The sequence below is a fragment of the Anguilla anguilla genome, chromosome 1 (genome assembly GCF_013347855.1).
Source record: "Anguilla anguilla isolate fAngAng1 chromosome 1, fAngAng1.pri, whole genome shotgun sequence".
NCBI lineage: Eukaryota > Metazoa > Chordata > Actinopteri > Anguilliformes > Anguillidae > Anguilla > Anguilla anguilla.
The window spans coordinates 30472795-30583580 of NC_049201.1; the positions used below are offsets into that span (position 1 = coordinate 30472795).

General features: G+C 39.4%; 4 protein-coding genes and 1 pseudogene across 9 annotated transcripts; 3 read left to right on the forward strand and 2 right to left on the reverse strand.

Annotated features, from left to right (window-relative positions):
- The first annotated feature begins 612 nt into the window (after positions 1–612).
- Positions 613–8937, forward strand: ccr6b (chemokine (C-C motif) receptor 6b). 3 transcript variants are annotated; one of them, XM_035405782.1, is made up of 3 exons: positions 613–824; positions 6830–6890; positions 7383–8937. In XM_035405782.1, exon 3 carries the CDS (start codon positions 7395–7397, stop codon positions 8499–8501), a length of 1107 nt encoding a protein of 368 aa, XP_035261673.1. In that variant the 5' UTR covers positions 613–824; positions 6830–6890; positions 7383–7394; the 3' UTR covers positions 8502–8937. The 3 variants fall into 3 exon arrangements, with proteins under 3 accessions (XP_035261673.1, XP_035261681.1, XP_035261691.1); XM_035405790.1 differs by having other exon boundaries at positions 6830–6886; XM_035405800.1 differs by lacking the exon at positions 613–824 and having other exon boundaries at positions 6808–6890.
- Positions 8938–12811: 3874 nt separating this feature from the next.
- Positions 12812–28927, reverse strand: LOC118225736 (ras-related protein Rab-10-like). Its single transcript, XM_035414638.1, has 6 exons — positions 28208–28927; positions 23334–23394; positions 18373–18511; positions 15975–16064; positions 14809–14910; positions 12812–14184 (listed from the first exon to the last, which is right to left on the reverse strand). The coding sequence occupies exons 1-6, from the start codon at positions 28332–28334 to the stop codon at positions 14101–14103; spliced, it is 603 nt and encodes a 200-aa protein (XP_035270529.1). The 5' UTR covers positions 28335–28927; the 3' UTR covers positions 12812–14100.
- Positions 28928–35323: 6396 nt separating this feature from the next.
- LOC118225729 lies at positions 35324–36331 on the forward strand (annotated as a pseudogene).
- A 3442-nt stretch (positions 36332–39773) lies between these two features.
- LOC118225713 (microtubule-associated protein RP/EB family member 3-like) lies at positions 39774–67132 on the forward strand. Of its 4 annotated transcripts, XM_035414613.1 has the most exons (10): positions 39774–39894; positions 42540–42596; positions 53011–53087; positions 53826–53889; positions 56484–56611; positions 56891–57036; positions 58538–58694; positions 59214–59362; positions 61672–61824; positions 63569–67132. In XM_035414613.1, exons 5-10 carry the CDS (start codon positions 56491–56493, stop codon positions 63635–63637), a joined length of 795 nt encoding a protein of 264 aa, XP_035270504.1. In that variant the 5' UTR covers positions 39774–39894; positions 42540–42596; positions 53011–53087; positions 53826–53889; positions 56484–56490; the 3' UTR covers positions 63638–67132. The 4 variants fall into 4 exon arrangements, with proteins under 4 accessions (XP_035270504.1, XP_035270488.1, XP_035270495.1 ...); XM_035414597.1 differs by lacking the exon at positions 53011–53087; XM_035414587.1 differs by lacking the exons at positions 39774–39894; positions 42540–42596 and adding an exon at positions 47871–49030.
- Positions 67133–72705: 5573 nt separating this feature from the next.
- Positions 72706–110196, reverse strand: LOC118223114 (otoferlin-like). Its single transcript, XM_035409271.1, has 41 exons — positions 110124–110196; positions 109562–109688; positions 109015–109069; positions 107199–107330; positions 106907–106969; positions 106708–106792; positions 106112–106271; positions 104410–104596; positions 104121–104307; positions 103075–103298; positions 101553–101661; positions 101246–101429; positions 100648–100768; positions 100134–100234; positions 99499–99589; positions 98854–98970; positions 98455–98607; positions 97879–98068; positions 96703–96827; positions 95042–95176; positions 94334–94495; positions 94064–94183; positions 91057–91218; positions 90502–90664; positions 90133–90203; positions 89982–90011; positions 89399–89527; positions 88372–88447; positions 86921–87057; positions 86402–86539; positions 85964–86101; positions 84542–84669; positions 83960–84130; positions 82951–83111; positions 80571–80713; positions 79526–79614; positions 78878–78976; positions 77828–78069; positions 77143–77321; positions 73797–73897; positions 72706–73038 (listed from the first exon to the last, which is right to left on the reverse strand). The coding sequence occupies exons 1-41, from the start codon at positions 110170–110172 to the stop codon at positions 72858–72860; spliced, it is 5415 nt and encodes a 1804-aa protein (XP_035265162.1). The 5' UTR covers positions 110173–110196; the 3' UTR covers positions 72706–72857.
- Positions 110197–110786: the final 590 nt, after the last annotated feature.

Consider the following 110786-nt stretch of genomic DNA (forward strand, 5'->3'; position numbering starts at 1 on the left):
ATGAATCTTCCCAGGAGTGGCCGGCCTGCCAAAATATCTACTAGGGTACAGCAAGATCTCATCCCAGGAAGTCACAAAAGAACATCCATCCTCAGCTAAGATCAGTGTTCATGACTCCACAATAAGAAAGTAATTGTGCAAAAATAGGATTCATGGGAGAGCAGCAAGGTGTTCAGCAAGGTGTTAACCAAGAGAAGCATCAGTGCTCATCTCACATTTGCAAAAAAGCACCTAAATGATCCTCCAGCATTTTGGAATAATATTGTATGGACAGATGAACTTGAAGTAGAACATCTTGGATTATTATTGGTCCCATTATGTCTGGCGTATAAAGCAAGGACAGCATTTCACAGTTGCAACATCATACCAAAAGTCAAACATGGTGGTAGTGTAACTTGGTAATCTAATGCATATGGAAAGTAGACAAAAAATCAAAAAGATATGGAAAATGTGATCAGATAAACATGTGACAGCAGGAGTTGCACTGTACCGCAGAGAGAGAGAGAGAGGAGAGAGAGCGAGAGAGAGAGAGAGAGAGAGAGAGAGAGATAGAGAGAGAGAGAGAGAAAATAGAGCAGCCCTGAATGTCAAAGCTCAGTGTGCCTAGCTGTGTGCGTATCAGAAGACTGAGCAGACCACACCACACCTGCTCAGCGCTAAATAGAGCTGTTTTCACCATATAGCAAACCTCAGCATTTCCTGCTTATTAGGGCTCAGTGGGACTGTAAGAGCTTATGCTTGGAACTCTGGACCAAACATCTTTATTTACACTGTTGCTACCTGCCAAACTGCCTGTTCGGAAGACTGTTGTTACCTGACGACTTGTGAGTACAGGTGCTGATATCAAATGGCGTGTATATATTTACTTGAATTTAATGTCATTATCGCTGCCTTGTACTCTGTATGTTTTTTTGGACTGCTCCACAGATATTTTACCCATTCCAATGCATTTTCAACAACCCATGACATAATCCAAGTTTCAGCATCAAACTTTGCAGAAAACCTCTCCTTAAACTGATTGTTAGTCTCAACCTGTTCTCAGTCATTATCCTTGATTGACAATGTAATGATTAAATCAAAAGTACTCAATACCATCAGATACCGAGCCAGTTCTCAATTAGGCTATTAGGTGATTAATAAAATTATTTATATTTTCAAGGCAAAATAGTGCACATTTTAATCAACATAATTTTAAATTGTGGATGTATACTCTTCATTCTCTGCATTCTCACTCAGAGAATATTCATCTGCAATGCACAAATTTTGTCATTTAAATCTTGAAGAGCAGGTTTTGTCAGATGGCCTTTATTGCTGGTTGTCCTGAAATCTAGCTTGATAGTTGAGTCTTTTTCCTTAAGTGTACTTGGTATTTATGAATGATTTAATCTCCCTAGTATGATATGAAGAAAGAACATGTGTGATTTTTCAGATAGTTGACACACTTGTTTTATTTTTTATTTAACCTTTTTTTACCCAGGGTAGGTTCACTGAGCACGGATGCTCTTTTGCAGGAACACCCTGCTTCACACTTATACACATTCACACCTTAGATCTGCCCAGTACAACCACAAATCCTCTATTGTTGGCCACTGAGCAGCTCCACTGGAGGGAGAGAACATTTTTTAGCCAATTAAATCAGGGGATGATTAGGTGGCAAGTTTTTGCAAGAGCCAGATCTGGGATTTTAGCCAGGACTTTAACAGTTTCTCAATGAGGATGACTGAAAACAGGTTAAAATCGATAATCAGTTTAAGGGGAAGTTTGGATATTCAGCTCAGCTGACACGCAGGCATTCACACACACACAGATATATCCATCCATCCACTATCTATACCCATTTATCCTGGGCAGGGTCACGGGGAGTGCTGAAGCCTATCCCAGCATGCATTGGGCGAGACACAGATTTATATACTTTTTATATATACATTCTTTTCCAAAAATTCTATTGATTTTAAACAATCATTTCTAATTAAATTAGAGTAGTGTAGTGAGCCGCACAATATTATAATTAGAATTATTATTTGACATTGAAATTGTGTCAAAATTAAGTGATTTGCAAGCTGAGACAACAACCTAAAAAGGTTGTCTATTCATCTTGCACTTTCACCCAAAACCGAACATATATTAAACGATTGGAAAATGAGTCTTTTCAACATCTTTTTAAAGACAATTTGCTGAGTGGGAACAATGTGGTGGGCACCCAAAGGCTATCAGCTACAGTGAGAAACACAACTGTCCTCCAATATGCGCTAGTCAGCTGTAGTATGTGTGGTCTATAGTGTGGAAAATGATCACTGGCTGAGAGGGAAGTGCATCAAAGGACCTGCACTTCAGCTGCAGTGTGCCTTGCACAGCTGGTGGGGGGTCAGTGGTGAAGTGGGCACAACAAACAATTCCAAAATAAAAGTTTTTTATTGTGGTTGTTACCTACACAGTGTATGAACCAATGTCAGTCAATATCCAGGTCAGACTGCAGAGAGGAAGGATCAGATAGCCCTGACACAATATTGATAATATAAAGTAGCAAATATAAAGGAGCAAAAACCATTTATTGGTAAACCAGGTTTATTTAGAAACCTCTTTTTAAGAAAATTTATTTTATTTATTTATTTATTTTTTAAAGATCATGGAAACACTGTTTTGTAGGGCTGTGATAATCACCAGTGTTAACAAATGGTTAAATACTAGTACAAGTAAAGCACAAGTCTTTTAAGCATATTTAGTCAATAGAGTTATGGTTTTTGACACAGAAAGTTTATGCAATAATTTCTTCCTAATACTGCTGTCAAAACCCTGATCATAGACAACAGAAAGGTGGCTTCCTGCCATTGCCCTGGTGTGGTTATGTTGCATTCATTTTTTCCTTGCATCATCAGATCAAAGAAAACCACATAGAAAAGGCCCCTGCTTTGTTCCTGTGTTCTGTGTTGTCATTTGCAACTGCCTTTGAGATCCAAAACGTGAACCATATAAGATTACAATAATTAAACATTCCATGACAGAGATTCAGCAAACGTGTACCATGGAACAAAGAGCAGTTACTTTACTATGTAGGTCAGTGCAGTGAATGTCTTAGCATCATTTGGTCCATATCCATGCCATTTCATGTCATTATGTTCAGGTGTAGCTATGATTGGAGAGCGTGAATGAAATTTCCACATTAAAACAAAAGAAAAATCAAGATATTGTAACATATTAATTTAACAAATTTTAAATGAAGATGTACATTAGCTAAGTATAATTTTTGTTCAGAGAGAACAATGAAACTGTTGCTCATTACCAATTCAATTTATGATTTATGTACAGCTGTCATATGTTTGATTAAGTCATTAACATCATTCCTGTCATTAACAGGTAAAGTGTGTTTTCAAAACAAGGGCTGTAATCATGGGCTATAGTCACATTGTTTGATTGAGTATCACTGTCCAGTAACCATGTACTACAATTGAGATGAAACCAGGGAAGTCCTTTCAAAATTCTAAAATCACATTATTGTTCAAAGCTTGGAAGTCAGCCAAAGTATCTGAATGGCTGTTTTTGTGATTGTATACAACCGTATTAGAGAAGTGAAGACACAAACAGGAACAAAAAGCATTGCTCGTTGTAGTAAAACTATCCCTATCATGACCTGTTTATCAGTGTGTTGATTTATTCTTCCCTGCAGTAGGCTACTGTTGCCCTCAGTTGACGCATTTGAACGTGGCTGCAATTTTTCTCTGCAAAGGAGCATAGATCTGCTAAATTAAAGCATGTAATGTTTTTATTTTAATTTGCTTGTGTGGCCACCTTCACTCATTTGAACTTATGTCATCTACTATATGCATTTTTATTAGTTGTAATATAACTATCAGGCCTATTTGCTGTTGTTTCTGTTTAATCTGGGCACAGATGTGCAGCATACAAATGTGCAGTAAGATCTGCCTTGTGTTGTGGTGCAGAAGATGACCCGACACTCATGCCTTGTTTTAACACTGTTATTACTGAAAGATCCACTTAATTGACTTGTTGGAGAGCATGCTTCAAAATCTCAGATTCTTTGTTGAGTTAAGTGGCAAGCACAGCAGATGGCTGAGGCATAAAAACAGTCTCTCTCTGGGTAGCGTGCTCTCACCACTACTATATGTATGTGTATATCTACACTCCTGGGCAAAAGAGTGTAGATATAGAAGAACCCAAAATGTCAAAAAATTAAGCTTTAACTAGACTAGATTCAGCTATAAATTATGCTGATACAGTGTGGAACACATTTGTTGGCTAAATGCCTTTAAGTCATCAAGGGTCCAAGGTATCAAATGAGCCTCAAACCCCCGTGCTCCTACCAGATATGCAGTAGATACTACAAGCATTGTTCCTCCTGATTAACTTTCCTGTTGAACTTAATGGAATATTTTGAGTTCAATGGAATATACACAAACACAAACAACCTATAGATTAGTGGTAACCAACCCTGCTCCTGGAGATCTACTATCTGGTAGGTTTTCACTCCAACCCTCATTTGGCTCACTTGCTTCTACTAATTAGCTTTGTTAGGGTTGGAGTGAAAACCTACAGGGCAGTAGATCTCCAGGAACAGGGTTGGTTACCACTGCTATAGATGATGTCACCCTTTGCTTCATATATGCCGACGATCTCTGTCTCACTGCCCAAAGCGGTGACTTTTGAAGAAACACTTTATGAGGCCTTAGCGGGATTAACATCCTACTATGAAGAAATCACCTTCAATCAGATCCATCAAGTAAATGCATTTTACCTCAGAAATTGTGCAGCCAGATAAAAGTAACCTGGTATGGGACTGCATTGACTCAGTGTGAGCACCAAGTATATCGTGGCAGTTCTCTCAATCAATGACTAACCTTCGAGAGTCATATTGACCACATAAAATAACATCCTAAGCCAGGTCACCACCACAAGATGGGGTGCAAGCCCAAAGACGTTGCGTTCCAGCGCCATAGCATTATGGCATATTCCACCATCAAATATGCCTGTCCTGCATGGGAGAGATCTACGGATGCCAAGAAGATAGACTCCGCTTTGAATGCAATCTGTCAGCTTATCACAGGCTGCCTAAAACCAGCTAATTCTGAAAGCCTATTCATTTTGGCTGGAATTGCTCTATTGAACATACAAAGGATGGTAGCCAGCAATAAATAGCGACTTCGGCAAGTACCGGACGAGAGGTACCCTCTGCATAGTTACAGTACATACTGATGGCTTGCAAGCAGCCGTCTCAATTCTATAAGAGCTTCTGGAAGAGGATAACTTCCCTGGAAGCTACACTGAATACCCTCTGATGTATGCATGAGACACGATAACGCTCTAGCAAAATGAACTTTTTTGTAGGAGCAGCAGCAACAACTGATACTGGTTCGAATGTACAAGCGGAAGAAATGGTGTTACACACCTATTGCACCAATTGAAAATATTCAGAAAAGTAAACCTTTTAATACAATAAACAAACATGTTTCAAACATATAAGGGGTTATATGAGGATGAAAAGATCAGAGATGATCTGTATGTGAAGTGATCTGCACCACAAGGAAATGACTGATGTGGTTTGGGGGTGTTCTTCCTGCTTTTCAAGCTTCATCGTTGTGTAACCTGCATTTTGGAAAGTAAGGCAAGCCACAGACTGCTGTTCACAGGCCATCTTCATCACACAAATGGTTTCTGGTGCAAACAGCCAATTTAAATGGGGTGTTATGAAACTGGTTTCCCAGCAGCGGAGCAGTGTGAATGATGACTCACAGTTAAAGAGTGCCCCATGATGAGAGACAGCATTGGGCCCGGAGAGCTTAATTTAGCCACTGGGGTTGTTGCCTGGCAAGGTGATTACAGCTTTACTAAATAAATCACCAAGTTTCTTTTGTAAGGGCTCTGTTAATGGTAAAGTTGAATCATTACTGCACTGGGGATATTGGGAATTGACTGGTTGATCTAATACAGCAATTACTGGTAGATTTAGTGATTTTGAGGCCCATTTAAACATTTCTGGGCCACCACTGTCTTTATTAACTGTGATATAGAACGTGGTCAGCGTGTCACATTCTGGTTTTGTTGGTCTCAAAGGAGTATTTTAAGTATAAGTTTCAAACCACTTTATAACATATTACCAAATGCTTTGGCAATATGACTGCTGATGTTTAACCCCAGTGAAGAATGGAATTACATTCACCTGAGAGAGAGGAGAGGAAGAGATGGAGACGACGTGGTAGACAATTTTATTGTTACTGAGTTCATGAATTCAAGCCATTCAGTTATTTTAAAATTGAGGCAGTACAACAAGGACAATATGAGTCAAACTTTTCAAAAGAAAAAAATATTTATCTCAGTGCAGGTGATGACACCTTTATTAGCGCCTTTTGAATATTGACTCTTCGCCACAAGTAAACAGGCTTGCTCTACAACTTCAAGAGCTCATTTCTGTTTTCTCATACACATCTGCTTTGTCAGCTTACGTCTTTCATACACAGGAATCACCATAACTAGTAGTCAGCAGCAGAGAAGAAAGGGCTAAAATGTAAAGAAGCTACATATATTTATTTATGCCCATTTAAATTAAGTAGAAGCCACAGCAGCAACACAAGCCACTGAATGAAGTGTAAGAATAACATTGGGTGAATTTTAAGAATTAAAGTAAGTATACATAAAGCAAAAATGAAAAAATACCAGTACAAACACAGTGACCAACAATTATCCTAAAGAGTGCTTGGGATAAATACACATTTTTTGCTGTGCAAATAGGAAGTGTTTAAATAAAGAGGTCAGATGCTCCTGAATTTAATTGTCATGTTTGTGTAGGTAACTGTGTGTGTACTTTCTTGTGTTTTAGTAAATCCAAAACTCTCTCAGTGTTCATCAAGGGACCACCAGACACCTGTAATCATCGGTAGGTAAGTTAAATCTACTAGACAGCATGCACACATGACACGTCTTAACCATGGATCAGATATACCACAATCAAGACTTGCATTGCCAACTTCTGTGGTCAGCAAAATTAGCTCATCATTCTAATTTGAATACTTGTATTTTAAATGTTGATGGAATCTAGGTTTCTGTGAGCCAACCTAATTAAGCCAAAAATGGTTTGAATCTTCAATGATGTTCTATCCAAATCTCAGTTTTTATGTGCTGTTCCTTTATTCAGAAATGGTGTTATCTAGGCAGCATGTTACAGTAATGACATTGTTTTTTTATGATTCATTATCACTATGGGTATTAAGTATGCCTTTACAATAATTTGTCTTAAAAATATATGAGCATATGAATGTGATAAGGGCCTGGGCATAATTTATATAATATTTAACAGAGTATGGACACGTGGTTAATTGAGCATCTTTAATTCCAAATAATTGTCTTAATAATTGCATTATTTTTTTTCACAGAACACTGGAAAAATGAATGGCAGTGACTACAACTTTGACTATTATGGCGACGGTGAGGAATCATATGACTACGATGACATGCCGTGTGATCTGAATGGCAACCATGAGACAGAACTGATGGTGCAGGCCTATGTGCATTCCATCATCTGCATCTTGGGCTTTCTGGGAAACATCCTGGTGATCATCACCTTCGCCTTCTACAAGAAAGCCAAGTCCATGACGGACGTGTACCTCCTGAACGTGGCTCTGGCTGACCTGCTGCTCGTCATGGCCCTCCCGCTCATAATATACAATGAGAGAAACAGCTGGAGCATGGGAGCCTGGGTATGCAAACTGCTGCGGGGCGTGTACAGCATAAACCTGTACAGCTGCATGCTCCTGCTGGCCTGCATCAGCAGCGACCGCTACATTGCCATCGTTCAGGCTAGGCGGTCCTTCAGGTTCCGCTCGCAGGCGCTGTTCTGCAGCCGTCTCATCAGCGCAGCCGTCTGGGTGCTGGCGGTCGCCCTCTCCGTCCCCACCTTCTTATACAACGACAGGTATGAGGCCTACAGCGGCAGGAGCGATGCGAATACGGCGGTGTGCTACTTTAGGTTCGACCAGAACGAGACCGCAAGGCTGGTGAAGGTGCTGGTGCCCAGCACGCAGGTGGCAGTGGGGTTCTTCCTCCCCCTGCTGGTCATGGTCCTCTGCTACTCCAGCATCGTCGCCACCCTGCTGCAGGCCCAGAACTTCCACAGGCACAAGGCTGTGCGCGTGGTCATCGCCGTGGTTGGGGTCTTCATCGTCTGCCATCTGCCGTACAACGTCACCCTCCTGTGTCGCACCGTGGCCCTCTTCAAGAAGAAGCGGTGCGGGATGGAGAAGGCCGCCGAGCTGGCGCTGAGGGTCACAGAGACCCTGGCGTACCTCCACTGCTGTCTCAACCCAGTGCTGTACGCCTTCATTGGGGTGAATTTCCGAAACCACTTCCGGAAGATTCTGGTAGATCTGTGGTGCCTGGGGAAGAAGTACATTTACGGCAGGCGGTCGTCATCAGTCACCTCAGAATTTTACATCTCGGCTCGAAAGTCCACTGATGGCTCCAACAATGAACACGGGTCCTCTTTCACTATATGAAGAAGTGCTATATTTTCACAATCTCTACAAACCCATTAGAATACTTCAGTGTTTCTTTAATTTGTTGGTACACATTACAATCTTGCCATTACAACTAGAAATAGTCAAGGAAAAAATAAGTGTAATGTGGCAGAGGTGGGGGCGGGTGGGGGATGACTTTCAAGTAGAGCCACCCATCGGATCACCTGTGCAGTCTGAATCAAATTCTTACAGTTCCAGTGCTGACAGTAGCTGGGAGTCACAAAAGGAGATGAATACTCACAACGCCACAGCGTCACCCAGGAAGGGTTGAGTTTAGTCAGCAGGGTTTCCGTTTCCTGGCTGCAACAGCTGCTACAGGTTTCAGAACATGCATAATTGTGTAAGGTCCTCCTGAACTGACTGAAGATGTTGTAGAAACGACCCATGTAAAGAAAATATACAAGATACACTGTACTAAAATTAAATAATTGATATGTGTATATATATATATATATATATAAATGCACACCAAATATATTATCAACTATGCTTTATAATACATTCAATATCCAGACATATCTAATGGAGACCAAAGCATCAAAGAAATGTTATTTTTCAATGTCATGAGTACATTTACCAATTCAAATGACAAAACTGTATATTTTTCATTAATAGTTCATTTAATAAATCAGTTATGTTATAACACTGGTGTGTGTAACTGAATCATGAAAATCAGTACAGCCCTCCCTTGTCACAGAAAAGACAAATCAAGAGTGTAAATATATTGGATCTCCATATATAGAATAATATGATATTGTTGACAAAGGGATGGTCTGACCGTTGTTAATGTGGGAATAGCCAGGAAATTCATAATTATGGGATCATTTGAAGACAATGCACATGTACACCAAGGAAAAATTACATACAAAAAGGTGAGGCTATTGCTAAGTTCAAACAATGCTGTAGGTAGGCATTGGTTGGTGTTTTATTTTATAAGCGCTATTCTTTGTGTGCTTCATTTTCCTTGCCTGAATGCCTTTTATACAAAATTAGTTTTGAAACGTCTTGTTTCAGTGAATGTACAATTGTGGTGAGTGTCGTTTTATACAATATTCTCCATTTGTTCAGGCATGTCCAAGACATATCATTGTATATAGATTGCATGTAAAACCAAAGGGAAATGACAGAATTTTTGTTGACAGAAATGTATAGCTGCACTTAATTTCATTCTCGACCTGTACAGATTAAAATATTATTCTTCATCTTCTCCTATGCAGCTTCAATTGTGCAGTACTTTAATTTAACTGAATTTAAATAGACAGTGGTTGAGGATTTCAACAAAGCAACGAAATGTATGAAAAAGGAAAATTATTTCCTTGGAAGAAATGTGTGAGGCCAATGAATATGATGGCGTACAAAGTAGGTCATCTTTACCATTACCATACATTTAAATTCTGCAGCTGCACCAATTTATAATAATTTAGGGCCATATTCATACCAACCCCTACTCTTCATTATTTAATTAGCCCATTTGCATGGGCTGATATTTAATGTGATTCATTTTAAAGCTAACAAATGACATCTGAAGACTTTTTGCCCCTATATAAAACATTTAACTTTGGTCTTATCTCCAAGTGAACCAGTAATGATTTATTTCCAAATTCAACTGCTAACTGAACTAGGGGTTAATTGTCTGACACGAATACCTGCATACACACAAACCCACCCCAGGATTATGGCACAATCATGCTTCAAGGATCAATGACCATTGCAGGTGCAGGGCCTCTGTTTTGGTCTAAGTGGCTCTCCATGAAGGCTGTGTAGTTGACTGCATACCACCTTTCCTTTGTGACCATGTTGTCTTTAGCAGAAGCAGCTCACATTAGAGAGCACAGACTCCAAAACAAATTCAAAGTCACATTTTTTTCACTCTCTGATGCACACTACACCTTGGAGCTCTGCTCTATTTTTATTACCATTAGATTTAAAACAGAACAATGCAGCTAGCCAGAGGAAGACGGAGGACATTCCAAAGGTTATATTTCTTGAAAGCAGAGACACCCTCCTCCCAGCAAACACAAAATGTCCTCACAATGTTACTTGAATGTTTTGTCAATGCTATAACATGGCAGCGACACTTTGAGAACATTTTGTGCCAGCTGGGCACCATGAGCAGATCAAAGTGTGAAAACGGAAAATTTCCAGCCAGGTGTGGACCTACCAGAGCGGTAATCGCTGGCCAAAATTGACCGAAATTCATTGGATCTGCTTGGCATAACAGAACTTTAAACTGCACCTGCCTTATATTGGGCAGGTAAGCCCAAGAGAAAGGCAGCGGTCACACAAAGGCTTAACAAAGGAACCTCAGCTAACCTACCTTCCCCAGCACAGTGGAGTGAAATGTATTATTTCATTGTCACCACAGTTGTAGCATTGAGGACGTTGTGAACATTTTCCATGCGCTAAGGGAACGATTACTCCTACAGGTGAGATCATGCTTTTCCTGTCACCTACATAAAGTTGAAGCCAGAGGTTGAATACTCCTAGGCTAAAGACATTCAAACTCAATTTTTCACAACTCCACACATTTCATGTTACCATACATTTCCTGTGTTAAGTAAATTAGGGTATCTACTTTATTTCTGTAAGAGGAACAGTAATTTCAAAATAACAGCTAAGAGAGATTTATGTCAGCTTTTATGTACTATATCAAAATCTGACCAGAGAACAATCATCCAAAAGGCTAGGTCTTCGTCCTGGTGATCACCTGCAAACTTCAGATGCTAGTGGTACATTCAGTTGTTTGGAAATTGCTCCTAAGGAGGAACCAAACTTGTGGAGGTCCACTATTCTTTTTTCGGAGGTCATGGCTGAGTTGCTTGGATTTTCCCATGGTATCAAGGGCAAAAAGGCAGTGGCTCTAAAGACAGGCCCTTAAATACAGCCGCGGATGCCAATTAACTCCTAATTATGACAACCGGCCAATCAGAAGCTTCTAAAAAGTCATTACATCAATTTCTAAAATCTTCCAGACTGTTTAAAAAGACAATCAACTTTGTGTATGTAAACATTTGACCCACTGGAATTCTGATATAGTGAATTAAAGCTGAAATAAATCTGTCTCTAATCGATTGTTTTAAAATTGCCTCTGATGTGAACAAAGTAGATGCCCTAACTGATTTGCCAAAAGAAATGTACGGTAACATGAAATGTGCGGAGTCTCGAAAAACAGAGTTTGAATATCTTTAGCTTAGGTGTATGTAAACTTTTGGCCTCAACTGTATGCTCCTAACTCAAACTAACTCAAACTACTCCATTAATTATCATAATGCCATTACATATTACAGCACTTCTGCAGCTGGCTCACATACTGATCGGACAGGAGGCAGTTCGCTACGAGATGTAACACTGGACTTCCCAGTAGCGGTGTCAGATTATACCATATGACAATGCGAATGGCCTTTCAGTAGAGGAAGAGTGCATTTCATTTATCACCAGCCCACTGAAGGCACAACATGGCCATGGTTCACTTTCAACGCATTTGGAAGCCGTTCAGATGCTTCTGTACAACGGAGTGAAAAGTCATTTTACAGCCTATTCCACCTCTCAATTATTTACATCTGCATATGCAAAATCAGTTCAATACTCAGTTCAAATCCAAGCCAAAAACACTGATATTTATATTATCAAAACTGTCAACTCATGTTATTTGCATTGTGTGCTAGAGAAATCCTAGCAAGGCACAATTTTACCAGTAGGTCTGCAGATGCTTGAACAGTAATCTCCTCACAACTGGCTGACAGTGGACAAGAAAAATAATATTTGGCTAGGATTTAATACATCAGCTGTAACACTGACACCATCTACTGGACACATTTGAAAATACAAACATTGAGGTTCCGTCTTTCCAGCCCCATCTCGAGAATGCGTGCCAGTCACAAAGAGTACATTATACATAGAGCAGTTCTCAACCGACCCAAACGCAACCCTAAACGGGCTGAACTTCTGCCATTTCAATGCAGTAGCCACAGCCCTACATGTGATCAGTTCCATTTCTGCCGTGAAACTGCATTTCCCAAGTAAAAACATACCCATCATCCACCATTCACCTTGGGAACGTGTAATGCAAGCGATGCTGTGAAGAATGAAAACTACTTCTGAAACAAGCCATCACATGTAATTACATTGGTACATTCACTAGGAGTGACCCCCTGAGTGGCTTGGTAAAATTGATCATGAGTGCATGCTGAGCCCTATATCTTAGACACAACACATCTGTTCATTTCGAATACTGGATAAATTTAAACTGAACACAAAAAGAAATGGATAAATAAAGGAGTAACACCACATATTAAACAAGCTTATTTTAATGGATCTGCAAATTGTTTGAATTTCCAAAGAGCTAGTTATCTATTCCCCCCCTTCCCAGTACTGTGCAAGTTTAGTGCCATTTCTTTTGAGGACCAACTTGGCAAAATTAAGTTTTCCAATCCAAAGAAATTAGCATGCAGGAAAATAACTAAAGGAAAAAAATACCCAGTAACTGTAAAATAAAACACAGTGAAAAAACATCCTCCTCTAATTTGAGAAATTAAAACTTTTCTGCCCAACCTTTTTAGATTATTCATACATTTTAAGTGTATAAGAACTTTATATTAATCTGTCAAGTTAATATCGGTCAATGCACCACACCTAAGAAAGGGGCCCCTAACTGTAGCTCTGGAGATGCACAGAGCGTGCTGGTTTTCACAGGTACTCAGAACGTAGCTGATAACTACAGTTGTTGTCATCTTTCCTGCTTTCGTAAGTCTCAACCATTGTTTGATTTTAAATGAAAAGACGCAGCCGACATAGCTTTCCAGTACCAGAGTTAAGGACCTCAGGCCTTAGTGGCACCCCTGTCCCTAAGTTATGTTCCTCTTAATCCACATAAGGCACAGGACAAATGTAATCCGACACTGAAAACTTAACACTAAACCTATACAACACTCATTTTGTAACGTTTGTATACAAACTGCAAATGACAAAGTAGTTGTACAGAACAGACATTCTACAACTGCACTATACAAAATCCTAAATTTGCATGATTTTATTCTTGCAATTATTTTTCCCACAATAGTACAAGTCTTGAGGTGTATCTGGGGTGAGTCCAGTAAGCGAAACACTGCTTAGAGGACTACAAAGGGGCTGACAGGTGCAGTCCAGGGCTTGCTGTAAAGCTGCCTGCAATGGACTACATCTCCCATGGGTGCAAAAAAACGGCAGCGATTTGGTCGCTGAACTCACCCTGGGCCCTTTTTTTTTTTTACTGAACAACTTTAACAAATTAAAACGGTGAAAAAGTGGTGGTCGGTTGAAACCCTGTGCTGTGAAAGTTCTGTTGTAAAATAAATGACAAAAAATATAACATGATTTCTTTATGCCTACAGGTATACACATATTTTGAAATAAAAAACCAAAAAAACGCATTGTCGTCTAGCGGATGCGAGTGGAAAAACAGAAGGGCGGTGGTTAGAGGACAGAGATGGCGCGTGAGGGATGAGGGAAAACAGATGACAAGGCTTACTCCCAAACTTGGATGGAAAAGAGAGGGAGGAGGAAAGGGGCGTGTAGAGAGGAGGAGTGGGGGATGAGTTGTTCAGCAACACTTGCTCTTCCACCCGGTGATGCCGCTCCCACTGCTGATATCTACATTTTCACTGTTGGGCTCTTTCACCGGCGACTGCCACAAAATCACAATGAGGAATAAAAGCATGAAAATATAAACACACACAATCCTTTTAAAAATTCTCATGACACATACGTCTATTTTTTAATCAACAGTAGACCCACCTCTTACTGGAAAACTTAAATAAATTAATGGAGGGCTATATTCAAGAAACTAAACTAAAAAAACTAAAAGCACAATGATGTAATGACACTTACTAGACGAACACTGCCAAACCTGTCCAAGGCCAAAGCTACTGCTCCCATTAACATATCTTACTAATTACCATCAAAATATTAATGAGAGCAAGTATGAGTCTGACAACTCCCTAAGGAGTTGCTGCACTTACGGAGACAACATAAAGACAAGGATGCATTAGATCTAGGGGCTGTTACTTTAATTTAATATTCTACTACAGACTATAGAATCTTAAGTAGAAAATAATTAAAGAAATTTGAAATATGTAGCTCGCATCCTCATTCTCATCACTTATACCACGTTTCTGAATACCTTCCTCAACGAGCCCCTCCGTTTCTACAAAAACTTGGCACGCACGGTTACCGTTGCCTACATCACTGACTGGTTAATCTCAGAGTGCCTGGAACAAAGGACATGCCCAATACCATTGTGAATGCTCACCTTTCTAAGTATGTCTTCTGCTAGCGTGAGGAAGGCCTTTTCGATGTTGATGTTCGCTTTCGCGCTCGTTTCAAAAAACCTGATGCCGTGTTCTTTTGCAATCTGGAAGAAATGAACGGACATTGGTAATGTTCTTCCAATCAACAGAAGCTGCTAACAGCAACAAGCTATGACTCCAGGAATGCTTTGGGGGAAATCTGGATCCCCTGACAAACGCTACTTTGCAGGTTTCTTTAATGACTGAGGTTTAGTGAAACTATGGGAAACTTTGATCGTAGTCTAGTTGCTGACCAGTATAATGTTAGCTTGCAACCAAGAACAACTGACCAGGATGTGGGAATTACTAGGAAGTGGCATTCTAAATACCCAAAAATTAACCAAAAGTACAAAAAAAGAATCTAAGCTCACATAGGCTACATAGCTCATTCTCAACATATGGCGACCCCCTGTGCATGCTGATTTTTGTTCCAAACGCAGTAGCAATCCCAAAATTTTGACAAGCTGTTAATCAGTCTTAATTGGGTGCTTTACATATTTAGAGTGAGTATTTGCCATCTTAAGTCACATCATGCAGGAGATAGCTATGCATGCCGTGAAGAATTAAAATGTTCACTTCCGGCTATATTCGCAAATAATTGCACAAAGAGGCAACAAAATTGTTTTAACAGATCAAATCAAAAGCTGAGGAGAATCAATTGGCTCCTAATTAGGTTGCTGAACACATGTATTTAAGTTCTTTAATAATCGTTTCCTTACACAAAATTATGCAGGTTTGGATCGTCACTTGTTCTTTGAATTCTAACATTACCTACCTATGTGTCCAGCCTACTGATTCATCTCAGTCCTAAATTTTATCATTTAAATAATTTGTTTTCAGTTTAGCCCAATAAGCACAATGCGAACATGGGACATTTATTCTACGTGGCATGAATAGCCGTTTATGACATGATGTGGATTAAGAGGGTAAATAATTCCTCTAAACAAGAAAAGCACCAAATTTAGAAAAATGAACAGCTTCTTTAAATTCTGGGATTGCAACAGTGGTTGGAAAAACACCAGGATACACAGGGGCTCTCCAGGACCGAGGTTGTGAACCACCGGCCTAGGACAACACAACCCATTGGGAAGGGGAAAAGTGCAGGGGAAATTGGACCAGACCACCTCACCTGTTCTCCCTTTGTCTTTGGTACGACCCGCTTGTCTTCGATGTCGCACTTGTTGCCTAGCAGCATTCTCTCCACGTCTTCGTTAGCATGCTAAAAGAGAAACGGTGCGTCAGGCCCAAGTTAAGCATGTGCATTGACCCACAAGTACTGAACAAAATACAAAAATAAATCAGAAAAGGAACACTGAACCATAGCTACGGGAATGTTTTTTGAATCCCATTCCCACCAGCATTCGCAACATTTCTGACCTTTCCCACATGCTCCCGCAGAGGTTCTGTTCCCGTGTCCACCCACTGTTATCTATAGACATTTTACCCAGTTCTCATCCCGCAAATAAATAAATAAATAAATAAATAAAAACATGAAAATAGAAATTAGAGAGGTGCATATTTAGAATTCTAAATATTTTTTTATGGTTTAACTAGAAATGTATGTATGCCTCCGCCAACCAAGGCAAGAACATGTTTTGTGAGGGCACAGTGACCTTGACCTTTGACCACCAAAATCTAATCAGTTCATCCTTGAGTTCAAGTGGACATTTCGGACAAATTTGAAAAAATTCCCTCAAGGTGTTCCAGAGATACACACGAGAGAATCACGAGAGAATGGGACGGACGTGAGGTCACAGTGACCTTGACCTTTGACCATCAAAATCTAATCAGTTCATCCTTGAGTTCAAGTGGACGTGTGTGCCAAATGTGAAGAAATTCCCTCAAGGCAAAAACTTGTTTTGTGAGGGCACAGTGACCTTGACCTTTGACCACCAAAATCTAATCAGTTCATCCTTGAGTTCAAGTGGACATTTGTGCCAAATTTGAAGAAATTACCTCAAGGCGTTCCTGAGATATCGTGTTTAAGAGAATCGGGATGGACGGACGGACAGCCCGAAAACATAATGCCTCCGGCCATGGCTGTGCCGTCGCGGAGGCATAAAAATGTGTATTTGAACTCCTATTGAAAGCATGACTTTCAGCATATTGATTTTTGTACAGGCGCTTTCACCAGAGCTCTCACTTGCAAATTACTGGAGAATGTCATGGTAAACTGAAACCTTAGTGCACAGAAAGATGACTAGCTAGTGACACTGTTGTAACAGTTGGTGTGTTGTTTTAGGATTCAATCACAAGGTAGGTATTTCAAACAAGCTCATTCTAAAACAAAAATGTGTAGAATTTGTTTGAGTGGATGCACCTGATAACAGAGAACCCGTGTTTGAAGCGCACATTTCACAGATGAATACTTCCAGAAGCTCATGCAGAAGGCGATATATTATGAATCTGGATGTCGTGCCGCCTACATATCCTGAGACCACAGCAGAAAGTAGGAGTTCATTTGCATATTCATAGATTCTGGCATTCCCAATGAAGGTAAAGGTGTAGAGATGCTAAGCCATTTTCAGTAGTTTATTGAACATTTCTGGTGGAAAAACCATATTAAACTAATCCGTATTCAACATAGAATATTCTTAAGGTTTTAAAATACATCCGGAGGGGTACTTTAACTTCAAGGCACAGCATCACATTTCTTACCCAAGGAGATTCATGTTGATTTGTCAGGCCTGTTGCCTGGATACAACAATGCCAGCAGTATTGGCTAGCTGTAAAAATAGCATTTGTGTTGGAAAGTACCATATAGTACTGAAATCTGGTACCGTTTCCCCAAACATTTTTTGATACTCGGTAGGATCGACATATTTCGGTCAGTGTCTGTTGCCACCGTTTTTTGATACCCAACCCCAATAGAAACCCTACAAAATTTGTAGGAGATCTGTATACCAGATAAGGTTTAATTTATCTGCTAAATTTCATAGTTTCATAGCCAAGAGAGCCAATGTAACATGACTAATTCACAGTTTATTTTATTTTACCAATATTTTCTACTAAACAGTAATGCCTAAGTGGTTTCAGTTCAGGTTCATCAAGCCAAATCCAGTAAAGAGCAAACAAGAACATATTCCCCTCTCTGAGAAAAATGTGAAGTCACTGCAGTCCAGCATTTAAGTCTGTGCAGACATCAGGCCAGAGAAGTCTGGGTTTACGCAGACACTGTGGGTCCCAACCGAACAGAGAAGGTTGCTGGCGCAGGAGGAGGAAGTCTCATGAACTAAAATCTCACCGTTCCCTGGTGAAGCTATGGCTAACTATGCTCACCTGCATGGCAGCCATCCACAGACAGTACTGGGATGGTCAGAATTTGATACCACACTATGGGACCCATCCACACACCAGAACACAGCCTTGACAGAATGAGCCGACAAGACTAATTTTTAAGCCTGCCGTGGACAGCCGGTTGGTTGTTACTGGGAATGCAAACCAACAGAGAAACATTCAAAACAAGAGGGACAAAAACAGAATGAGGAATAGTGCCTTCTTGGTGCAAGAGACCGTTCGGTGCTCACCTCATCTATGTTCCGCAGCCACTTGCTGATGTTCTCGAAGCTCTTTGCGTTTGTGATGTCGTACACCAGCATGATTCCCATGGCGCCTCTGTAGTAGGAGGTTGTGATGGTGTGAAACCGCTCTTGGCCTGCTGTGTCCCTGGGGAAAGAGTCATTCATTTATTTTACATTTATCCGCTGATAGAAAGCTATTTTCTCACTGGAGTCAAGGGAGTCAATTTTCCAGACCATCACTGTAAATAACAATATGTCCCTAATTGACCTGCCTGGTGAAATAAAGTTTAAATAAAAAACAAACAAAAGGGACCCTGAGAAGCTTTTAGACTGAAGTTGAAGAACAAAAACAAACCAAATTTCCTGTTATAGTGATTATAGTTAAGTTTTTCCACCAAAAAACTATAGATGTGTGTGTGTGTGTGCATATCCTGAAAACGCACGCATGCACGCACACTTTCACACACACACACATGCACACATACAGGGGCAAGACATGAGCAATGCTATTTAGTCCTTAATGCCTTCTAAAATAATGCAAATGTAAAGCAAAGACCACTATTACGTTAAAAGAAAACAGCTTGCCGATCTTCTTGACAGCCTGTTTATCAATATTTATCATTAAAATGGTGGATTAATAATTTTTTCCTGAAGAATCTGAAAATACAGACATTTCTGTCTGTACTCTTTGCTTACACATCCATTATCACTGATTAGTCCTAAAGTATATGGACATCAGCATATCCTGAATTGTACCATATACAAAGTTAACAGATTGTCGCTTTTGTGATTTGAAGTAGACCACAAAAGGCCTGTAAAACATTTAAGGTATTTTCATCACATTTCACTGCTGGGCTCTATGAACCAATCCCTAATTTTCCTAAACATGAGTCAGGAAATTAAATTTAAACCAAAATATTTATTCTGAAAAAAGAACTGAAGGTCTTCACGGGTCCACGCGGACCGGAAAACCCAAGACCCAAGACCTGAACGGGTTCGAATCCACAGCACTCCTCTCTCAGGTACGAGTCGGAACAAGTAATAGCCATGGGTCTTCAGCAACAGAAACGGACATTTGCCATTTACCATTAGACTTACCCCCTTACCCCTCATCTGTTTTTTTTTGGGCTTTTTCAGCTTTATTTGATAGAACAGTGTAGAGAGACAGGAAGAATTAGGGAGGAGAGAGAGGGAGAGACGTGCGACAAAGGTCGGTGGTCGGATTCGAACCGCTGACGTCGCGGCTCGCATTGAGCATGTGGATAGTGCTCCACGGGCCCCACCTCACCTGTTTTTATTAATATTTTGTTTTTAATTAATTGTTTGTATATTATAAATCTGAAAATCTTATAAAATTGAAAAAAAAAACATTTAAAACTGTCGTTCACATGTCTGTCGTTCTTGTGTCTTAGCAGAATTGAGCATAAATACGTGGGCAGTGCATCTGCCCAATGCTGTAATTAGAGTGCCACGTGCAATCCATCAGCCCAACGGTTCCAACGTCTTTTGTTCCACAGACATTTCCTTTTCTTTTGCGGTGGAGTCCATATTAACCCTCCTGTTCTGTTCACTATGTACACAAATATAGTAATGTTAGCTTCAATACACCTTGTACGCTCACTAGCGAACTTGCACTGATTAGCAATTAAGAACATGAAATTGCACACTAACTAGCCATTCTTCTAAAATGCTCCCATATTATTTTTTAAACTAGAAATATCGCCTCGTGGTTGTATGCCTCCGTCAACCAGTAGCCAGTGCTCTGTTTGACCGTTTGGATATAAAATGTCATCACTTCATCATTTTATCCTATTAGACATTTATGTGAAACTTTGTCATAATTAGCGTATTAATTCTTGAGTTATGGCCAAAAACGTGTTTTGGGAGGTCACAGACCTTTGACCACCAAAATAAAATTTGTTCATCCTTGAGTCCAAGTGGATGTGTGTGCCAAATGTGAAGAAATTCCCTCAAGGCAGAAACGTGTTTTGTATTCCCTCAAGGCAAAAACGTATTTTGTGAAGTCACAGTGACCTTGACCTTTGACCACCAAAATCTAATCAGTTCATCCTTGAGTCCAAGTGGACGTTCGTGCCAAATTTGAAGAAATTCCTTCAAGGCATTCCCGAGATACTGCATTTACGAGAATCGGGATGGACGGACAGACAGACCACCCGAAAACATAATGCCTCCGGCCACAGCTGTGCCGTCGCGGAGGCATAAAAATGGCAAAAAAAAGGGCATAGAACAGCTTAACTCGATAGACTTTATTAGTTTAACTTGTCCACGAGAGAACTCAAGATCCCAATGTTAAATAGCAGTTACAAGATAGCTGAAGCTTTAAGTTTTCCCAGCATACATGTGATAAAAGCATCAACTGTACACTGATGCTCTATTGCTGCTACAGGGCACTTAATCACCAGTGGTGGACAGTAACGAAGTACATGTACTTCATTACTGTACTTAAGTACCTTTTTCAAGTATCTGTACTTCACTCAAGTGTTCCCATTTTGGGAGACTTTTTACTTTCACTCCACTACATTTCAAACAAAATATCCTACTTTTTACTCCACTACTTTTGTGCAATATCTGTCTGTTACTCGTTACTTTGCTGTGGAGAAAATCTATTTATTTATTATTTATTATCCTTTATTTAACCAGAAAGGTCCCATTGAGATACAATATCTCTTCTGCCAGGGAGTCCTGGTCAAGATGGCAGCAATGGATTGTCTAAAAGATCCTATAGAATAATAATATGACATCACATTCATACTGATGCCTACCAATCAGGGCGCAGCTCGCGTTTCGATCAGCTCATGACACTTTGAACCAAAGACGTTTAGCTAGGCGGGAAGGCGAGTATAGACAGGCGATTTGGAACACAGAGAGACAGTTTAACAGTCCAAGTACATCTTAAAACAGTATATCGGCTCGGTCTATCAGCAAACATATGCCTCAGCCACACTCAGAATTTCTGAAGAATAATAGTATTTTCCAAGAAACAACTAAATTCATCGATAAAATTTCACCAGGTGCAGTGTCTTTTACCTACGAGTTGGGGTGATAAAGCGTTGCTTTCACTGCTACCACAGACTGAATTCGTAATGCAGCTATAATGAGACAAAACTTTAGAATACACTGGAATATAAAACGGTATTACAAAAGTAAAATTAGACATATTGTACGTCGTTAGAAAGCTTATTCTGTCACCTATTGGATCGATTAACTGTAGATCAAGCCAGATTGTACTACAAAGGATGACAACACCGAAAGCAACGTGTGGTGTTACAAGCCGTTTTCTGGAGTAAGACCGGACCAGAAGATTCTGCACGTGTGTTATTTACGGCATTGTTGCCCTTTTTAGTACAGTCTGGCTTTATTGAGAATTCATTTATTCAGTAGGCTATCTATAATAAGCTTTCTAACCATGTATAACATGTCTGATTTTGCTTTTGGAATAGCGTTTTATAGGTCAACCGAAAGTCCTCATCATCGCATTCACTCTGTGTTCAAAGACGCTGCACTTGACGAAACGTTGTCAATGATTTTTCGTAATTTCTTGGGAAATACTATTATTATTGAGGACTTCTGGGTATGCATAAGACATATGTTAGTTGATATACCTAGCTGACATCGTTTTCATTTGTAATTTTTCATTTGGAATAGCATTTTTATAGCATTCACTTCCGCATTAAGCTATGACCTGTTGCCTGTGCTATATCCTTTCTGGGGGCTAAGTCGCCAGGAAACCTCAATGTATTTTGATATTTGATAGTGAAATATTGGAATTGACGGTGCTAAAAAATAAAAATTTGTTCCATTTTTATTAAACTGTGAATTTGTATTTATACCATAGTTTTCACTCTTACATACAGTATGTTAGGAGGTAAACAATTTAGTTTGCCTACTGTATTTTAAAATTGTCATGTCAGCAACCCCTGACAAACATAACCATACTAAATAATACTACTTTTTACTTTTGACATTTAAGTATTTTTAAAAGCAGGTAGTTTTGTACTTTGACTCAAGTAGAAATTTAAATTGAAGACTTCTACTTTTAGTGAAGTAATATTTAGCAAGGGTATCTGTACTTTCACTCAAGTACAGGATTTGTGTACTTCGTCCACCACTGCTAATCATTCATCCAAAAGAAAAAAATTCTAAATCACACTATATTTGTGATTTTAGGGGTAGATCTGATCCAAAATGAGAACCGTGTGCTGGCATGTACACAATTAAGAAAGAAAAATATAAATCCCCAAAGTGGCCAAGACAAAACTCCCATGGAAAAATTCAGTGGAAAATTTCAAAGTTGACGGGAAATTCCACTGCCTTTGCAAAAATATTAATGGGTTATTTGTACTGCAAATATTAGCCTACTCTATTTATACGTTCAAAATAAGTGTTTGGTTGGAGAAACGCACCATAGTGGTGACCACTTATCAACTGCAGTAATCAGTACAGTAAAAAAAAACTAAAACACCAGATTGCACTTCTGTTATCTTTATTTACGACAGTAGCTACAACTATGGTTTAAGTGTTGAAGGGTGTTTAGCAAAGTATGCTAGATCACAATGATTTATGGTTAAACCTGAGGACTTATTCCATTTCAAAATGTGGAGAAGACCTTCCAAGTTTTCATTTTTAAACCAATCATCAAGTCTTCTCAATTTTCAATGTACAATCTTATTCGTTGGCCAGTCTCATCACAACCACCAACTTCCCTCTGGGAGAAGGCAGACAGACAAGCACTCTCCTTCGGGGTTTGTGTTGCCATCCACCACATGGTTTTACTCTGTAGTCTACCAGCTGAACAGCCATTGGCTGGAAGAGTAAATTTCATTGGCAGTAAACACAAAGACTGCAGGCATCTCCACAAGGAGGTTGCTGATACACAAAAAGATGAGAACCATCCTGCTGACTGTAAATTGTTTGTTTAATTCAACTTCAAAATGATGTTCACTCACCATATCTGCAGTTTAATCTTCTTTCCTTGTAATTCAACCGTTTTGATCTTGAAATCAATTCCTGAAAGAGAGAGAAAATTCTTACCTACTCACGCCTCAAACAAGCCATTAGGTGGGTGGGTCAATGCACTCTGTTAGGGTATAGGCTATAAGCTTTGGTTCATCATCTTCACCCTTTAGAACAGCAGCTTCTTTTCTCTCCTGATGAGAATTTGTACTGGTGTCTTCAAACCAACGTGCCCTTCACTTATAACAAATTATATTCAAGAAAAAGTCAATCCAGATTTCTCAAGGCAGGACTATAAAATCCAGATCACTTTTGTCCAGATTAATGAGATGGTTCACCATATCACAGTATAGCTCATACTGAAGGATTAAGGGGTCATTCTACAGGAATAGTGGTATTTGAAATTGCAATATGTCTTGAAATGCATTTCTTTTTTGCCACTCAAAACTTAGGGTACAATATTAACCTTGTGACTTAATGAATCCACACAAAGTATTTCAATATTTTTTACATTCACTCAAAGAATGCTTTGATCATCATTTTTGTCACTGGTGTTACATGCACCTTGTAACAACATAAGTTTTTCCAGAATTTTATTTCTCAGTTCAATCTGGCAAAAACAGTGTAGGTTAATGACAACGGAGTAGAATCCACTTAATTGCACCACGGATTATCACATAACTTGGGTATTTGCACAAAATTGCAAATCCCAAACCATTTCCTATTCAACTGCAGTTAAAAGAAATCGCATATTTGCATAAACCATTAACATATTTGGGATATTTTCATGGAATTATGTCCAGTTACCTCACACAATGACGTATACATGCACGTTAAAAGCCAGCAGATGACTCGTAAATAAAGCGACAATTGCCCCTTAAAGACACAAAACTGCCAAAATTTATGAAGGCAGGTGGTTTCTGTTCCAAATCACATCAATAGCGGACATCTGAGTGGCATGCGTAGTCGTCGGCACTCTTTGTCAACAGATTCTACTTAAGTTAATTTAGTGTGTCTAAGGTTGCACGTAAACTCATAAGCAGTCAAAACTTTAAAAACATAAAATGCAATATCATTCAAGACCAAACTATACCAATAAATGGGTGATTTTTTTTAAATTTTATTGCATAATTTATCCTATTGGCACTTGAAAAAATACTTAGGTGGCCCACCTAAGACATTCCAATGCAGGAAAAACCCAGCAGGCTCAAAACGTCATTCATTCAAAAACAAGACACAAAACAAACTGGCAAGACCCCAGTGTTGAGGTGGCACTTGTTAAGTGCACAGAAAATGCAACAGCAAGAAATGGCCCACTCAGCAGATGAGTACTTAAGGATAAAGCAGGACAGCCAGTGACTCGAGGCTTAAATGAAGAGAAACTGCAGAGGGATTGCTGGCAAATCACATAATGATGCAAGTGAAACGGTCTGTCTGTTTCAAAGTTCAGCTGGCAGGAGGAGCTGCATTTTGGTAACATATTCAAACTAAACAGCCAAAGTAACAGCATAACTTTCATTCTTACCCACTAAAGTTCAAGTAAGACGAGCTCATTATATGTTTCGGATGAGTGAACTGACCCACACCATGTGGCCAATATATTTAGCCACTGGATGCACCGAGTAAATAAAAAATGGCCTGGAATTTAATAATATTATCTTTACGCAAACATGCTTGTGTCACTTACATTTTTCGTTGAATTTACATGGCTTCACTCTCAGCTAACGTGGTCATTAAAAACCCTGGCGTAACTATGAACTCTACTCACTCCTTTCAAGCAGACATACTATCATAAGAGGCCTTTTTTCACCTCATGAGTATATCCAAATTGAGGATGATTTTGTCCCTGCATGATGCCAAGAAAATGGGTTCATGCTTATATAACATTGCTGGACAACTGTATTGCTTTACTATCTGGCTGCACCAATTCAATCTTGAAGTCCCCAGCTGGTACAGAATGCAGCTGCTACAGTACTTTTAAAAAAACTAAGAAATCTGAACCATCATTGATTGGTGTTAAATTTAAAATTGATGACAAGGTTCTTCTCTGAACTTGTGAGACGTTTAAATGAATGTCTTACATCCTTTATTCTGCATTCAACTACTCCATGCACTATTTGCAAGTTCCAAGAATAGCTAAATTTACACTAGGGGCAGAGTCTTCTCCTACAGAGCTCATGTTTTATGGAATAATTTCCCTTAAGTTTGAACTTCAAACACAGTTTGGATGTGCAGGCTCAGAACTCACCTTTTTAGTCAATCTTACAGTGAAAGATGTGCAGGGAAATGTGGATCAGGACCATAAAGGTCAGCTGAGCTGTACCTGTGGTGCTCCGGCCCTGTCACTGCATGCGAACACTTTTTTGGCTGGACCACAACAGCAAGGCAAGCCCTACAAACGCAAATGTCTATGACTGACTGAGTGACTGGGTGAGTGATGAAGTTACACCACTGGTCGGCCGAGTTATGAAGTCACACCACTGGCCGGCTGGTCCAGCCATATAGGCTACTAGGTTTTGACCTGGTCTTGTTTGGTTTGCTGTTATATTGTGTTGTTTCAGAGAGTCAGTTCAGTTCAGGATCACCCTCATGGCTGTGTACGCCCCTTTCTTCAAATCTCTACATGTGCAAAACATAAGATGGTAATTATCAGAGTCAAGACCAATCTCCATTTCTGCTCTCTTCCCTTGGGCTTCTGCCTACTTCCACCACACCGAGTTCACAGACCACTGACCCTCTGCTGGTTCAGGCCTATTCCATTACACAACCGTGCCTTGCTCTTCTGACCTGCATAGTAGCCTAATATACACCTCTTTGCTTGGGTTGTCTCTTACCAGATAGCTTAACACATTAGACTACAAACAGCACAAACATGTTATATGTTTGTTATATGTTCTGACAGATTTCCCATTAGCTTCCTGTTACCATTTAGCCAATTTTTAGTTTTTATTTTTTTATTTTTTATTTTTTATTTTTTTAATCGCATTTGCTGTTGTTTTGAGGTTCAAGCTGTCTCTCGGTTTTCCTATTTCTTGATATTCTGTAAAATATCTTAGTGAATGTGTCTCAGGAAAGAAAAAGCTTTAGAAGTTAAACTGAACTGTATCTAATTGTTCCATTCATTTTAACACACTCTGCTATAATATCCTTCTACTTTTAAGAATTAAAAATGTCCAGGACAGAAGATATTCTCAAAGTAGGCTACATGTTTTTTCCCCCAACAACTTTGACCAGGTGCCATGAAAATAGTGGCAAGGTAATAGTAACTTTAAGAGAGTTCCAGGGCATGGGTTCTGGGAATATTTAAAAACATCACAACTCTGGCGGTCAACACAACCAGCAAAATGACAAAGTTCATCAGTAAAACAGTCATCAGAATCAATTATGCCCCCAAAATTCTTTAGTGTGCCATGTTATGGCGTTTTTTTATTTGAACAGCAAATACCCTAGGATCCAGATCTTTTTTTTTTTTTTAAGGTAAAACTTTTCTCCCACCCTCACTCTGACAGCCTCACCGTTAGTGTCCTGTATGTAGACTGTAAATTTGCAGAGAGTGTACATGACCATAGGATTTCAGGAGTGGGGGGGAGAAAAGACTTAAACGGTCTACCAATTTAAAATTGTGACCAGGGAGCAAATAATCCCTGCCATAAATCCTTCCTTAAAGATTCCCCAGAACACTGATCCCCTAGAGACCAGACACCTTTGGAATGTAGCTAGCTCGTTCTTCCAGTGCCAGTGCGTTAAAGTGAGCATGGACGAAACTCCCATAAACAGTGACAAATCTAAATTACCACCAAATCCAGCTTCCTTTCCTTTGTGTTAACTGATGGACGACCACAAGCAAAACACAGCGTCATACGGAAACGTGTAAATGTATACCTATCTGATACAGTAACAAACTCAAATCATAGATCTGCATTCGGTATCCTTTTCACCCACTACCCTTATCTATTTTCTTGTTGCACATGTCGACATCACTTATGGAAACCCAACCATTTTCACTGGGGTGAGTAGCTACATTACTACCTACGGTGAAGTGTGGGTTAATTATATGTGGGTGTCGTGCAAGTGCTGTACTATTCTTAAATAACGTTAGTAGGCTATTCACCTTGGCGCGTACTGTCAGTTTTGTTCATTATTTAAGTTCACCAACCATTAAGTTAACTAATATGAAATAGCCCCCGTCGTTATTTTTAGTCAAAACTAGATGCACAGGCAGTAAATTTTGCTATGGAGATGAGAATTATCGTCTTTAAAAAATATGTGAATTTTGTGCGAGAAGTTTGGCAACAAAAATTTACGTGCAGCAACGCAAAACTAGACTGGTTACGAAATTCATCAGGACTCAGATTTGCCTCCAACCATTTGCTGTTAAAGAAGGCCCAACACCGCTAACGTTAGCTAACATTTACTAGCAACTTCGCAACACAATCAATTTTCTCAAAACATAACCCCAACACCCCAAGTTCCATGCTGTAAGTACTTTTGGAATGCAGAACTAACTTTACCTAGATTAGCTAGCTAGCTAACATTATTTTGTTTATCGCAACACGTCCTGTTTGGCTGGTCAAGAGTAAACTGACAAACAAAATGTTACATTGTGTGATTAGCTATACACATAGCTTGCTTGCTAACTTATAGATATGCTTTGTGACGAGAAAATGAAGTTAATCAGTACTAGCTAAATCCCTTGCGAAACGTAGCTAACGTTATCCCTCTGTGTAACAAGTTTTCTTGAGATTAGCAAGGGAACGAGATAAAAGACTCGCTAAATGCTAGATCAGCCATCAATTAAAAACACTATATCACGAGCAAAGCTAGTAGTAGCCAGGAGGCTAAAAACAAAACCACGAGAGCATCTTACCGATAGTGGAAATGAAGGTGGTATTAAACGCGTCGTCGGAGAAGCGAAACAGCACACAGGTCTTTCCCACACCCGAATCCCCGATCAGGAGCAGTTTGAACAACAGGTCGTAGGTCTTCTTCGCCATTTGGCATTTAACAAACTAAACGTTATGTAATTATTGCACCGAGGTCTGTCCAAACAATGGCTAATCGCCGAAAATACCAGATGATACCAATCGAACTATCCAGTAACGTAGCCAGACGGTGTAGCTGGCGCTAGTTTCTTTAAAACAGCTAGCTAATTTGACTATGTCTGCTAACTCTGTGAGGCAGAACGACCGGCTTAACAAAGTTTCTAGCGTTTCTCTTACTTACGTGCGCTAACTACTTAGCAAGCCAGCTCAAAATGTTGCTCATAAATTTATTTCCTACTCCTTTCTGCCAGACGGGACAAAATGGCTCCCAGTCTCAAGCCGGTACTCTCTGCAAACTAGCTAGCTAGCAAGCTGCTAGCTAGCCAATTGAAATGGTTAGCATCCCTCTTCACACCAAATACTTATGGAACTCGACTCGGAAAGGCACAAGTATTTTCAAAAGTTACAAGTTTGTTTATTTACCGACGTAACAACTACGCTTTCCCGTCAATTCTTATTAAAGGCTACTTGTCCACGATAGAGAAGGCCATTGACAACACCCTATTTCTGTGGCCCGCCTTGCCTCCGCCCCTCGCCTCTTCTCTTGGTTCTACATTGGCTAACCTGGATGCTTCTCGTCGAGCTTCATTGTGATTCGGGAGACGACAGTAACACCGGCAAAGGGGAGGTATATGGTCTACTGTCTCACACAGGCTGCATACGAGCTAAATAATCCTGAGTTGTTCATAGGAATCAGTGAAGAATAGGCGCTGCTGCAGACATATGCTGCTGGAACCCTATATCTGTTATTATTATTATTATTATTATTATTATTATTATTATTATTATTATTATTATTCTCTGCTCAGCAACCATACGTCCTAGACCAACCAAATTTGGTAGGTGGGTTCCTATGGCCCCCCACTACTCAGGCACTACAAATCAGCTATGTCGGCCTGGTGGTGGTGCTATAACAAAGGGTCATGCTTAAAAGGCCATAACTCCCACACCATAAGTCATCAACACTAATTTCATCGACTTATGCATCTGAATGTGCTCTACAACTTTGCTATTGGGACCATCTATGTCTGCCATATTGTTTGGCCCCCATTTTGACTTTTTAGTTGCGGCGCAGAAGCTTTCTCTGCTAAAAGTGTCTGAGGCTCAGCAGCCATAAGTCCTAGACCAACCAAATGTGGTAGGTTGGTTCCTATGGCCCCCCACTACTCAGGCACTACAAATCGCCTATGTTGGCCAGATGGTGGCGCTATAGCAAAAGGTCATGCTTGAAAGGCCATAACTCCTATGTCCGCCATATTGTTTGCCCGCCATTTTGACTTTTTTACTTGCGGCACGGAAGCGCTGCTGCTCTACATATGCGCAGGGCCATCTAAGTGTTACGACATGCCATCTTAAGTGTTACGACATAGTAAAGGCCTTTACGGCAAGCAGCTAGGAGACATCCATGGCGACGCAACTAAGTAATCCAACACTGTCGGGTCTAGTTTTTATCAGTGAGGGGAGGGTCGGAACTTTGAGTGGCATGTATCTTTCGTCATTCAGGTGAATGTACGGTGCTTTAACTATGTCAACAAAACACGCCCAAATTTTAGCCTCGGGGAACCAATGGAAGATAGTGCCAGAGTGCATGCTACTAAAAATTTGTTAGTAAATCTTTTTGAGAGGATGAATAATTACTTTTCTTTGGCATGGATCCATTTGAAGACAATATTGGGTGAATTTGTTTAGTCTTTGAATCCGTCATTATGCTGAGAAATAGCTAAACCATTTTTATTGATAGTATTTGAGTTTCTCTGCAAACGCACAAAAACACGCTGGTATAATAAAACAATGACGGTAAATATGTATACAGTATATAGTTCGCTTTGTTCCATTGCTACCATAATATAGCCTAACAAACTTTCTTGTGTTATAAGTTGTTATAAGCTGCAGTTTCTCTGCAGTTTCTCACTGCAATTACTAATATTGAAAATAAACAAAATTTATGCTGTAGTCTGCCAATGTCTAAATAAATAATATGATACTCTGCGTGCAGCACGCAGGTAGCAGGGATGGCGAGTTGATATTTTGTTTTTTGTTTCGTTTTTTCTCAATGTCGTATTTATTATTTGAAATATGTATTATTATTCTGTCTGTCTCTGAGGTGCTCTTAAATGTGCATTCTCTGCTAAGCTGAGCAATGGATTGGAACATGTGTCTGACGCCTTTTCTAGTTGCGGCGTGGAAGCACTGCAGCTCTACATACGCGCCGGGCCATCTAAGTATTACGACATGCCATCTAAGTATTACGACATAGTAAAGGCCTTTACGGCAAGCGGCTAGGAGACATCCATGGCGACGCAACTAAGTAATCCGACACCGTTGGGTCTAGTTTGAAAAACAGGTTTTTCTACAGGGCTTTTTCAATTTTGGCCCAATCAGCACCAAATCAGATACGGAGCCTCGGGGGAACAACCTACATAAGCGCAATATAAATGGGCCCAATCGGATAAACGGTATGGCTGCTTGGCCATAAGTCATCAATATTTTATACAATCATCATAATATTCAGTAGATATGTTGGGTGAAGGCATATGATCATGAGGACAAAACCATTCTAAAATCGCTGCACAGGGGGCGCAATAGTGCCAATGCTTGGATCCCTCCCAACACCGCTTGTGGCTTTAATCACATTTATGTCAGTAACAAAATCAGTATTTACAATCTGTGCCGTACCGATGCCTTCAGCAGAGTTCCAACTGACAGTTCAGTATGTATTTTGAGGAGTAGGTACCGGCACTTATTTTGATCCAGTTCAAACATTGGTTAACACTATGGTATTTTTGTAATATTTGAAGTGTTGCTACCTACCTTTTCGTTGTCTTTCGCTCGCTGAAAAAAAAGTTCCGCTTTGACCTTCACGCGCTGCAAGTCAGAAAGGAGTGAGAAAGGAGCAAGCATGGAGCGCTAGGCTCTTATTGAAAATAAATATGTGGACGCAGCAGTATGGTTTTGAAAGCGCATTTAGGCAGAAATATTTAGAAACTTTAACATTTTTAATTTCAGAATTTAATATATAGGCTATATATATATATATATATATATATATATATATATATATATAAAAATTTTTATTTTATTATAAAAAAATTTTTTTTAAATGTATGGTGTGGCGGCAAGGATTTTGCCGTGGCGTGGCGCCACGCCACGGCAAAACCTTACCAGCGGAAACGTTGCAGTTACTGTAATCATAGTCATAGAACTGAATCCCAAATTAATAGGGAAAAAACCAGTCAAATTATTGGGTTCCATCCATAGTACAGTTTTGAGATATCAGAGTGATCATTTTGAACACACCACAGAATTGTTTATATTACAGCTATGAATGTGTTAACATGTTGGGGGAAAAAAGCAAAAATGACATTAGGACCCAGGAAACTGAAATCTGTGAATTCTTTGCGGATGTCTTGTAATACTTTTTTGCATTCAGAAATGACCCCACAATATTTTAAATGATTCTTGTGGCCAGGCCAGCCCATAACAAATCCTGCCCAGGCACATATTCTCACTCCCTCTGTCTCTTCAGCATTCAGCACTCTCCTTCTCCCTGTCCTCTGATGCTAGGGTGACTCGGACATTTGAAAGGGTTATATCAATCAAGACAATTTCCCCTTTTTTGTTGTTTACATGTGAAGGAGTTCGCTGTCAGCATTATCAAGTTTACTACAGAATAATTATAGAAGGGGCTGGCGTCATTAAAGTGCTGAAGGCAGTGATCGGTATTTTGAGCCATGGCATGACACACACTAACTTTAGCTAGCTAGCGACTGCTAGCTGAGTAACTATGCCAAAAAATGTTATTTGCAGTATTTCCTCGTGGGTCTTTAGTTATATGACTTTATTCAATAAGTTTGAAAATTAGCAAGCTAACTAGTTAACTTAAAAATAAGAAGTTGTAACTAACAAACTGCACACTGTTATCAGGATGATACTCATTTGTTGCGCATCTTAAAGCGCAGCCATGTTCACCATCTATGTTTTTCCTCTCCTCTCAACTAAATGCTGTGATTGGTTGGAGTAATGTGGCCATTAAGGATATCTTAAAATCTGATTGGCTGGACTGTATGCAGTAAAAAAAAAATGTTATCTATTAAAGGCATACTATGCTGGATTATTTTAGCTGTGCTGTGGTCCTGTGGTTACAATCAAAGAAGTCTCCTCCTCTATTTTCAACCACGCCCACTCACCCCGAGTATTATAATGGGTAGGGATCCGATCTTGTAACCGAAAGGTCACAGGTTCGATTCCTGGGTTGGATACTGCTGTTGTACCTTGAGCAAGGTACTTCACCTGCGTTGCTTCAGTATATGTCCAGCTATATCAATGGATGCAATGTAAACGCTATGTAAGAACTGTGTAAATCGCTCTGAATAAAGGCATCTGCTAAATGCCTGCAATGTAATGAGTATCTGGCTTCGACCATCTAGCTACCTAATGTAGTTAGCTGGATAGCTAGAGGTAACATTACTTACAGGTCCAACAGAAAACAAGCTAACTCCACATCGTTTTCCACCCCCTTGGCACACTTTAGCTTACCGTTTCTCAACGGGGGCGTTCTGAGATTGCGAGGGGGCGCTGGAAGCATGATGGATGAGAGGGGGGCGTTGTGGCCATTACGGGGGGCGTTTGCCCAGTATTAATGTTCAAACACAGGGGCAAACTAACAGATAGCCTATAAGGTCCGAGAGAAAAAAAATCACAATGACCATAATTAAAAAATAGAATTCGGGCTTCATAGATGCCTGCGCTCCGCCCACAGTTTGTGGCTTCGCCGGTAAGAACACAGAGAGGATGTTACGCATACACAACATGGCTGAAAGTTCTGTGCAGGGTTGCCTGACTGCGTATTTACACCTAATGTAGGGGGATTTAAAAATCCATAGGGTATGGGAGTCAATTGGATATGGGGGATTTTGAGGAGTGTTTTAGGGGGAACAGATTCATGAGTCTGGCAACATTTCTAGCTAGTAACGTAGCTACAGATACATTTGATAGAAATATAACCTTACATAAAAGAAAAACTGCCTTGTAATGCTAACCATCTGTGGTTGGCTGAGCTGAACCCGCATTCAGAACTACTCAGCAACCGCTGCCTTCCAGTCGTCACTGAGGGAAGGAAAGTGTCTTGGTCGGATACAACCATGAACAGTAGTAGCAACCCTGTTAGCCAACTGCGAGTGTGGTGGCTAGCGGGATTAGCCTAGCTGGCTAGCTAGCTCACAGGCGATTTGTTCTTAGAGGTGTTCGTAACTAGCTAGTTAATGGTATCTTGTTACATACGGTAGGGCAGGCTAATGTCACAGGCCCTGGTTAAATTCAGCAGTCATTGTTTTCAAATATTTTCGCTGTCCTTGATTGATTTATTATTGCGAGTACCATTTCCTTGTGTGTTTATACTAGGCTACTTCTTTTTGTTTGACCTCGTCAACATAGCTACAGACTGACGTTGCATTGTCACAATTTAGCTTGTGTTTTTGCAACATTCTTTCATTCCCATTATTTTTGTCCGCTCAATCATTGTTGGCTTTGGTTCTTTATAAATATTTTTAAATAGCCTAATGCCAGTTCACTGTCATAAGACCCAAATAGTCCTTTCTCATCAGCTAGTAGCCGGCTAGCCGCCTTTCACTTGCATTCTTTCACCTACCATGTGGCTGAAACAAGCTAGCGTAAATGCGGGAATAGCTATGCAAAGACAGTACTATAGCTCTAGTCTGAATAACGAAAAAACACAATTTTGACTAAAGCACAATTGAGTTTATTTTGGAGTACACCACAATGTCAGAATTCGGATTTGTCTGTCACCATAGCCAGTACCGGTATGTAACTCAAAGCACACTGACAACTTCACAAACTGAAACTTTATTACCGTAGCTTTGTGGGCTAACATAATACATTAAATAAAGATTGTACTTGTCATCATTGTACAAAATGGCACAGAACAAGAAAAAATGCTGACAGTACTCTGTAGTTTACCTCAACTTCGGATTCATACTAGCTATCTCCTACCAACCCTCAACTTCCGATGTGTTTTGTGTGCGAACAAGTTTTCTCTAATGAGGCTATGAAACGTTATGCCTTAAGGAGCATTTTAGCAAAATTCACCCGGACAAAGCCGGTAAGGGGCGTCTGTATATCGAGGGCCTTAAGGAGAAACATGCTAAGCGTACCACGATCAGAAGTTTCTTTGCCAAAAAAGCTAGCCAGGATGAAAGCGGGCTTTTAGCATCTTACAACATTGCTCTGCTTATAGCTAAATGTGGATATCCATTCACTGTGGGGGAGAAACTGGTACTGCCTGCCATAAGAGAGGTTATGTCCACTGTCTTGGAGCGTGATCCCACGCAAATAATCAAGTCCATTCCGCTGAGCAACAATACTGAGACGAGGATTGATGAAATGGGCCAGGATACAGAGGAGCAGCTGTGCAGCATCCTGAGACAGAATCTGTTCTGCATACAGCTAGACGAGACCACAACCTCTGACAACAACGCATTGCTCATGGTTTACATCTGCTACGTAGCCTCCAGGGAAATAGCTGAGGAGTTCCTCTTACATTACATTACATTACAGGCATTTGGCAGACGCTCTTATCCAGAGCGACGTACAACAAAGTGTATAACCATAACCAGGAACAAGTATGACAAAACCCCTAGAGAGAAGTACCGGTCCAAGTACAGGGAACAACCGCATATTTCAACTTGGACCCTGAAGGTTAAACTGATTAACACTAACACAACGAGAACGGCAACAACGCAATCTATGGAAAAAATACAAGCAGTAGTTAAGACAGTTAATGCACCTAAGTCACCTATGAAACAGCTGCCTAGTTACAACCCTAAGCTTACAGTCATTTACAGGGGGGTAGGGAAGGATGGGGAGAGGTGCAGCCTGAAGAGGTGAGTCTTCAGTCGTTGTTTGAAATGGGTCAGTGTCTCAGCTGTTCTGACCTCCACAGGGAGGTCATTCCACCATCGTGGGGCCAGAACAGACAGGAGATGTGTTCTGGAAGTGCAGGTGCAAAGTATTTAGAGACGGACACAAAAGACCAGACGATCTTTGACACCTTAGATGCATATCTCAAGGAGAAGAACATCCCGATCACCAACATCCTTGCCTGCGCCACTGACGGTGCCCCAGCCATGGTTGGTCGGTACCATGGATTCACCACTTTGTTGAAGGAGAAGGTCCCGCACATCCTCATGGTGCACTGTGTGCTGCACCGACACAATCTGGTTGCGAAGCACATCAGTCCACCTCTCCACGATTCGCTGAGCGCTACAGTCAAGGTCATAAACAAAATTAAAGCCCATGCCCTGAGTGACAGACTGTTTAGGCAACTATGTTGCAAGAATGACAAAACTTTTGTGCGTCTGCTTCTCCACACCAAGGTCCGCTGGCTCTCAAAATGAAACTGCCTTGCGCGCTTTTGCGAGCTGTATGACTCTGTCGTGGAGTTCCTTGACAGAGTCGACCCCACAGCGAGCAAGTGAGGTCATACAAATGTGACATCCATTACTTGGCTGACATATTCGACAAATTGAATGAGGTGGCCCTCAAACTGTAAGGAAAGGCAGTCACCCTTGTCCACGCCAAGGCCGTCATCCACAGCTTCAACAACAAGCTGGAGCTGTATAGGCAGAACATCGGCAGGAAACAATTGGTGCATTCCCCTCAATTGACTAAGGTGAGATAATGAATAATTTTGTCAATTGACTGAAAAACCGTAATTAAAGCTTTCTGAGGTAGTCAATTGCCATCTCATAGCTACAGTCTAAGTAGGTCTAAAGAAAATGCATTTAAGAGAAAAATACATTTTAAATAATAACTATACTACTACTTATAATAACTATACTAATACTACTACTACTACTACTACTACTACTAATAATAATAATAATAATAATAATAATAATAATAAATCAATTCTGCAAATTTTGGTTGGTGAACTTATGTTAGGTGTCTGGGTGGCTGAACACTGCCTCTGATATACCAACCACCTGGTCAAAATGAAGGAGGAGATGGCGGCAAGATTTCGAGACCTCCAGGCCCTTGATGTTCCGGACTGGGTGACGCAGCCATTTGAAGTTGACGCTGTGGACTGTGACCCAGCTGTTCAAGAGCATATCTTCGACCTGCAGTGTGACGAGGAGGCTCAGGCTACCTTCCGCACCTCCGGCTGGGCCACCATGTGGACGGTGTATGCGCACCATTACCCCACTCTCTGGGAGAAAACCAGGCTGCTAGTTCTGGAGTTCCCAACATCATATCTCGTTGAGCAGGGGTTCAGCGAAGTGGTCTATATGCAGCCCAATTAACGCAGCCGTCTGAATTTGACCACCTCAGGCGCATTACAGCTGAAGCTCACCTCTCTCCAACCAGCGATGAAAAAACTGGCGCGGAACCACCAAGCACAGGGCTCACATTACGATTTTAGCCGTCCTATTACTGTTGCTCTTTCTGTTGTGAAACACGTTTGAACGTGTCCTTGTTTTTATAAGGCGCATTGCACGTGCTCACCTGCCCACCTTTCATTGGCTGATTTAGGTAATTAAAAAAATATTCAGTTACGTTTAAATTTTAAATTAATTAATAAATAAATAACGATACATTTTCTGGTTTTGTATTGTGTTCCTTTGTGATTAGCTTGTTAAGTTGCTCCCCCCATCCCTTGGCTGTTGAACATTCCTGTTTTTGCTGCGAATGTTGCGCACGCAACCTGCTTTGCATTTTATTGGCTGTTGTAGGCTAGGCTGTTCCTCTTTAACATTTAATTACATTTTGAACATTGAGCATTTACTGGACTTTGACTGGTCTGTTGCATTTTTCTGTGTCATTGTCTGTAGCGGTAGGCTAATTCATAGGCATATTAATGAGGATTTAATTGCTGGGCTATAGGCTGCCGCTATTGTGGCCAAAATATTTCTTTCCTGTACAATCGCCTAGGCTTGTTTGATCCATGAAAAACACAGCATATGCCCCAAAATAAAAAGAGCATGCCAAATTGTTACGAGATGTAGGCTACTGAGTTGAACAGAGGAACCAGGATAAACAAGGAAGAGTTATTTAATAAACTATAATAAAATAAGCACGATTACAACAAGTAACAAGAAGCACAAAAGAGCACAGCCAGCAAATGTAAGGCACTGAATACTAAAGATTAGACAAGACACATAACAAGGGTTATGACAAATAGCTAAAATGTAGTTCTCGTCTGCAAATTAAACAGCATAGGTAGGCTTGTTTGATTAAAAGAAAAAATAACATAATATCACGAACATCAACAAATAATAACCTACATTTTGGGCTGATAATTACATTTTTGTTGGGGGGGGGGTATGGGACTTGGCCATTCGATAGGGGGGCGTCTACAAAATGTTGAGAACCCCTGCTTTAGCTGATGCCTCTGAGGAAAAAGCAATTCCAAGGTTAAAACTCCTGTCATATTGTCTTTTTGCTTCGCTGTATCTGGGCTTCGCCTCTGCTATTGCAGCAGCTATATACTGTAGCTAGCTACAAACACTCCACTGAAATCTGATTCCAAACCACAGGCTCTGTTGCCACACCCACCCCTCTCCATACAGAAATGAGTGGTATGCTCTGAAACATCTCAAACACATTTTAGAACAACATATAAGCTAAAGTTGAACAAATTCAACAAAAGTGTGTGAAAACAGAGATTGTCAGTGCATTATAGCTATGCCTTATTTTATAGTATTTTCAAGGTAAAAAAAATTCTACATAGTATGCATTTAACCTCCTTGGAAAAACCTGTTTGTGGATCTATTTGCAAATTGTGCTGTGAGGATTGTCTCTAAACTCCACAGATAAATGCACGTGATTCCACATTCACCAGATGATGCATAAATGCACATCAAGTCATTTTCCGGGAGAGATTTGTTTGCGAGTGCAAAAACATATTTGTAAACCAGTTATTTTTTTTATTTGTGAACCAGTTACATTTCTTTACGAACCATCAGCAGCATTTATTTGTGAATCAGCTACATTAATTTTTGGATCAGTTGCATTTGTTTGTGAACCAATTACTTTATTTGTAAGTTATGAAAAATGTTTGTGAAGCTCATTTTATTTATTTATTTTTGAGGCAATAATTCCCTCATATTTGTGCAACAATGGTTTTCTCAAGTTCTTTGCACCAGGAATACCGTGTTCGCCTATTTTGCCGTTGTCTAAAGAGAACGGAGGCGTGGTGCAGTTGTAGGCTACGTATGTTGCTTCTGCACTTGCTTTTAGTCCGATGTGCAAAGAAACAACAACATTTTTAAAGTTTTTAGAAATCCGGCAAAATCAGCATTTATACTACTTGACATCCCAATCTATTAAAGCAATCGATTGGATACCTGGCTTATATCGTTGGGCAAAATGGACAATCATTTTCATAAAAAACCCATGAAATGCGCATGTGCATTGTGATACAGAACGCTGTAGCGTAGCAGCGGGGTTGCCAGAAGGAAGCTCTATTACGTCATTTTTGAAAGGGTTGCCAGAGACTTGAAAATTACATGGAATTGGAATGATTTCATGGGAATATACTTGCTACTTCAGAGATTCAAGTAAAAAGAAAGGTTTTTACCTGAAAACAAATAGGACTACATCTGCATTACAGACATCACTCTATACAAAAAAAAAAACGTTCAACTTTCTGGCACTGCTTTTAAACTACACCTGAAATAGACATCAATACTTGCACATAATGTGTGTCTTTGTTAAATTCAGATAACAATAAAACACGGTTTGATGGAATACTTTACCATTCTTTTTTTCTCTTCTTTTAAATGGTAAATTAAGTCATAATGATATCATGAAAAGTATATTGAAAAATAAATTTTCAGTACCTCTCAGATTTTCAGTGTCATGTGGCACAGATCCTAAAAGGAAACTGAGGAAACTGAAATTGGTTTAGTGATGATGGTTACAAAGATTCACCAATTTCAAGGGATACACACAATTACATGGAATTAATTTTATTCTCTCACCTCCAGCATGAATCCCATCCACCATTTTATGAACTTAAAATCACACTCCAGTCAGCGCATAACTTTGGCACCAGATAACTTCCCAGATGTACACCTGTCATTATGTCACTATCTTTCCACAGTCAGTGCTGAGAAAATGCAGGGGTGATGTTTCAAATACAGGCTACTAATTACTTCAAGTACTTAATTACAACTGGAACCAATGTGCCTACGTCAAACATGGCCTGCTACATTAATTTAGAATAATAAACCATAATTACTTTAGAATGATACAAAAACATTTAAGTAGGCCTATATCATATTATAATTTATTTAACACACGTGAGAAAATGCTTCAAGAGGATGATTCGACAATGATAAGTCAGTGCGTCGTAAATCTGGCAACCTTTCCGAGCTGCTTCCCAACCGCTACACAGCGCAAGAGCTAGCAACGGCAGCGGCGACTGTCAGGCTACGCATAAGGAATACTGCTATAACTGGCTAACAACAGTGGAAAGGGGGATCTCTGGAACGCAGTAAGTAATATAAATAAAGGGAAATGTCAAACGTGTCTCTTATAGCATCATCATGTCCAGTTGGTAAACGCCTCGGCTCGGCAATTACCGCCCAGAAATAGTTTAGTTGTATAAACTGAAAATATTTAGCTTGGGAAATATTCTCGGCGCAACACTGTCATCGTTGTATGATATTTCCAGCAAGGCCTGCAGAGGGGGTCGATACATAGGCGTCATTATAACGTTGCATTTTATGCGCAGGTGATTTTCCTTCCCACCCCTCGGCATATACAACGTGTTTTTAATGCATCTGCATGAGATAAAATCGTGTAAATAGTCTTCATTTTCCAGCCACATGCACATTTTAAAGTCAGCTGATGATTTGATTGTAGTACAGAGGCCTATTAGTCGACCAACATAGGGCTAGTAGGTTTATAGCCTGCATTGGAATAATATCATTATGAATCCCCAAACCCGCCGACCGCATGTCTGTCTGATTCGATCATTAATGACAGCATGCAATTTCAGATTAAGCAGTTGCTTCTCAACCATGTATTCAAAGTTAAAGCAATAGATTCAAAGTCTCATTCAGTGCAAAATTTCCAGATTTCCTTTCATAAAAGCTGCTGTAGTGTGATTGTCACAGGCGTAATTGTGTAAGTCATTTAGTCTTACTATTTGTAGCCTACGTATCGCAAATCAACGCATTAACATAAATTATTACGCGTACGATAATTTTTAAGTGTTCGTATGCGCATAATAAGCGCAGGGAGATGGAGCTACCTTGAAAAGACGAAAGAGTTTAGCACTGAAAGCAACAACGATTTTTGGCTTGTTGGCCAAAGTTGTGTGTGTGGTAAAATATAAAGCATTTATGACAAACATCCAACACATCACCGACCTGAATGACAAAGCACATTGCTGTTCGAACGATCCCGGGACCCCCCTCCGATGGAATTAAATGGCACTAGTTTCGCAGAAGCGTTAGTTGTGCGACTTTTGATAGCTAATTCATTGTATATTTACTCAAGCCTTTGGGATTAATATGGTTTACGACGAGTGTAGAAACAGGACAAAAGGGTTGATCATTCACGATGCTTTCAAATGGCGTACTTTATAGCTACTTTGGACTTATAAGTTACAGGTATAGGAATATGGTTTCCTGTAATGACGCAACATGTCAGCATATGATTTACCCCATTCCATAAGAAATGTATCACATAGGCCACCTTCTCATATACGGCGGTACCATATGCGGCTGGCGTAGTCAGTCTGCATCAGGGCCAGGGATACAGTTACACTTCCTATTTAAAAAATAAATATAAAAATACAACTATAAAATACTGCTGCTGCAATACAATGTTGGGAACTACATACATTAAACGTTCTTAGCAGTTCTGAGTTTTTATTTAAATCTGTATGTAGATGTGCCTGTGTGCGCGTATGCTTGTGGAGCTACTGTGTGTAAAGTCCGGCTTTCAAGATACATTAACCGAAAAGTAATCTATTGTAAAACAGATAATTGAAAGTGCATTTACATGTAGACAAATAGTCTGTACTGGGGTCGGTCGGCTCTTCCTTATCCTGTACAGCATTTTAAGTGTATTTACTACATAATATGTGTAGCAGAGCGACTTTCAGAAACCTGTTTGCTACATAGTGTACACATACAACCTATGAGCATATTTAAATTCTAGTCATTTACAACATGGGACAATAATATAGGCTATGTGGTTTCATGATTGTCAGCTATCTTGATTTCTCAGCTGGCTTGAAATATGTGTCTCCTGTCTTGCTGATATATTTGTAGGCCAGATTTATGTTTTTTATTTCATTTCTGTAAATTGGCTATATTTTTCGGTTTTTGAGATTTGATGTTTAGATTTTCATAAGTAATGTAGTGTATCCAAGATTAAAATGTGAAAATTGTGCATTTAATTAATTATATAATTTGATGGCTCCAGAAAACAGATTTTTTTAAATATAAACATAATAAAGACCTGCTGTTTATTCCCTTAGCACAGAGTGAAACATCAACCTTTTTTCCAAGCAAATAATGACTTGCAAACATATCTGCTCATCCTTTCATATCTAAGCAGGGAAATTAATAAGATTATCTCTTATTTTCATAAGGATCAGCTTTGTTAATTCTGTTGAGAAAAAGTACAGCTTTGGACTGTTTGTTAATAAACCAGCCTTGGCATAGCTACAAATCCAAGTAGTCCTTTAGTGATTGCATGGTTGAAAAATAATTGCTAAATAATTGATTGAAGATATAGTTGCATACTGTGTGCAAGTTTGGTTTTGATATCTTGTGGAAGTTATCTCTCATTTTCTCTGACATGTGTCTGATTTGCTCTTATCATTGGTTTACTATATTTCTCATTCTATCTCCCCAAACCTACCCTCTCGACCACTAAACGGGTTTTACCACAGTAAGCAAATACATGCCTGCCAGGCTTCCAGGGATATATACTGTAAGCAACTAATTGCCTGAGGTCATACAAAAACCTTCCTTTTTCAATTGTACCAAGTAAACAGATAAAGCTACTGTAGCAAGCCAGGAGTCAGCTGTTTTGAACCTGACCAGCTGTTAATGATTTTGCCAGTGTAATCTTTCAGTTGCATTCAGGGCAGAGTGTGTTGTTTTTCTCTTTGTGCACAAGGTGCAGTCTCGTCTGATTAGGCCAGGTAACCATGTGACGCATCGGAGCCAGTCAGAGGTGAGTGAGTCTTGCGGGCAAAGAGAAAAGCACCCAAAATGAAAACACAATTTAAAGGAATTTTAAATCAGTATAGAATCAGTAGAGCCCTTTTGTACAGTATGGCATACATCTGATGATACTTTTCAAACTCTTGGATGTTACTGTACAGGAGATTGCAAATGGCTTGACTTATAATTCACTTGAAATGTAATTTTTTTCTTCACAAATACAGTTTAGCATGTTCATTTCTCCTCACCACTGGATTTGCCAAATTGTGCTTGAATAAAAAAATTACATTTTTATTTGTGTCAATTGACAGATGTTGATTTGTCAATTGTAAGTTGGTGTCGAGTCCATATCCCCTGAAAATGTTAGCAGGCTGGTTTTCCCCAGCAGCTGTACCCCAACTGAAAGAACTTTAGACTGTACAAGGCTTCTTGGCTTCAGAACCATACAGTTTGTTGTGTGATGTATCTGCATTGTCCTCAAAATATATGGGACCAGTAGAGTGAATTATTATAATAATTTTTTTGCTATATACTTTTGGATTTGAGCTTGAAAGATGAATATGTGACAAAGTTACAGGCAATCCGCTTTTATTTCATGGTATTTGCATGCGTATATGTTTTACCATTTTACATTTTATCTTGAGTCCCCACATTTTCAGGTCTGCAGATGTAAGTTAATAGATGACTGTTTAGTAAGTCACTATTGCTCAGGTGTTTCCTTTTGCACGGATTATGCACACATAAAAAAGCAGTAAGTGTCTAGTCTTGGTTTTAGCCTTTGATTTCATATGTGGAGACTGCACTTGGAGTCAGAGGCATACACCATCACGAAGACCAAAGCACTAACTGGCTGAGAACAACTAATCTGTATGTTGAGAGGACAGAAATTTCATTAACCCCTTCTGTAACGCCCCCTTTTTAAAACACGCCTGGAAATGACAAATAATAAAGTGGTTAAAATACTTGAAGCCTTTTGACTACAGGCATAATTACTCTAAATATTACTGAAACAAAGTAACAGAAGCTCAGACACAGTGTAAGTGGAAGCTTATTTCTCACCTAAGAGATTTTTTTTACAGACGTTTGAGGCTCTGCCTGTTCAGCTTAGAAACACAATGGAGTCACAGAAAACACTGGACAAATTCTGGTTCAAACTTGATGACAATACAACCAAAAATGTATATTCTGCATTGTTTTTTCTGAGCTCTCGCCTCCGCCCCCCCACCCGCTCTCCCCTTGCCACCTCTAGCAGATCTGGAAGATTGTAGAAAATAACTACACCTGTCTAGTTTAATAATCCATTGATTGAGGTCCATGGATTGAAGTTTTAGTCAAATACCCCACCACCATCAACATGTCAAACACATGCCACAATTTCACATGCTATATTTATTATTGAAAATCAGAGCTACTCTTTATAACCATATTGAATAATAGTAAAAATATTTTGAGAATGTATTTAGATACTCGCTGAAATAAAATGCGATCCAGCTCTTCATTGAACATGCCCTCGGCTGTGGAATCAAAGCTGTTTTCACTGTCCTCCCCAGAAACATTCACTCAGACGAGTGATTTCTTTCAAGGCCTCCAAATGCAGAGTCTCCTGTTTAGACTTAGATATTGCAGAATAGTTTTTTGTTGTAAAACAACAACCTTATTAGGTAGAAAGTCTCCAGAGCTTTTTTGCCTTTGCGTACTGAAAAATGTTATGGTTTGTGTATGCAGGAGAAACAATGTCTGGACTTTTATGCAAGCCTAAAAAACTATACACTGTTAAAAATGTAATTTCATTGGCTGAAATGCTTCTCAGTCATCATTATAATAGCTTGGCATTGTCTGGCTATGTACTGGGAAGAAGTTGTGCTCTCCATGTCACGTCATTGCTAGCTGCGAGACTGCTTGGCCAGTGCTGGTCAGAGAACCTTGTAGGTGGGCTCATCTTGTTCCAGAGTGTATATATAAACCAAAGATAGTAACATATGGTCTGTAGTATTAACAAACAGTACTGTTGTCTTGTATGTCAGGGTAAAATGGACAACAATGATAATTCCTCTGGAGTATTGCTAAGTATACAGTGGCCATTCTATCTATGTTTCTTGGAGTTAGCACGTTTTTGGGACTCAAAACTTCTGTGGATTTTGTTCATAGGACCCTTGCCATGATAAGGATACCTTTAACCTTGATTCAAATCATCTCCATTTCAAATATGCATAGAAGGGGAGGACCCCCAAACCTGTTTTGCCTCCCCACATGTTACAAAATGAGGTATTATTGTCAGTAAAACATTGGCATTGTAAAATAATTTATAGAGATAGAACCGTGAGTTTTAACCCTTTCAAACTGTATATTGTGTGACCAGACTGATTGAAAATTTCAGTGTACAAAATGCAATGAAGACAAATAAACCTATGCAGGCCTGAATATGGGTGACTTAAGGGTTGAGAAGGATAGTATAGAAATATCAAGTACAGCCATGTGGAAAGTCTTGAAAAAGAAAGAAACCACTGGTGGAATCATAAACGAACACTGTATAGGTCAGCCAAGGAACACAGTTGATGACAGACAAATCCTGAGAGCTGTGAAGAAAAAACTTAAATCGATGGTCAGTGATATCACCATCAGTCTCCAGGGGACAGGGGTGAAAATATCACAAGCCAACATAATGTAGAATACTTTGAGAGCAGAATTAGAGGCCCTGCAAGATGCAGACCTCTTATCAGCAGCAAGAATCAAAAGGCCGAATTAGAATTTGCCAAAAAAAATACAGGTGAGCCAGAACAGTTCTGGAACAAAGTCTTATGGACAGATGAGACCAAAATAAACCTTAACGAAACTAATGGAAATCCAAGAGTGTGGAGAAAGGAAGGAACTGCCCATGATCTAAAGAGGAGGTAGCGTCACAGCTCGCCACTTCTGGAACAGGCCCTCTCATATTTATTGATCATATAATAGAGGATGGCCACAGTAGAATTAATTTGAAACTGTACAGACACATTTTGTGTGACTAATTACAAAGAAATTTGTCAAACTCTTCAGCCAGGGCTTCATCTGACAAAAAGACAATGACTCCAAATGCACTGCCTATGCAACCAAAGCATTAATTATTGGGAAAAAGTGTAAAATTTTGGACTGGCCAAGTCAGTCACCTGATTTAAATCCATTCAAGTATGCATTTCACTTGCTGAAGAGGTGACTGAAGACAGAAACCCCCCATAATAAAGAAAAGTGGCTGCAGTGGCGGCATGGAAAGGAAAGATTTCAAAAGAAGATACCAAATGATTTGTGATGTCTATGAGTTGTAAACTTGATGCCGTTATTGCATTAAGGGCTGTGCAACTAAATATTAGACTTTATTGCTTTGATTTACTTTTATGTTAATCTGTTAACTTTTGCACAGCTGAAAATGGGACTCAGCATTAAAACAGCTGTTTCTGCAAAATGGTAATACATGCATGCATGTAAGTACCAAGAAATGAGAGCAGATTGTCTGTACCTTTGTCTCATATCTAAATGCCTTTAGCATAAATAACAAATGTCACTCTACCATGGTCATACTTTTGGTGCGTACGTAAACAGATGCATCCATTATCTATAGCAGCTTATCCTGGGTAGGGTCGCCGGGGATGCTGGAGCCTAACCCAGCATGCATTAGGCAAGAGGCAGGATTCCACCCTGGACAGGCCACAAATCTATCACAGGGCACACACACCATTCACTCATACTTATGGGCAATTTAGAGTCTCCAAGAGGCCTACCTGCATGTCTTTGGACTGTGGGAGGAAACCGAAGTACTCGGACGAAACCCACGTGGGCATGGGGAGAACACAAAAACTCCACACAGAAAGCAGCGATTCGAACCCACAACCTTCTTGCTGCGAGGTGACAGTGCTACCCACTGTACCACCGTGACGCCCATATATAGGGCTTGACATTAACATCTGCCACCCGACAAATGTGGGTAGAATTTGGTAGTGGTGTGTAACTTACTCACTCTAACCAGCAACTTTGGTGGGTGACCTTTTGGTAGCATTTTATATGAAAGAAACCACTGTAGTTTACAAAAGACATCTGAAATAAGTCAATTCAAGGCATTTAACTACACAGGCAGGCACGCCTTCAGTTAACCTAAGTTTGTGAAGTCTTTTCCCTGACATTTCTTACTGGCACCAATGAACCCGATATTCTTGGGTTCCCAATTCAAGACCAAAACCCCCTGTTTTCTGGGTGTCATTCCCACCTTGCTGAGGGACAAAGCCAGTTCTCAGGCTCTTTTTTTCTTTTTGTTAACAACTCTTGATTGATTTTCCAAGAACAAACAAATATAAGAAAGGGATAGCATTGCGATGCATATGCATGGGGGGGCATGGTTTAAATCTGCTAGGGCAATGAAAAACAAAATGAAAAAAAGTCACATTCATAATAAATAAAAGGTACATACATGTATTCTCAGGCTCTTTCATCAGCCGTCACAACACTTTTGCACCTTGGAAGTGGCCAAGATATATTTTTATTTCCTCATACCAAAGAAGGACAAGGGCTTTTGTCCCATCCTGAGTCTAAAAGGGTTCAACATTTTCTTAAAATGCTAGTCTTTTCCGGATGCTCCGCCTCTCGTATCTCCTCTCATCTATCCGGTGCGGTATCTGGTTCGCTACTGTAGACTTAACCGATGCATATTTTCACATTCCCACAGGAAGTACCTCTGTTTTTTCTTTGCCAATGCGTTCGAGTACAAAGTTCTCCCTTTTAGCCTGGCTCTAGTCCCTTGCTCATTTACAAAGTGCATGAATACAGCTCTAATCCCTCTCTGACGTCAGGGCATCCACATCGCAAATTACCTTGATGATTGGTTAATTTGTGCTCCTACAGAGGAACAGACTAGTAGCAATACAGAAAGGTACTGGTCCATCTGCTGAAATTGGGCTTGACCCTAAACAGGAAAAAAAGCTGCGTTGTCCACTCGAGAACAGTGATGTATCACAGGTGATATGAAAACTTCTCTGTCACCACAGAGGACCAATGTCTTTATGGAGAGCTTTTCCCAATTTACTGTAGAGAAGCAAGTAAACTGCAGCCCCAGACCAGGGGAATGGTGTCTGTGCCTCACCATTGTGCAGGCCATTTAGTTTCGCTTTGGGAAAGCTCAAGTAGACCTCTTTGCTACTCAAGAAACCACTCCTTGCCCCCTGTGGTATTCCCTGGTGGGCCCCAAGGGGACGCTAGGCATTGACACCTTGGCAAACTGGTGGCCTCAGGTTCTGCTATGTGCTTTCCCTCCATTTCCTTTCTTGTTAGCAGTTCTGATGAGGATAAAGGCATCGAGGGCCAGGGTCCTGCTCGTTGCTCCAGACGGGCCCCACCAGCCGTGGATGTCCAATCTGATGGAGTTGCTTGTGGGGTCATTATTGCGTCTCTCAGTCAGAGCAGACAGGCTGAGGGTCTGCTCTGGCACCCAAATCCAGGGATCTACAGCCTGCATCTCTGCATTCAGAGATGCCCTTCTGCACGCCACTGTTGTAAAAAGCTGTTATTTGAGCATTCATGGCTTTTCTGCTGACTTGAATAAGTCTGCCCGTTCTCCTCTTATCTGTCTCAGTAACAAGGTGTTTTTGCCCACAGAACTGTCACTCACTGAATGTTTTTCGTTTATTACACAAATCTCTGTAAACTGTAGAGACTGTACTGCATGAAAATCCTAGGAGGGCAGTTGTTTCTGAGATGCTGGAACCACCACGTCTAGCACCAACAGTCATCACGGTCAAAGTCTGCGTATTTTATATATTGAGTTGCAGCCACTTTGGAGGAGCAGGCTGTTTGTGATAATGAGCAGGTGTACATAATGAAATGGCCACTGAGTGTATAGGGTTTATTGAAAACCATGTCATTGGGCATTACAGTTCCAATAAGAGGAAGCCTTTTTTTCCTTCTGAGTGATTTTTCCGCTCTATCATGCTGGAATTTGTTTTTGTATTCCTCATAATATATTCTCTGTGAACAGGCATTCATTATGGCCCACACTGGGGGTAGGGTGGGGTTTCTTGCTGTTTGTTTGTTTTTTTACATGAGGAACGTGGAGAGTAGAGGAGCCCTGTAGGCAACGCTCCTTTTTTAAAAAGAATATACTCTAAATAAATGAGAAGCATACATTTAATTTAATCATACATCTTACAACAAAACCATTTTGAAGACAAGTGTTGTAGTGCTCCTTTACTGTAAATGCGCTCTTTATTTATCCATTTTTATTTGAGCACTGTGTCATGCACCACTTGAAAAAAAACCCTTCTGCTTTCCGAGGCTGCATGTCTTCTGCCGTGAATCTTTATTTCCTTTCTTACAGAATGTTATCGCTCTGGCCTTTCATACCATCATTGCATCTCAGCTCCACCAGGGAACATGACAGATGCCCAGCATCACATCCATAAATTATTCAAAAGTTAGTGGTAGGTAGGCACTCAGAAGATCAATACTCGTTCTTTAGTTCCCCACTCCATGGCAAGACAGATGACTTGGATTTTCACACCCCCCCCCCCCCCCCATACACACACCCATATAAATATAAGCCACAAATGAGGAGGCGATGAGGTGATGAGGTCACTTCCAACCCCGTAAACAATGACTTCCTGGACAGGGGTGCTTGTATTGCGCTGTACATACAGTCTTGAGTTATTTTTGCATTCCCATTGGTCAAAGAAACTACAATACATGTCTGGATTCCTCCCTGGAACTTATATGCAGTACACATGTATGATCCCATGTAAGATTCCCATGTCGAATTAGGCATATTAACTAAATGTGCATAAGTTCAGCAAATTCTAAATGTACCTTTATGGCTAAAACTTTGTAAAACCTTTATAATTTTGATTATAATTTCCAAAGTTACCAGAATTCACATGAAACTGGCTGTCTCCATCTGGCCACCCAATCTCGCCCTACATCTGATTGGCTGCTCAGTCTCTTCCAGTCTCTACCCAGTTTGATAGAAATTAGTTTTCAGTCAACCAGTCTGGATAAATTAAGGTAAAATAAAATAAAATAAAAAAAATATTTTAAAAATCTTATTGATCGAGAAACTTAAAAAAGCTATATTTCTATTCAAAGTGGTTCTTTGAATTTTTTTTTATTTTATAGTGATTTAGTGTTTAGTAAGTTGTCCGTTTTGATAATTGTTGAACTTTCCAATTGATTGTGAAGAAGCAATAATATATGCATTTCAGTTCTGAGGCAGAGAAAAAGAGTGATTTTTATTGAATCCAAGCCTGTCTGTCTGCTTTTTGAGACATTTATTTATTTATTTTTTATTTTTATTTTTATTTATTTTTTTTTTATTTTTTTTTACAAAACTTTAATTTTCCTGCTATTTACTAGATATGGAGACTTGTAGCAGAAAAGTCATTTTGATCAAATCAAAGTAACTTTTGAGTCTGATGTAACGGTGGTGATTGAATGTAGTCAACATGTCTTTAAGTTAAGAGGCTGAATGAGCTATGGAAAAATGGGGAAAAGGCCTAACTGAAAAGATCATAGAGTTCCATAATAGCAAAAGTACAAAACTTTAACTTGATAAATTACAAATAAAATACTTCAAATATTTATGAATGCTGACTTTTGGCTATTATGACCGTCAGAATGGACCTTTCATTTGACTATATTTGTTGTGTTCAGCAATCAACATTAACTTGCTAAAATGTTTGTGAAGAAGAAAACAACACTTGCGTGGATTAATAAGTTGAGGTCAAGGGCTAATTTTGGCGTATTTCTGGCCACAGTTTTTTTACCTAATGATGCAGGTTGCCTATAGAAACATTTAGAGAGAAAAAACATATAGACATGTCAGTTAGTTCCCTCTATAGTAATTTTCAGAGAATTTAACAGAGTGTATGCCATCTTCAGAGTGGTGCTGTCTATAAGGTGGCCAATTCTCAAAGCATATACGAATCCTGCCCATAGACTGTAGAGAAATATGGACAAAGTCACTGTGACGTCACCCATTGTCTCTCCTTAAGTCTCGGTGAAAAGAGTTTTGAAACCCAGGAAGTGTAGTTTGTGAGCGCCGCCATGTCGTACAAATTGGAATCATGTGCTTGTGTTTCTGTGTAATACTGAGCAGTAGGGACATGAAGTCTCATCCACTAAGCATGTGAGATACAGTGACTTGGTTGTGACCCAAACTGTCCCTAATTCGTCCAAGTATTACTGTCTTGTCCAAATAGCACAATAAATTATCGCCACATGTGGGGACAATAGACGAAGAAAAAACACCTATTGCGACGACTTCTTCTTGTGGGGAAAAAAATTATTGACATTGTATTTTTACCGTATTGTTAGCATTGACACCTATGCTGGTGCCAGCCGCACTGGCACTTGTGAGCAATGTCTCTCAACAAGACAAGGAAGTGAGCTTCAGAAATGCAGCCCGGTTTTGGCCGCTTGGTCCTGCCTTGTGGGTATGGGTTTTATCCCCTGCCATGGCACCTTTTGAGCTGTAATCCCTTCTCTATGTTACCTTCTCTGCCTTCTACCTGTCAGAATAAAGCAAAAAGATACAATGATAGGGGTGGTTTGGACTTTTCCTTTTTTTTAAAAAAAAATACTGCAATTCTTACACATAGTAATAGTAGGACAGTTTTTGATAGTGGTTTGGCTGAATGCATCTGAAATATTGATACATTTTTATTAATTGTATGATTTGTTTTCACAAAAGGACACTTTTCTAGACTTGAATTATTATGTACTGCTAATACAACACCACACGTTTTGTTGCATTTTCACCTTTGAATTATATAAACAGGGTACCTGAATTGTTACATTGTGTTTTAAAGTCTAATAACTAGATTGCTCAGACCCTTACAAATTGGAGTCCAATGTGCCCTGAGTAGACATGTAATTGGGAATTAATGTAAAAATGAATGAATGGCCTTATATAATGCTGTCTTAATGTCTAATAATTGTCCTTAAAGTGAAGGAAAAAGCACTTTAGAACAAATCATTATTGTTAACTAACATGCCACATTTTCTGTAAAAGGTCACTCGCTTGTAATCATTTAATTGCAAATGAATGAATCCTCCAGTTTTAATGTCTATGACATGGGAAGGTGTTACATCATAACTGAAGTGTTGAGAAGTGACAGAGATCCTAAGCCCTATCCTGAAGGCTTGTGGTGTCTGCAGGTTTTTTAGGTTTCCTTTCAGTCCAATTTAGGCCTAGGTAACTAGGTGTGTGGATTCTTTAGCCAATCAGAAACTTCAATTGAGCACCTAAAGGGATAGTTCACTTTCTGGAGTTTTGTAAATATTTCCATTTTAGCCCATGTTTTGATTGGCAAACAGAACACAGTATCAAAAATATCCTTCATAAAACACAGACAAATACAAAAATATTATTTTATGAAGGATAGTGACAGAAGCTTCTCAATGACAGGTGTCGGAGCATCAGTGGGCTTGTCGTTTATAGTGAGAAAATTCACTTCAGGTAGCTCCAAAGCAGCTTATACAGAGACACCATAGGTTTTGAAATTGGGGCACATGTACAAGATAGTGGCTAAATGTAGCTTCACATATATTCACTAATGCTCCAGAAGCACAGCTTCTAACTTACATCATCCTGATTCTGACTAATAGAGCAGCACACATACACACACACACACACACACATTTTATTAACATGGAATACATACTTTATACATTTTATATGCCATCCCACACTGAAAAGAAATATATGTAAAATATATTTTTAACATATTTTAACAATATATGTAAATATTAAAAATTGGCACATGAAATATATTTTGTTTAAATATATTTCCATATGTAAAATATATTTTTAACATATATTTTAACAATATATGTAAATATTAAAAATTGGCACATGAAATATATTTTATTTAAATATATTTCCATATGTAAAATATATTTTAAACATATTTTAACAATATATGTAAATATTAAAAATTGGCACATTAAATATATTTTGTTTAAATATATTTCCATATGTAAAATATATTTTTAACATATATTTTAACAATATATGTAAATATTAAAAATTGGCACATGAAATATATTTTGTTCAAATATATTTCCATATGTAAAATATATTTTTAACATATATTTTAACAATATTTGTAAATATTAAAAATTGGCACATTAAATATATTTTGTTTAAATATATTTCCATATATGTTTTCTGACTATTATAATGTGAAGACATTCTGTATAGAATTTATTTTTAAACCATGTTGTATATCGATCATAAAAAATATTTCATGTCAAGGTTTGAGATTTTGTCCCAGGAACCCCATATGAGAAAATTTTAATTAGATATGATTATGACTGTACACAGATGGGTAGTGAAACCTATGATTAGAATGGATTCTTAATTGTCTGCCATTGTGATAAATTAGTGAAACTTTACTATTCCTCATTTGCAGGGGACCTAACTTCCACAAGGATGTCTGGGGTTTCCTTGACCCACAGAATCAAATAGACAACAGCTATTCAAGCACAAGTACTTGACCTAAACATGCCACATCCATTCATTTTAGTGTACATTTCATAGCTAGGAGTGTAGGCTAATTGTATACCTTTGCATATTTTTGTCCATATATTTCTTAGCCAAAATGTACTGTGCCATATATTTATGCATATATTCTTGTCCATATATTTCTAACCAAAATATACTGTGACATATTTTAAACATATATTCAAATGTATGTTCTGTATATTCTGAATATAAGAAATATATTTGAACAGGAATGAACATATACTGACATATAGTGCACATATATTATGGATATATGGAAATTTATGCCAATATATTTCTTTTTGGTATGGGATATGTTTTAAAGGTTTGCTTTGTTTTTCTCTGTACATGTTTGATGTGCTCTTGGTATACTGTATATTGTCAAGCCAGCTACAGCAGTCTTTTTTTTCTGTTGAATTCTGAAATACATTTTAAGTAAAATGATATTATGTTGTCTCTGGCTCCAAAGACTGAATAATCAAATGCTATTCCATCATATTTCCATTGCATTGTGAGAAGTGCATCTTTCTGTTTAAATAATAACTCACTACTGAGGTCTGCATTATCTTATGCTACAAGGAAATAATAATAATATAATAATAATAATCATTTTTAAAATAAGCAAAAACTTTTGCGTTATTTGTTATATGAAATGATGCAGTCTGTCTTGTTTCAGAAGTGGTTTGTTGTGATTTTTCTTTCTTTCATTTTCTTAATTTTTAGGTTCCACCTGTATCCACAGGAATCAAACACTTCAACTGATAATTCCAAGACACTCTCTACAAAGGTACTGTACTCTAGGGGAGGGGAACTTACATGTGTCTTTGTTATTTAAAGGTTATAAAAAGTAATAAACCTTTATAAAATTCTAACAAAAATGAAAATATATGTGTTGTCATTTTATGATTGTCATTGGAAATTGGTAAGTAACCTAATTTCTGAGTCCATTAATTCCTTAAGTCCCAAATCGGTTTATGTGCATTCATTCTGTTTTTTCCGATATCTATAAATTGTTTAACAATAACAGTTCCTTATTTTGTAACACCTGGGTTTCGAAAATAAGTTTGGGGGGTCCTCACCTTCTTTGTATTTTGAAATACACAGACAACACACATCACGGTGAAATCGGTATGCCTGCCATTTTCAGGCTTTTGTTAAAAAAGGGGGGTGATACATGAGGGGGCTAAGTAAACCCATTCTTCTGGCATTAAACATTGCAGAATGGTTGATAGATGTTTGGATTTGGACAAAATAATTAATATATGGGAGAAACTGAAGGGAATTCACATTTCATTCTAAAGAAATACATACATTGTGTGTTAAGCAGGGTTATGAATCTCTGGTGCAACAGTGAATCAATAGATGTATAAATACATTGGCCTTGATAAGTTATGGGGATATCCCACATCACTTGAGAATGAAGCAATACATCAGAACATACTGTTGTACAGCTCAGATCACAAACAGTGAACTCAATCTTAATTCTAAAGATTTAGATAAAATGCTAGGAAAGCTAGGAAACTGCTTTGAAGCAATTCAGTTATTTACTTTACTGAAATTTAGCAGATGTTCTTGGCTGCAATGCAGTTGCTCTGTCTTATCTGTTCTACAATGCAAAACTCACCAACACACTCGTCCATGGGCAATTTTGTCCATGATATAAGCTGTATTATAAAAGCTCTTCATCTTAAGCTTGTGTTTGTTGTACAAACAGCCAAACCCACTATGCAGCCCTCTGTAGCCCTATCTCACTCAGTGGTGTCTTGCGTCCTCTCAGTCAGAAATTCACTGGCTGAGTTATCTGCAATTTATCCATCACTCTATCTGTGTAGACTGCTGGTCTGCTGTGCATCATCTTTATTTCATCATTGCTAATTTTTTCAAAATGTATTTTCATTATTTAGATAGAGCTAAATAAAGATCAAGATCTGGCTAAATGGCCTGATCTCACCTGCAGATGTTCCAATATTCTGAGGTCTACTAACAACTGGCTGTATAATCAAAGATTTTATAGACTAAACGGGTGGACAGCTCCTGTATTTCGTCCATCCTCTCTACATCCTACAGCAACGGGAGGTTTGGCTAGGCTCTGGTGCAATTTTACAGTTCATAAATAGCCAAATTCCAGTTGAAATATTTTGGCTTCAATGGTAGGGAGACAGTGCTTTCAATGAAAAGAACATGAAGGTGAGCATCTGGTTGGTCTATAAAATCTTTGGTTTGTCCTCTTCAGGGTATGAATTGCCTTCCTTCTGAATGGTGCTCTCCCTCGTGTAACTTGCGAAGTAAGCAGTAATGGTTAGGGAACTGGGCTTGTCATTCACTGTTGTACCCTGCATAGTACTTAACCTGAACTTCTTCAGTGAAATGTCTGGCTACATAAATGGACTGGCTGTATAAATGGACTGTATGTTAAAATGTAATCACTTCAGGTCTAGAGAATCTGCTAAAGGCCAAAATGTAAAGTAATTAATATGAAAAATGTTGAAAATTTCAGCCTTGGGAGAGCTAAATGATGATGTAGCCAAACAGTAGACACACATAGTAGCAGCCTTGTTTAGGTTAGAGCTCCTACAGTTTTCCGCATTGTCTAATTAATACAGTAGGATACTTACTGTTTATAGGTGAAACTGCAGCTGCCTTGACTTTAAGTCCCACAACACACATCCACATCGGCCTAGAGTACCTACTGTAGAGTGCAGCAAAATACTGTCAAGGGTGCACATTGTTAGTGTTCAGAGGCATTTTCATTGCCATTGTTGATATAGAGTAGTAAGTACACTGAGAATGTGGAGTTATGTAATATTCATCACATGATTTTATTCATCAACCTCATCAGGAGTGAGACATCAAACATGAAGCAGCAATACCTTGAGCAAATCTGGATTACAGTCTATGATTTTCTGCACAGGTGGTAATCAGTGGTGTGACAGACACATGATAATCATGCATAAATAAGTTCTGATTTCATCAGAGTGCTGATAACCTGAAAGAGGTATGGCACAAATTAGAGTGGAATAATTAATTAGGCAGTGTATCAGGGCCAAGAATATATGCTGCACAGATAGGATACATCGGTTGTGGGGTAATATTCCAGATAAAATGCAAGCTGTAGCTAATGGAATTGATTAAGTCATTTAGCAGTTGTATTAGAGGGCCAATGCCCCCCAACCTGACTACAAAGGGCCAATTGGAGCCCCATAACTGGAACGCAAAGATCGCATACCCAGACTTAGGAGGTTAAGCTGATTTTATCATTTCTAATGCTGCATTGATAACTTTAAATTCAATTCAGCTTCCCCAGGATGGAAACTGGCAAGAATCTGCATGTTTTTAGAGTCTTAAAATCCTTTACTTACGAGCACCCCTGGTATGTTTCAGCTGGGAGATGGCAGTGAATGTGTACTCCACCTCTGTGACCATTGATAACCTGAGTCGACATGACATGCTGGCGTGGGTCAACGACTCCCTGCAGCTCACCTACACCAAGGTGGAGCAGCTGTGTTCAGGTGGGGGTCGTCCCCAATCACCGCCGTCCATGCACCCCACTCCGTGTCTTCACATTTCATTACAAACAAAATGCACACAAACATGAAGCATTTTCAAAGCTTTGAATATTTTTTATTTTTTCTTGTTAGGATTACCAAACATTTCAGCCAACACACACACACACACACACACACACACACCTATACTTGTAGTTCAGACTAATATGTAAAAACTTGTTAGAAATAAGCAAATGTCGTATCACAAATGCATTATCCCGAAGCCTGTCTCTCGTTATTCAGGAGCAGCATACTGCCAGTTCATGGACATGCTTTTCCCCGGCTGTGTCCTTCTGAAGAAAGTCAAATTCCAGGCCAGGCTGGAACATGAGTACATACACAACTTCAAAGTGCTGCAAGCCGCCTTCAAGAAAATGAGCGTCGATAAAGTGAGTGTCTGTTCATCACTTATCCAAAGCCAGTCTATGCATTGTGAACTGCAACGGCAGATATTCAGTGGTTGTCATATTTTATATGCAGTTGGTTTCTATGTGCGGTGAATACCATTCATGTTCCTGGTAGGACATGTAAATAAAAATAACTTGATTTTCCCCTCTCTTCTCTGCAGTTAGGAATGCTTGATCATATATATACACTGCCTGGACAAAAAAAAAAGTCACCGTTTGGATTTTTTGGACAGTGCCCACTGTACAAGCCTCTGGAGGCAGTGTTATGATCTGGGGTTGCTTCAATTGGTCAGGTCTAGGCTCAGCTACGTTATGCGGCAATAAAAGTAAGTCAGCTGAGTACCTGAATGTACTGAATGACCAAGTTATCCCATCAATGGATTTTTTCTTCCCTGACGGCATGTGCATATTCCAGGAGGACAATGCCAAGATTCATCGGGCTCAGATTGTGAAAGAGTGGTTCTGGGAGCATGAGGAATCTTTTTCACACATGAATTTGCCACCACAGAGTCCTGACCATAACCCCATTGAAAGGCTTTGGGATGTGCTGGAGAAGACTTTACGGAGTGGTTCGACTCTCCCGTCGTCAATACAAGATAATGCAATTCTGGACGGAAATAAATGTTGTGACGTTGCATAAGGTTGTCGAAACAATGCCATGACGATTGCACGCTGTAATCAAAGCTGAAGGCGGTCCAACGAAATATTAGAGTGTGCAACTTTTTTTTTGGCCAGGCAGTGTATATATCAGTGCTCACTGATGTGACTTCTGCTGTCATTTTGAGAGAGTGCAGACTAGCATGTGTTCTCTTCCAAAGCACATGTAGTCTTTTATCTGTTCTAATTTTGCAAGTGAGACTCATACAGAGATGGGTCAGAGGAAGGTGCTTCATATTCAGCTCAACAGGCAGATTTGTCGCTATTGAGTGATGAGATGCTATAATACCAGCCGACTGATTTGCCCAGCCATCTTTGGGTGAAGCTAGAGCCAATTGTGTGTCTCCCTGTAGGAATGCTTTCCACAGTCCAGATTGAAAACCAGACTGGTGGGCCAATCCAAGCACTAAAACAGTGCTTTCCCTTAACAGGATGAGACACTAAGCAGCCCCCATAAGCCAAAATAACACACACATACATACTCACACATATATTCAGTTCACATTAAATGAAAGAGCCAGTCTCATGGTTTTCATTTTGTAGCAGAACTTCTGCAAACAAAAATTTGTTTGAACCCATGTAAACATTGGATTTGTGTGTAAAAATTAATTCTGCAATTAAAGACAGAATGTAAGAGTGTATGTGGTGTTAGAGTGAATTATTCTTCTCTCAATTTCTTACACTAAAACAACATGGAATTCAACTCTCTAGAACCTAATATGCATGGGTATTCATCATCCCTAAGTTGAGGACAGTGTATAAAGGACAAAGCACACTGCATTTGGACTGAGAGGAGGCCTCTGTTCCCTTTTTATTTTCTCAACAGATAATCCCGGTTGAAAAACTGGTGAAGGGAAAATTCCAGGACAACTTCGAGTTTGTTCAGTGGTTCAAAAAGTTATTCGATGCCAATTATGATGGGAAGGAGTATGATCCACTGCAAGCAAGGCAGGGCCAGGACATGGCACCAAACCCCAATCAATGTGAGTGTGCTTCTGCACAAACACAAGACACCTAATGGCATTCTGGGTGAAAATACAGGCTTCTGCCACGTCTTCCTGAAATGGCCTGGAGCATGCGGTGGCCTATGGATTTTTATGTAATCTGTACTGACCAGAATGTGAGATTTCATGAGTGACTTGGACTAGCTGTGGTGTTTGATTTTCACCATGTGGTAGCTCCACTCATTATGTGGTCCATTAAGTCACACACTTATATGACCACTGACCTGAAAAACATCTGCACTGCTCATTCACAGAAGAGCCAAATGAGCCAAACTTCATAGATAGTTGGATGTGTTGTTTAGTGTGTATGGTGTTGTGTTTAAAGAGCTAAAATAGATTAAATAAAAATAAAAATAGAGTCAAACAAAGATAAAAGAATGTTGTGGCCACAATCACAATTTCACAGTATGAATGCGTTGTGCATTTTGTGGTCTATTGGAAATATTGACATATATCAGGCTGCATGCTAACCAGCCACTCTTCTCTTCCCACTGTCAGTGCCACAGAGGACATCACCAACAGTACCCAAGAATATGCCCACCCCGCAGCGGGCCCTCAACTCCACCCCCTCCACGGGCATAAGGAAGAATCCCTCTATGGCCAGAAATGGGGGCAGCGATGCTGAAATCATGGAACTAAATCAACAGGTAGAATCCTGAGGAAGGCTAAAGTAAAGTGCTTGGTATTAGTTCAACATTAACACAGTCTTCATGAGTCAACATGGATCAAATGTACACTATCAGAGTTGATTTAACACTTATTTTGCTGTTTATGTGTAGAAGTATCATAACTGGACCATGGACAGTATGAAACCACTGACAATCCTGACACTGAAAAATAAAGGGATATTTCACTTTAGCAAGATTTATATTTAATAGTTTTATAGTACACACACAAACACATGTAAAATCAAAAAACATAAAATTAGCTTTTGTACGAAGACTAAAAGCCAGATAGAATCATTGTGAGTACGGTGCAAGACAGCTTTAAGTGGCCGATGGATGTTATCCACCATTTGACCAATGTTTTTTTTGAGTACACTAGACAAACTGGATAACCCACAATTAAGCACGTCTCTCAAAAAGCATGTAATCGATGGCAGGTCAATTCCCTCTGCAAAACGCTTAGGTAAATGTGCTATGGGCTGTTGATACACATAAAGAAAAGATAAAGCAGGTGAAGTCAGCTAAAGGCATCTCTGCAGTCACAACGGGGTCAAACAGATGGCACAGACAATGATTTGCATCTGTATTTGTTTTGCAAGGAAAATCAATTACATCACATTAGAAAGTAGTCATTGTACTTTGCTGCTATACTGGAAATTCTCGTTCAGTTGCAGATGGCATAAAGAAATGCCTTTTAGACTTTGAGTAGGATTTCAACGACGTGACTGCATTCTTCTCGAATAATGCAAGTCGCATGTTGGAAACATGCCAGGAAATCCTCAAAGGTCTGATTCCAAATGTTGTGTATTTAACCTGAAATGCCAACATTACGGCACTGGTGAGAACACAATAACAGAGCAAGGTTCATATCTATTGATGAAACACCCACCTGAGCCAGGGAATGCAAGATGGGGCAGACAGTATTCTGTGTCGTATCATTCCCAAGACCTCAACTTCTATTCCAGATCTGTGGACCTCGAGATTAACATCTCACCAAGCTGGCACAGCTCAGGGAGTTGTTATGCAGCCAGAATTTAGGGGATTAACTCACATTAAGCATGCAACATGGCAAAGGACTCATTTAAATGAGAATACATGAAATGTACAATAACATTAAGCAACTAAAACATCAATACCAAGCATTGGCTCAGCAGATGCACAGCATAGTCGCAGAACAGCATAGCACAGCACAGAAAACATTCAGAGAAGTCTCAGAGAAACTCACAACATATTTCAACCTCCATAAGAAACCACGTTTCTTTCAACCATTGAGGCTTTTAGGGGTTTTGACCAGAAGCAAGTCTGCACACTTAAATTGACAAAACTCCCTGTAAAACTCCCATGGCACAAGGCAGTTGCACTGCAATAGCACTGGAGAAGTTTTGGGACAGAGGCAAGAAATCTGTCCAAATATTTAGCAAAATGCAATATATCTTTGTTCCATCCGACTCAATACAGAAGGATGCCGAACATTGTCTTGTGCACAGGGGATATAATTGCACTTTTTTATGTCTATAGGCTACATTCCCACATTGAGTCATTTTCAGCTTCACATTTCCACGTCACTGACTTTCTGAAATGTGGAATACTATTTTCACATGTGAAAACAAAACATGTGACTTCAAATAACATAGGTTACCTTTTTCTACTCTTATTTTGTATGATTATTTCCATAGTTCACATGTGTACACTTCACATGTTGGGTGTTCATATGTGGTTTTTGAACACATGCAACGTTTTTGTAAGAGTAATAGCACATACACATCTGCCCATCCCCTGTTTGGCACATTATAGACACATGGGACACTTAACACCAAGGAAATGTTGGAGATCCACTCACTGATTTTTTATAACACTGGAGGTGTCCTTCATTTGCTTGCAGTTTATATTTTCGCCAATGCTCCCATTTTAGTTTGACAGACAAAGGTAACTTTTAATATAGTATCTTATAATTTTAACTATGCCATGCAATGTGCACATCTAGGTAAGTATGCAAAGTGTCTAAAAGCACATTTAAAACCAGCAAATTCAAGTCATGCTTGCAGAGAGTTTCATGTGCTGTGTAGTTCAGGTTTGTAATTTAGACACATGGATGTCGGGAGCAGGTAATCTTTAAACTGGGGATGACTACAGTAAAAAACACTAAAACAGAGCATTAATATAAAAATAGTAATATTTGACACATCAAAATAGCTGCAAAAGAATAAAAAGGGGATTAAAAGTTGTGTAATTCAGGTATGATCTGTTTTTTGTGTACCTGTTTTTTTTTTAATGTGATCGCTTTTCTGAAGCTAATGGAGCTTAAGCTGACTGTGGATGGCCTGGAGAAGGAGAGAGACTTCTACTTCAGTAAGCTACGGGACATCGAGCTCATCTGCCAGGAGCATGAGAGTGAAAACAATCCCATCATCGGCAAGATTATCGACATCCTGTATGCCACAGAGGTAACCAGTCACCACTGCCACCACACCGAGCTCACTGCAGATGATGCAGATGACTGTAACCTGGCTTCCTGTTTTGCTACTGGCCACAGCAAGCACTGGCACATTGGAGAATTTTTTATAGACCTCTGGGGAACCGTCCTCTGTTTTCCATATGCCATGAAATCTTTAATGTGAATCGGGCTCCTTAATGTGAAGCGATTTGCAAGGATTTTCACTCGCAGACAGCAATATCTACGGTGGCTCTGAAGTGCAAAACACAAAAACAAAAAGAAAACGCAAAAACAAAAACTTTCAGCCCTGAGGTGCAGATGCAACATACAACAACAAAAACACTCAGCCCTGAAGTGCAAAACACAAATACAAAAAGAAAATACAAAAACAAAAAGGAGCGGCCCTGAGGTGCAAAACACTAACATACAAAAACTAGTAGCCTACTAGTTTTTGTTTTTGTATGTTGCATCTGCACCTCAGGACCACTCCTTTTTGTTTTTGTATGTTGCATCTGCACCTCAGGGCCGAAAGTTCTGTTTTTGCATTTTCTTTTTGTTTTTGTGTTTTGCACTTCAGAGCCACCGTAAATATCTCCTCAAAAGGCGTTTCATGAAAATCCATTGCTTTCAAATTGCAAACAAAAGTATGATGACCTCTCGCACAGCCCATTCCCTCAAAGTATGGCTTTTCCTCTGCTTGTGCAGAGGGAGGCATGCTTCAGAAAGAATCTTCTATGATCTCACCCATCCTTTAGATAACTAACTGTTACAGAGAAAATAAAGTTACCAAACGATATAGATTTCCATATAGATTAAATATTAAGTGTATGCCACCTTCTTAACAGAGATCTTAGATAAATCACTAACAGAAGCATGGCCCTACCTGTCTCATTTCAAGTGTCCGCTTACAGAAAAGTAGTATGGAAATGTACAAAGCATCACGTTTATTTTTAAAAGTATATTTTAAATACTTTATAAAAACTAAATTGGCCTGTTTTAAGTATACCTAAAGCATCTCCTGAATGCATATAGCTTAACATTTTTAAGTACTTTAAAACCATGATCAAAGTTTACATTTAAGTGAAAGAGCACTTTAAGTACACTACCTGGGATTTAGTTCAGAAAAAGTATACTTATGGCATAGTTTTATAAACTTGTTTTATAAATTTGTATGAGTATGAGGTTTGGCAGCTCTGTGCTTGCCTTCTTGGGGATGTCGGACAATGCCGGAATACGCAAAGTCTCTGCGTCCAGATGCATCTGTAAAGCAACAGCAGCTGTGTGTGTTGTAAATACTGATTTCATTCCGCTTCCTCACCCCCAACACAAGGCATAGTTGATAGTTTTCAAATTCCCATCAGTGCACCACCGACTGAGAAGGAGCACACTTTTGTGTGTGTAAAAGGGCACCACTCGATAAACATACAAGTTGTAGCCCATGTAATGACAATTACAGAGCACTAGATCCTGCGCTTGAATACAATGAAAGCACACACAATAACTACATTTGGAGCAACTGTGATTTGTGTCACAGCTTCGTTGCATGTGACAGTGGGTAGGTTTAATTTGAATACATTACTAATAGCGAAACGCCTGATGTTGCATGAACGCGGTTTTTGAAACGCGTTTGTGGCTTGTAAGTGCAATTTCTATGTGGAACACCTCAATATTGGCAAGTTCATATATGTAATTATACAGTGATCAAATGTGTAATCTCTTAGACATGTAATGGGTTTGTGTCCTTTGTGTTCCAGGATGGCTTTGCTCCACCAGAGGACGAGGACATTGATGAGCAGCCGCCCTTCGACCAGGACGAATACTGAACTGCACTTCTTTCTCTACTCTGCCATCCCTCCTCCGGTTTCCTCAGACTTTCTCTTGTCATGACCTCTGCACGCTCTCTCTCTCCCTTCCTCCTTCACCCTCTCTCTCCCCTGGCCATCTACATGCACCACATTTAAATTTCCTGAATTAAGCGGTCATTTAACCCCTGCCCCTCCTTATCTAGCCAGTGACAGTCTAGCAAGACTTTTTCCTAAATTTGTGACACGTTTTAGCATGGCGTAGAAAATGAGGAATGAACAAATAAAGTTAATGTATTGTATGTCAGGGTAAGGCAGCAGGCTGACCTTTTAGTATTCTGATAAAAAGAGATTTAAGGAACCTGCCAACACCCTTCCCCAAAAAAAGGAGGTATTTACTCATCCGGACCATTCCTGGTAACACTTTACTTGAATTACATGCCATAAACCTGTCATAAAGATGGTATAAAACCTGTCATAACCAGCCATGACAGTATCTTTCTATTAATGAAATGGCATAACACTGTCATAATGTTTACCATGAATTTTACCAATAAAAAAATCAAAATAACAAATTCAAAATGATCCCTGCAGATAATGAAACAATGTCATGACATTTGTCGGAAGCTATAATATGCTTTTATGACTGGTTATGACAGGTGTATGGTAGCATTAGGTAGACCTTTTGGAGTATTGTCCAAGTAAAGTATTACCTGCTTTCTCACCTCTATTTTCAAAGTGTTAAAAATGTATTGACTGGGGTTCATAATGATACCACACATGGCAGTGAGGGGCGGCAGTGTGGCATATTGGTTGGGTAGCAGGTTCTATCCTGGGTTATTCACTGCTGTTGTATCCTTGAGCAAGGTACTTAACCTAAAACTGCTTCAGTAACTATCCAGCTGTACAAATGGATAATTTGTAAAATGTAGCCTATGTAAATCTAGCTGGGTAAGGGATAAGCGAATAACCAATGCAACAAAACCAACTACCCCTGTCTCTGTATCACGTCAGCTGCTCCCATTTGATTACTTGGAAATGTATTATATACAACAAAACACAAAATGGAAAAGCTAGAAAACAGCATATTTAATATGTAAATATTTTTCTTAATGACTTTACTTGTACTTTGTGTATTGTTTCAAGGTTGTCAGTTTAAAAAATGACTGACTTGAAAATTATGACGGTCAGTTTTCTTTCAAGTTATTTAAAACTACTTATTTGTGTCTGACAGAGCATGAAGCTTTATTTTCTCATTTGTTATTAACTTTATTTGCACTGGGGAGGGATAGTACCCTGTCTGAAGAAAAAGGGAAAAGAAACAAAACTGGAGATTATTATTATTCTTATTATTATTATTATTATTATTATTATTATTATTATTATTATTATTATTATTCATAAGGCAAATGAATTATTTTGAATGCTCACCATTCACCTTTTCTCCATATCTCCAGTGAGCATGTCAGTGTCATATTTCTGTTTTTAATAACTATTTTTATGTGGGGATTTGGTCCAAACTTAGTCAAAGCTTTGAGGAATGTGAACTGCAGAGACGTGACAGGTGTTCTGTACAGATGCTTAATATTCTTCAGCTATCATGCCTCAGTGTACTGTGAAATACCTTCAAAATGACTAAGGGCTCTATTTTCTGGCGAGTGCATGGCGCGTTGCAAGCGATCATACTGGAAAAATAATTTTGTCATGGATTTCGACTTGCCAATCAATGGTTTTTGTGGATTATATGCTGTCCAATTTGATGTTGAGACAAATCCCAGAAGCAGGAAAAATGCATACTTTTGCATTTATTGTCTTTTTATTATTTTATGGATTCTTATACTGCATTGTGGTTCCTGGGGTACTATATTTCCTTCTTTTTATTACACCCATCTGTAATGACAAGAATGAAAATAAACATAACTTGAATAATCTTTTCATTTTAATTGACTGTAGTCAAAATGATAGCTACAGTACTGGCACAAATTATGGATAGACTGCATTCATAAAAAGTTTGACGATTCATGCAGTATTTTGCAACAATCTATGTTTGGCATAATAAATCTAATGTGTAAGAAACGTAATATCAACATAAAGCAAAAAGCATCTGAGTTAGAATAATAATCATTACAAATTCCTATATGTATTATTTCATACCAACATAGTTGAGCAATGCATTACTGGTGGAAATTTAATAATCAGCTGGAACACACGTTGCTTTGTCCAGTATTTTTTCTGACATAAAATGATAATATACATGCAAAGAAAAAAAAATTTTTTTGGCTTGTATACTTTATTTCAAATGACTGATAATCATAGAATGTCATTACCATGATCAAGGAGATATTTCAAATATTTTTACTGAATTACTTAAAATTAATGTGATCAAAAGCTGTGAGATTTCAGTAAAAAGAGTGTACACTTGTCTGCAACAATAAGTTAACAATAAATAAACAACATTTAGTTTGAGGTGATCACAAACTGTGTACAATTTAAACAACAAACGTTAACGTTGTCCGATATTACAACTGCAAAGTATGTGTAGGACAGTTGTAACAGAGGTGTGGTACAATTGTAACAATGAAAAATAACAACATAAATCATTAATATCTGCAGTATTTACAGGACAATACAATGTTGGTTCAAAAAGAGCATACTATGCATGGATGTTTAAACCAGCAACCAATTAGGAAAGTCATATTTTTTATTACCAAAAACAGTATGATTGGATGAGATGTGGCTTTGTAATGTTTTAAAAACACTTATTTTGGTTATATAGTCATGTCAATAAGCAAAAATACAGAGACTTTTTTTAGCCAATCTTGTTTTTTGTAGGCTCTACATCATTTGCTGGCCAGTTACTAATCATGCGTGAGGTGGAAACCAGGTTTTCCTCTTCTGTTCCTTTCTGTATGTATGTTCTATTTACATTGTAAATGGCATGCCACTGAGTGCACCCATGCACCGTGCTACATTGATTCCAGATAATAGAGCCCTACATGTCAACCAGAGGCAGGCTGTGGTCTTTAAAGGTGAATGAACAGAGTCATCTCACAAGTTAATGAGTGAAAAGTGTTGACATCTTCAGTGGATGAATGAATTGCTGCTAAATTTCTTGTTTTTTTTTTTTTTTTTGTCTCTGTTTGTATCTGATTGTACGCCTGATTCAATCACCACAAAGGTTGTGATCTGAAAATGGCAAGATTGTGGGATGCAGGAAACCTGGAAAAAAGTAAACCTGACATTAAGCAGGTTTTTTTTTTTTTTTTTTTTAAAGACTTCAAGAAGACTTCAAGATTTCAAGAAGGATGTTAACGCCACTATAGGTTTTGCAGTCCAAGCTGTCCCCACCCTTCCTCTGCAGCTTTTTACAGTTAAACTCCACAGTCACCTGCACTGGACATTCCCACCTGCATCCGCGCACCAGACGCTCAATGGGAACACAGTGGCCATAACATTGGTGTGCAAGACTCTGTTTGAGTTTTATTGATTAAATAAACTAGTGTTGGAAAACATTGATTCTCTCTGTCGTTGGCTCTCATTGTGATATGGTCAGACTGCTTCATAAGATCTGGGATGTTATGTTCAGTTGTGTAAAAGATAGAATGCCAATGGATATGTAGCTTATGAGTCTCTGAATGTAACAGACAGCACTTTTCCAACTGGATTTCAAAGCAAATTTGCCACCCACTTGTTTTTATCCTAAAATCCTAAAAATCACCCATTTTCTTCTCTGTGAGGGTCTGTGTATCATGGATGGAAAGCTTGTTGTTTATTGATTAGTGAGAATCTGCAGAACCTTTAATATAGCACCAATAGGTATGGAGTTTGTTAATAGTTTATACATGCAGATATAATTTTACCTCCTATTGAAATTTGACACAAGCATTTTATGAATTCAGAGATTGTCCACAGCAATCACTGTCAGAATCATATGGAATAATTTGAAACAAAAAAAAAGAAGAAGCTGTGAACATGTTCTAATAATTGGCATATACTGCCAAAGGCACATTTGGACATCCTGCTAAATTAGTTCAGACCAGGTTTAGTCCAGATTTAAAGGTCCTTACATAAACCGTGATGATACGGTAAACACTTGTTCCAAATTGTTTATGAACTGAAAATGTTTCACAATTTCTTCATGTTCACAATTAATTTTCTAAATACAGGTGAGGACATGTTCAGAGACCACTGATTGAAAACCCCCCAACATTGCATTCACAGATTCAGGTAAATCAAGCTGTTACAAAAACAAAACCAATATCTGTGGAGTGGTAGTTCTACCTGGAGCAGGGGTGGACCTTCTGGGGTGGGCTGCCACCCCACAAATATGCCTTGCCACCTCAATTCAGGACAACACTCCCTGGTGACGCAATATAAAGAAATAAGGGCGTTGCACTTGATTTCCCCTTTAGCTGACTGGTTACGCATTTGCCTATGAAACAAATGGATGAGTGAGTTCAAATCCCATCTCAGACTCAGGCAAATCTGGAACTTGTTCGCTAGATAGGCTGTATAAGAATGTTACATATAACCTATTATGTTCAATGATCGAGCCAGTGCGGTTACTACTAACTTGAACGATAGGTAGATAACAACTGCCATGAAGACAAACATGTAATAATAAACTCAGTGTTTTTCTGCAATATAACGCTCACATCAAACCATTAAAACTGAAACAAAATGTGCAATGGCAGAACAGGTTGTACATTTACTATAGGCAGTATCACAATTTAGAGCCTATTTGTTTTAAAATCAACAAATATATTATTGTTTTTTTAATTACCTTTGTAACCATGAAAACTTGCCCCCATGCCATCCCCTTGCCACCCCATAAGTAATTATCTAGATACACCCTTAAACTGTAGGGACAATCCAGGGCCATTTTTTATGAATTTATTTAATTTTATTCATTCATTGTGATTTAAAACACACAGAAATACTCTACCCTGTTGGACAAAGAAATATACATGCACACATATAAACAACCAAAACCAAGTACGGCAATCTATTCTTTGAATTGAACACAGATACACGCAAGTAAAATATGAATTAAATAAGTAGGAATTTCAACAAGGGCAAGCTATCTGAAAAACCACAAAGTGCAAACTGATTTGTCTCACCGCATAGGGTGACATCCATGTCCTACATGGTATGCCTATTCTTTCTTTCATTTAAAATAATTGCTAGAAAACAAAAACATTCTCTTCTGTCTCAAAAACCTCTTTTTTTGTCAAGAATTTCATTACATTTTACAGACCAAAATAACATAAAATCATAATATTACATCTGTTACAGTAGTGCATGCAATGTCACTCTTAAATAACCAAAGCAGTTTTCATTTTTTTAAATCACGTTATCATTTCAGACAAGCCTAGCAGAGGCATGTTTAAAAAATGTGCAGGATGTGGAAAAACAGCATTTCAAAATGAAGAGGAAGCAAATGGCAGAATTGTTTCCGGTGAGAGAGAGTGGAAGAGTTTATTACACCATTCTGTAGGGCAGGGAGTGGACCTAAGGGGTCATGGTGTCATGTGGGATGTACAGACTCTTCCCTGTCAGACACCCAACATCTTCTTCACCATGTAGCCCGGCATGCTGTAGAGGAAGAGGCCTAACATGGCCAGGACCAGCAGTGCCAGCACGATCTTAATGATCAGCCACTTGTAGCGGGCGCAGATGAGGTAACGAATCGCTTTGAGGGGGCTGATGAACCACAGGAATGTGGTGTCAGGGCGACTGTGATCGTACATGGGAAGGGAGGGAGAGAGGGGGGATCGCAGAGAAAGATAAGCAAAGCAGGGGTTAGTGGTTAGCACTGAGAACTGATTTTGATTTCTACTTGTTGACATAGCATACGATAAATTCCCTTTTGTTTCTGTTGAATGTGATAAGTGAAACAGCGGCAGTGCTGCCATTTTAGTTGTTTTTTTTTTTGTTTTTTTTTTATCATTGTACCCTACACTTTCAGAAACATAGTTTCGAAAACAGAAGCACACAGTACCCCTTGGAGTTCACAAAATATCCCTGGGAGTATGTCAGGCAAGATGTGTGGCACACAACTGTCGTAACTTGTATGTCAAACCATGTGGCTTCAAAGCATTATTCAAACAGTCAAATTAATGAAGTGGCTGAGTAGCATGTAATGGCTGGAATATCTATACTCTCAGAAGAAGGGCATGAAAAAGTTCCTATAAAGGTACACATGCCTGTCACTGGGGTGATACCCTATAGGTACATAACATTGTACCCCTAGCCAGCAATACATAATTCATTTGCTAATAAGTAAAAGGTACTTATTAGTACCCTAATAGAACAATGTTGTATTTCCAAGGTATATTTGGCAAAATTGTTCCCTAAAGAACAGAAATTTACCTCCACTGTACCTTTATTTCTCAGAGTATAGACAAGGGGAAGCAAAACAGATAAAAACCTTTAACTAATAATAAAAAAAAATGCAAAATGTATTCAGAGATTTAGAAAGCAGAGAGAGAGTAACAGACAGAGAAGGGACCAGAACTCAAAAGGTGCCACGGTAGGGGACTGAATCCCTGCCCATATGGAGGGAATCACGTACGGCTTGACAGTAGACACTAGTCATACAGACTACGCCACACATCTTACCAAAAACACATTAATTTATACAGGATTTTTCATTGGGGATCCACTGTGTATGCTGATTTTTCTCATACCATAATTATAACCTTATTAATGAGACGTAACTTGTTCTTAATCAGACATTGACTACCAAAGGATGATTTACCCTCTTATGGTCACATAACGTCAGAAATAGCTACAGCTGTGGGCATGGGGAATTTCAACTAATGTTTTAATTTTCTGTAATGTGCAATGTGACAAATGATTCCTTCAAACAATGGTCACATTTTCGAATTCATCCAATTATAGACTGACAGGTAAAATCATTTGGGTCCTAATTGCTGAAATGTGGTCACCTGGCCACTGAAATTACACTATTTGTAAAAAATGAAGAGTTCAATGCAGGAGCAAATAGAATTGAGCCAAACCTGCTGTGTTTAGGAATGCAAAACAGTCCCAAATTATTTTAAAACTTATTTATCATGATATTGGCTTTCACAGAAGTCAGCATGCAGAGAGGGTCCCCAGGACCAATTTTGAAAACCACAGCAGTAGCCTATCGGTGCAAGGCACATTAATTCCACCAGTGTTCAAACTGAAGATACTTACCAGACTAAAGCCCATAATGTTTGCGGCCACTTTTAGGATGGGTATTAAATGATCACTTATCTATCACACACACAACACAAAAAGATGGCACTCAGTAGAGCGCATACCTCCACCAACACTGCGATTGCCAAGATATGCCAGTTCCACATGTCACATATTCACCTGAAGTTAATCATTTCTTCCATGCCCCCCACATCAGGAGATTCCCATTTTCATAACTTACTCGAATCAGGCTTGAGATATGCCTGTTTAAATTATAGTCACTCTGAAGTATTTTAATCAGTTATTGCAACACCACACGGCCAATCGACACTATATTTGTTCAGTGGTCAGAAATGAGTCCTCGAGCACGCCCCTACTGATAGACACACAAAAGTTTAATTGTGTTACCTGAACCCTTTCAGAAGTTACGTTCCTTTTTGTGATAAACTATGGCCACCGCCACGCCCCCCTTTGGCCAGCTGGTGTGATAAATGAATCTGTTCTTTACCCCCGGTCAAACCTTTAACAAAGTTTTGTGGTGTTACATGAATCTGTTCGAAAATTATATGCCTTTGGGTGAAAAGCCACGCCCACTGCCATGCCCCCCATTGACCAATCAGTGTGAAAAATAAATCATTTTTTCCTTGCCACATGACCAACCTTTCCACAGAGTTTCATAACAAATATGTTCATAACTTTTGGAGATATCCTGCTAAAAGACAGACAAACAGACAGACAGAATGGGGTGGAAACATAACCCCCATCAACTGTTGGTGGAGGTAAAAATATCACGTTTAAAAATATCAGCCTTTAAATATTAACATCTTTCTCTGCTAATTTAACTGCAAAGTGATAGTCTTGAAATACAAAGCAATTTTTATACTGTGAACTACAGCTAAATGGAAATGGATTCAGGTTACTCAAAACAACAAACCCCAAAAAATCATACTCTCACCACAGTATACAGTAGCTAGCTAGCTAGCATGCAAATGATGGCTAATTTTAGCTAGAATAAACAGACACGCATAGGCCTACACATTAGCCTCATTTGCCATCATTGTATGTTTGCTCTTACGTTACTGAAGGATGTAATGGCAAATTAATATACTGAGTCTAAAAAAAAACAATGTTAGTAGTGCTAGAATTGTTGAAGTAAAGAAAATAGTAAAAGGCTGCAAATGTGTTGTTGAAAGTCCTTTAGGGGAGGGCAAAGCTTTTTCTTCAGGCTCCCAGGAGCTTCTTCACCATGTAGCCCGGCATGTTGTAGATGAAGAGCCCTAGCATGGCCAGGACCAGCAGTGCCAGCACGATCTTAATGACCAGCCACTTGTAGCGGGTGCAGATGAGGTAACGGATCGCTTTGAGGGGGCTGATGAACCACAGGAATGTGGTGTCAGGGCGACTGTGATCGTACATGGGAAGGGAGGGAGAGAGGGGGGATCGCAGAGACAGATAAGTGAAGTGGGAGTTAGTGGTTAGCGCTCATTTTAGCGATCAGGTAAACTGCTTTTTATTCGTTTTGTTAGAATTTAATTTGATGTGTCCTATGTTTTAGTAGAGGAGACAGTTTAAACACTGAAAGGACCAGAGAAGTGTAAGTAAAAATAGTTACGGGGATGTCAGTTGAATTTTTATCAAATTACTTTGTGCTTTCAGAAACCCTCTGGTTTCCAAACTGAAGCTCAAAGTATGCCTAAGGAGTACATGGGATGTCTCCTGGCAATCTGTGAGGCATGTAGTGGCATGCATGTCATAATTTAAACCACTGCATGTAATCATCACATAGTGGAGCTTCAAACCTTAACATTAATAAGGTGTCTGCATCACTTAGTGTAGGGCATAATGGAAGGGATATTCAGATATTAGATCAAAACCATATCATAAATTTCCACAGAACTGGGGATCCAAAACAACAAACAAATGAGTAACTGTTCAAAAATCAAGGATGTTTGTAGTGCCCATGCAATATGTGGGTGGCGAGGGGAGGAGTTAGGTGCAGATTAGTGGAAGAGGCTGGGGAAGGGGTGTGGTCTCATATGGGGGAAGTGCCTTTTCTTCAGGCCCCCAACATCTTCTTCACCATGTAGCCCGGCATGCTGTAGAGGAAGAGGCCTAACATGGCCAGAACCAGCAGTGCCAGCACGATCTTAATGATCAGCCACTTGTAGCGGGCGCAGATGAGGTAACGGATCGCTTTGAGGGGGCTGAGGAACCACAGGAACGTGGTGTCAGGCCGACTGTGATCGTACATGGGAAGGGAGGGAGAGAGGGGGTGGTGGAGCAAAGACATATAATTAAGCAGAGGTTAATGATTAGCACCGATCTGTAGGAATGTTTAATCCAGAGGTCCCCTACCTTGGTGCTAGAAAGCCTAAGAGTCTGCTAGTTTTTGTTGTTACTAAGCACTTCAATTAAAGGAGAGCAGACAGCCTTATGTAATTTAAAACTTTATTCTGATGGGGACACTGGCTGAAAAAATGATAGAAATGGTGCAAAAAGTGCCATGGCTTGGAGTCAAACCACAGAGCGCATGAAGATTATTTTTTACACAAATTGGCAGCTGGCCCCACATGGATTGGGCCACAAAGTCTCAAAGTCTTTACCTAGTTTCTAGAGTGTGAATTAGTCAATTTTAAGGAAAGAACAAATACCAACAAACCCTGTGGCTTTCAAAGACCAGGATTGAGTCCCACTGGATTAAACACTGAATATTCCCCACTGCTACATTTCCTATGCCACTACACTTTTCAAGTCTCAGAAACGGGAGATACCAGCTTGCATTCAATCAATATTTGTTGTTTACAAATACACACAACCCCCAGTCTTTTTACAAAGGCAGATTTGCGCTTATATGGGATGTGTACACTGGTGGAACAATGTGATGGAACTCCGAATAAAACTCCAGATTGTAAGCTTGCGTATTCTTTGGTTTTTTGTGTACTTTTTTCAACCCAAGAGGTGAAATAAAGGAGGACATTGTGAATGGTTCACTTACTTTGGTTTCTCCAAGGGTTCTGGCTCGCTGCGTCCAAGTCCGACGGGATTCTTCTCCGCCTCTTCAGCTGTCATGAGGTGCAGCTCGGCCTCCACCTTGCCCTGTGAGAACAGCCAGGACATTGGTATGAAGAAATAGGGGTGTCATAGAATAAAGGCTCAGAACCTGTTAGGACGGAATTATTTAATGCAAATGGAGTAGACTGTTTGGTTACATCTGACCATTAACTTTGAACTGCACTTATTTCACAGATAAAGTCATGCAGTTTTGCTTCAGAGAAGTCTTTTGATTGCTTGCACAGTGTCCATGTTATGCTCTTAGAAGGGTTCCAAAAGGCACCTCTGTGTCTCCATAGAGGAACCATATCTAGTGTAAGGATTCTTAAAATAGTTAAATCTGCAAGCTATCACTATTTTCACACCTACCATAGAGGATTCTATGAAGAACTAAAAATGGTTCCCCTGTGGTAAAATAAATAAGATCTACTTTATTAAACCCTGTGGTGTAATTTGTCCTCTGCACATAACGCATCCTCTCAACTTAGGAACAGTGGGCAGCCACAGTGCAGCACCTAGGGCCCAACTCCAGTTCTTAGCCCAGTGCCTTGTTCAAGGGCAATGGTAGGAATATACCAAAAGTAACATGCATATCTTTTGGAGACAAGCTAAAGGATCCTTTTATCCTGAGAATGTATGAGATCCCCCTCTATAGCCGCGTTTCCACCGCAGGAACTTTACCCCGGAACTAGGAACCTTTTGAGGAACTCAGTGCGTTTCGACCGCAGGAACTAGGGTCTAAACTTAGTTCCGGGGGCTTTATTTTACCCCCAAAAAAGTTCCTGCTTGGGGGGTAGTACTTTTCAAAAGTACAGGAACCTTTTGGGTGGAGCTTGCAGCGCTGAACATTTCTGATTGGTCGAGTACTCGCAGCATTTTTTGTTTTGTTTATTTCAACCGCCATTTTTTAAAAACCTGCAGCCGCAAACCAGTTTGTTTTCATAATAACTTGAAATCAAACTTGTATGTTATGCAGCGCAGTAGCCTACTTTTGGTTATAGCCTGCCAACGTCTTGGAATTATAACATGTGCTCTTCTGTTCTTTTCTTGCTTTAGTATTCGTTTTATAAAATGCTAAGCATTCGTGCTGGGACAGCATATTACGTACCAAAACATTCAAATGGTTTAATTCGGTTGCTGAATATTTTCTTCCAGATTTTCTTTGTTAGCCCGTTGTAATTGACTCAAAACGTTTGATACAGTTATGTGAGGTATGCGGTAGTTATGCGTAATTTACATTGGTGATACAGTAAAAGCAAACTGGAAATCACCTTCCGCACTTTTTGTCAGGGTAAAATAACAGGTTAATTCTAGTAATCGTCCCTTTTGCTTTTTCATACTGCCGTAATTTTACTCTGCCATTCTTCAATTCCACAAAAAGACCAGGAAGACTATGGACTAATTTATGGTGCATGGTTCGCATCTGGAGGGCACACTTCGCTGCTCGGCTAGCAGTAACTTTGAAGGAAAGCAATCGGTGGCTGTACTGCTAATTTAAATTTTCACGCAAGTCCGAGTTTTTGTTCTATTCTTGTCATTTTGCGATTAGCCTATATGGAATTGACGATGAGAAAGTAATCAATTCAACAGCAAATTGTTTACAACGTGTGCATGTTTTCTGCTGTTGTCGCCAGTTATTTGTGGAATGTGAATGCATTCTGTCGCCTCGGATGTCAAGACATGAAAGTGAATGTTCGCATAAAAACATAATGAATGTGTTTGAGAGGATATATAAAACAGTTACAATCTGACTGTTGGCCTGTTATATCTTATTTGTTGCATAACAACGGTCCAAGTTCAACTACCAACGACAGTTTTGCTTGACAACGGTAAAATATGCCCAAACGGCTGCGGAAGAATATTTCAATTTCAGGTGATTAAATCGAAAAAATCAATAAATACAAAAGTAACCATATATAGTCATTGTTGGTAACCCGTTGTATATAAGTGGAATAAACCCCTCCGGGCTGTCCCGGTTATTAGAAAATAATGTAGGCTACTTCGGTGGTAGTAAGGGGTTACAGAAGAAATCATAGGACAGATGGACTGACGACAACGTCGCTTTTTCATACGTCAGTGGGCTAATTTGCCTAATCTCCGCGGTGGAAACGCAGACAACAATGGGCTGAAGGAACCTTTTAGTTCCTTGAAAAGTAGTTCCTGGGTGATCCTTTCCCTCCACATCTTCCTTAGTGAGGGTCTGCATGCTGCAATCTCAATGAGGGCTGGATCTCAAGCCTTGACCCTCTGTCTTGAGGTCACATATCAGACATACAGTATATAAGGCAGCTGTATCATAGCAGGTCGCATATACCGAAAACCTACTGAAATAACACGATCGTCGCATGAACCTGTGTGCCAAAAAGCTGGGACAACATTCATTCATCAGGATATGAACCAGAGTTACAGGCTGCGCTTCCTCCAATTGCACTCCGTTAGAGCTTGGTTGCGGTGGAAATTGGGAATGTTCAGCCCCAAGTTGGGCAAATGAAATGAAAAAATACATTGCAAAGTTTAAAAAAAATTTTTTTTTAAAGACTGCTACTGCTAATACTGTGAAGAGGAGGCAATTCTACAATTAGCGGAATGTATCATTATCGGGGCTAACACAATGTTTATTTTACAGTCACACATTAACAGTAGTAAGAAAGTCAGAGGCAACAATGTACCATAACAGGAACCCAAATGTTACTTTGGGGAATAGCAAAGTATGTGGTTGTTATGTCAGGTGACTAAGAGTGGGTTGGGTGATCTCCCTTTTGAATGATAATCAACCAAGTAGCAGACCCAACCCAGACATATTGAATTGAATAAAATCTCTGGGTTATTATATATTTGACAATTTTTATAGACAGGAACAAAAGGTCTAGAGTTAAAATATGAACTTTGAATTGACACTATAGGTAACAGGATGAACGTGCACAAGTTTATATTTGTTTAAATTTCCTACTATGAGACACACAGTGCAGTAAACCACCGTGGGTGAAATTAGCGATGGAAGTAGTAAATAGTAAATAGCCTCCCAAAAATGGGGAACACCACTTTTTTTTATCTGCAAGCCACTTAATTAAACCAATTATAATGTTTTGTCATGTCATTTGGTTCCAGCAAAACACTCACTACAGGGTTCATGAACCTTTAACTAGCTGCAATACTCTCCCCTCATAAACTAACATGGATTTCACTTAATAAACACTATTGTGGTGTGATGTATCATTTGCATTTGCATAACAGTGCACCCTGCTGGCAACAGTATGAAATGTAAACAAAAAAGTCAGCTCATGAATTACCGTGAGCTCAAACTCATCATTTTCATCCCTGGCAACGAATGGCCACCAGCCTTTGATCCTTTTCTGCTTGAAGATGGACACCATTGGCATCTCCTGCTCATTCACAACCATGTCAATGGAACACTGCTTAGCTGTCTTTGCTCCACGGGGGAACCGGTTCAGGTCCAGCTCAATCGCACCTGCACACAGGAAACCACAATCTCAAACCCACCGTGTGGACAGAGGGAATCTGGGTAGGACAGCTGCTCCTTTCACTGAAAACAACCAGTAACATCTAGGCTAAAGCAAGGGTGGTTGACCCTGGTCCTGGAGTGCTGCAGGTTGTACTGGTGTCAGTGTTCATTTGTAACACTTAATTGATCAATTAAATAATTTCACAGATATTTAATCTCACCTGTTTTCTTGGGTGAAAACAAAAACCAGGTAAACCTGGAATTCTAAGGTTGGCCCCAAGAGCCCTTGCAGACTTAGTGTGGGATGAAGAAAACTGCACTGTGCTACAGCAGACTTCCGCTAATAGTCCACTGATGACACAACACACTCACACAACAGCAATAATGCTGCCTACAGTGTTTACCAATATGAAAAAAAAGTACTGTGGAACAGCCTAATGCTCTAGCTGGATCAAAGCCAGCCATGTTGACAAGATCTCTGACAGAACATAAACACAGCAGGGCTGTGGTACCCAGGAAGTCATCAGCCGAGAAGTGGTCGGCATCCCACACTTGCAGGTTGAGGCGGGCGGGGATCTTGTACTCGGTCTCGTCCCAGGCAAACATGGACTCCTTCTTGGAAATAACGATCTTCTCCTCAGCCATTAGGTAGTCGAACGGGTAGACAAAGCGCCAGTTGAAGTTGCCCTCGCCCGTCAGTGAGTGGTAGTGAACATCTGTATCCTGCTTGTCCTCCTGTTGTCCCTTCAGCCAGCTGGGAAAAGTGGTCAGAATAACAAAACTAGACACTCACCTCATGACTGGAGGACATTTTGTTTAGTTAAAGATCCTCATGCATCTGTCACCATCTACAGTGGTTTCAAAAACTGTTTTTTCTTAGTGCCCGCTGAGATAACCACCCTATGGCTGAGGAGCCCCAACTCAAATATGTAATAATAAAATAATGTAATAATGTCATGGAACTATACAAATTGTAGCTATTTATTACACTAGACTGTAAATATATGTAAATATATGATTGTGGAAACGCGTGAGTATGCAGTTAATGGGGCCGACCGATTGGTCGGCTGTGATTTTTGAGTTCCCTGACAGAACATGCTTTGCACATTCTGTGCGCGCCATAATCATCTAATATCAGTCAGATGTATGAGATTTATCAAACAACTATAAACAGGTCCAATAAAAAAACAAGTATAAAATTGGGTCTAAATTCAAGTCAAATTACTAAAGTAATTTATTACCAAGGAAACATACCCAGATTCTGTGCTATGTTGTATGAGTCATTGGACACCATATGTCTCACTGGGATGCCATTTCTCAAAACCATTCTCAAAGGTTTCTATTCACATATATTGACAAAACTAACATTCTACTTTAAAAGCAGGCAACCATGACTGCCCTAATGCATAATGTGTCCATTGTATTTGGATAACTACTGCAACTGCATACCTGCTCCTGTTGGTCTTTGTTACTGCATGTACTGTATAAGTGCACTGGGTGTTGTGAAAGAACGAATAACCCAGAGACACTTCTCACACCAAACACATATGTGTCATATTCACCCCCGCACAAAAATGTCACTGGACTTTTCCCCGGTGAAGATGTCGTCATCTTCCAGAATGACTTCATCTGTATTCCAGACAATCACCCTCAGCTCAAATCTGCAAAATGACAACAGGCATTAGGGTCAAGAAGGCTCAGAGAACTCAAAAAGCAAGCACTGCTTTTTGTTGCATATTCCAACCAATGGACTGGATGGATACAGGTTGGATCTAGTTGTGAATCAGTTCAGTGCATGATTAGTGTACAATTGTGAAATAATATGATTCAGTCTATTTAAAATTACACCTGTAACTGGTGCTTTGGCCTTAAAGTTAATCTAATACCATTAAGAAACATTGAATGTAAACAAAATTGAACATGTTAGCATGTCTTTATGTAAATCATAAATTAATTAACAAGCAAAAATCATTTAGCTTAAACAGCTGAAACAATATGTAGATGATCGCAGCTACACATTATGCACTTGCTTGAAAATAATAATTTTGTAATAAAAGGTATTTTGGTAATATTCTGAACATCCAGGTCTCCATTTGGTTCTTAAAGTTTGCTCTTGATTTGTGTTTAGTAATTTTAGGCCTTGAAGCCAAAATATCTGTTAAAATATTCTCAGAATCAGCCAACTTTCTTCACTGCAAAATGACTCTTACTTCTTGGGTTTCCTAGGGGAGATATCAACGGAAGGTCCAGGAGCTGGCATATCCTTTGGGAACATATCCACCCACATCTCAATTCTTCCCTGTAGAACAAAAATATGAGTATATGAGGATTTAAGGCACATCAATCAATTCATGTTCCAACAGCTGACCAGACATGTAGCTCTTCAGTGCAGTTCTTCAAACAGAATTCACTGTCACCCTAACCCTAACCCTAACCCTAACACTGACTGACTGAATCCAGCTGAATTCAATTAAACTCCCAGACTGAGAAGACAGTGTCACTGCGGATCAATATTTATGGTTAGGGCTATTATTGACTTGTATGTGCAAATAAAATGGTATGAGTACATGCATCTGTGTGTTTTATCTTGTGCTGGCCACAGAGCCATTATTCAGCTGTACAGCTGAATGTTCCCACAGTGACTATCAAGACATTGACTCAACTGATTGCCAAAAACAGAAGTGGCTCTCCTTGTAGTGGAGCCTTCAAAATGCTTGAGTTGCAGTATGTTAGTCTATCTTTCTGGTGAGATGGTAAACCAAAGTTTGACTCACTGTGGTCTTTGTGATCTCACAAAATTTGCAAAGTGTCCTGGCAATATTCCCAGTGTGGTTCTCAGAACCTGCCAATGAATCATCTTCCAGTTTAACTGGATCAGTAATTAATTCTCTCTCCAAGTCTGCTGGAGTGTGATGAGTGATCTAGTACATTCTACCTGCTTGATGCCATACTCTCCAGAGTTGAAAGGGGTTCACTGTACATGCTTCACTGTACAGGTCTGAGTTGTTGACTTCATCAGGGGCGAGGTCTCCCCGCTAGTTGCCTGTTTTTTTAGGGTGGATGGAAATCTACCTGCTCAATACCTGGTTTGTCAGGGTTGAGGAAGGATCTAAGGTGCATGCTTGAGGCTAGGTTTGTGAGGGTTGAGGAGAGGCAGGGTCTACCAACTTGATGCCTGGTTTTCAGGCTTGAGGAGGAGTCTAATGTGCTTGCTCGAACACAGGTTTTTCAGGGCATAAAAGGGAAGGAGCCTACCTGCTCAATGCCTGGCTTGTCAGGGTTCAGGAGGGGGCGGGTTTCCACGTGCTCGGGTATAAGCTTGCAGCCCACCCGTGGCATGTCGTCCCAGTGCTTCAGTGCAGCCAGGGCCAGGTGCTCCTCCGTCTGCTTCTTCAGACCTGCAGGACACAACACTCATGGACTGGTTATTGGGGCTCACATCCCTGGGAAAACCTCCCTGTGCCCAGCAGCATACCTTTCTAAACTCACTTAGGCCCCTATGATCCTACACCTACTCCAAACACAAGCATTCACCAGGCACTGTTCATGACACAGTTTTTCCATGAGCCAAACACATTCCACTAAGCCAGTTAGCATGAAATGTTTCAACAATGTGGGGCTGCATTCTCATTTTGTTGTGAAATACTTGTATAATAAAAAAGGCTGGCTTAACGATCTGAGAAAAAATTTTTTCCAAAGAAGTTATGTCAGTCACAGTAACATATCCAGGTATGAGGCATAACAAACTTACTGGTAATGTCCCCTGGTGGTTTGTCATTTAGTCATGAAAAATATGGAGTATACGCTTCAAAAATAATACATTAAACACATAAACACATTTTAAGATTGTACCAAAAGAATGTATCCACCTGGCAGATCTGTTCAACATTCCAAACAGTCCTGCTGCTAAAATAAACTTGAATCACCATCCACCGTTTAAATTCTTTTCATTTAATAACAAAACTGAATATCATTCAGCCCATTCCTGCAATGCTTATTTTGATTTAGAGATAGCATTCCAGGGACATCTAGCAAACTGTAAAATGTACAGTATGCGCTGAGAATGTTTACATGAACTTTCCTAAAGTGCTGAGAATGTTCTACCATTAACTTTTAGCTGGGCTACCACTTGGAGGAAACGGCCATGTGATCACTGCAATTTTTTTGTTCAGTATGTCTGTTGGTCTGTGAACAGGACAGCTAAAAATGTAACAGACAGATCTGAATCAATATTGGCAGAATGGCTGCAGAGTCACTGATGTGCTAGGCATGCTACAGTGGAAATTGCAGCTGAAATTCATGTACTCCTCCAATCCACTTACTGTAAATCCGTAAATTATGTGACAATACATAACTTACAGATTTTTTGCATTTACAATTTACAATGCAGTTCAGATTTTTTTCTCAAGATGCAAACAGTAAAATCTGCATGAAATAATGCTGCATCTAAATTCCAATACAAACCTGAGCAAAGACTCTGAGATCGTATTTTTTAAAAATCTATTTTTTTGAAGCCATCATCATTAGGTCATAAGTAAGACAAAATGATTCAAGCCGATGTCTCTGATTGGATATGGGTAAGCCTGCCTGTAAAAGTGAGGCTGACAAAAAGAACGGAAATTCTAAAATATTCATATTAAGGTTTTAGCCCTGCCGCATAAACACAACCTCTATTCCACACTAGATGCCTCAGAGTACATATCTGCCTCAGTGTTATTAATGACTCAGTAACTCAGGAGCCTTGAGACTTAAAAAAAAAAAAAAATTATGAGTGACAGAGATGCTTAATCTTCTCAGTGCCACTCTAGTTTAATTGATATAGTTGAAATGGAAATGCAAATGCATTTATGTGTGAATCAAAACTGTATGAATAATGAATGTGTGCATCAGTTATGATTATTATGGATGAAGCATAACCAGTGTTCCTGTTTGCATAACCCTGCCAAGATGTTTAAGAAAAAAAAGGGCCAGTCACTTAATCCATTTGTGCAGGTCAGACCTATGAAATACTGAAATACAGCAAAACTTCAGAGAAGCAAACAAATCAGGAAAGTGGGTTGCTAGAAATGTTTGGAACTTCGAAAGTGAAATCAAATTTTAATTGTAATTTATTTGTTAATGATCAGAATGGTTGCATTGCTCTAACTTGGACTGTAAACTGTAAGTTCATTAGAAAGCTAGGGGCGGCTACTGGATCTCATACAAGACATGGTATCAGTGAGGAAACGTTGAAAAGGGCACAGAGGTCAGCAGACTCGCTGGCAGGTTCTGACTACCCAGCTCAACTTGAAATACTGGTAATTAATAAACTCATCCATCAAAACACATTAAAACATGCTGATTTATCAATGGAAAGCTTGCCTCTTTCCCCTTTAATTTTCACTATTTACATCAGTTATAGTAACAAAGTGAATCTATGCATCATAATAAGAAGCCTGAAAAGGTAATTGCATAATTCCATATGCTCGTTTCAAGTTCATGCCCTGTTTGACTGACCAGTCTGTAATTCCGAGGTTTGTATGTCTGACGTTCTACTACAGTTACCATTAAGGGAAACAGACAAATATAATAATCAGTTCGCCCTAAGGCTTTGCTCCATCAGTGTAAGAACAATGAAAATGGATTGCCTTCCCACCATTCTCGTCTTCAATCTCAGTGGGTCCCAGGTAGACGCGGTTCGCCACCTTCACCCGTCCACCAGGGCCGTAGTGCGGTCCGTCGATCTTCGCGTCTTTGCACAGCTTGCCCAGGATCTGAGTGGGCTTCATGGGGTCTCTCCACACATTATAGCCATGTCTGAAGGGACAGAAAAGTGCACTCCAATCAAAACATTCAGTATAGAAACACCCAGATTCCGTGTGTGACCAAACCCGAAATATGACCAAACCAGAGTTTCAACAATGCATTGCTCTCATCAGTTGAGGAAACAGAATGATTTTCCAAATCTTTTTCCAAATAACAAAACAACAAACATAGCATAAGGTATGGTGAATTATTACACTATTTTGCTGGGTTTCTTCACCCTACCTAAAAAGCTCAAATGCTAGACGTTCCTCTTCAGCCACAAGTTCACACAAAAACTATTCAGCTTTTTATCATTTTTATATTGCAAGCAAGGGGGAAAGAAAGAAATGTTCTGGAGCAAAAACAAATAGATGAAGAAAGATTTGGGCACCAAGAGTGATGAGAAACAGGATCAGTACAAAGATCAGTACATTTAATTCTAATAAAAGTGTTACTTTAGTTAAGCTCTAGCGCTTGCTTGCATAGTTTTGTTTAGGTAACACACCAACCAAGGACTTAACATGAAGAATGGTATGGTCCTAAACACAATGTATGAAGTGAAACACCCTCGATAGGCCAGTTAGAGACAAGCAGTAATGTTGCTATAGAAACTTGAGAGAAGGTGAGAGGCTATGGGGCTTGATGACCCCATAGTGGGTGGAGCAACCATTCATACTTTTTTTGCTTTCAAGCATTCAAAAATAATTTTCTCTGAAAAGTAAAACAGTATGATTGATCCAAACCAGCCTCTACTAACACTGAATAGCTCTGCCCATTTTAAGGGTCATAAAGCTTCACTGGGATCCAACAATTGTTTGCTGGGATGAAGCCTTGCTGCCCTATCTCTGAGAGTTCCTTACATGGCGTAGTTTGATGAGATGCCACAGGTAGCCCTGTGCTTGCTGTACAAGCGGTTTTCCAAGTCGATTTTAGTCTCCCCGATGAGGTCATCTGTCCCCACTAAATCCCAGTCATAGATCGACACGGTTAGCAGGGACTCCATGGGGAATGTGGCTTCAACATCAAAAGACCTGAGGGGGAAATATTCAGTGATTAGTGATAATTGCACATTTGTGAGATTATAAAAAGACATTATTTTTAAATGGCTGGCAAAACTGAGTGGTAAAGAAAATGTTGTTTCACACCTTCTATTATAAGGTACAGCAGACGTGGACCGGAAAGACACTATATGCATGCGATAAAGCGGTCACTTCCAATTTTTTTCTTTTTACAGAATAAATTAAATAAACTAAATCATTTTGAATACTCCATTTAAAATCTGCTGTGGCATATTATAAAACGATATGTATCAAACAATTACAGAAACACAGGAGGGATCGCTTGTTCCAGCCAAACCAAATTTGAATGAGATTTCTGGAAAGTTGAACATTATCAACTTGGGATAATAAAGTCTCCAACACAGATTTTGTGCCTCAACTCACTTTCCGAAGATAGGGTTCAGCTGTTTGGAGATGTAGTTTTCTTTATCTTTGATTTCTGACTTTCCCAGTTTAATAGCAATGTAAGGATCAGCCTTTCCATTGATGTCTGCAGGGTGCAGATCAGTAGCCTGCAAATTCATGAAAAACGTGATGACATGAGCTCATTTCCACTTGTTGGGGATCCTCAAGGGCTTGGGGAGGGGGTTTAAAAAATGGCTATATTACTAATATTTAGAGGTGGATTGCAATGTGTTACATGTAGGCTAATCCATTGTATATCCTACAGCAGATATTGTAAGGATCTGTATTTTTCATCATATTTTCTGAAGATACAGTGCATTCCAGAAGTATTTGGACAGTGACCCAATTTTTGTAGATTTCGCTCTGTATCCAGGACATTTGATTTGAAATGAAACAACAAAATGTCTCTCAACATGGTCCCCATGTTGGGAGACAACAGTAAGAGTCAACTCTAGACCTTTTGTTAGCTTTCTTGTATGTGAACTAATGATGCAAATAGACACAGCTAGTCAAGAAACAGCTGAGCAGCCAGTTGCCCAGCCAGTTTCTTTTGGTCCCCCATACTGGGGGAGCTATAAGTGTTGTAATTCCTACTTTGTTTTATTTGAAATCCAATGTGCCCAAAAAAATGTGTCACTGTCCGCATACTGTACATACAGACTGTAGTGCATTTTTAAATTTCAATTTCAATTTAAAATTAATTTAAAATTAAAATTTCAAAAGTACATTTTCAATGAAAAATGTTACACTTTCATTTTATATCTCCTTATGTATCTTCTCTCTGGTCTATAGATAAATATATTAAAAAATAAATGTTTCCAAAATGTAAAAAAAAAATTAATAAATACCACAAAAAAATGATGACTCACAAATCTTCCCTGTGTTTTATATGCACTGTTGGTGCACTGTAAAAACTCTGTATCTCCAAAAAAAAAAGAATTTTCATAAATGGCTACTTAATTCAGCAATAAGGCTTATTGTTTCGATTTTCCATGTACAAATGGAACATTATGGTTCAGTCACATGGGATTTTGTACCAAAATTAGTTTTTGCTGTATAAAACAGTTATAGCAAACAGAGCTCAAGGAGAAAAAACGAAATCATAAAAAATTAACAATGGTTTTTGCTTGATAAGGATGACATATACAGTATACATATATTTTGGTTAGTAACATGTATCAATGGGAAAGCAAGAGTTCTGGAAACCCCAAAATGGAGGTCACAATGATATGTTCACCGTGCTTGCCAATGAGCACCTAGGTCTTTTGATTGGTTGACAAAAGTCTTCAATTGATAGCCTTTTGAAGCTCCGCCCATTATAGGCTTAATGCTCCCATCCGTAACAGCAAGCAATATCCCCACCAGACAATTGAACAGAACCAGGCTACTAAATTTACATACCCTGACGACATAGACACGGACGAGGATGTTGATAGGATCATTGTGTGGAATACTCTGGAACATTCCCATGCTAGGGTCATAGCCTGGCTCTCTGGTGATGTCTTCAGCAAGTGGTAATTTGTACATACATAATGAGCCCTACAACAGACAGAAGGTTACCACCAGGGTGAATTCATGTACATTTATTATGAAGGCATTAACTTTGCATCTTTGTAATGTACTTGTTCTGCTGCATTAATCCAGAGATAGTTGTATTATATTTGGCACTGTGGATTTACCAGCAGGTGTTAACCTCGATAGGTTTAAATTTTAACAGATAAAAACAAAGACTAATGTGCTTCTTTATCACTGATGTACAGTAGTTGTGAGCACTCTTGCATAATAACCCTAGCTGTAAAAGTCCCAAAATTGGCAAAAAGACCCTCTCTCTTCTGTTACTTTGAATCTGCCGATGAGTCTGTCCTCGTCCGCCACATTTTGGTCGTCATCATCTCCGCTCTTTCCTCTGTACAGGTTGAAGGTGTGGAGCCAGTCCTCAAAGTTCTCAAACTCATTCTCCAGCTCTTTGTTGTACACCTATCATGTAAATTGTGTAAAGAAATTTCCACCTTAACTGCTGCACTGTCCCTATACACTAAATTAAAATTTCTCAAAATAATATATTGGTAAGAATAATAGAGATTTATTCATTATTAAATTTGTTTTATAATAATACAGTGGCATATGGGAAAGGGTCACGTTCAATGCAAGTTTTACATCGTCGTTACAATATAACAAATGTGGGAAGAAAAAAAAGTAATCTTCAACCAAAAGTGTGTAAATTGTAACAAAACATTCATAAGCGACAAACTTTCATCTGCTTTTACTGTCATATATACAGTAAGGTAATCTCAAAAAAGAGAAATAAACAGATGTGAATGTATCGGTTCCATGCATGAGCCAGAGGGGACTAATCACCTGTAACTCGTGGATTTTCTGCTTCTTTCGCTCCGGCCCCTCCGCGGGCTGCCCCTTGGTCTTGGCCCCTTTAGCCTTTAGCTTTCCTTTCTCCTTCCCCTTGGAGCCTTTTATAGGAGAGTCATCAGGTTTGATCTCTGAATATGGGGGAGGTGGTGGGGAGAGAGATGGAGGGGAGGAGGGGGATGGGGATTGATTGTGTGGGGGGGCGGGTAGGGTAGAGGCACGGGGAGGGGTGAGGGACAGGGGATGGAGAGGTGGCGGGACGAAGGGTGGAGGGGGGTTTGGGGGTGGGGATGAAAGGGGGAGATGGGAAGCGCACAGCGCCCGAGACATGAATTTTCCATGAAAGTTGTTCCTCCAATTCTGGCTAATGCAAAAGAAACCAGTCTCAGTCATTCTGATCAGTCAGACTATCTGCCAAATCTGCCTGCAATATTTCTCTTATTAGCCTTTTACCTGTTCATTTTCCGATTTAAAAGTCACTACTAATCATTTTAATAGGCCCTTTTAGTACACTGTGTAAAATGTTTGTATATCATTTACATTATTTATAGTCAGCATTATTTTACAGCCATTTGGGAATGATTTTATGAAAGTGTTCTGACTGCAATTGGTTAGGTAGGATCAGGTTAGATTAGGGCTTTCTGCATGAATGAGAAATGAAATTGAATTAAGTAAAAAAAAGATAGATTAGGGAACAAACTGGATTTAAGATTAATTAAATTTAAAAGATAGATTAGGGAACAAACTGGATTAATTTAGTCACTGAATCACTAAATGTGATTTTGGGCCAACTTTCATGGCAGCACAAGCATATGCTGTGCATGATGGGAGAGGGGGAGTCTCAAAGCACTGAGTGAGCACAAACATTCATGTCTTGAAAAATGCATGACTTATGGATGAAGGGATAGAGGAATGGAAGACTGGAGGGGGATGCTGGGTTCCTGTTCACGCAGGTATGGGGGTATCACAAAAGCATTGCACGCAGTTCATTGGTTGCTACGCCACACCACTGAGAGATGAGCAATCCTTCAGTTGGGTTGACGCAGGCAGCGAATGTGATGATTTTATATACTGGGAGCAGCTCATGAACCCAGATAATAAAAAATCCAGCAGATGTACCAAAGAGCCATCAGCAAAGAGGTATCTGTATATTCTAAAAAGGGTTGAAGATGAAAAAGAAATAGCTATGTGGCACAATTCCTGTCAACTCACAAGATAGCTAAATAATATAGAGATTCTTGAGACTACCGAACAATTCAAGATCGTACTAGAACCATAATCTTCAAGGATGCAACATGCAGGGCCATGTATTTTTTCCATGTTTCCTGCTTCCACAGGCTGTGAATGTACTACAATTTAGAGAGCTTTTGAGCCACAAGACCCACATGATGCCAGTGAACTTCCTGTGATGCACACTGATAGTGAAATAATATCTGTGGAGTTACCTCCACCTTCAGCTGCGATGTCCATGTCTTCTTTGTCCTCGGCATCTGCTAGAAGAGCTTCCTGGGCCCTGAGATGCTGGGAGACATAGACATGATTCATTTCTTTTTATTTTAATGCTAACTCATTGTCATTTCTTTTACAAATTAATGTACAACTCAAGACTATAACAATTATGTTGTGATTTAAAAAAACATAAAGACCAGCTTGAAAGAATAGCATTAATCCCAGAATATTTTTTTCTTACTAGCAGTATATTCACAGCAATTACAGGAATGGTTTTTTGACATATTATCAGTTCACAACTTAAGGCTATGTTAGATTCAAATGTTGCTATTACTGAAATACAGAAGCTATCATACTGTACACTAAAATACATTTTTTAAATAAATAAATCTATTATTTTTTAAAATAAGATACAATCTTTAGATATGAGAATTTATGGTGAAGGAACCACAGTTAAACGCTACATTTGAACTTTACAGCATTGGCCACATGGTGGCTCAATTCAACTGAAACAATTAATTAGTGTATTTTAATTAGACCTCAGTTGTTACAAATGAAAGTCATACTCTTGGAATTCTAATGTATTCTATATTTATGAAAAACAACAGCTGAACGTTGAAAAAAGCAGGCTAAATGAAGTAGCCTACTTTATTCATATCATTAATTAATTTGGCATTACGGTACCTATCACAGTGTTCTCCCATATTAATTACTCAGCAGCATACATGTAGATGAACTTTTGAACATTATATTCTTTCTCTCTCTATAATATTTATCCGTAATTAATGTAGCTGCGTTTAAATTACACAGAACAGTTTGCAGTGACATGGTGCTAATTTTAACCACAGTGTGATTACATGGGTAACTTGCCAACTTTCTATACCAATACATTTATCTTAACAGACAAAATAGCTGATTTACCATTATTGAGCAATCTGTCAACAAAGTAAATCCCCATTCGCCGTTCTCTTCCTTATCCCACTGGAAACAAGACTGAGCTGGAGGTGCCCCAATAACACTTACCTCCATCATTGTTTCAATGGAAGCAAAGTACTTGGACCACCAGTCCAGCATGCTTTCATCCAGCTCCTCCTCCTCTACCTCCCCTTCTCCCTTCTTTCTCTTTTTCTTCTTCCCCTTTTCATCCTCATTCTGTGATAAAGGACAATATACAGTATATCATTGATGTTAATTCTCAAACCATAAAGGGTAGCCTCACTAGCATTAACTCTCACAAGCATCTCCACCATTTTAATGGTAAATGGTAAATGGACTGCATTTATAAGAATTGACCCCTGGATTGATGTTTCTTCAACAAGCAATTAAATGCAAGTCTCATATTTATTTCTTCAAAAACAGAGTTTGGGAAGTTTCAGTCACCATAGTGAAAACACTGCATTGAAAAAATACATCTGTATTGAAAAAATTCTAACTTGGATTTGTTTTGTACGGCTTTGGGGTGTATGTCAAAGTTAATGAAAAATAGTAAGTGTGGGGGGTGTTTTTCTGAAGAATTTTCCAATATCTATTGTCATACACATAAAATAGACCTTTGCAGTGCACACACCAATTATCGGCCATTTGATTTGACATCCTCAGAACTTACCATATCCAGCTTGACAACAGCATCTGAAGTCTAAAGGAGAAGATTTACAAGAAAAGATCAAATTTAATGTTAAATACAAAAAACAACACGTTCCTTAATCAGACAATGAATAGGTACTTGTAGAAAGGAACAAAATGCTGAAGAGTCTTACGGAGTCCAGCTTTACGACCGTCTCCACCTTCTTCACGTGGGGCTCTGGTTCCGTGTTGATGACTATTTCCTCTGTGGGAAGACAGAGTGAATGACACTTGTTTAAGCCATATGCATGACTGTTTGTCACTCCAGTTCAGTACAGTCTAAATTCATAGGACTGTACAGTATATTCTAGATGTGGGCTATATACATTATATATAATATATCAGTGTGTGTGAGTGTGTGTGTGTGTGTGTGTGTGTATGTATGTGTTTGTGTAAATTTTTTTCTTCATTAACAGGACAGGATTGGCGTGTTAACTCTGGTGATTTATCTTTATCATCAAATGTTTCTGGTTTTTTACTCTTAAGAGAATAACTTGCTGAACCTGAGTTGGCCCAGCTGTTGGCGCTCTTGTCGGCAGGCCTGTAGATGAACTTGCGAAGGGTGGTGACAGCGTGGGACCCAACCAGAGTGTACCGGCCAAAGGCCCTGCAGTCCACCACCCGGACGTTGAGGGGAGGGTGAAGGAGCTCATTTTCAGGGAGGTCCTTGGAGAAAATAAGCAGTGAAGCTTCAAAGGATCCTACTGTGTATGGGGTGTATGGGCCACCCGTAGACTTAATGCACGGCAGGGGGAAAATGTAACTTTTCAAATGACATTAAGACAAAAGATCTTGCATTTGGCCATACATTGTTATGTTCAATCATATATGATCAAAACACAAATATGGATCAGCACTGCAGGCAAAGCTAATACCAGATAAAGCTACTCTGTTATGTCATTAACTTTACAAGCACTTCCCTCAGGGAGAGAAAACGCTGCACATGTAGAATCAACAATAGTGGTGCACTCATTGTGATTAGGAGGTATGCTCTGATAACAAGCCTGGAATGTCATGAGGGATCCTGACATCATGGCACAATTTTAGCAGATACTCACCACCTCAAACCACTTGACCAGGGTGCTGAAATTAGGGTTTTTCTTATAGTTCTGGATGAGGGCGGACTGGACCCCTTTTCCGGCACATTCAATGTCGACACGGGGCCGATCCACTTGGGCCAGGTTGACCCGCTTCAGGTCCCTCAGACCCCAAAACAGCACCTGCATCACAGTGCTTCACTGTTAAAAATGTTCCAGGACAGTGGAAAGATCACTGCCTCAGCTTTTTGGCCAGGATTCAGTCAGCACTTGTCCTTAACGCAAATTTAACTCAAACTTCCAAATGAATGCAGATGTGATTTAACACGCACATCTTGGCAAGTCACTCTTGGTGAGTGCTGAACTTACCAAAGCTTTGGGGAAGAAAAAAATTGCACTTATTTGTAAGTCTAAATTTAAACATAGGATTTATTTAATATTTTAACGTGATAAATTTAGTAATCACTGAACTCAGTTCTTTATTTTTTAAGAGGAAAACTAAAATCTGCATAATTTTGTGTAAAAAAAATTTTAAATGTTAATTGACTGAATCCCGGGCTCAGTATTTCTCTTTTAAAATCCTGCAATGGAGTGGTGAATACCTGGCAACACAAGAACTTTCTCATCACCTTTAGCCATTTTCAGAACTCACAGTTCCCTATTCATTCAGTTCTTGTATGTTTGTTTATTTACTGCCATAAACTTTGCCCCGTTCATTACTCTAATACACTAATATGTACTTTGTTGTGTTCTATGTGTCCTGTGTTCTGATGTGTTTAATCCTGGGGCTTGTTACTGCAGTGGAACCCTCAGTCGCATCCAGGTATTTGATGTGTTCCATCTCAAGCACATCTGATGCAACTAATCAAGGGCTTGACTTGTTAAATCAGGTGTGCTTAACGTGGAACATCAAATATCTGGATCTGGCTGGGCATCCTTGAGGAGAGGTTTGGGAACCACTGCCTTTCTGTATTGTTTCTCATTCATTGTTGCCATGTTGTTTGGGGCATTTGCTGAATCCTACACTTAAAGGGGTCCTTTTTTTTTTACTACATTTGAGCAATTTTCTATAATTTCCTGGCCCTTCTTTAATGCCTTTAGATAATTTTTCTTTTATTCAGTCAAAAAAACTCATTATTATTTCTAATAAATAATTTTCTGGAACCTGTTCTGGCTCTTCACCCACACAAGCATCTTGCCTTTCTCATTTAAATATGTAATGACTAGTAGCTGCGATTGGTTCCCAGTTTTTACTGACCCCACCTAGGCACCCACAACCAGAAGACTTTCCAAAAGCAGCATGGCAACAGCACATTATTATGCCTTACATGTACGTGCTGTTGCAAACTTGACAACTGTGTCACTAGATTTAAGAACTTTACAGACCGCTTTAGCAACTTTAATTTAAAAAAGGCCAAGTGACTTATTGAGCAGACATCAGCTTTCTTGAAAAACAGTCGCCAACACTCCTTGGTGGGTATGCGCTTGCTATCACTCAACAGCTCACATAACACTGGCTGGTAAGTAAGTGCAGAAAGAAGCTACAGTCGGCCATCCACCAGCGAGATACACATTTTCACATGCAGCCAGAGTCAGATGAGGATGACCTGGGGGAATTAGGGGGTGTATCCAGATCCCTAAAGACATGTCCAAATTATAATTTGATTCATGTTCCACTTGATCTTTCATATTTTTTTCAAGGTAGCCAGTTAGTCAAAATCCAACGAACGTTTGCCATAATCACTAAGCTATTGCATTTGAGTAGCGGTGAGCACAGTGAGTAATCTGACTACTGACCACTAGGCTACTGATCACTCAAGTCTAGGCTAAGCTAATACAGTGCCCACTAAAAGCATGGTAACAGTAGAGTGAAATTCGTTATTTTTTCAATTATTCAACATTCTTGTAAGAATAATTTTCAAGAAAGCAGTTACTGGCTGCCTGCACATAGTGCCAGGTGGTTGCTATGCAACGTTAATAAACTCTCTTCTGTTGCGCCAAACTAGCTACTGTAGCTAGCAAGCTACCATTAGTGAGCTAACAAGAGTTTATGCCTTATTAATGTTTATTTGCATGTTCCCATTTATTGCGCAGCCACTGAAAAACTGCAACATCAGTGGGATCATGTTGCGTAGGTCTACTCATTTTGTTAGGTGGAGGAGGCACATTTCTTGACTTGGTGACCTTCTCTAGACCCCAAATTTTAGTCGCCAATAGCTCCGGAGAGAGCTCCCGCGCTTATGCCCACTTACGGGCATAATCTCTCCCGCCTGAAGACCTGCATCAGTTTCTGGATTATGGTGCTGCTGAGGCAGTGGTTGGTGTAGCTCTGAATAGCAAAGCTGACATGAAATGTTTCCATTTTGTGACTGACAATGATTGTTTCATGTAACTTCTTTTTATATTTTGACTTGAATGACTGCTTAGCTGCAGAGTGATAATTGAAACAGAGCTGTAAAGAAGCATCAGACATCATAGACATGGTATACAGTTATTATACATGGCATCAATAAATACTAAATTCTGATTGGTTGACAGATGTGCATTATATCTGTGTACAGGCATGGTACTCCAGGTAATTTGCTTCATTTCAGTTCTAAATCACTATGCAAAAATGTTCAAGCTGTTGGCTTAGAAATCCTAAAATAGAAGGAAACGTAACCAAAGCAACGGGTTATAACAGTTGATTTACAAAACCAATCGCTCAGGTATAACAAGTGGATAAAAAATGCTTTTATCTAGTGAATATCTTGGTTGCACCAGATTAGTTGCATCTAGATAAAATATGTTTGTGGAGGGGTGCAGTATTTATGAAGTTTGGATGTGTACATAATGGTTTTAGTTTACTCGATTAAAAGTTTTTAAATACACTACCGCAATAGAATCTACAACCCAGGACTATTTGCCTTGGCATTTCTACAACTGGCTGTCTCTTTGTTTGTACTACATTCCACCCCTAGGTGTCATCATAGGGCAAGTGCTAAGTGATCTGTGACAGAACTTGTTTGGATGAAGAGAGGCTTCTCACCTCAATCCTGTACTTGCTCAGTATCGGCCTGATGCCCATGGGTACCGGGAGGATGGGGCCGCGGTCCATGTCAGTGGGGCCATCAATGGGGGGCAGGTCTGCTCTTCCACCTATGCCAAGCTGCAGTAGCAAAATAAACATTTGGACAGCGATGATGATGAGTAATCAAGGATCCTCTGTGAGCTACATAAAGTTTGTATAAGCACTATACAGTCTCTTCATAGGCACTAAATGAGCATGAAACGGCACATTCATGTTCTCCTGGCTCACCTGCAGCAGCTCGAAGGCGGCCAGCAGGTCCCCTGCTGTGCAGTTTCCCCGGTAAACCTGGTAATACTCCAGCTGAGGGGGGAAGCGAGGGGGACCATAATCCTCGTCCGACATCTTAGTGACAGGCTTGGCAAACGTCCTGCCCATGAACTCGGCCTTGCCCTGGAATCCCGCCACACAAAACAGTCAGCACCACAGCCTTTTAACATCAGTGAGACAATAAGTAAAACATAGGGATGTAAAATTCAAAGGGATGTAGGGATATGTTGGGTGTCCATCGATTTGCGACCCACAGAGGTATTACCAGTTGAAAGATTCAATATTTGTCTTGTATGGGGACTTGTTTTGCTCCTATGCCATCCTGATGTTATCATGACTACAGTACAGTACAAACAATCTCCAGGCATGAGAAAGATTAAAGATTACACAACGACAAACAGGTGGGGGTCTGGAAGCTGGATAAAACAGCAGTTCGACAGATGTATAAGGTATAATATTAAAATGACTAATTTTAGACAATTGTATTTTATTTCTGAAATGAATTTATTTATTACATTTCAGATTAATAAATACAATTTGGAAATCTGTAATTTATATAACAATGCATAATTAATTATATTCTAATGATGTTTCTATGTAATCAAATTAGTTTGTTTAGATATACATATAGGTGCATTTTGAATGAGAAGCCATGCAGAGAGAGCTCACCACTGTGTCCTGGTCATAGATCTCTATGACGATGATGGGCGGGTCGTCCCGGAGCTCGCTGGCCTCGCCATAGAGCTCCACATTATCAAACACCAAAAGCTGATCCCATGTTGGGCACAGGGTCTCATTCAACACCTGAGGTGACAAAATAGAAGGGCACCATTTTGACATGTCTTAAGCCCAATTTATCTTCCCTCTTTCCCCTTCACAGACATGAGGGAATGATGATCAGAATGATGCTGTTCATACTTATGTGCTTTATGGAGCCTGACATTGGCAAACCAACATTTTTGCCTGACTCACAATTAAATTCCAGTATTAAGTTGAAGCACAAGTCTGAAGTTGAAAAGTTCACCAAAATCAACTAGGAAACTGTGCAGCTGAAGAAAAGAAGCAGTTGTAGTTATTTTGAAGTAAAATTTAATTTTAACTAATTTTGATTGAATTCAGTCCTAAAGTGATATTGCAGGTGCTATGTACTGTAAAGAAATGCTGAAGAAAATACATAGTCAAGAATAGGTACTACATTAGACTAAGCACGCATTGTAAAGCAGCACACTCATGGATGCCTTAAATATATTTTTAAATGCACTACGCAACCTTTTTTAATGTCTTAAATACTTTAAGAAAAAAAATACGTATAATTAGCAAAGCACCCGCAGTGGGTGGAAAGTGCACACAACTGCATTACCAGGGAAGTAGTGACATGGTGTGCCGTCTAGGTCATGCATATTTAAATAGGGTAATCTGCATAAATCAGCACCAAAATAACTACTTTTTAATACAAATGCAGCTCAATATAGGGCATGGCCTATTCACAAAGATTTTAAATTACCACTTGCAAAATACGTGGATTTTTTTTTTTAATTACATAAAATCTGATGGTAATATGTGTGGTCCATTTCCATGCAATGCATAAACTAGGCAGCTACAGCTCATAGCTGTAATGGGAAATAGAGCTAACATGTTAGGCATGCAAGAGAGCAAATCATCTGTAAATTATTCATCTTTACAGACACACAAGAATTGCTTGATGAAAAAGATGACATTGAACCTAACCCCTGCAATTTGTTTTCTGCTACAGTTTTAGAAGACTATTTAATTATGGAAGAAAATATTTAGACTCCAATTAAACTCCAATAACAGTGCCACTTCAATGAAAATCATTCATTCAAAATGGCCCAAAATTTACAGAGTAAACTATTACAAGAAATACTGAAGAGGTTCATTTGCAGGTCATCTCATCTGTGGCCCATTGCTTCTTTGTTTGTATTGTTGCACCATTATTTGTGCGTCAAATTTAAATTAACTTTATTTGCGCATTCGGAGACAACTTGGCACCATGAATCATTTCTAAGTTGAAAAAAATTGACCTCGTACAATTGAGAGGATGCACAGCCTCAAATGTGAACTAATGCAACAGAGAATATGGAACTTGGGCTGTTTCGCAATAAGAAGCACAAACTGCGCTTGTAATTTTTTTTCTTTGTGGATCTAGCCCTCAGCATTAAGGGATAAATCACTCCCTGGTTCACAGAACAGAGGTCTACATATACGGTGTATTGTGTTAGCCCTTTCTCTAACACCAAGGCACACGTGTGTCTGCTGCATTCATCACATGCACGGACGAGTGCCCGAAAGTGTGCAACCGTCCCTCTCACCTCGGTGACCTGGCTGTGGGTGGAGAAGAAGACGCGGGCGAAGGGGTCGGAGAGGCCCGTGCTGTCGGCTGCGAACAGACTGCGGGCCTGGTACATGTGTACCCTGAGCTGGAACACCTGCTTCACTGAGGGGAACACACCAGAGAGCTCGGTTTGAACAAAGGCACACTGAAACCAGTACTGGCACTCTTCTACTCCCCACAATCTCTCACCACATCAACAGTGCTGTTGAGTGAAGATGAGATTTGCACGTATGTTTGAATATGTCCTAGGGCGAATCATTGTTTGGCTAACAAGCCAATATTCTGTGAGGTCCATGGTTAAATAAATTCAATTATTTTAACCAGGTAACCAGGTGACAACACACCAGAGAAGAAAACATAAATCATACAGACTCAACCAGGCTTTCAACAGTAATATTTTTTCATGGGAGAAATATTAAGGCCAATGCCACAGAGCCGTTGACTGGCCTATAAAGTTAAGCTAAAAGCAGCCATTTTCTATGGTTTTTTCCCTTTTTTCCTCCCAATTCAGATTGCCCAATTATATTAACCTGTGTTTGTTGCTGCAACATCCGGGACAGCTCTTAGAAGCTCTCCTCTGAATCATTCAATGTTAGCCCCCAATTCTTATCATACCAATTGTTCTGATGCCCCGTTTGTAATTCAGGCTTGCACAGACAAGAGTTCAAGGAAGACTTGAATGGCTTGCAGTTGCCTAACCAACCAGCAGGGGTTGTGGGTGCATGATGAGATGCTGTCACCCGGACTGAATGAAAACGTCTGTTCCCTGGGTTTTGCTAGTGCTTTATGCGCGTGGCTGTCGTCCATAGCCAGGATTTCATACCAGAGCATGCGGCCTATCTATCCATTAGAAGAGAGCCTCAGGGTAAGCCACCAGCAGCCCAAGGGTGCATTTTATTTGGCTGCTTATTCACACTCTTCACCACAGCTGGTGATAAGTGAGCTTTCCGGCACAAAATGGCTGTCATGCATCACATTTACAAGGCTTGAGGCGAGTTTCCCCACTAACTGTAAAATGCTTTGAGTTTTTGAGACACTTTAGAAATGTAATTCATTATTATTAGCATTGTAATCATGGCAATGATGATCATGATGATGATTATGAGCATTATTATAATTAAATATTAAAATATTGTTTATTATTTTTTATTACTTGTGTAGGTGAGACTGATGGGAGGAGATGACAGCATGCCAGGCCCCTTTGCCGCCCTGTTCTCCTCGAAGCCATTGGGAAGGCCGCTCAGAAAGTCCTTGCGCTGCTTGTTGACACCCAGCCAGAGGTACAGCTCCGTCTTGGCCTGCACTGTCCACCCAGCAGACCCAAAGCCCTTCTTACCCGGCAGCTGAATGGACACAGAGAACAAGTAATAGATGGTCTTAGCTTATGGGTTAATTATGGGTGCTGAAGGGAGCTGAAGAATGAAGGAATTATGCATGAACTGCAGACATACCAATAAAAAGGGTCCTGGTTAATAATTATTTCCCAAAAGTATATTTGTTCTCTTACAAAAAAAAATTTAAGATGAGAAGAAAAAGATTAAGAAGCCTCATCAAGTTTGCCATGACACTTTGCAGAGCAACTTACAGAACACCTCAAGTCAAGATCAACACCAGCAGAAGTGCAGTGTCAAGAGGTGTCATAAAATATTTATTTTTCATATTCACATTGCAAACATTTAGTAAATCAAATGCAAATATAGAAAAGAGCAGGAGGGAATCTGAATGGTACCTTAAGGAAGAGTGTTTGGACCTTTCCACAGTCCTTGCCACTCTCCTCATCCACCGGAGAGAAGAGGATGTCCTTGGAGGGGACACGGGCGTACGCAATGCGCTTGTTGTTGCTCATCATCCAGATGTAGATGTCAGGAATGCTGTGCTGAGGCTAAAAGACACGCAATGAACACATGCATTTCAGTAAACCACTGAAATAACCATTGCAGAACTTGACAGAACTTGATTTTAACATTTAAGCATGTGACAGAAATGATCATTTCAGAATTTGATCACCATGATTGTTTCAGCATGCAACTGAATTCATTTCAGCATTTGGTCAAAATTATAATGTTAATATTTGACCAAGGCTTTTGCTTGAAATGAAACTGAAGAAGAGTGTATTTTTGTGCAGTACCTCATCTGCCAAGAATCGCAGCTTTTGCAAGAAATTCTGAACCAGTTTCAGTTTCTCCTTTATTGTGTTCTTCTTCACCTGGGAGCGAATGATCTTTGCCTGCTGACCCATATTTTCCTAGCAGAACCAACAGAACCAAATCAAAAGAATATACGGTACCAGTCAGTAAACCAGAATCCCAGCTTTAACAGTTTCAGAGGGATCCAAAACTGCAACACATTATCTTCCTCAAATACAACTCAAATACAAACACATAACAGTCATTCCATACATCACAAATCCCAGTGATGCTATCAATGCAGCTACAGCCACAGTACATAAAAGGTTAGCTTTGCTTTAACATAAGTTAGCTTTGCCAAACCTTGATTAGCTTTCCTAAACGTTTGTTACTGGATGGTATTTCTGTAATTATTTAGTTCTTATCATTTAAATTGAATCAATAAAGATTTTTGATTTATCTAACATAGTTGTGAAATTGAAAATTGTTCCTTGAATGGGAAAAATTAAATTATCAAAAAATTAAAGAAACATTACATTACAATAACATTATCATCATAACCATACAAGAAAGCCAAAGTCTGAGGAAAATTAGACTTTAATCACCAGTGATTCACAACGCAATATTATGTGGTTGATGTGTCTCACCAGTTCTCTCATGCAGAATTTGAGTCTCTCTCGGTCCAGTTTGGTTCTTCCCATCTGATTCTGGTCCTTGTTTGCCAGAGTTACATAACGACTGTGAAGTTAAAAATGGCAATCAGTGTTTACATGATGGTCAGAGCCAAAATTTTAATAGTGCACAGTTTCTATGCTATGACTTAAGATTGTTAGGAAACAAGAAGGCATAAACATTATAAATAGACAAAAAAGGCTATTGGTAAGAGAAATAGGCTTGTGAGCAAGTGTAGATGAAAGTTTAAATCCCTGGTGAATCTCTAAAGCTATGCCCTTAAGAATAGTACCAAAACAAAATCTTCATGCCAAAATTCATTGGTTTTCTATTTGACTGATTTCCAGGAGTTTCTCATAACAGCCTTTTCTTGGATTCAGTTAATTATGTGTTTTCTCACCAGGCTGTCTGGTTTTTCACCTGGTGAAAGAACCATACTCTGCCGGGTGCTTGGTAATGCAGTGAAAAAATACATTTTTAATGATTGATTGAATTTTTCACACAACCAGTGTTAAAATGATAATGTGTATTAAAAATGATAATGTGTAAAGCATAGGATTGTGGTGGCCACTGAGCTGCTATATAAGGACAATTCATAACTGCTACGAACCTGCACCCATTGCTGAGTTCCTCTAGGACCCCCCTCAGCCTGCGTTCTGGATATGCCTTCTCAGTCTTAATGACCTCCTGGACATCATTCAGCCCCTCTTCCTGTCACAGGATAAACAAATGGGGTGATCATGTGACAAACAACCAACAGAAGCTACCTGGCTCAGTGTGATGAACTCATGAAAGAAGAATCCAACTAAATGTAACTTGTGGGCGGAAATATACCCTACATCTGCAGTCATGTATTTTTTTAAGAGTCACACCTGCATTTCTGCCTGCAAAAGTGATAGTGTTCTTCAGTATTTAGACCTCTGATCTACAGTATTAGCAAGAGAACGAGCCAATCTGTTTGCATTTTCCTGAATTACAGCAGTCTTCTTTTCTTTCTCAACTCTTTTGAGAATTCTTTTCACTCTCCTTCTCAGTGTGTGATACCACCATTCTTCAGTCTACATGGACAATGATGTGCTGCAGCATTTAAAACACAAGTAATCAGTGTTCAGAAAAAGACAAACCAATTTGTCTGCAATCTTGTCCATGATGTTGGCATTGTAAAGTCGCCTCCTTTGGTCCTGCCACCAGCTCTTGATGTAAATGCATGGCTTTGTCTCAAAGTAAGGCAAATGGAAATAATTCCTGGGAAAACACATACATATACTTGGGACAAATGTGCCTATATCTTTGCAAAGATATGAGTTAACTCACAAAACAGGTCTTATGAACAAAAAACTATCATTGGCTGTAACAATGGCTAACGTAATAAAATTGTTAATGTAATAAAAAAACGATGAATGTATTAACTGTGTCCTCTTTAATGTAATAACTGCTAGTTAATGCAATAACAGCTGGTTAATGTAATAAAAATCTTGAATGGTTACTGTAATAACTTTTGCCAGCTAATGCAATAACTTACTGCACTAACCAGTGGTCATTACATTAACCATTGTTACACTTGCATTTATTGTTTAGTCAAGTATGAAATACAGGCCATGGTTCACTGTCCAATGGAACAACCCCTGGTGCCATGGAATGTCATACAGTGCTATTGAGTATTCTCAAAGCTGTAAGCGACCTCTCCACAGCACAGTTCCAGACTATCCTGGTGGGCCGAACCTGTCTGTGATGACGGGCTTCATAGGTGGGGTGGTGGCGACTGAAACCAGGTCCCTGTCGTCCTCCGTCTCTTCATCACTGGAGCCCTGGATGAGGTCTGACTCCTCATCGCTCCCTCCACCATCTTTCTTCTTCCTCCCCGTCTTTGGTTTGGTCACCCCGTCAATCTCATTTCCATAGTTACCTAATATGGTAGTCTAATGGTTAATGCACAAATGAACTTTCCCTGTGTGCTGAAACATGCTGCTGATATGACTGTGAGACAGGACATGATGGGGACACTTTCAAGGCTCGGGAACTCAGCTACCTATTGTGACTTCAAAGTTGATGGGTTTGTCTCCAATCTTCCTGTCAATCATGGTGGCTTCCAGGAAGGCTCCAAAGAGAAAGAACTCTTCAATCTTTCCAGTGGCATTCTAAAACAACCCAAATGTAACAAATAATACTATAGTAGGACTTAACCAAACAAAAACAGCGTTACTACGGCAGGGTAACACAAGACAGAGAAATCATTATCATAGGAATATTTACTGTAAGTGATGCCAAAATGGATCTTAAGCCTGATTTATACTTTGTCGCACAACATTTTGACAAGTGTCATGCAACAAAAATGAAGGTGTTGCTGTACGTTTCGCATTCATTCTTCAGTGGAGGCCCGCGGGGAGGGACCTGTTGTCTCTATGGTAATGAGAGGTGCCATATTGCTGATGTTTACATTTATGAAAACATGGTGTCACCCAGAGAAATTATTGAGACAGAGGAGAAAGAAATTTTAAATCTTGTTAAAAAAATGATGTGAACAGAAAAACAAGGTGGTCTGCCAGTCAGATAAACCAAATGAGGGACGAACAAGGCAAATACATTCTAGCCAAGTGAAGCAAATGTGTTACATGCTGGATGAAAACAGGCATTTAAATTATTTTATGATGCTGGCAAACTGGTTCAATGACTTAACCAAATCCATCCCTTTGCACATACAATACTTTATTATTTATTCTGACAGTTTTTCCTCTATTCCCTCCATGTTTATCAACATAGGTAAAAAACAAAATAATGGAGTGGAGTGAAAAAAAAGCATCTATGACAATGAATTTCTGTGTTCCATCTGGCTGTCAAATCACTGAGCAACAAAGTATGACGCGGTCCACGGCATAACAAAACTGTGCAGCAACACTGAAGAAGTGTTGTGCAACAATTTTTTCAGTTGAAAATATGTCATTTTTGTCGTAGGACACTTGCTGAAAGGGTCATGCGACAAAGTATTAATGCAGGCTTTAGGGAGGGCCTGTTAGAAAGGATCTTTTTTTGTGATCAATATTTTTTATTTATTTTTAAAAAAAAACAACAACAACAATGGTGGTGGGGGAGGGAGAGACAAGGCCAGCACACATAGAGACACATGTTATATACTCAGGACAAATGAACATATAAAGGAAATTATGGTTTTGAGTAGACATACCGAATACAAACTAAGTCTCCAAAAGGCATGCCCAAAACAATACAAGGTCTCTATTTTATTTTTATATAAAACGTGAAATAAATTTCAAGCGATGACCGCAAAATGTGTAGTGATATTTCAACTATAACAAGGACAAAATGAACATTATCGAATTATATTTGGCATGTGTATATGTCAGTAGAAGCTGCTCAGATGAGGGCTTTGAAAAGCCATTTTTTAAATCTATTTTTTATTATTAAAATGCATAAATATAAAAAGTTGGATATTTTTAATTAAGCAATTTGGGTTAATGGCAATGCCCCACCTTGGATTTAAACATGCAAGTTTTCAGTTAATGTAGAATTCTGGGAACCGGGTTAGGGCTGCTGACCTCTGAGATGTTGGGTATACCCTCCACCTGCACCTCAGTGGAGCTCATGACGTCAGGGGAGCTGGTGTCCAGGATCTCGACGGCCAGGCTGACCAGGAGCCGCGCTCGGAAGGAGACGCCCTCGCCTAGCCCCTCGTTCAGGTCCTGGTGCTCATCCATGATGGTGTAGTTCCGAGTGGAGCCATACATGTTCACCCAGGCTGGACCCAGGGTCGGGAGGAATCCTGCCATGAAAGAAGAGGAATAACAATAGCACTATTAACATTATTAATATTCCTCCACTATTACAACAGTAGTAGTAGCAGTAACCGCACCAGTAGTATTAGTGGTATATACTTTATTAAATATACGTAATTATTTGTCACACACATAGCCCATTACAAATTTAGTCAGCACAAAGAGAAATATAATTCACTAGAACATAAAGAGTTAAAGTGAATTATATAGTCTTAGTTGAGATTTGTGAAATTGGGAAGCCCATGTATACTATTCTAATCCACTCAATAGTCTATTGTGTAGCCATACTAACCGTTGTGCAAAAAGTGTAGTATCACGCTTGCACGTTCCAATAGTGTAACATTTATGCTGAACATTAATGTCAATAGACATTAATGAAAAATATACATTTTTTATTTATCCTTGACTGATTTGATTAGAAAAATCAGCAAAACTGTAGGACCTGTGACAGACAGACAGACAGACACACACACACAAGTGATCGCAAAACCCCCTCTTGTGCAAGCTTTTCTAGCGCGCAGGTCAAAATAAAACCCTCCCTCTCTAGGCAATGTAGTTGTCAATTAAGCGTGATCCCACAAGGCTGCTGGCCACAGTAGGCAAATTCCAGAGTCCAGACCATGGCGCCCATCCACTCACTGAACTGGTACCTTAACAGAGTGAGCTATCGAGTAGCGCTAAATCCATGCACAGTCTTAATAGCATGTCATCTTTACTGCTTTACCAAATAACATTTCTGATTAAATTGGAACCTGTTTGTCGCACACAGCCCAATGCAGTCACTCTGCTCTCACACAGCCCAGATCCACCTTTGTCTCCATCATTGGCGATTTTCCGTAGGTCGATGAAGTGTGTCCCAATGGCCACGTCGTTCACCTTGTCCGAATCCCGAATTTGGACCTTCATGCGTTTGCAGAGGGGTGGGAACATTTCTGTGAAGATGATTTGCTCGTTCCAGATGGGCTCATAGCTGCTCTTCTGAATCGAGGTCTTCCCCTGTTTGTGAACATTTTTGTTATATTTTCTCCGTTGCCAACAACAGAATCAGCTCATATTAAATGAACCAATACAATATCAGCCCTGCTTAAGAAAACCTGCCTTCTGCCCTGCAAAGAGCACTTGAACGTAGGGGTCCACCAAATCTTTGTTCTCTCCTATGAAGGCCTTTTTCACATTGGCCATGATGCTGGTGTTCATCTTGGGTAGCCCCTCAGCCCGGTAAATCTTCAAATAGAAGCGTGCCCATTGACGTTCTGTTGGAACTCCTTCTGGCAACAAGAGGTTCCTGAAATATAATAAGAGATTATGTTTCTAGGAAAATCTTTTTTTTCTTCAAACAGACTGACACCAGGTACATTGCAAATCAAGCTCACATACAGAATTACAACTTTGTAAAGGATACATTCAGAGGCAGCCTTGCTCTTTGGAACCATCATCAACTCTACTCGGTAAACCAGGAAACACATTATAATTTTTCTAACAATGAAAATGGAAAATGGGAAATTTTCATAAATTAACACTTTTTACATAAAGTTTCCTTTTCAGCTCTCTTTTTTATGATATTAATCAATATCACTCTCAGAGCTGAGACAGTAAGGGCCATATTTACTAAACATGCTAATTACTGCCAGCCGCCAGGGACGCAAACAATTGGCAATACATCAGGTGACACACCAAAGAAAAGATGCCATATAATAAGATCATTAATGAAAGGGATTGCATAATTCTGTAATGGTTGTCTATGGGTAGTAGTTTCCACAAACTGGCCCTTCTTCTCCTGCTATGTTGCTGCTAATACTGAAATTGGACCCTGAAATCCATTATTAGCTGCAGCATAGCAGAAGAAACAGATGGGCCAGTTTATGGAAACTACTGCCCATGGACAACTATTACAGAATTATGCAATTTGGGTGAACTACCCCTTTAAATAGGACTTATTCAGGAGCGGGAAAAACGAAGGTGAAAAACTCATTATAAAAAATAGCTAATCACTTCTGCACACTTCTGTCTACCATCTCCTACACATCGGTTCAGGAGCCCCGCTCTCCTCCTCTCACTTCACTTCAAACAGTTCCTCTGCCATTCCATTGTGCATATCCCAATATTGTGGATCATGCAGCAGACCACACCAGCACCACTTTCTCTGGACTGTACAAGAGTGCTCCACCAGTACGGTCCAGACAAGGAAATTGGCTCATAAGGATGCCGAATGTGCGTTCTACCACATTTCTGGTGCGGATGTGCACCTCCTTGTACCACTCCTTCTCTGGTTAAAGTCAAGTTTTGGACAGGTGTCAAAATCCATGGATGTAATGGACAGGTACTGTCACCTTTAAATGTTCCGAGAAAATGTTAACTCGTCTCATTCGTAAAAACTTCTGGACACAGTTTTAATATTTCACGTTGTTTAATTCTGTACCCAATAGCCATCTCCATAGTCATCGTCTCCCAAACTTCTCGAACAGGTTCCTAAAGATCATGTGTGCATTTGCAACTACATTTTGATGATGTTTGTAAATATAGAAAAATGCTATTTGTCTCATTAACGTCTACAAAACCCCCACAAATTCTTAGTAAATATGGCCCTAAATGAATTTAGATCAAGCAAATTATTGATTGAATAAGGCAGCAACAGTGAAAAAAAGCCAGACATGACTGCATTAAAGTATGTTTTGAGGACTTTTTTTGAGGACAACAATTAAGTGTTCATAACTAACTTTTTTCCAATTTCAACTTAGCTCATTGCTATGAACAGGATTTGACCTCTGGACTCAAACTAATGTCTTCCGACATGGTTTACCCTTCAATGTCATCTTCATCAGTCTCGTTGGCCTTGTGAGGAGTTTTAATGTTGTCTCCCTTCCCCATCACAGCGATGTCACACTTGATGTAGCCCTTACACCCAGCAGTAATATCATCCGGGTCAGAAAGGAAGGCCCATTTGTGGTAGAACTGATGCTCTTTGAGGGTTAAGAAGCAGGATGAACAGCATTTTAAAAGTAATCATAAAGAACAAACAGGCATCAGAAATTAATTAACTATATACAGTACAAACACAATTTTGATTACTTCTGATGCATATGAGCACATGATGCATTTAGCCTTGCAAAAAGTGAGAACATTCTTTCCTTAACTTTGACTTTAAAAAACGTTTAGTGAGTCACTTTTGGCAATATCTGAACTCACTGTTTGTGATGAAAAAATTAACACCTGCATTCAGTTGTGTGGCAAATGGTGGTTGAATGTCAGCCACATTTCTGCATTTCCATTGCCATTAATCAGGACTGTAGTCCATAATCACCCAGCAGTGTAGAGCTGAAAACAGGGCCCTGTATAGACTCTAAAATACAAAAGGTGCAATGACTAAACAGACCAAAGCATCTGTGCTTTTCCTACCAGGCTGAGAATAGACAGTGCCAATATCCAGTTTGAACATCCCAACCAGCGTCCCACTGCGCAGAAGGTTTTTGGAATGGATCACCTATGGCAAGAGCAGGTCATTAAAATCTAAGTGTCAGAGAACAGTGGGCTTAGCTGAGGGGCATGAGGTAGGACCAGGAGGGCACAAGCTTCACACTGGGATTGCTTTACTCACCGACAGCTTCAAAATCTTGTCAAACATCACATCTGGAGGCACGTGGAAGTCAAACACAAAGTACTGAAAGGGAAAAAGATGAATTAGGTTGCAGCTGTAACAACTTCCTGCATGCCTGAAGAGAAAAATAAGAATTTTTCTTGGAGGCTAGTAACCACTGTAACAAACTGATCTGAACTTTTCTCTCTCCTGTGACATCAAAATGTGTTTATTGTTAGTCGGCTGTCATATTACGTCGGCTGGTGCATCTTGTTTTTTTTTCAATTGAAAAAGTGAAATGGTAGCCACCCACCTCATTGTAGTAGGGGCAGGTTGTTGACTCCTTCATAGACGTGTATTTTTTCTCTTCCCCAATCTCCACACAGACCACAGGATCCATGTTCAATCCCACCAGCTGTCGGGCTTCGACGATGGTAACACTAACCTGGGTAGGTTCACACATTCAGACTCAGTTACAGAGGTGCTGTCAAGAACCTATATGAGCCCATGATAATTCACCTGTCAGCATTGTCTCCCAAAAGAATAGATGCAAATTTAAACAAGCCCCTCATCCTGTAGTCAAAGGTCACTTGAATATTCAAAGCTCATTTTGGGATTCGATTTTGTGTTGGTGTTTCAGTTACAGTGATAATTTTTTGTTCAGGTAAGGTAAGCCTAACAATTATATTTAAATACCTTCATAATGAACTCTAATTGTGAATAAATGTAACCTCATGTACAATAACTCAAAACAGATTTCACTTTGTCATTGCTGAAATGCAGAAGCCTCCTATGCACAAGAGTGTCCCATGATTCAGTAGGTTGTAGAACCCCATTTAGCCGCATAACCTGAAGTAATTGTTTTTAATTGTAGTATCTTACATTGCATTGGAGGAATTCTGGCCCAATTCTCCTTACAAAATTGCTTAAGCTCATTGATGCCAATGACATCTCAATAGGATTGAGGTCTGGACATCTACTTGGCCATTCCAAAACCCAGAATCTTTACTTTTACAGCCATTCAGTTGTATATTTACTGGTGTACTTCAAATAATTTTCCTGTTGCCTGACCTGATCCACTCTCGGCCAAGCTTTAGCTATTGGTCTCACATTTTCTTCTACAATACACTGGAGAGGAATTCATGATGGATTCAATAACTGTGAGACATCCAAGTCCTGTGGCTACAAAGCAGACTCAGATCATCATGCCTCCACCACAATGTTTGATGGTTTGATGAGGTTCTTGTGGTGACTGGTGTTCGGTTTTGCCAAATATGGCATTATGCATTACAACCAAACAACTCCAATTTGGTCTTGTCTATCCAGAGGACAGTGTTCCATGAGTTTTATGATTCATATAAGTGGAATTTTGCAAACCTAATGCTGCAATGTTCTTTTTTGGATAGAAAGGGTTTTCTCCTATCTACCCGTCCATGCAACCTATACAGTTCTTACTGACGGTTGAGTCAGGAAATCTAACATTCACCATGTTGACAACGGTCTGTAGATGCCTGTATGTCACATTCTTTCTGTATGTTTTTTGTGATTTCTTGGAGAAAATACAGTATGATTTTTGGGTGAATTTGCTGGAATGCCCACTCCTGGACAGATCGGCAACTTTTGTGAATGTTCTCCATTTGTAAATGATCTGTCCCACTGTGGAATGATGGGCTTCATATATTTCAGATATCCTTTGTCCATGCTCGGTATGCTCAGTATTCTCAGTTAACACAAACCTGAATGCTTCAGGCAAAATTCAAAAGTTACAGTTTTATGTACATGTGGTAGCACTTCCTGATGATCAACTAATTGTGAGTGCTAGATTAGCAGCACCTGTTTCTAATTGCCTTCTTAACTGATATGGAAGCAATAAGGCTCACTTACTTTTCACACATGACTTCTTTGTCTAATTTTTTGTTTAATAAATAATGACAACATAAAATTTGTAAGCGCTATGAGTCACATGAGATTAGATTTATCTACTAATTATCAATTTATCTAGCATAATGTTCAGCTGAAATAAAGACCTGGCATAATAGTTGCAAACAATAACAATGCTAAATTACAGAATAACGTAATACTTGATTAAAGTGTCACCTTAACATTTAACAGGATGCTTTTCTACTTACTTGGTAATCCATTGGTCTCCCAGCACTAGGTTCCATCTTGATATCAGGTTTTGATCTGAAATTAGCATGCACATGAATAATATTATCAGCACAACTGAAAGATAAACTTAATTACTATTACTACCACCAATTCTAAATTAGAAATGTAGCATTTATGTAAAATATTTAACAGAATATATAAAATGTAAAACTGAGAGCTGAATTTTAAAAATTAAGGATTAATGTACCCTTTCTCCTGTATGTGTGTGTGTGTGCATGTGCATACATGTGTGCGTGCTTGTGTCCGTTTGTGTTTTGGTGTGTGTATATGTGTATATTTGTGTATGATTTCTTTAAAATGAGATTTAAGGACAGTTGCCTTAAATTACTACTACATAAAAATTATGTTGTGGGAGAAAAATGCTGTATATTTTTCTCATAGTAAAAAAACCACATAACAATAATAATAATAATAATAATAATAATAACAATAATATACCATAAAGTAATTTTTGTAACTGTGCACATAAATTACAACCTGAATGAGCTGTGATGTTTTGGTGCTCACCTCTTATTGGACACATTGGTGGTGACTGCCGTGACAGAGGCCAGCGAGACAGTGTCAGGATCGGGACCCCCTCCCAAGTGTACATCTGGCCCGTCCACGTCCTCTGTGTCAAGAATGGCTGGCTCATCTGATAATCAGGCACATTACAAGGAATATCAGAGATCTGGTACCAAAGAGATCTGAGAAAATATATTTCACAGGAAATATCATAGTTCTGGAATTTGAAATGCATCGATCCAAGAATCAGAGGGAATATCTAATATCTGGCATCAGTGAGAGATTTGTATGAGATTCAGACATTTTATTGGCCAAATCAGACAGCTGCCATTAGAGAAGGATTCCCATGTTAACTAAGCATTACCATTTTCTGATCAATGGCTGAAATGTTTGTTTTATAGCTTACACTGAAAACATGAATTAAAAACATATCACTAAGGAACTGAGGACTTAACATGGAGGAAAAAACCTTTGTTCCACATACCACTGAGCACAGTAGTTACCATGGACAATGGAACCCTATTCTTTACCCATACATTTCTTTAACCCAAGCCTTCACTCCTACCTCCTCTATGGTGATGGTCCTTAGAGCTTCGTCTCTTTCCAATCGGCATGGCTGCTAACACTCCCTAACCAGCTCTGCGTAGTAGATAAAAGCCAGGGTTAAACATAGTATAGGAATCACATGAAATCACAGAAAAATGGGATGGATTAATTCAGCTGACTATGTTCATAGTCCAATGGGATAAAATACACAGAATGCGAGAATAAAATGTGTCACATGTCTCAAATTTATCACAATTGATATTATACTTTGCTATAAGGCAAGTTCTCCAGAGAAAATACAATTAGATGATCTGATGTTTCTGAGCGCAATAATCAAACTTTATTGCATCTTAAAGTGACTGGCTGAACATCGACTTTAATTTAACTTATTTGGAGGAGTTATCTCTCTCCATAAAAAGCAAATGTCTGGTGTTAATTCAACAGAATGAGTGTTTGCATCATGAAATAAAATTGATAAAATGGGCTCAAATAGTATGTAATGTAGCACCATACATGATTTAACACTTTCAATTTTCTAGGGAATAATAGTTAATTGTACGTAGTCATAAAGAAATGATGATGGCATGGATTCCCTTTGTGTTCCCTGTTCATGGGTGGAAAATAACCTCAAACAATTCATGTTTTCCCACAGTTTCCCCCAATTTGGAATGTCCAATTTTAT

Coding starts and splice junctions, on each gene's coding strand:
- ccr6b (XM_035405782.1), top strand. CDS start 7,395: ATGAATGGCAGTGACTACAACTTTGACTATTATGGCGACGGTGAGGAA.
- LOC118225736 (XM_035414638.1), bottom strand. CDS start 28,334: ATGGCGAAGAAGACCTACGACCTGTTGTTCAAACTGCTCCTGATCGGG. Junction 23,395..28,207: donor CACCTTCATTTCCACTATCG/GTAAGATGCTCT, acceptor TCTCTCTTTCAG/GAATTGATTTCAAGATCAAA. Junction 14,911..15,974: donor CAAAGACAAAGGGAGAACAG/GTGAGGTGGTCT, acceptor CATTTCTTCCAG/ATTGCAAAAGAACACGGCAT.
- LOC118225713 (XM_035414587.1), top strand. CDS start 48,987: ATGCCCAGCATCACATCCATAAATTATTCAAAAGTTAGTGGTAG. Junction 53,890..56,483: donor CCAAGACACTCTCTACAAAG/GTACTGTACTCT, acceptor GGTATGTTTCAG/CTGGGAGATGGCAGTGAATG. Junction 58,695..59,213: donor GGCACCAAACCCCAATCAAT/GTGAGTGTGCTT, acceptor TCCCACTGTCAG/TGCCACAGAGGACATCACCA.
- LOC118223114 (XM_035409271.1), bottom strand. CDS start 110,172: ATGCCGATTGGAAAGAGACGAAGCTCTAAGGACCATCACCATAGAGGA. Junction 98,069..98,454: donor TCCAAACACTCTTCCTTAAG/GTACCATTCAGA, acceptor GTGTCCATTCAG/CTGCCGGGTAAGAAGGGCTT. Junction 73,039..73,796: donor GAACCCTTGGAGAAACCAAA/GTAAGTGAACCA, acceptor GTACGATCACAG/TCGGCCTGACACCACGTTCC.